Here is a 120406-nt window from a genome sequence, read left to right as displayed (position 1 = left end):
ACACAGATAACCATGATATTTTTATTTAACTGCCTGGCACACTTCTACAGGGCATCCAAGAACCCAGAAACATAATTTTCTTTTTTTTTTAAATATTGAAGATGCCCTTGATGACATCATGTATATTCACCTGAGTTTCTAGACTTTGGAGGTACCATTTACGATAAAGTTTTGTACATTTTTTGGCTGCATACTTTTGATTGCCTTTTCTTATAACAATTATTTTGCAATATTTTCTATAAAGAAAAGAGAAAAATCAATCAATCTTTCCTCTAGCGTGGTTGATTAAATTTTTTTTATTGTTATAAGTTTCTTTCAGTGTTACAACTCATTACTGATATTGTCATGTACTATTTTAGGGTTATTGTCAAATTTGGGAAAACCTCTATCAAGTTTCTCTCATATATGACTTATAAAATTTTAGGGCAGTTTGTTGCTTCAATGGCAATTTTGTGTGTGGTTTTTACCGGAGGCCAGAGAGTTTTTTCAGGACATATTTGTCTGCTATGTTGAGACAGACTCTTCACCATTGTGATGAATAAAACACGTAAGTTTACATACAGACAGACTCACTGTAGTACAACTACAAGTTTGTGTCCCATAAACAGGAATTCTGATATATTCCCTTTTGCATGATTTACACAAAAACAGAAAGCAGTATGATGCACTTGTAATTGTATACATGACATTACTTAGTAGATTCCTGATGAGAGAAAACGTCCATTTAGATTAAGCATTGAGAGAATTGATCCCTCTCCTTATAATTTTTCACTTCTGATGGTTGGACGAAATTTTTATGGACTTCACTTTTTCTTTCAAACCTTGTTTCTCCTCCACAACCTATGTACTTCCTGTGTGAGGCACCACAGAGCTCCTTGGTCCTCTGGCCCTGCACTTTTGTGACATGGTGCTGGCTGAATTGGCCTAATGGGCAGTAGGTGTCTTCCCAAAAGGTTTTCTACACTGATGGTGAGCAATAATTTAAAAGTACGTGGAAATGACTGCAAGCCACTTAAATGCATGCCACTAAACCCAAATTAAATGTATCTCTCATTCGACTATTGTCCCCTTAACCAGATCCAAAAAAACGCCCATGGCCAAACACTCCCTAACACAGAGGGGAAGGGAGGTGAAGGGAAGTCAGAAACAATGAGACAGTGGTTTTAAACATCTTACTCTCAAGCTGGCTGGTTAGTTCACGTGGTTAGAGCACCATGTTGTAACCCCAAAGTAAGGGTTTGAATCCCCATACCAGCCAGCTACCTAAAATAAAATAAACATCTGGCCAGTTAGCTCACTTGGGAGAGTGTGGTTCTATTAACACCAAGGTCAAGGGTTTGGTGACTCATATTGGCCAGCTGCCAAAAAAGTAAATTATTAAATAAACATCTTATTCTCAAAACTTTTACAGAAATATATGACCATGTACATATATAGTTAGGTCCTCACTGAGGGCCTTGAAAGGGGCATGTGTAAGTGAGAAGCTCTTACGCTTCACTTTCATGAACTTCATGGTAAACCCACTTTTTTTTTTTTTTTTTTTTTTTTCCCGGTGACCGGCGCTCAGCCAGGGAGTGCACCGATCATCCTTATATAGGATCTGAACCCGCGGCGGCGGGAGCGTCGCCGCGCTGCTAGCGCAGCACGCTACCGAGTGCGCCACGGGCTCAGCCCATGGTAAACCCACTTCTAGTTGTAGAGGACTCAAAACTAATTCTACTTCTCCAAGCCCTGTGTTTTTTCTACTTAGCTTGGATTTTTAGATTTAGCTTTAATTCGTTTAAAAATATGCACATGACAAGGCCTAACATTCAAGAAGTCATAAATACGAGGGGACTTCAAAGTTTGTGGAAAAAGGGAATTAAAAGATAAAAATAGGGGCCGAGCCCGTGGCGCACTCGGGAGAGTGCGGCGCTGGGAGCGCAGCAACACTCCTGCCGCGGGTTCAGATCCTATATAGGAATGGCCGGTGCACTCAGTGGCTGAGTGCCGGTCACAAAAATGACAAAAAAAATAAAAATAAAAAATAAAAATAGGGCTGGCTGGTTAGCTTAGATGGTTAGAGCACAGTTCACAACACCAAGGTTTGGGGTTCAGATGCCCATATAGGCCAGCCACCAAAATAAATAAATAAATTAATTAATTAAATGAATGAATGAATGAACAAACAAACAAACAAATAAATAAATTCTATTTTTCAACACAATCTCCATCAAGTTCAAGACACTTTTTTGAGTTATGATACCAGCCACTTGGTCCATTTCTAAAGACCTGAGGGCCCTAGGAATTTAGCCACATCAATGCAGCCTTTTTTACCTTATTAACTGAAGAAAAATGGGTACACTTTAAAGATGTTTTAAGATTGGGAAACAAAAAGACGTCAAAAGAAGCTAAATCAGGACTGTAAGGTGGATGGCTAATGATTTCCCACTGAAGCTCTCACAAAATTGCCTTTGTTTGATGAGAGGAATGAGTCGGAACATTATTACGGTGGAGGAGAACTCTCCGGTGAAGCTTTCCTGAGTGTTTTTCTGCTAAAGCTTTGGTTAACACTCTCAAAATCGTCTCATAATAAGCAGATATTATTGGTTTTTGGCCCTCCAGTAAATCAATAAGCAAAATGCCTTGAGCATCCCCCAAATCTGTTGCCATGACCTTTGCTCTCGACTGGTCTGCCTTTGCTTTGACTGGACCACTTCCACCTCTTGGTAGCCATGGCTTTGATTGTGCTTTGTCTTCAGGACTGTACCAGTAAAGCCATGTTTCATCTCCTGTTACAATTCAATTCTTCCAAGAAATGCTTCAGGATCTTGATCCCACTTGTTGAAAATTTCCATTGAAATTTCCCCTTGTCTGCAGCTGATCTGGGTGCAAAAGTTGTGGCATCCATTAAGCAGAAAGTTTGTTCAACTTTAAGTTTCTAGTCAGAATTGTGCAAAGTGAACTAATTGAGATGTCTACAATGCTGGCTATTGTTTCTGCTGTTAAGCATTGATCCTCCTCCATTAGGGCGTGAATAAGATTAATATTTTCTCTGCAAATTGATGCGGGTGTTCTGCCACTGTGGGCTTTATCTTCAACACCATCTTGTCCTTTCTTAAAATGAATTATCTATCTATAAACTACTAATTTCTTTGGGGCATTGTCCCCATAAACTTTTCATAAAGCATCAATGATGTCACCATTCTTCCACCCAAGCTTCGCCCTAAATCTGATGTTCATTCTTGCTTCAGTTTTAGCAGAATTAATGTTGCTCTGATAAGGGCTCTTTTCAAACTGATGCCTTATTAGTGCCTCAAAGTAGATCCTGTTCAGACATGTTATAAGTTCGTACAAGTTTATTTTGTCGCAAAATATTTTTAAAACCATGCAGTTTTTTCATAATACACATTTTTTCATGAACTTTTTGAAGACCCCTGATTCAGTAACTGTCAAGGGTGATAATGAGATGAATAAATATGACTCTACTTCATGGAATTGTAGATTCTGTTTTCCAAGTTTTCCACAGTAAGCATTTCTTTTGCAATCAGGAAAAAAAATGTTATTTAAAAAAACTAAATATTAAAACCTATAGAATACAACTAGGAAGACAGGTAAAATATGATAAGAAACTAATCATTAGGGGCTGACCCCAGGGCGCACTCGGGAGAGTGTGGCGCTGAGAGCGCAGTAGCGCTCCCGCCACAGGTTCGGATCCTATATAGGGATGGCCGGTGTGCTCACTGGCTGAGCGCAGTGCGGCCGGTCACAAAAAAGACAAAAAAAAAAAAAAAAAAAAAAAAGAAACTAATCATTATTGACTTTTTTTTTTTTATCGGTTTTGACTTTAACATATTGAATATTCTTGAAAAACCCGAACATCCTCTAGACTAAACATCTAAGCCTCTTCCTAAAAGAACCATCAAGGACCATCCTGTAGGTAGTTCTCTTAGTGACAAAAAAAAGACTAGGAATATAACTTCCCGTTAACAACTCATCACAGGAGATGAATTCCAGACAGTCACTATAGGAGGTCAGACTTTAATGTGCACGGAAATCACCTGAAGGTCTTGCAGAGTCTGACTCATAGGTGTGGAGGGAGGCCTGAGAGTCTGTATTTTTTTTTTTCTTTTCGTCTTTTTGTTGTTCTTGTTTGCATTTCTTCTTTTTTTTTTTTTAAAAGATGACCGGTAAGGGGATCTTAACCCTTGACTTGGTGTTGTCAGCACCATGCTCACCCAGTGAGCTAACCAGCCATCCCTATATGGGATCTGAACCCGTGGCCTTGGTGTTATCAGCACCACACTCTCCCAAGTGAGCCACGGGCTGGCCCTTGTTTGCATTTCTAATAAGCTTTCTGGTGTTCCTGATGCTGCTGTGTACAGACCCCACTTAGTTTTTGGTTTTGGTGGCTGGCCGGTATACAGATCACACTTCACATAGCAAGATCCTAGGACACATTTTTCCCCCACAACTTTATTGAGGTATAATTGATGTACAATAAACTGTAAATATTAAAGTTTGCAATTTGATGAGTTTTGACATATATATATATACACACCTTTGGAACCATTACCACGATCTGGATAAACATACCATCACCTCTTTTGTAATCCCTCCTCCCCCAAGACTTTTCAATAGACATTTATTATAACGTGCTTTTTACAAAAGAATCTGACTTCTATGATGGTGCTTCAAAAAGTTCATGGAAAAATAGAATTAAAAGATAATACAGGCTGGCTGATTAGCTCAGTTGGTTAGAGCACAGCCTTGTAACAGCAAGATCAAGGGGTCAGTTCCCCTTACCGGCCAGCCACCAGAAAAAAAAAAAAATAGATAATACAAATCTTCCTGTAAACTTTTTGAAGACCCCTCATATAAACAGTTTAGAGAAACTACCTGTTTTTCCATACCTTTTTCCCCGTACCTTTTACATGTGAGGAGGCACACAGAATTACCAAAAAGAATATTTTCTGAAACCTTTCAAATATCTTCTCCAAATCTGTTCTTATATAAAAGAGGGTACTTGTCAACCCCCCAAATTTACTGTGTGAATTTCAGTTAAGCATCATTCCATTAAATAATTTTCCAGATGAAGTATTACCATTTCTGAAATTTAACCTTTCTGTTTGTCACCACATATTTTCATCCTCTCTGCTAGATATTGTTAGATCGTCATACAGGAACTGAGTTCGATTTTTTGTTTTCTGCTTTATCTGGTGAATTAATAATCAGTACTCAGTAAATTTCTGCAGTTAGTCTTATTTAGAAATGCAGTACACTTTAGTAGTGAAAATTATATTCTTCTCTGCAGCAGCTTGAGGGCAAAGGCCATTTCCCTGGACTCCCACAGTCTCCAGCACAAGATGGGAAGTGTGGAATGTTTGAGCGAATGAATGAAGGTATAATTACATCTATTTCATGCCATATCAGTTCAGGTCAACATTTTTTTTTTTTTTTTTTTTGGCAGCTGGCCAGTATGGGGAAGTTCAGCATACATTAACAGGGTGTCCTGTACCCCATAGGAAATACAAAGGTGAGTAGTTATAGTGTCTGTGAGACCATGCCAGAAGCACTAAATTAGAGTGAGGCTGCCAGTGCTGGAATTTACCTACCAACTCGGTGACCTTGAGCAGGTTACTTAACTTCTGTGTCTTCCTTTGTAAAATGGAAATAAGGACAGTGTCCACTTTTCAGGCTGTTAAGAGGACTGGATTCATGAATAAATATAAAGCACTTGGATAAGAACCTGCCTACCACATAATGAGTTTTTAATAAATTTTGGCCACTATTATATTCAACATTTCATTAAAATGCAGGAGAAAGGCTGGCCGATTGTTCAGTGGTTAGAGGATGGTGCTGATAAAACCAAGGTCCAGGGTTCAATCCCCATACCAGACAGCTGCCAAAAAAAAAAAAAAAAAAAAGACAAAGAGAGAGAGAGAGAAGAGATGTTGCATGCTGGGGGCTCCCAGGAAAAAGCCTGCCCACTAACGTCTTTCAGCTGGCTTGTGTGAGTTGGCCCCTGCAGTGTTTTTAATTTGAATTGGTTGCTAGCGTCTTAAAATCTGGAATATTAATGTAAAACTCCAGATCTCTACCTTAAAAAATTAAGAAATCTGGCGACAGTGGGCCTGTCACTGGTGCTTGACAATGATGAGCTGGAGCTGTGTAGAGGGCATGTGCTCTTAAGTTCGCAACAGTCACGCATGGTGACAGACACATACCTGTCTATCATGGACCTGTACCTGATCAAATCTATTTACCATTTTACACCAATGCTATAAATTTATATTATTACCTACCTGGCCTCTGTCTTAGTCTATTCAGGCTGTTATAACAAACTACTATAGACTGGCTTATAAACAACAGAAATTTATTGCTCACAGTTCTGGAGGCTTGGAAGTCCAAGATCATGGCTCTGGCAGATTTGATGTCTGGTGCAGGCTGTTTCCTCGTTCATCTTCTGGCTGAGATCTCACGCAAGCCTGGCATGTTTAGTTAGCCCTGGCTGGAGCATGTACTGCATGTATTGCAAGAGAGAAGTGACAGGAGATGAGCCTGAAAAGGTTGGCAGGGGCCAGATGTGCAGGGCCAGAGATTGTCCTGTAGGTGGTGGGGAGCCCTGGAAGGATTTTATGCAAAACAGTGCTTTTGAGGAAGAGGCAGGAGGGGAGGCTGGCAGGAGGCAGCTCAGAATGGAAGCTACTGTTACATCCCAGGCAAAGACAGTGAGATTCTGAACAGGAACACGGGGCTGGCCAGTGGCTCACTTGGGAGAGTGTGGTGCTGATAGCACCAAGGTCAAGGGTTCAGATTCTGTACCAGCCAGCTGCCAAAAAACACATATCTATGTATGAAGAGGAACAGAGTAGGGAAATGGCAAGGAAGAAATAAATTCCAAAGAGATCTGCAACACAGTCAACAGAGCCAATACAGCCAGCCAGAGCAGGTGACGGGAAGGCAATGGATCTGTCACATTTCAGCTGTCACAACCTAAGGCACATTTTCTGGACCCTTGTCTCTTTATGTGTAAAAAGAAGAAATTGTCTCTGCCCTGGTGTCATCACATGTTGATAGGCCTAAATTAACTTATCTCTGTGAAAGTGCTTCAGAAACTCTAAAACAAGATAAATAGATATGATTCTTTTTTTTTTCTTCTTGGCCTTTTTTATTTGCTGAAAGGATACTACGGTTCTTAAAGCTGCTATAGGGCTGGCTGGTTGGCTCAGTTGGTTAGAGTACAGCTTTGTAATAATACCTAGGTCAAGGGTTTGGAACCCCTCACCAAAAAAAAAAAAAAAAAAATGGAGAGAATTATCTTAAAGCTGCTATTGTCATTTTTCTCTGGCCTTCAACTCCAAAACACTCTCAAGGGCCAATGTCCATTATAAAATGATGTATATTTTTTCAGATTTAAAAGTAAAAATGACTCTAACAACAGCAACAAAAATCATATACTTATGGAAATCCATGTTTTAAAACGCAGAAGTCTCCCATAAATCCCATTACTGAGATCTAACCCATATTAATAAATTGGGGAACATTCTTCCATTTGGCTTGCTAATATTCATATAATAATACCGATAATTATTATTAAGAAATATTCTTTAACTACAGTAAGAAGACCTGAAAGGGTGGGAAAGGAGGCCCCTGATTGCACGATTTGGTCAAAAGATGCTTAAGTTTCAGGGCTCATCAGCCCCACCTGCCGGCCAGAAGCGGCGGTGCTCCTGGGGCTGCCAGACTTGACTCCACACCTCCTGGGGTGGGACAAGAGAGACGGGGAGATGGGGGGAAGGGAGATGGGCTGCTGCAGAAGCCCGACCTGGGAGCTGCAGAGCCAGGGTAAAGACTGGGGCTCTGGGCGAGTCTGCTTCAGGCAATACGTGGTGGAGGATGAAACTTTCCTAAACGATCGATATGAAAACTAAAGTGCAGTCAGCCACGCTAGAGCAGAGACTGGATTATCTTTCTCTTTTCTCTATAGAAAATTACATTACAAAATTGTTCTCATATGGAGACCAAGAAATATGCAGCCAAAAAATGGAGGAAGAAAAATAAATACAGAGCTGTGTCAGGAAGTCAAATAATAATAGTAATAATGATATAATAGTTATTACTACTGTGTTATTTGAATTTTGTGATATTCACTTTTTAGCAGTTGCATTCGTTGTGGTGTCTTTTCTCATTCGAAATAAACATTCATTTATGGACCTAATTGTATATTCTTTTTCTTTTCTTTTTTAAATATACATATATTTTTTCTCCCCCTGGTATGAAGTTTTGGATTTTTTTCTCTTTTCTAGTCTTTTTCTTAAAGACCATCCACCCTCTCTCCAACTCATAAAGTTGTGTAAGCTTCAGACCCCACAAAGTCTAGATGTGCCCTTGCTTGGGTATATTCCAGGGCTGCCCCCTGGGACTAAAGCTGGGAGACCTGACTTCCAGGATGGCTCCATCACGCACTGATCCTGTAACTTGAAGCCAGCCTATGCTTTTTTCCAGCTCCAGCATGCTCAGTCATACAGTGCAACCTTCCTATACCTGTACACACACTTGAACTCTCTGGCCGGCCAAGCTGAAGACAGACCAAAGTCCCCTGAAGGATACAGTCTATGGCTCCAAATTGCTGTCTTATACTTCCTTAGACAGTGCCTGGGATTCTTGAGTTGTTTTCCAGAAAAGCAGGAACACACCAGAAATTGGCACATGCAAACACATAGGAAGAGTGGAAACTGGGTCCCCAAGTGCTGACAGGATGATCAGAAAGAGGTGATGTAATTGCTTAATGCAGTTTGGGAAGGCTTCCTGGAGGAGGGGTATTTTTGAGCCTTAACTGAAATCAACAAACAAGACACAAGAGGTGCAGCTAAATGGATCCGGGGGAAGAGGTAAACCTGGGAAGGAGGTAAGTCAAGGAATCTGTGATGGCTGTCATACACATCCCAATGACCCTCATGTGAAGGAGGTGGTACTTCTCCCGTATACAGGGACTGGTCCTAGTATTCACGCATTCTCACAGATCTGGCTCAGTCCCTAGCACGTAGGAGATGCCCAATCAATGTTTGTTGAATGACTGAAAGAGTATGCAGGTTTTATAGCAATGTGAGGAAGTTACAGGAGACAATTTCAGCTCAATAACTTTCTAATTAGAACTGACCATAAAAGGGCACATAATAGCTACTGAACACTTTGTATGTGTAAACTCTTTATATACCTTGTCTCATTTAAGCCTCACTATAGCTGTTTGAAATAAGAATCATTGTCCTGATTTAAAAATGAGGAAACTAAGCCACAGAGGTTAAGCAAGGTACACAGTATGACATGCTGATGGAGCAGCCTGGATGTGTGGCACCGTCCTGAAGGTCTGGCAGTGCCACCAGCCCTGGTTGGCCCATACTTCCTGAGTCTTGCTCACTCATGGGCCCTTGCATTTCATGTGCAGAATATGCACGGTCTTTCTGAGGGGGCGCTGCCGGGGCAAGGTCAACCTGAATTGCTGATGGGCGGTTTGGACACCACAAATGCAGCTTCTCTGTGCTCTGAACATTGCTGCTACAGAGCCTAAGCCACCATAAGCCATCACTTTCCCTCTGCAGAGCTGATCAAGAGCATTCCTCAAGGGGATACGTTCTTGCAAGAGCAGGGTCCACAGACAACGCACCTCTGCAACCCCCATCTTGATCAACGAGGTCTCCCCAGATATTAATAATGGGCAATTAATATATTTCACATTTACTACGCCCCAGGCACTCACTTATTTTACCTTGTTTATTTCACAAAATTTCTTGCAGCAGGTATTATGGCTTCATTTTATGCAAAAGGAAACAGAAGGTTAGGAGATCTGTAATCACAGAACATCACTCAACAGAGAGGTGAGAGGGTCTAGTGCTAAACACACTAAGACCCCAGATCCCACTCCACACCTGGGCTTCTGTAGGTAAAGCCACTTGTGGGAACCGTATGCAAGGAAGAAAAAGCTTTCCTACCTCCCTCTAGCATATACCATAAAATTATTTAAGAAACAATTTAAGGGGCCAGCCCATGGCTCACTTGGGAGTGTGTGGTGCTGATAACAGCAAGGCCACGGGTTCAGATCCCTATATAGGGATGGCTGGTTGGCTCACTTGGGAGTGTGTGGTGCTGACAACACCAAGTCAAGGGTTGAGATCCCCTTACCGGTCATCTTTAAAAAAATAAAATAAAAGAAACAATTCAGGTTGTTGTTTTTTACTGTAAAAATACATGTTTGTTGTAGAAAATTTCATCAGTATAGAATTATACAAAGAAAAAAAATCATTTAGAATTCTGCAACCAGAGAGCTTCTATTAACACCGATGGTACTAACACCATTAGCACTATTTCCCAGTGGGGCCTTTTCTTAACCCAGTCCAGCAGAGGTTGCTGTTTGAGAGACAAAGCCCCCCGTCCCCTCTTTGCCTGGGACTGGCCAGGAGAGGACAAGATTTAAATCCAGTCTCTTGACTAGGGATGCAGAGAGTTCCCAAATGGGCGCCGAGGTATAGATACAGGATATAAACACTGCTAATGCCCATCAATAAGGGACATGAGACATACATTACAGTATATCCATTCAGTAGAGTTCTAGTAGCTGTTAATAAGGATGCCCCAATATGGAAAAATCTCAAAAATATATCTGCAAGGTGCAGAACTGTATTTATACTATGGTTCTTTTGGGCTAAAATATTTTTGTAGATCAAAAAAAAAAAAAAAAAAACAGAAATATGTGGGATGTATGAGTGAGGTTTAACCTTTTATTTTCTACTTTTTTGTACTGTTTGAATTTTCTAATTTTATACGTGCATTATTTTTAGAATGTCCCTGAGGGTGATCTGGGAGGAAAGATTATGGCTAATTTTTAAAATCTCTCTATCGTGTACATACTTGTATTTTTTATTTTTTATTTTTTTAAAAGATGACCGGTAAGGGGATCTCAACCCTTGGCTTGGTGTTGTCAGCACCACGCTCAGCCAGTGAGCGAACCGGCCATCCCTATATGGGATCCGAACCCGTGGCCTTGGTGTTATCAGCACCGCACTCTCCCGAGTGAGCCACGGGCCGGCCCATACTTGTATTTTTTTAAAAACATCTTTTATCAAAGCCTATTGTAGGATTTTTTTGAGGTGGTCGCTGCCGTGCCTCTTGGTGTCTGACACGTAGCAGATACTGATTAAACATGTATTCAGAGGATGAATACATATGATGTATATTCTTTCTTACCTTTATTTCTCTTCATTGAATATTTCCTGGATTAAACTCATTGCATCAGCCCCTCAAGGTCTCTCACAACCCCCAAAGAGCATGTCAAGTGACAAGGTTATCTTAAACAAAGTTTTTGCAGCCTTTTCTCCTGCCAAAAGCTCAACCATTTCTATACATTCATTTAAGGAATATTTATTGGTTACTTACCACATGCACAGGACAGGGGAAGGGGCTGGTGTTAACTTTCCCCAAAAGTTTACCTACTGAAGTTATTCATTCAACAAATATTTATCGAGCACCTACCGCCTGTAATCCAGGTGCAGGGACAATGGGGGTGGTCCCTGCTGTAATGTACCTTGAGGTCCGGGTGCCATGGATCTCAACCTCATCAGACCCAAATTCTCTTCCTCAAACAGATCGTGTTTAGTGTCCCTTTTACCATCTGAAAGAAATTCATAAGTAAAACGACCTATCTACACAGTGAATTTGTAAATGTCCTAATTGTAATATAAAGGAGAAATACAGGGAAAGCACTTAATAACAAAACTGTGAATGTTTGACTATGACTCTTAGAATGAGAACGAAATGATCAGATGGAACCATCCAGAAAACATCTGCTACAAAGTCAGCCAAAAGCAGTGTCTCTGCAGGTGATGTGATCGCTTACATTCCTAACACACTTAGAAAAAAATTAGTTTATATAAGTAGATACTTTCCTGGAAAATTGAGTGTATGTCAAAACCACGATTACATTCATTGTGTTTATTTGTAAAATGCAGGTTCTGTGCTCAGGTAATTACAGACCATGTTTTTGTCTCCATGAGCGTCCAGTGGCACGTGGGATGGTGGGTGAACTGACCTGTGCACTGGAGACATCCTCTGGTGCGCCGCCCCCAGGGCTGAGAAGAGCAGAAATGCCTCCTAGGGGAGATCTGGCCCTTGAGGACGCTGGGTCCAGGGGCGGCCATGTCAAGCCTCAGAGGCAGGAGCCCTGAAAAGTCACAACCAGCCTGGTCTCACTGCATATCTTCAAACAGCAGGAAGTCCTGACACCCAGGAAAATGCAATGTGCAAGCCACAGAGCAGGGACTAGGGGGTTGGTTTTCCAGGTGTGAAACAACAGGATTCTGGCTGAGGCAGATATGAAGGTGATAATCAAATAAAATCCCTATTATAAAAGACCTTATAATGAGTACCGAGAATGCAGGCCAGCCACGTCCTCCCCCATAGCACAGGCCTGGGTGCCGGGCTACATCTATCTATTTTTTATTTTTTAAAGATGACCGGTAAGGGGATCTCAACCCTTGGCTTGGTGTTGTCAACACCACGCTCAGCCAGTGAGCCAACCGGCCATCCCTATATAGGATCCGAACCCATGGCCTTGGTGTTATCAGCACTGCACTCTCCCGAGTGAGCCACAGGCCGGCCCCTACATCTGTATATTTTTTAAAGAAACATTTCGCAAGTTGTCTGGGAAGCAGGGCTCTGGTAGCTGTTGTGTTAGGGTGTAGAACAGGCGAGGGCCTCAGAAAACATATCAACAACAGTCAAAAGCTAGATGGTGGGACCAGGCAATATTTTCATTCCTTATGAATGTTATTTATTAATAATTAGTATTAATATTAATTATATTGAATTATTTTAATTAATTAAAATTAATATATTTCAATTTATCATGTATTTTAATAAATATATTCTATAACCATAACAGGATAATTAACATAACCATATAAATATCAATAATTAATACTAATCATTAATAAAGGAATATCCTTTATTCCTTATTAATGTCTTTCTAATATATTTACTTTGTAATTAATCACAAAATAACACATATCTGTGATAAAAAAATTCACACAGCACTGAAGTGTATGAATGAAAAGTAAAATCCCTTCCCCCGCCAAGTCCTCAGTCCCACTTCCCAGAGGTACAGAGTTTCTTATGGATCCTTCCCTGAAATCTTTTCTGTGCATATGCAAACATAAACAAAGGTACTTAAAAATGTTCATGGAAGGATTCGTGTTCTCTTTTTATTCTATTCTTCCACAAGCTTTCTGAAGTACCCGTGTATGTGTATAAATAGTATAGATCTTTTCTGAAAATGTGCAAATGTGCTTTTGGTATACATCCTGTTTGACAACTTGCTTTTTTCATATCACAGCATCTTGGGGGGCCTCTTTCCATGATAGTACATTTACAGCCGCAAATTCTTTTGGGTGGGGTCTAGATTTCCTTTGAACCAATGTAGCCCATTGAGTCTTGTGCTTTGGGGTGTTTTTGGCAGCTGGCCGGTGTGGGGAACAGAACCCTTGACCTTGGTATTACAAGGCCATGCTCTAACCAACTGAGCTAACTAGCCAGCCCCCTAGCTCATTGATTTACCAGGCAGGAGGCTCCCTCTGGACCCTTGGGTGGTAGAGGGCACAGTGAACAGACTTCCCATGCAGGGGTCTCTCAGGCCCACTTGGGGAAGGGCAGAGAGACCTTGTCCCAGAAGGTGACTGTGCTGGGTAATGTTAAAGAAAAAAATCATCCAATGATACTTGTTAAAGCACAGGAAGGAAGACTTCATTCAGGACCATCACAGTTGGTATAGGGACCACTGCAACAGGGTCCTGCATGGGGGAGAGAGACTGGGCTCATCTCTGAATACAGCATGGCCAAGTGGGAATTTATAGCCAAGGAGCAGGTGGGGGGGGGTGGTTAGTGGATGGAAAATTACTAAGAGGAATCATCAGGGGTGAGGAGAATTCTGGCTAAACCAAGCTAAAAGAGCTAAACCTTGCTGAAAACAGTCCGGGGTGACCAGACATCACCTGGGGGATGGCAGAGGGTGAGGAACCTGATCAGACATTCAGGATAATCAGAAATAGAGGATGGAAGGTTCTTGCTAAACTGACTTAGCAGGGTTCTTTGTGAAACTGGATTTTACAGAAAGTGCACCGATGAGCCTGGCAGAAGGTTCAGGAGCCTGACTAAAGTTTGGCCAAGCAGAGAATCTTTGTCAGTAATTAGCCCTTCTCCCAGCACCAGCTTCTGTGTCCGGTGTGTGCTGGGGGGAGGGGGACAGACATGTGGGTCATGGCCCTTGTCCTCAAAACTCCAGCCACTGGCAAACACAGCAGCGAGAACGACAGGAGACTGTGTCCTTAGGCTGGGAGACTATACCTGTGTCACAGTTGAGAGAAGGGCGTGCTGGAACATCGGAGTATTGTCGTGGTGAGGAGGTGACACTATAGTGTCAGGCAGACCCGGGTTTGAGGCCAGGCTCAGCCCCTAAGCAGCTTGGATAACCAAGTTGTGGGTAAGTTATTTTGTCCCGACTCCAGAGGTTCAGCATCTTCACCTATAAAATAAGTGGTGATAACCATAAGATGGAGTGTCATTTAGCCACGACAAGGCATGAGGTTCTGATACATGCCGCAATGTCGGATGAACCTTGACACGCTATATGAAGTGAAAGAAGCCAGGCACAAAAGGTCACATCTCGTATAATTCATGTTGATGAAATATTCAGAATAGGCACATCCATAGGGACAGAAAGCAGATCGGTGGTTGCCAGAGGCTGGGAGGAGTGGGGCATGGGGAGGAACTGGTTAATGGATCTGCTGTAGGGGCGATGAGATTATTTTGGAACTAGACAGTGATGGCTGCACAATATTGTGAATGTACTAAATGTCTGTATCGCACATTTTATATGGTGATGTGAATGATTATGTGAATTTCAACTCAATAAAAGAAATAAAATAAGGCTGGTCGGTTGGCTCAAGTGGCTTAGAGCGCAATGCTGATCACACCAAGGTCAAGGGTTCGGATCCGCTGACCAGCCAGCTGCCAAATAAATAAATTAAATTAAATACAATAAATAGTGATTGGTTAGCTCAGCTGGTTAGAGCGCAGCCTTATAATACCAAGGTCATGAGTTCGGTTCCCCATACCGGCCAGCCACCAAAAAAAGTTAAAAAAAAAAAAATGGTGACAATAACTGTGCTTACCACTAGGGCTGCTGTGAGCTAAGTGAGATCAAGTATAGAAGGCACTGGCAGGGCCAAGCCCAGAGGAAGAGTCAACAAGTGTCAGCTATTGTTACAAAGTCACTCTTCTGTGCAAAGCCCTCCAGGGCTCCCACCTTCCCATCTTGAATAGAAGCCAAAGTCGTTCCAGGGCCCCAAGACCCAGACTGATCTGGACCTGTTACCTGCCTGGCCTTTGTCCCTACTGCTCTCCCCTTGCCCCCCACACTGGACTCCAGCTGTTCCCGCAACCCCCCTGGATTGAACCCTGGGTCAGCCCTCCATATCCGCGGACTCCGCATCAGTCCACAGGGTGGTGGCAGGAGCTGAGTGGAGTTTGAAGATGTGGGAAGACCCCTCCCTGCCACATACAAGCTACGGGACCTTGGGCTGGTCATCTGTATTCTCAGAGCCTCTGTTTCCCAAACTGTCAAATGGGAGAAACGGTACATGAAGCGTGGATCATTGGGGAATTAGTTTGAGGTAATGCGCGCAGAACATCTAGAAAAGTGCCTGGCCCAGCATAGACATGGCTTCCTCCTCCTTTCTATAGGCTGAGGAAAGCTTCAGTGGATTGTACGAGTCACTGTTGGCCTCTAAGTGGATGCATGTGAGACCGGAGGCACATAAGACGGTTTGTAAATGGGGTCTAATGAAGTTCACTATTGCTCAGAGTCCATGAAAAGATTTTGTAAAAAAAAGCCCAGTGAATTCAGTCCTAAGGGGACCACTGGGCAACTGAGGGCCACCTCTGTCTACCAGGGCTCATATGATGTGAGGCACAGCCAGGACCCTTTAAAGAGCTTCAGACACTGCGGGCGGGGGAGATTCTGAAACATCGACGGGGACAAGCACCCATTGAAGTGCCAGGTGCCAAAGAACTTGCCAAATGCCTGGTGGGTTTTTCATTGGTACCCACCTCTGTCTGTCCCCTCTGTCCCTGCAAATCTAAGCACAGCGCTAGCCCTTTTTCCATTTCCCTTAGCTGTCCTTGACCCTCAGGCCCTGCAGGCTCCTTCTCTGCACCCAAGGTCCTGGGGCAGGTTTAGAGCCCCATCATGGGATTTGGTGAGACCCTGCCACCGGTGACCCTCCAAGTCTATCCTGGGCCGGAATGAGGAATGTTGACTTGGAGTCTCTGGGGAGGCAGATTTCAGGCTTCAAGACCCTCCCACTTCTGATCATTTGAGAGTTTGTGGATAATTCCTGCTTTTCTTTCTCGCTGCTGGCTGCTGGCTTTCAGATTCTATTTCACTGTTCATTGAGGTTTCCACCAAAGTGGGCCAGGAGAAAAGAAAAGAGATTGAAAACTCAAACGAATTTGATAGGATTATCTACTTGCAACTCTAATTTTTAAAAAATTAATTGGTCAAAGGGGAGAATAAAACAACTAAAAAAGAGTGTGGAAAATGTACACGTGGATTTCAGTTCGGCCATATTTTGCCTTTTAATGCACAATTGAGAAATGGTTGGAAATAAAATAATGAGTACACATAGGGAGCTCCAAAAGACTCAGACATAGAAGTTAAATTCGCAAATCCCCACCAAATCCCCCCGTGCCTCCTCATGGGGTAGGAAAGTGAGTTATTATGGAATCACAGAATTCCAGAAATCCTCTATTCCCTTCCTCTAAGTAGTCTGCACATGGGAATCACCCGGGGAACTTTAAAAATTCCCAATATTGAGGTCCCACTTACCCCGGAGTCAGATTTATTGTATCAGAATTTTTTGGCATCATAATTTTTTTTAATTAAAGAAAAAAACCTTTTTTTTTTTTGTTAGTTTTTTAAAAGATGACTGGTAAAGGGATCTTAACCCTTGACTTGGTGTTGTCAGCGCCACGCTCTCCCAAGTGAGCCACAGGCCAGCCCTTAAAGAAAAAAATTTTTTTAATTTCCCCAGGAAATTCTGATATGCAGCCAAGTTTGGGAACACTGTTCCTAGTCTGCTCCCTTCCCACATCTGGAAACTGAGGCTTAGAGAGAGGTAAGGCCTCGCCCAAAGTTGCAAAGGCTGCTCTTCTGGCCTCCATCCCTGGGACCCTGTTTCCTCAGCATGCTGCTCCTAGCCCCCCTCCTCAGGGAAATGACAGATTTTCATCCCTGATAAGGGCTCCCCTCCCACTGCTCTCAGCTCTCACGCCCCGAGATGTGGCCGATTGGCATGTTAATTCCCCACCAACACCACCCTCTGGGTGGCTTCACAACTACCTGCCAGCTGACCACTTCCTACAGCCGCTCCTCCAAGGCTTCAAAAACCCAAGAGAAACTTAGTATGGCCCCAAGACCCTTTCATCCCATCATCGCCTTTCATCTGAGCCTTTTAAAGTGTAGTGAAAAGTTTCAGCTGTCAAAAGACCCCCAGGAAGAAGGTAGCGGGGCAGGGACCACTTTTCCCATTTCCCTGCTGGCAAAACTGAGGCTCTGGGAGAAGCTGTCAGTTGCCCCAGTCTGCAGAGCTGCAAATCTTCAGCTGAGCCTTCCAGTTCCTTTTGAGATAAATCAGTTGACAGAAACCTGCAGGGGCTGACAGAAACCCCACTGAGTCTTCCAGAAAGAGCTAATGAACCAGACAGTTGACCTTGGACAGATGCCTTCCATGTCCTCTTGTACCTTGACACCTTGAGTGGGTGCTTAGCTCCTTACCTCTGCACCCTCCAGAGTTCAAGGCCCCAGCTTCTCATACAACCACTGCCTGAGCACCCACCGTTTGAGCTGGTCCCAGAGTTTGGCATGAACCCAGGGCCCTGCCCCTCCAGGAGCTCACAGACCAGATGGAAGCCGAGATGAGCACACCTGGAAAAACACTGACTTTGCAAAGTGGTGCGTGAGATGTGACAGACAGGCGGCCAGTGTGGGTGCCTGCCAGGGGTCGGGCCAGGTGGAGGCCATGGCCAGAGGGAGGGGCTGTGGGCAGAGCTGCAGTGAGTACATGTGGCTCCCATCTCACTCAATCTGCACCATCGACAACCAGAGCACCAACACTCATGTAGCAAGGACCGACAAGATGCTCCAGGAGCAGGGTTTTGTGAGATGTTCATTACTATGCACGGGTCAGCTGTGGCTTGCATGGGCAGAGCTCTACAGTTTAAACAAGGTAAACAGGTAAGTTCATCTGCTCCATGCAGGCGCACATTTTGCAGATGAGAAGACCAGCTCTCAGAGAGGACTTGCCTGAGGTCTGACAACTGACTAAGCGAAGGCAAATTCAACAATCTGCACTGGGCTGGCCGGTTGGCTCAGTTGGTTAGAGTGCAGTGCTGTAAAACCAGTGTCAAGGACTGGGATGTCTGTATTAGCCAGCCACCAGAAAAAAGAATCTATTGGAGTCTTGCAGGAGCTGCCAGAGCTCATATTATGGGCCAGCAGCAGAGGCACCTGGAACCCCTACATGTTGGTCACTGTTGAAATGCTCACTGAGCCTTTACAGCAGACTCTGGGCCGGGGTTGTGGGTGAGGTAAGTCCCAGGGAACACAGACCATCACACAAGGAACCCAGTCCAGGCGAGTGCCCACAGAAGACCTTGACCTGGTCTTGGGGTCAGGGCTCCTTTCGGGTGTTCATACTAATATTTCTATGTGGGACAGACCCCAAGGTAACTCAGGTCAGAAACTTTGATGACTTCATGGGCTGAAGAGGGAGTCACTCGGATGTGGCTGCGTGTGTGTGGGGGGGTGGGGGACGCCCCTGTCTGGCTCCAGGCTGCAGAATGATACCCAGGCACAGTTCAGCATTACACCCGAACAGACTCCAGCTGCGAGGAGAAGCTGTGGGCCTACGACGACGGGAAACAGCCTCAGCCGGCCCCTTCTCACCCAGGCCCCGCTGACTCAACCCCTCAGCCCTCAGACCCAAAGTGCCTCATGGAGCCCCGAGTAAGAGATGAGACTTGACCTCAAACCCTGCTTCTCCATGAAACCTCATCCTCTTTCTAGGAAGCAGAGGTGTGCTAGTGTTTCTGATCCTCCTGAAACATCTTTGGGTAAAGGTAAAGGCTCTTCCAAAGGCCCCAGCTCAGACAGATCTCACTCAGGGCCCTCTTGGAGTAAACTTAACTATACTGTTCTCCTGCCCCCAGAGTCAGCGTCAAATGCTGCCAAAGCAGGGCTGGATCTGGTAACTTGCCCAGAACTGAAGCATCCAGGAGATTGCCCCAAGGCATCCTGAAGCCTTTCAAACCTGGAATATACAGAAGATTCTAAGAGTTTAAAACATGACTGCTGTAAAAAATATAGAGACTTTTATTTTATTTATTTATTTTTTTAAAAGATGACTGGTAAGGGGATCTCAACCCTTGACTTGGTGTTGTCAGCACCATGCTCAGCCAGTGAGCTAACCGGCCATCCCTAGATGGGATCCGAACCCGTGGCCTTGGTGTTATCAGCACCACACTCTCCCGAGCGAGCCACGGGCCGGCCCCAAAATACAGAGACTTTTAAAGTGTGTAAGGTAAAGCATGAAAGTTACCCCCGTTCCATTCCCCACTCCCCTATGGATGTGCATACGCACAGATCTTGGATGGTGGGCTCAGAGATTTCTTTAATAAATTGCTGAAGTACGTATTACGAGCCATTACAGATTCTATAGTGTCCTAGGCACAAGGGGGACACGGTAACACTAAACATGCTTGACCGCAAAGAAACTATATTCTGGTTAGGGAAACAAGATTAGTCTATATAAAAGCTACACATGATGTATATATGTGTGTATATATATATAGAGAGAGTATATATACACACACACACACAAACTTAGAAAAGGGTTGATAGGGGCTGCCCCCAGATAGATTTATTTATGGGTCTTCCCTTTTTTCTGTGGTTTGTATTTGATTCCTCTGTAGAAAGTGTAGACTACTTCTATAAGGAGAGAAAACTTTACAGAAAATGGGACTAACATGAGATGACTAGAGAACAGCCTGTAATTAACTGAGGAAGCATGAGTGGGCAGCTTCAGGCAGGGAAACCTGCCTGTGCAGGGGAGGGAGGGCTTGGACCAGGCCTTGCAAGGTGGGTGGAATTTTGCAACAAGCATTAAGAGGAGGAGCCAATCTAGCCTAGAAAAGGTGGTGGTGGTGGTGGTGGTGGGGGGATTGGTGGGATTTGGGAGGTAAAGAGGGATGGCTTAAAGGGGGAGCAGGTGGCCGGGCCCTGGATTTGGTCGACCTGGCTCTGATTCCAAGCACCTGGTGCCTCCTGAGCCCATTTGCTTCTCCTGGGTCTCCCCTTACCCCATGGAGCACAGGCGGGGAGGCGACATTGCACCCAGGCAATTACATGTGTGAAGGCCTGTCTGCTCTGAGAGCCACCCAGGGACCTCCGGGCTGGGCAGTGCCTAGCAAATCCTCCGTTAGGTCTACAGGAGACCACTTGGAGAATTTGCAGCAAGTTCTCCTGCTGCTTTGGACTGAAAGCAGTCTACCCAGTTCTGGAAAGTTCCTGGGATGGGCTCCTAGGCTCAGCACCACCCAGAGAGGTACCCTCCTGCCCCCACTTGGGCCTCCTGTCTTGGAACCCAGGACCAAGTGCAGGAGGCAGGAGTGGCCTTCCAGGGTGGGCCTCCAGCAGGGCCCCCAAGGCGGGGCTCAGGCCTGTGCACCTTATCCAGAGCCAGTGAGGGGATGCACCCCTGTGTGGGAGGCAGGAGTGGGTGGGTTTCTTAAACCTCACTTGGGGTCACTGTTAGGGCTGTGGGTGGGGGAGGCTCTTCTCCCAGACTTACAGATGGACAGTTTTTTGTTTTTTGGCGGCCGGCCTATAAGGGGATCCGAACCTGTGATGTCGGTGTTATAAGGCTGCACTCTAACCAACTGAGCTAACCTGCCAATGGACCATTCTAAGCTGACCCTCTGTTTGGCACTCTTGCCACTTGTGCTGACACGGCTTCTAGAACCTTCTCATTTGGGGGACATTTAACAACAGAGAAGATAAAATTCCTGGAGATGCCCCAGAATTCAACCCAAAGCCCCCAGACACTTGCATCGGACAACAGGGTTAGGGTTAGGGTTAGTAGAGGACCTCCCTGTGAAGGATTGTTTGCGGAAGAACAAAAGTTCCTCAAAAGCAGTGGCCTAAGAACCTTGGTCTTCCTTCTCTAGGGGTGCTAGCTCTTCTTCTGGGGTTCGTGGTTCTCGGGGTCCTCCTGGGGTTCTCGTAGTTCCCGTGGCCTCGCACTTTGCTCACTGGGTGTCCTCACAACCCACCTGAATCTGCCTCCCTTCAAGGCTCAGTCCCAGCCCCCTTCATCTAGAAAGCACCCCCCCCCCACATGCCAACCTGTCCCTGCTTCTCCGGCAACCCCGTGTCCCCCCAGGCACTGAGTAGCACAGCCCGGCAAATCACAGCCACCAAGTCTATATGCTCTGTATTTTGGCAGCCTGGCTTGTGACAGGTTCCCTAGAGGAAAAATCATGCCCATTCCCTGCACCGTCCTCCGCTCCAAAGGGAGGGACTGAGGCCGGCTTGTCCCCTCTTCTCTGGGTCAATTCACAATGCGAGTGCTCCTCACACCAGCAGACCTCGCCTGCCCCAGATGTTCTCAGGCTCAATGTCTTCCACTTCTTTCCAAAATACTTCCTATTTAAAAAAAAAGTTTCATTCTGAAAAATCTCAAATATACACAATAGTAGAGAGAAAAATATAGTGAATTGTCATGACCTAGCTTCAACTGATATCAATTTACAACCAATCCTGTGTCTTCTCTATTTCCCCACTTCTCCCCTTACTCCTGAACTACATTATTTTGAAGCAAATCCCAGACATCTTATTATTTCATCTGCTGATATTTCTGCATATATCTCAAAAAGATAAGGAGCTTCTAAAAGATATGTATGACCACAAAATCACTATATAAACTGAAGGAGATATATATATAGATATATATATAATTTTTTTTTTTTTTGCAGCTGGCAGGTATGGGAACCCTTGACCTTGGTGTCACAAGGCTGTGTTCTAACCAGCTGAGCTAACCCACCAGCCCAACTGAAAAAAATATTAACCACAATTCCATAATATCATCTCATATGTAATGTTTAAATGTCCCAACTTGTCCTAGACATGAATTTTCACAGATGTTTTGTTCAAATCAGGATCCAAACATTGCATTTGGTTGATAGGTTTTTTAGGAATCTTTTAATCTGTAGGTGAATTCTGTCTCCTCCTCTCTCTGCCTATCTCTCTCTCTTTGCAATTTATTTGATTATTTGATGAAGCAGCTGGCTGCTTGTCCTGTAGAATTTCCCACAGTCTGGGTTTTGTTGATTGCACTCCTGTGGTGGTGTATGACACGGTCCTGTCCCCTGCACTGCTTTTGAACAGGTGGTAGCTCTAACAACTGGATTAGAGTCTGGTTCTGTATTTTGGCAAGAATGATTCATAGGTCGTGGTGTGTATTTCTGCAAGGAAGTAGATGTTAGTAGCAATAAAGATCATTGCTTAGGTCCGTTATTTCATTAGAGCTTGCAAACTCTAGCACCACTCTCACATATCAGCAGCATACTTCTATAAGGAGAAACTTCATCAACGGTGTGTTTACCTTGAGTTACAGTCATACAGAAAAGTCAGGATAAACATTTGCTTACCAGTCTTCTGAAAAAGGGGGTTTGTTCCTTAGGTCTCTCTGCAGATGATCAATTTTTGATTTTTTAATTAGTGATCATTACAAAATAATGGATTTTAACGTTTGATGTGTTTCAGTCCATTGCTATTATTATTCTTGTAGATGTTCATGTAATCCTATGTTTGGCCAATAGGAGCCACTTCGGGCTGTTTCTTGAAAGCGTTTGCTACCTCAGAAGCTTGTTAGGATTTTCTCGATTTCAGATGTTTCTAAATATTTCAGGCTTGTATATTTGCTCTCTGAAGCCTAGAACGAGACATTTCTCAAAGGACCACATTTTTCTTTTTTACTTTTTTTTTCTTTTAACTTATCAATATACAATGCAGTTGATTTTCATGTCCCTTTACGAGTTCCTTTCCTCCCTGCCCCCCCATCAGCATCACATCTGTTCACTTGTCTTAACAAGTTCAAGGAATTGTTGTGTCTTCTTACCCCCCTACCGTTTGTTTGTTTGTATATTTATTTACTTATTTATTTTTAGCTCCCACAGATAAGTGAGAACATGTGGTATTTCTCTTTCTGTGCCTAACTTGTTTCACTTAATATAATTTTCTCTAAGTCCATCCATGTTGCTGTGAAAGGTAGTATTTCATTCTTTTTTATAGCAGAGTAGATCTATCATCAGATGAGTGGATAAGGAAAATGTGGTATATCTACATCATGGAGCACGTTTTTCCTTTTAGTGGAAAATAATATGTAGAGACCAAAGTGTGGGTGGTAATGGGTTTAAATAATCCCAGAATAAGCAACCAAGGTAAAAGCAGGGCTCTCTTTGGTGCTGTTTGCACAAGTGATAAATCCAAAGTGAAAGCATCTTTGGGGCAATATAAGGTAGAGGGCTGAGTCTGGGCCTAAGGGAGATTCCCAGGAGGGGTGAGTCAGCTGAGCTGCGTGGGCTTTGTCAATGCAGGACGGTCCCTCAGTCAAGCAGCCAGGCTGCTGAACAGAGGACGTTCTACAGCACAGCCCTGCACGGAATTGGCGCTTGGAGCACATGAGTTTAATCTGAAAGAATAGGAGGCCCAAGTTATTTCCTCTTCCATCTAAATGAGTACAGAAAGTTCTGGTTACAATGAAAGCTAAATGTCCATTGCCTAAGGGAGTGGAACCATTTATTTAAAACTACGCCCTCCTAGTGCATACTAAAATGGATTCGAATCCTAGATCCACCAAGAATCTGTGTTTGATTGCACCAACCTAGGGTGGCATTTTATCTGCACAGATGTCTCCCAGCTATTATAGGCAATGCTGTAAAAGACAGCTTTTAAAAAAAAATACATACCCAATACACATAGGCCAGAACGCAGAGTGCAGAATTGATCTTAAGTTACTCTGGGGGTCTGCTACCACCAATAAATTATTTGGAGACAGACAAGACAGGTGTTGGCAGATTCTGTGTTGTTCTGATGCCTCTCTGTTTCCTTTGTCTGTGTCCAATATGACTTCATGAAAGATAACATGATATGCACTAATTCAGTGCCATGTCACAGCCCACAGAGCATCAGAGAACTTCCGCAGCAAAGTTTTATTATGTAGTTAGGAGATAACAAAGTGGGGCCGGCCCGTGGCTCACTCGGGAGAGTGTGGTGCTGATAACACCAAGGCCATGGGTTTGGATCCCATACAGGGATGGTTGGTTAGCTCACTGGGTGAGCGTGGTGCTGACAACACCAAGTCAAGGGTTAAGATCCCCTTACTGGTCATCTTTTATTTTTTTAATTTTTAAATTTTTAAATTTTTTATGTGTAGTAGTCTGTTTATTTATTTATTTATTTTCATCTTTAAAAGAAAAAAGATAACAAAATGATCGAAATTAATGAGGTTTAAGTCAAAGGACAATGTTAAAGAAACTTGTAGTGTCATAAACCTTTAACTAACAAGTCATCCCAAATTGTCACTTTTGAAGAAAGGTCATTTATGAACACTCCAGTAATATTTAACACACTGCTCAGCCAAATCTAAATGAGACTGGTATAAAACGAAGTGACCATTTTGATGACCCACAGCTCTCTTTAAACAACAAAAATAAGAGTCTAGATTTCAAAGTTAGTGTATGATTTTACCCCAGCTAGATACCTCTGTTTATCTACTCATAAAAAGCTATCAAAGAAGGATGATTTTCTGGGTGATGGTACAGAGATGGTAAATATGGGAGCCACTAGCCACATATATGGTTATTTAAATTTAAATTGATTACAATGAAATAAATTTGAAAAATTCATTTCCTCAGTCACAGTAGATCCATTCCAAGGGCTCAGTAGGTACATTGCAGAAAGAAATGTCAAATAAACGCCAAGTTTGAGACCAAATATTCTGCTCGTTGTTTCAGTTCATTTCAAGTGTGTAGACATAAGCTTGGAGAATTTATGTTTTCCTTTCTGTGAGGTCAAAGTGTTCTTTCATCTTCATTGCTGTATGAATGGGGGTCGTTAAAGACACACAGAGGAGTCTTCCTACACAGAGGAGTCTTCCCTTCACAGAGGCTTTGGGTAGAAATAGATGGAAGAAGAAAAGGAACCATTATTTTGAAAAACTCAACGCATCGGCTTCAAACTCCATTTTGTGTTTGTTATTTGGATTTATATGGCACCGACTAACCAACAAAAAAAGGCTTCCTTGTATTTTATCACTTTCCTGGCACATTAATACATTTTGGGGGGTGTTGTCTCTCGGGCTCCTGTAACCACTGGTTTTGAAATAAACTTCAGAAACTGACGAGGCCTGGGCAGGAGAGGAGAGGAAATCAAAGCGAGACCAGGATCAAAGGGCAGACGGCACTGCGGGTCTCAAGGTGGAAGTCAAGCCATCGACCCCCCTGGCTGCCTTTTCCTGGTTCTCCCTTAATAAACACCCAGGGCTCCTGCGCCAACGTAGGCAGCCGAGAGGGCCTAACCTGAACAACAAAGAGCCTGGGGAAGAGAGCACTTAGCACTTGGGAGGAAAGGCAGGTCTCTGTGATATTTGGGTGAGTCGGTGACAGAATCCGTGGTGGGAAATGTCGAGGATGCAGAACAGGACAGTGACCCTGAGTGAATGGCCCCATCCTTTCCAGCCTGGCCCTGGTTCCAGATAATCGTGCTTTTCTTTCCCCTGACTGCCTCTCTAGTTGTGTTTACTGGCTTTCCCCCATTATGCAGGAAGCTTCTCTGAGGATTTTCTTCCAATTGCTCTTACCCTCCCTTGTGTTTATATCAACAGATGCTACTGCAGACCAAATAGAAATAATGGCCAAAAGCTTTCAGCAAATCAAGCGGTGAGCTAGCCCGGGCGGTGGAGAGGGTGTATCCAGACCCTAATGTCAGTGACCGCTGTCTTCTGCTAACTCTGAACTTCAGTTTGCTGTTCTGAAGCTGGTAAACTGATGTGCTTCTGTAGAAAAAAACTACTTTATGGAGCCTTCAGTTTCACAGATTATCTATTTTGGGCAAATCACTTGCAATAATTATTTTATTAAGATATCGCCAAGGATAGGACTCTTCCCATTTTCCATTTGGGGAAATGGGTGTAGAGGAATGAACAAATATTCATTGTATGTTTGCACAGGGTAACTGAGTAAGGAATCTAGAGCTTGGATCCAGTGAAAGCCACTTAGGATTTTATAAGTATCTGTCAAATGAAACAGAAATACAAAATCATTTTAATTTCAAGTGAATGCACACACACAGCTTTTGTAGAGACCCTATAGTGGCTTCCACCTCCCCAACCCTAGACTATGAAAATCCCAAGTGAACCAGAAAATCCATGCCCATAGTCCAATAGTATCTCTTTCCAGATACGTTACATTCATCCTCTGCAGTTTTGTAAAATTAGTTTTTGTTTTTTTTTTAATTCAGATTTCACCAGTTTTTCCACTAATGTCCTTTTTCTTTCCCAGGATCCAATCCAGAACACCACATTGCATTTAGCCATCAACAAACTAGGTTTTAAAAATGTACTTACGTTTTAGTGGTCTATAGCACTACAGAGTGACTGTCATTAACAATCATTTTTCCTAAATTTTCAAATAGCGACAAGGATTTTAAATGTCCCCAGCACAAACAAATGATAAATGTTTGAGGTGATGGATATGCTAATTACCTTGATTTGATCATTATACATTATATGTAGGTATCACAATATCATGCTGTACCCATAAATAGGTGCAATTATTATGTGTCAGTTTTTTTAAAAAGTACTTATAACAATAATACATGCATGTGATTAAAAATAATAATAAAGCAGCAGTGAAGGGTATAAAAGTCTCCCTTTCCAACACTTTACTCTCAGTTCCAACCCTGGTTTTCCACTGTTTCCTCATAGAGGTTATTTTTTAGGCATATGTGTAAGCACACTCGATAAAAACTTCATTTAGAGCAAAAGGAGGAGGGAATGAGGGAGGCTGAACTCATTTCAATACAGATTATAAGGGCTGGCTGGTTAGCTCAGTTAGCTAGAATGTAACCTCATAACCCCAGTGTCATGGGGTTAGGACCCCGGTACTGGCCAGAGGCCAAAAAAACAAAAACAAAAATAACACAAACTTTCAGGAAGACAGTTGTAAGAATGTAATTCCTGTTCAATCAGTTTGGAGGATTATCAAACCTCAAATTGAATGATGGAATTTCTTTTTCTTTTGTCTTTTTGGCAGCTGGCCAGGACAGGGATCCAACCCTGGACCTCGGTGTTATCAGCACCATGCTCTAACCAAGAATGCTGCAATTTCTTTGCACCAGTTTAAAAGACAGCCTTGCATGTTCTGATTGCTCCACCGACCCACCACCAGCTTCCAGGGATGCACAGGCACTTCATCAGCCTGTGCAGGTCCATTTCCCTGGCCTATGGAAGACAGGCAGGTTCGGGGCCCCTCTCCAGTGAGCAGATAGTGGCAGAGGAATGAGGCTTGGACAGAGGACCCAGGGGGATTTTCACACAATAGGCTGGAGAATTCCTATGACCCCTGATCCCTGGGCACAGTTTCTGGGTTGCCCAAGCCATCTCTGGCTGCTAAGTTTCAGCTGGCAGCTGGCAGCCAGCAGCCAGTAAACCTCTGCCTTCCTTCCAGTGTTGGCCTCCAGGACCCTGTAGCTGCAGCAACACATCCATCACGTACCCCACAACCAGGAACCTAATGAACCCAATGTGCCTGAATGACAACAACCCCCTAGAATGGAGAGGGGCTGGGGCTTTACTTTCCTCCTGAAGGTGGCCGGGGACCTCAGAGTGACTATAGGAGTCATGAAGTCTGTCTGGATTGTGGTGTATCCGTATTTCTTGATCTGTAAAATTGGCGTAGACATACCCAGTTCGTAGGGATACACATAAAGCACAGCCTAGCACAGTGACACTTCATAGATTTTTTTAAGTAATGAATTAAAGAATGAATGAGCATATAAGCATGAAGGGTCTGACCTCCCATCCCATCCATCTTCGGCCTGAAAACCCCAATGACCTGACAAAGGACTAGAAGAGGAAGGGAAGAGGGAGAAAGAAAGGAGAAGAGGTGGGGCTGGGGGGTCGGTGGAAGAGCAGGCGGTGAGTAGTCAGGTTGTCTAGAAGAGCCTCAGGGGCTGTGCAGGGGTCCTGGGACACAGTCCCTGACATCCCCACCCCAACCAGGAGAGAATCCAGCCCAGAACCTGTCTTGGCAGCAGCTCCAAGAGTACTTTCTTTTTTTTAAAAGATGACCAGTAAGGGGATCTTACCCCTTGACTTGGTGTTGTCAGCACCACGCTCTCCCAAGTGAGCTAACCGGCCATCCCTATATGGGATCCGAACCCGTGGCCTTGGTGTTGTCAGCACCGCACTTTCCCAAGTGAGTCACAGGCCGACCCTCCAAGAGCATTTTCTGTTTTGACACCTGGAATGTCCACCCAGGATGAACATATCCAAGCTCCTCTGAGATTGTCTACTAGCCTTCTAGAATAGAGACAGGAGGGAGACTGTGCCCTGAAAGACCCTCCCAATGAAGTGCCCCTTTGAGTTAGCTACAGTGTATATAGTCCTGGGGAAATTGGCGAGGGGACCCAGGCCTCTGTGTTCCTCTGCTGAGGACCTGCACGATGGAGGGGCAGGTCCCACCGTGGACTTCTCTTTCTGTGGAGCGAGCTCAGTGCATCCAATTCAACAGACCCCCACGGAGGGCCTAGCACGGGGGTGCCTCAGGCACAGCAGGTGTACAAGGGGGACACTCAATAGACTTGAAGGAATGTATGAGAGAACTGGGCTCCTGCTCTCTAAGCCTTTGTAATCTGGCAGGGGGAGCAGAAACGTAAACCACAATAGGGGTGAAGTGGAACCCTAAACGAACCCTAAGGGCAGAGGACAGAGAGATGACTTCAAGTTCAGGCCTCGCCCTGCATCTCCTCACTTACAGCTGGGCCGGTCTTGGTCTTGAGCTTCCTCGGGTATCTCAAGAAAGGCCCAGAGTCATGCGTCTGCTGACAGGGGGCACATCCCGCTGGCCTGGGGTGTCCTTACTGCAAGGCCCAGGCGGACATTGCGGGCAGAAGGCTCCTCTGCACTTACCAGGGTGAGTTTCCCGTCCCCTCTGAGGTCCCTTTATCGTCACCCCCCTGGGACTCAGGATGTGTCAGGGAGGCGTGCAGAGGACAGGGGTGGGCTGTTTGCCTAACCTGGTACAGGGTCTAGCACATAGCAGGGGTGGTAAACAAAGACTTTGGCTGACGACAGGCGGGACATGGGCCATGCGAGACGCAGGGCCCAAGGCTCTCGGTGGCCCCGAGGGGGCGCCCTGACCCAGAGGCGGGGCCCCTCCCCGAGCAAACTTCTTGGGGATGTGGATTGCGGTGGCGGGGCTGGCGGGGGCGGGGACCGAGGGGGCCTGGGCCCAAGTTCACGCCTCCCCCTCCAGCCCACGGTCAGCGGAAGCGAAGGCTCCCACCGGCGTCTGGCGGGGCTGGGGGCGGGCTCGCACCCCGAAGGGACACGGGCCTCCCCGCGTGCACCCCTTTGATGGCGCCGCCCCGCCGGCCCCCGCCTCGGCCCGGGGCCGCTATAACTGAGCCCGCGGCCCTGCGGGCGGTGCAGTGCGCTCCGGGAGCGATGGCCGCAGCAGGGTCGCACCAGCGCCGGGTGGCCGAGGGCGCCGCGTTCCCCGCGTACCGGGCCGCCCCCGCCGGCGGTGCCTTCCTGCCGCCCCCGAGCCCCGCGGCCGCCCTGCTCCCCGCGCCCCCGGCGGGCCCCGGCCCGGAGCGCGGCGCCCCCGCGCCCCTGGCGGCCTTCCTCGGCGGGGTCCCCGGGCCGGCCGCGCCGCCCCCTGCCGGCCTGGGCTCGCCTGCGCCCCCCAAAGGCGCGGCCGCCCCGTCGGCGTCGCAGCGCCGCAAGCGCACGTCGTTCAGCCCCGAGCAGCTGCAGCTGCTGGAGCTCGTCTTCCGCAGGACCATGTACCCCGACATCCACCTGCGCGAGCGCCTGGCCGCGCTCACGCTGCTCCCCGAGTCCAGGATCCAGGTGAGCGGCCCGCCGCGTTCTCAGGTGCCTTGGAGGGGAGGCCTCGGGGAGTCGAAGCCGGGATTTCCGGGCTTCTTGGGCCACACTCCGGCGCACACTTACTTGGGGGACGTGGGCAAATTGCTCCCCATGAGCTCAGTGTTCTTAGATTGTGAAGTAGGGATAATACCACCTATTGCACTGAGTGATTGTGAGACTTAAATGAAGTAATTCAGGCATGCCTCAGTGACTTCTGTCTCGCATTGTTAGAATAAGGGCCCCTAGGAGGCCAGCTGGTCCCTTGAAACAGTCAGTCAATCCCCAGCAGGAAGGTGGTAGGAAGCAGTTTTACACTTTTTCCTTATCCAGGAAGCAGGCCCAGATGGGGCGCAGTTAGGGTTTCCCTCTGGCTTTGAGCTTGGGGATGGAAGCTGAGTTACCCCCTGGGCCACTTGACCGGCATGTAGTGGCTCTGGGATTTTGGTTGGAGATGAGGTAGCGTGTTAGGGTAAAGCCTGAAGCATCTGGAGCTTCTTGGCACAGTCTGAAAATTCTAGTACAGGGTGTTCATTGCCTAATTTAGATCAGAATCCTGGAGTTGGTGGTGGGAAGCCTGCCTTTTTGCCTATTAGCCTTTAGCTCCTTGGTCTGTGTCCAAGTGCAGTTTTGAGTAGGAATCCTCTTAAACACTGGGAAAGAGTGGACTGTTTTTTCTGCATCCCTGACGGTCATACAGCTGTCAGTTTCAACAGTTGGCACAGAGGCTTCCTAAGCAGGACACCCTTATTTGTGGGGAAATACTGAGCAGAAAAATTTACTCATGGAAGTGAGGTCCCCTGTACCCACCAGCCATCAAAACAAAAAACGAAAGAAGGAAAACCCACAGAAGTGAAGTCTACTGAGCAAAATATCTCCTTGATTAATTTGACAAGGGAGTACAGACTTCCCAAAACTGATTTTCTAAATAATTTGAACACATCATCTTGAAGCATAGTAGCATTTTCTTCCTAAGAATTTGAAGTGCTTCTAATTCTGTGGCCCCAGTTTTCATTGATAATGTCTCTATATAAAGTATAGATGGAACTAGGCATAATTCCAATTTTGCATCTGGAAATGGTGAGGCAGAGAAAGCCAGGTGCTCTGCCCTTTAAGCCCAAGTGCTTTCTGAAAAGCATAAGGCTCTGGAGCAGGGAGCCAGGGGATGTTACGCTGGAACTTGTCAGTATGAACTGTGAATGCAATAGTAGGATAAGAATTCCATAACATTTTACCCCCTCTTCCAGGTGTGGTTCCAGAACAGGCGCGCCAAGTCACGGCGTCAGAGTGGGAAATCCTTCCAACCTTCGGCTAGGCCAGAGCTGTTCCTCAACCACCCTGCTCCTGGAACTGAAGTGAAAAGTTTGAAGCCCCAGCTGCCTCTTGAGGTAGATGTGAACTTTCTGCCCGATCGCAACAGGGTTGGAGGGGGCATCTCTGACTCTAGCTCCCAAGGTCAGAATTTTGAAACCTATTCCCCTTTCTCTGAAGACACTGGTTCAAAGCCGGACTCGTGGGAGGAACACATCTTTTCTGCCTTTGGTAACTTTTGAGGATTTTGGGAGAATTCAGGATAAGCTTGGAGGAGCTATGACTGACAGCCCAGGAATACTGTCCTTTCTGACTTCCATGCTAAGGACGTGTCCTTGTTAACCTTGATGATGGTTTTGACAGTCATCTCTCACTGCTGAAGGTTCCCCCCCTCTCTCCAATAAGCCTTTGCTCATGGCCTGTTCTTTCTTTACAGCACACTCCCCAGGAGTTCTGGCATTCATTTTACATGTGTGTCTCCAAGTCTGCACATTCCATTTGGTCCACATCCCTGGCCTTCTTGCTAGGCCTATTCCTATTTTTTGAACTGGTTGTTTAGAACTCATTTTCTTCACAAGAAGCCCTCAGCCTGACTCAATTTCCCCTTGTGCTTGACAGTTGCCATATTCTCCTGGTCGCTCCAAGGCTTATAACCTTAAATTCATTCTAGCCTATCTCCTCAACCCTCATCCTATCACCAAGATTTATTACTTTTTTTTTTTTTAGTTCCAATGACTCTGCATTCAGATTTTTTTTTTTCTTTCGGTGGCTGGCTGGTACAGGGATCCCAACCCCTGACCTTGGTGTTATAAGGCTGCACTCTAACCAGCTGAGCTAACCAGCCAGCCCCTCCCCCACTTTTTTGGTGACTGGCCGGTACAGGAATTAATCCCTGAACCTTGGTGATATCAGCACCACACTCGAACCAACTGAGCTAACGGGCTCATCTAGGTAATTTCAAGAGCTCCCCTGCCTCTCACTTCTCAACTACTTTTTAAAAATTACTCTTTAGAAATCTGTAGTAGCCTGCAGTTGCTGCCAAATTATAAAAACTTTTCAGTTACCCCCCTAGATAAGTGACATCATCTTTAGCCCACAGGACAGCTATGCAAATCTTAAGATCACCTATCCACAATATATGTCTCTGGCTCAAAGTCACTCCTTTCAGTTTTGGACAAATCTAACACCTTTCTCTTCCCAAACACTCAAGACTCCCCCTTTCTGGAGTCTGAGACTTCCTCTAACTAATCCTGACTTTGTGCCTTTTACTTTGATCACACCAACATTGCCCTTAGCACTTGTTACTGTACTTCCCGTACGACTTCAGTGGATTATTATTTTTCACAAAGGTTTCAATGTAATTTCTATTTAAATGAATTCTGTTCTTTAGACAGCTTAGTACAGTGCTTTACTCCACAGTTGCTCAGTATATATTATATGGCCATGAAAAACATTTCTAAAAGGAAAATTTCTGCAAATGTAGTTTATAGCCAGTAATTAATATATCAGCAGGCCACTGCACTGAGAAATTTAATTTGGTTAAAAGCATATCTTTGGTTGTTTAAAGTTTAGTAATATTTAGGAGTATTTTGGCTCCATATTTCTCTTTTCCAATTTATAATTCTTAATATATATAATGACTGTTTCTAAATTAGTCTAAGATCGATTAAAATGTTATATTGATATTCGAGGGTTTTCAAACTGCTTAGGGCCAATGGAAACTGTATATGAAGTAACATAGGTGAGGTTTGTCTGTAAACTGTGCTTTAAAGTAGGATCATGGGGCCAGCTGTGGCTCACTTGGGAGAGTGTGGTGCTGATAACACCAAGGCCATGGGTTCAGATCCCTATATAGGGTTGGCCGGTTCGCTCACTAGGGAGAGTGTGGTGCTGACAACACCAAGCCAAGGGTTAAGATCCCCTTACCAGTCATCTTTAAGAAAAAAAAAAAAAAAAAAAAAAAAGTAGGATCACGGGGAACCATGGCTAGGGCCAGGACAGCATGTCTTGATGGTTACAGAAGAGCCCGAACTATGCTGAAGGTCTTTAAGATTATAACACATCAGTTGTCGTAATTTTTATAGAGATATTCGAGTGGTTTGTACTTTTCAGAGTAGTAAATGTCCTATTAAAAGCAACGAAGAGAACATAGTTCAGGCTTTAGTAGCAAGCTGAACTTTGAAGAGTGTCTGAAACCAAAAATGAGCTCATAAACATTAGCTATTCTTAAGTGCTCACTATGTGCCAGACTTTGTGCTCAGGGCCTATCCAGGGGGTGGCCAAGAGGTTTCACAATCATAGAGCTTCACATTTAAACTTGTGGCATGGCCAAATGAGGTGACACATTTGCAAGACTGAGAGACATATGTCATAACACTTGAAACTTATGGTCCCCTAAGAATCACATTTAAAAATAAATCTTGTAATTAGCTTTTTGATTACATTATTGCATTTATATTGTCTTATGTCTTATTTTTCCCAGTGAACAATTAAAATCTACAAATAATTAAATCCTGTTGTCATACTTTTAACTTTTAAAAATTGTAGGATCCTCTAAGAACAGAAGTAACCTGCATCTCTCTTAAACTCTAAGAGGCCCTAACTGCTGAATGTGTTGCGGGCATCATATATCTAATTCTCACATCTCATGTAAGATAGGGACTATTCTTCCTGTTATTGATTTACAATCATAGAGCTTATAAATGGCATGGCCAGGACTCGAACCTTGGACTAACTCAGCACACCCATTTATCCACCACCGCGTAATGCCTTCTATATTGGACTGGCCTTTTTAGTCAGGACTAATGATAAAGTCTAAAAGCAACCCCCAAATCAGCATTTCTAAATGCAAGTGAATACTGTCTCATCTTTCAAAGCAGTCACCGTAGAAGATCATACTCTTATTCCAGTGACACTCATGTGGCTCAGAGCTCTTTTGAAACTCTCATTTGCTCATTCATTACACAGATATTTGTTTGGTGCCTATGAACAGGCACTTTATCAGGACCTGGAAATAAATGATGAACAAAAACAGAAACAGTCCCTCCCCTCACGGAGCAAAGAGGCCAGTATGGAGACACAAATCACTCCAAGAAGTATAAAGTTGCAAACGCGACAAGTGCTGGAAGGAGAGAGGTACATGATCTGGAGACACTGCAATGAGAGATGTGCTGTGGTCAAGGAAAGCTTCCTTGAGCAGGTAATCCTGAGGGTGAGATGTGCAGGACGATCAGGAGTGTCTGAGGAGGAGAGGAGAGGTTTGGAACGGAGGCCTGCAGTGCAGACGCCCTGGGAGTGAGAAGCAGGGTGCAGAAACAGGTAGGGAAGGCCAGGGCACATGGGGTTTCACGGGTCGTTAAAGAGTTCTGACATTGTCCTGACAGCCAAAAGAAGACTTCAGATGTCTTTACAGACAGGGGAATAACCTGACCAATTCTGCATTTTAAGAATATCCCTCTGGCTGCATTTGAAAAGGGCTGAGTGGATGCTGGGAGATAGGTTAGGAGACGACCGCATTATTCCAGGCTAGTGACAATGGCAGCAGGGCTGTGAGAAGTGGTAATGAAGATGGAGAGGTGCTTGGATTCAAGAAAAAAAGTTTAATAGGCAAAGCTTTTTGTAGATTATCAATGGTAACAAGTGAACATGACTTTTGGAACTACCTTAAAGTAATTTGGAACCAAATCTATATAAATAAAAACCACGTATGTGCTTGCTTATTTGCTCAATTTGGCTTTCATAGCTTTCTTTAGAGCTCCAAAAAATGTGTTAGACGGTGGCAGCATCATTTAAACAAATGTACAGCCGACCCAAAATGACGACTTTGACTTATATGGATTTCTTCTTCCCTAAATAGAAGTAAAGTTCACCTATGATCTTAGGCATAGACTCTGCTGTCAACACATGATGGCATTTTAAGACAAACAGTGCTTAATTAGATAGGTGTAAAATAAAGTAGTACTTTAGTGTGACATGTGAGCCCTAAGAAATGAAAAAGAATCTGTCCGAGTTAGGAGGTAAAAGAAAAAAAAAAAAAAGAAGTGTAAAAGAAAAAATGTAAGAAGTGCTTACCCAGTACTAGGTAAAATATATTAAAAGCAGCCTTTCACTAGGTGGGTACCAGGCCAGTAACTTACTTGCTTAGTGTTGCCGCAGTGATTTACTCACAGATGGAAAAAAGCCGCTCTCATATAGTATTGGATGGCATCGTACTTCATCATAATTTGGTATTTAACCTGTATTGTTTCTCCTAAAAATATAATTTAGTGGAAATTACAATTCTTCAAAACTTTTTACATAAAAGGAATACTTATCAATTTGTATTAATTAAATAAGAATGTAGACAATATTAATTTTCATAGATCAATTTATTTAGAATTACAAATATTAAGAATAAAAGATTTATGCCTTTCATAATTAACATAACAGTTTAGCTAAATATAAACTCTGCACTAAAGTTTTGCAGTGGCACAATATCAACAAAGAATACAGAAGCATTTTTAAACTATACAAAAATTTCGAATGGAAAATAATCTTGTTTCAGTTTTAATATACATTAACATATAAAAAGTCTCATTTTATGAGACATCTAAAAGAAACAAAATCACCTCTAAAGCTATAGCTTAAATTCCAAATCTGAAAACAATTTGTTATATTTTGACTTTGTAATATTCTATATTAAAACAAAGAATATTCCAAATACACACTTTTTACAAGAGTAACATTTTAGGCAGGGTTTTCCTTAAAAAAACAAAAACAAAAACAAAAAACAAACCTTTCTTCTGCATTTCATGGCACTAGTTATTGTATTTGTTTTCCTTATAAAATCTTTTTACTTTATAAATTGTGTACTGTTGGATTTTAACCAGTAATCTGGTTTAAAAGTTGTGCAAATAAACAAAAAATATGAAAATAGTGTGTTATCATTTTTTTTTTTAAATATAAATCTCATAACAATAGCACATTTTGCCCTGAATCAACGGGAAAAGACATGCCAAATCCATTTGCTGAAATTTAGCATTTTGCAGTAATCTTTTTTCCTGCTCCTTCATTTTCTTTCAACAAACAACAAAGGTTTCTTTTATAAATTATGATAAATTAAAATATTATTATAAAATGATCTACAGAACCATGTCACATTGCAAGTATATACCATATATACTTGTAAAGTCCATATTTCCCATCTATATTCCAGTGGCTTCCTTAAAACCAGGACTTCCCACACCTCATGATATTATCTTTTGAAGACTGAGATGGTGATCAACTAAATCAACTGGAGTTGTAATTTTCCAGATGAATTTCCACATTGCCACCGATATGCACAAGAAGACCATGTTTCTTCATGTTCTCCATTGCAGTAGTTGTCTGCATGTGTTGGGTTGAATTCATGTACATTAAAAAAAATGGTCAATGTATTCTTCCATGAAACTATATTATGTTCAGACATTTTCAGTTTAAAAATACTTGCTAATAGATATATGTAACATAAGCAATGCTACTACATCTGAATAATAAAAGAAAAATAAATATAATGCTGGTCAGTAATGCTGGTTTAAGAAGCAGTACAGTATATTGAAATGCATTACTTGGAGATTTAAATTTCCCTTGTTTTCTAGCAGTTAGGTTATTTGGTGTTGTAAGCCTATAAAGGAAAAGAATGTCTCAAAAACGATGTCCTATACAGTTGGAATAATTAAATCTTCTACTCAGTCTCTGTTGGTGTTATTTGCTGCAAAGGCATGTAAGTTTCCCATCTGGCTCAGGCCACTCTGAATATGTGCAACATGGATTTCTACATTATTCTGAAAGCAACTAAAGAAAGAAGAAACATGGTTAACTACTTTATTTCGCAAGATTAAGAAAAACAATTTTTAAAAAAGGAAGAGCTGAATTTTAGTTAGAAAACAGCTAAGGTAATGACCTCAGGGAAGGAATAAATCTCCTCTTATACATTAGCCATAATTTTACTTCGGTAGTAGTTGGAAAAATATTCTCTAAAGAAGCAAAGGAGCCACAGGGGTGCTGGAAAGAGAGGATGAAACTCTCTTTGGTTGGGGAAGCTCTACTTCTAAGGTGAACCTCCCCGATAACAAAACCTAAATATTATATGTCTCCTAACTCTTTTATATAACAAAAATCCATGTGAAATTTTGGTCAATAGACTGGATATAACCGAAAAGTTCTTTTAAAATATATTTAAAGGATAAAAAATATAAATACTGCACAAATATGCATAATTCTTAAAACTTGTACTGAAAAGAACTATGAGTTTAACTTAAAAATGATTAGGGAGTACCTAATGAATTACCTGATATTAGAAGCATCTATTGTACTCTTGATATCATTTAATGAATCTGTAAGTGATTTGAATTCAAAGGAATTCAGGTCTCCTCCTTCTGCTAGACACTAAAGGAAAAAAATATTTCAAAATTTAATTGAATTATAGCTCAAATATAGATGTGAAATACCTGATATAATCTCTGGATTATAATTTCTCAGCAACAAATCAGCATAGTTCACTTAGCATCAAATTAAGAAAATATTTTCTCTGAAATTTACCTTAATTTGTAATAAAATAGCTGTAAGCCTGGAGATTAAGTCTGTCAGGTTTTCATTTTCCACGCAGGGCTGTCCTGTCGAGCAGTTTGCCTGCCGAACAATCTCCTGTGCTTCCTCCTCACAGCGCCGTCTCATGTCTGTTGGCTGGTCTGCAGGCTGGAGCCCCTGGTCTGGAGCAAGCTGAGTACAAATGATTGAAACAGGAGATATACATTCACAAGGCCATGATTATTGCTATATGTGCTTGTCCCCTGTTTTCAGATTTGGATTTTTTAAAAACTAGCATTTCTAACTAAAATGATGCGGTAAGCCTTATCTTAGAAGTTTTTTCTCCTCTGACAGTTTTCTTTTCCTGATTTATTTTTTTTGTAACTTTTAATTTTGATATAATTTCAAACTTCTAAGAAAGTTAAAGAAACTCTTGATAACCCTTTACTTATACTCACTAATTATTTAAGTTTTACTCCATTTGATTTGCCATTTGATCTCTCTCTGTGTATATATAATTTCTCCCCCTTAACCATGCGAGAATAAGTTACAAACACTGCCTCTTTACCCCTAAATGCTCCAGTTATATTCCCTAAGAACAAGGATATTCTCTTACATAACCACAGTACAATGATCACAATCAGGAAATTTAACATTTATCTATTACCATTTTCCAATCCACAGTCCATATTCAAATTTCATTAACTGTCCCAACAATATCCTTCCTACGCACAGTTATTTTTTCCCCCTGAATACATTTGGTTGTCATGTCTCTTTAGACTCCTTTATTCTGAACAGTTCCTCAGTGGTTCATGGCCTTGATATTTTTGAAGATTGCCAGCTAATTATTTTGTATGATATCCCTCAGTGTGGGTTTGTGTTTCCTCATGATTTTGGGCAGGAATACTACAGCGTGATACTGCGTTCTTCTCCTTGCTTCATTGTTAGAAGGCACAGACGTCGACCCCTCCCACTACTGGTGATGTTATCTTTGGTCACTTGGTTGAGTTGCTAAGTGTCTGCCAGATTTACCCACAGTAAAGCATTTCCCCTTTGTAATTAGTACATGTTTGTGAAGAGATACTTTGTGGTTATGTAAAGATCCTATTTGTCATCAAACTTTTACCTACCAGTTTTAGCATCCATTGATGATTCTTGTCTATATCAATTATTACTAGGATGTTTGCCAAATGGTGTTTGTCTCACTCTTATCATTCCTTCTACATTTATTAGTTGGCATTTTACTATAAGGAAAAACTTTCCCTTAAAAATGAATTAATTAATTAATGTCAGTACAGACTCATGGATTCTTACTTTATTTTATGGGTTATACATCGCTTACTATATTTATTTATTCTGAAGCTCAAATTGTCAAATTATCTCAGATTTGGCCAGTAGGAAGCTGGCTCCTTTGACTTGTCCCCATCATTTTGGGGGCACATTTTACTTCCCTGGCATCATAAGGTGGTCCAGGCTCATCTACTTTCTCTGCCCAAGTCTGTAATCAGTCTCTTTTTCAAGGAGCCCTTCCTTCCTTTTATTGGAGACGGTGTTTACAGACCAAAATCTGGGTACTAGGTGGTTTTTGCTGTCAGGGTGTCATTACTTCTAGGCTCTCTCAGCAGACATATACATTTACTTATACCTAAATTACAAGAAAAAAACAAGCCATGAATTTAGACTGATTCTCCCTACGCCAGTCTGACAGCACAGAGTTCATCCTAGTCCTCCCTTCTCCATCACTCCCAGCTTAGACAGTGAGAAGTCTGGTTCCCACTATCCTCGATATACCCCCTTACTTGTTTGCCCGGTCCTAGAACACACCCATAGCGCTTCCGAATTGCTAATCCATGCTACTATGAGAAAATCCTACCAATTTGAGTTTGATATTTTTCTAAAGTTTGGTTTAGACTAAGGGTACAAACGATACTGTGTTCAAGCTATTGGGTTAGCTCTTGTCCCCTCTAGCGTGTTTGTTCCTCCTCTGAAATACAGTTCAGTTCATTTTTTTGTTTGTACTCCATTTTGGAGTTTACTTGTATTTGTTGGAGAAACAAACACTCAGAGAAATGTCACTCTTCCTCACTCCCCAGTCCCCACCCATTCCCAAATTAGTTTCTGGTTTATCCTTTCTGTTTCCTTTTGAAAAATTAAGGAGACACATAAGTATTTTATTTCCCATTATTTCCTAACCCAAAGGTAGCTAAAGATATATGAGGGTACTTCAAAAAGTTTGTGGAGAAATAGAATTAAAAGATAATATGAATCTCTGTGAACTTTTTGAAGTACTCTTGTGTATTTTTTTGTATTTTGCTTTTTTCACTTAGTGTGTCCTGGAAATCACACCATAGCAGTTAAGCAGAGCTTCCTTATTCTTTCTTATGGCAGCATGGTACTTTGTTGTGTGGATGTACCGTAAGTTATTTAGCCAATTCCCTGTGTGTGGGCATTTAAGTTTTTTCTAGTATTTGGCAATTACCAACAATGCTGCAATGAATAGCCTGGTCCTCTAACACTTTTTAAATATTTTAACTGAAGCACATATAAATAGATAAAAGTACACAAATCATAATGTGTCCAGGTTAGTGAGTTTTCACAAATCAAACATCCGTGAGAAGTCAACAACTAGACTAAGCGACAGAACGTTACCCCCAAGGCCCTCCCACTGCCGCCTTCCAGTACTACGTCCTGAAGGGCAACCCCCACCCTGACTTCCAGCATCACCGAGTAGCTTCAGTGGTCTTGCGCTTTATGGAAATGGCATCATACATTATATAGTCTTTTGTATCTGACTTTTTATTCAACACTGTATTCGTGAGATTTATCTGTGGCATTATGTTGTAGTTGAATTCATTTATTCTCATTGCTGGGTAGTATCCCATTTTGTAATTATACCACATTTATCGATCCATTACAATACTGATGGGTATTTGGGTATTTTGTAAGTTTTGGCTATAATGAACTGTGATGCTATGAACATTCTAAAATACGTCTTTTGGTAAATATGTGTTCACATATCTGTTTGGTATATATTTAGGAGTATAACTGCTTAGTCATACTGTTCTCACTGATATGTTCTCATTTTAAATCAATATTGTGCTTCCACCAGAGCTTTGTGAAAATTAAATCACTTTACTTCATTGAGAAAGGAGACTATCACAAATGGCCTTGGGTGCTACAAAAAGATGAATGAGCTTCTGCATGTATTACTGGCCCTGTTATGTATCATCTTGGACTGCCTGGTCCACACGTCTCCTGGACAGTTGCTAGTCCAGAGGGGAAAATCTATTTACTAGAATAATACATATTGTTATGTAGGTGACTGACAATTATCAGGAAAATAAAAATAAATGATAATGGACAGCTAAAGGAATGAGCAAACTACACTCACAGTTTACTTATAGGTAATCACAGCCCTCAGTTCAATTCAAATGGGTTGATAACATCACCTATGGCAGTTCTTTGAGACCTACCTCTGAGGCTATTATCACATTGCAAATAGAGGTGGGTTTACAGGAAACACACAACCTCAAAGAATGCAAATGCAGGAGCATTCTAAACTCATCTAGATCATTTAATTCTTACCCTGTAGTAAGAAACTGAAATTTTAGGTGAAAGTGTTGAACTACCCTCATATGTGAATGATAATTCACAAATAATCCTGTGATCTATGTATCTGAAATTCAAGAATTCTTAGTTCTTTTTTTTTTTTTTTTTTTCCTTCGTGACCGGCACTCAGCCATTGAGTGCACCGGTGAGTCCTATATAGGATCTGAACCCGCGGCGGGAGCGTCGCCGTGCTGCCAGCGCAGCACTCTACCAAGTGCGCCACGGGCTCGGCCCAAGAATTCTTAGTTCTAATGTAAAGCTTAAAGGAGGAGGAAATAAAATTGTACACTTAGCATGATCACAGCTTTGTAAGAAAAAGCATGTATTATTTTTTTTAAAAAGGGAAATAAATCAAAATATGGTCTTTGGGGTAATGAAATCAAGAATAACTATTTTTCTGGATTTTTCTAAATTTCTTTGGAGAGCTATATCATTTGTAATTTGAACCAAAACTCAGAATTGATAGCTTAACTGTGTATAAAGCACTCTTCAACCATGCTGTGAGGAATAAAAATATATATAAAATATTGTTCTGCTGAGGGACTGAATAAAGATATTGGCTAATTTTGTATTTTCTAAAATGTGAAGGTAATTGTATTAAGCTCCAAATAAAAGTGTAGAGAAATTCATACCAATTACCTACCTCGTAACAGTACTGTTGAACTTTATGCAAAACTTTGTTTAGGTCCTTGTTCAGCTGTTCAAGTTCTAGAACAATTGTTGCATATCTCCGCTGAAATTCAATGCCAATAGGCATGGAATATGATTTCTGAGAAGAAAAAAAAATTAGATCTTGCTAAGTTTTTTTTTATTAGCAATGCAATTTCAATGCTCTAAAAGGAGATTTGACTTTATCTAAAGCAAACTAAAGGTTATTAATCTTGCCTGTATTCGTTGCTACAGTTCTTGTGTGTTATAATGGTATTATTGCTATTTAGGAGATTGTCTTTGTTCTTAGGAGCTCATGATGTCTGCCATTCACTCTTTGTTTTTGGTACTGGGGTCTGAACCCTTGACCTTGGTGTTGTCAGCAAGCACCATGCTCTAACCACATGAGCTAACTGGCCAGCTCCATTTGATTTTTTTATAAAAGGAGATCTTATATAGAGATAAATTAAGTGAAGCAAAATGTTAATTGATGAATCTGTATGCATGTTCCTTATAGTAGTCTTTCAACTTTTTTTTTATAGTTTTGTCATTTTTCAAAGTATAAAGTTGTTAAAAAATTGTATGTACAATTTGAAGCATTCTAGTTATTTAAACTCAATTGATTCTCTACCTGGAATCAATTCAATATAGCATAATGGTTAAGAGTATGGGTGCTAGAATCGGATTACACTTGTACATGTGCAAATTCCATCACTTCCTAGCTATGTGATGCTGGAAAGTTCCTTAATCTCTCTGCTGCAGTTTCCACATCAGCAGAATGGGGACAATAAGAATATCTATCTAATGGGATTATTGTAAAGGTGAAATGAGATAAGACATGCCAGCACAGCACCTCCCACACAGAAATGTGCAGTAAACATGGACCGTTGCTATTCTTGCCATCACTTCTAACAGCAAGTCTTAATGGACTTTGATGCCAGTTCCTTTCCTCTCTTCACAATACCTCCGATAAATGACACTCTCCATTCCATCTACAAATGCAGTGAGACCTCTCTCGTCAAGGCAAATTTAATCACATTCCCCCCTCAGAGGATTTCTGAGAAAGCAGATCATCATGTACTGGGGAAGCAAAACTGCTCCTTCTAGGAAGTAGTTAAGGAAGGAAAGCATTCCTAGACTGTAGAGGGAAGAACAACTTACATGAGCCGCAAACCACAGAACTGTAGAATGTCTGAGCTACCAGAAACCTTGGAGACCATCTAGTTTGGCCATTTCATTTTACTATTATTTATTTATTTTTTTTAAAGATGACTGGTAAGGGGATCTTAACCCTTGGCTTGGTGTTGTCAGCACCACGCTCTCCCAAGTGAGCCAACTGGCCAGCCCTATATAGGGATCTGAACCCGTGGCCTTGGTGTTATCAGCACCACGGACTCTCCCAAGTGAGCCATGGGCTGGCCCTCACATTTCATTTTATAGATGAGAAAATGGAGGTCTAGATAAGCTAAATGTCTCGCTTAATAGTACATACTATTACCAATGTGTCCATGACTTAATGATGATGATGACAGCTAACATGTATTGAACAGAGCTAACATGCCAGGCACTGTTCTAAGTGCTTTTACGGGATCGCACTGAATCCTCCAGAAAGACTTCCATAATTTGTAATCCCACCTAGAGTATGAGTGTGCCCACTTCCTCACACACTCACTAGTGCTTTATTTGAAATACTTAGTCTGAAAAGGAATAAAAGACAGGGGCTGTTAAGTTGTCTTCAGATATTTTAATAGTTACCACACAGAAGATGTAGCTGACTTGCTAACACAGTTTTGGAGAACAAAACTAGGACTGATGGGGGAAAGTTACTGAGTGAACATTCAGAGTAAACACTGAGCTGGGCCACTCTCTTCTTCAGCTCTGGGATATTTTCTTTTTTTTCTTTTTTTTTTTTTGTCTTTTTCGTGACCAGTACTCAGCCAGTGAGTGCACCGGCCATTCCTATATAGGATCCGAACCCGCGGCGGGAGTGTCGCAGCGCTCCCAGCGCCGCACTCTCCCGAGTGCGCCACGGGCTCAGCCCTGGGCTCGGTCCTGGGATATTTTCTTCTACTTTGTTTTGATAACTCCCTCCCATCTGTTTTCTCTATGCTCCATGTCTGGGTATCTTATTGGTTGAATGTTGGACCTTTTGAATTGGTCCTCTGTGTCACTTAATTTTTCCCTCATATTTTCCATCTCTGGTTTTTAGTCATACAGTCTGGGAGAGTTCAGCTTTTTCTCCTTAACCTCCTATTGAGAATATTTTTCATTTTTCTGGAATAGAAAGTACATTTGCATGATTTAAAATCCAAAAGTTAAGTCTCCTCCTGGCCACTCTCTTCTCTTCAGAAGCAACTAATATTATCAGCTTCTTTATCATCTTTTCAGAGATAGTCTCTTTACACACAAGGAAAAAGACATATTTTTTCCTCCCCTGATTCCACCATTTTTGCCTCCAAACTGGAACACATCATTCACATGTTCAGCACTTTGCTCTTCTCATTTGACAATACATTTTGAAGATTATTCTATATTAAGTATTTTACATAGACCTTCCCTGTTTAGAATTATATGGTGTTACACTGTATAAACATATTACAAATTTAACCAATTCCTTATTAATGGACATTTGGGTTGTTTGTGATCTTTAAGTATTGCAAACAATGCTGCAATAATTAATTGTGTAGTCATTTTTTTGTTTGTTTGTTTGTTTTTGTGACCAGTAAGGGGATCGCAGCCCTTGGCTTGGTGTCATCCGCACCGCGCTCAGCCAGTGAGCGCACCGGCCATCCCTATATAGGATCCAAACTGGCAGCCTCCGGGCTGAGCGCCGCTGTGCTCCCAGTGCTGCACTCACCGGAGTGAGCCACAGGGTCGGTCCAATTGTGTAGTCATTTTGGACAAAGGCAGACAAAACTGTAGGAGAAGTTTCCAGAAGTGCAATTGCTAAAACAAAGGACTTGTGTGTTTTTAATATTGATAGATATTGCCAAAATACCTTTCACAGAAAATGTACTAATTTGTGTATAAGAATGCCTGTTTCCCCGCATCCTCACTAATATGTTTTGTTAAAGTTTTTTATTTTTGCCAGTCACATATTCAACAGCCATTCCCCCCATGAACTATCTATTCATACCCTTTGCTTATTGTCTTCCGGGTAGTGGATCTGTATCTTATTGCTGAGGGAGCATTTTGTATTTTAGAGAAATTAGCCCTTTGTCATATAAGGTGCAAATACCTTCCATCAATTTGTCATCTTTTGACTTTACTTACATGGTGATTCCTGCCATGCTGAAATTTTTCATTTTTATGTAGGCAAATTTATCAACCTTTTATGATTTCTGGATTTTGTATCATGTTTAGAAAGTTTTGGCAATCTTTAAATCTGTGAGCTCTTTTTGGTTCTTTGATTGCAGTTTTTAATAGCATCCTACTAACGAACATAATATTTTCTTGACTCTGTGAGTATATTATTTTTCCCCCTTTATTAAGGTATAATTGACAAAATCTGTGCATTTACAGTGTAAAATGTGATGTTGTGATACATGTACACATTGTAAATGATTAAAAGAAGCTAGTTAACATATCCATCACTTCACATACAGTCAGCCCTCCATGCCTGTGGGTTCCATATCCATGGATGCAACTAATTGTGAACCAAAAATATTTGGAAAAAAAAAATTGTGTCTGTATTGAACACATACAGACTTTTTCTTGTCATTATTTGGTAAACAATACAGTATAACAACTATTTGCATGGTACCTATCAGGTATTATAAGTAATCTAGAGATGAGTCTACAGAAGGATGTACACATGGGTTATATGCAAATACTATGCCGTTTTATATCAGGAACTTGAACATCCACAAATTTTAGTATCTGCAAAGGTCCTGGAACCAATCCCCCAAGGATACTAAGGGACGACTGTACGTATTTTTTTGTGGAAAGAACATTTAAGATCTCCTCTTTTAGGATTTTTCATGTGTATAATACGTTATTATTAACTAAAGTCACCATGCTGCACAAGAGATCTTGAGAATTTATTCATCTTGTCTAATCAAAACTTGGTACCTTTTAACTAACATCTCCCCATTCTGACTATATTAGTTTAAAAAATATATCTTCTGTTCCCTGAATTTGGTATCCTTGGCTATCAGTATTTTGGTTTATCTTGGTTTTCTCTTTCATGTTACTTATTTTCTTGTATGGCCAGTATTCTTTGGTTATTTATTCATATTTAATAAAGAAACGGGTAGCCTCTATGGGTTTCTGTGGTGTTTTTCTTCCTCCAGGTCTCTTGTGAGAGGCAAGGACAACTATTTATATAACGGGATATGTCAACTGTTAGACTGTGCTTTAGAGTGAGGAAGGGCAAGCTGTCAGGTTATGTGCTCCCTAAATGCTAGAATGAAGCCTCTCAGGTATTAACTTCATTCTACAAAGTTTTAGTGTTATGCTGTTGCTTTTAAATGAGAAGTATAACGTACATAGAGAAAAGCAAATAAAATATAAATGTACAATTCCATAAATTATCACAAAGCAAACACCTGTGTAAAAACCAACAGTACTGGGGCTGGCAGGTTAGCTCACTTGAGAGAGCAGTGTCATGGGTTTGGATCCCCATACCAGCCAGCAGCCCAAACAAAAAACAACAGTTCTTAAAAAGTTAAACACACACCTATGATATGAGCAAAGAGAAAATGCATGCCCCATAAAAAACCTGTACCTGAATGTCCATAGCAACTTTAGATGTGACAGCCAAAAACTGTAAACAATCCAAATGTCCATTAACAGGTGAATGGATAAATAAATGAGGTATATCCTTATGATGGGATACTATTTAGCAATAAAAAGAAACAAAGAAACTACATTGTATGAATTCTGAAACACACAACCAAGTAGATGAACCTCAAAATCACTGTACTGAATGAAAGAAGCCAGACCAAAAAAGAGCACATACTGTAGGATTCCACTTATATAAAACTCTAGAAAATACAAACTATAATGACAGAAAGCATGGTTGCTTGGAGCCTGGAGCAGAGGGACAGAGGGATTACAAAGGGCATGGGGAAATTCAGGGCAGGGGAGGTGGAGATAGGAATATTTGTAATAGAGTTTGTGGTGATGGTTTCACAGGTGTCTGTACACACACATGATCAAACTGTACATTCCAAACAGGTACAGTTTACATCAATTATACCTCAACAAAGTTGGGAAAAACAATAATGGGGAAAATCCACCCAAATCAAGCAATAGAACATTGCCAACAGCCCAGATGCTCTACACGTGTCACCTTACAATCATTTCTTGCTTCTGTCAGGGTAATGGTTCTCCACAGTAATCACTACCCCGACATCAAATGTTACAGTTTAGTTTTTGAACTTTATGTAAAATGAAATCATACAGTATATATTCTTTTGCTCCTGGCTTCTTTCAGTTATTATTAAATTTTTGAGATTCATCCCCACTGTTGTGTATATTCATAGTTAGTTCGTTCATTGCTGTGTAGTATTCCTTTGTAGAAATATGTTATATTCAGCCACTCTATTGTCCTACGTGTTGCTGGACATTTGAACTGCTTCTACTTTCTGCCCATTATGAATAGTGCTTTTTGTGAACATTCTGCCCTTAGGTTTAGCTTTAGTAGATAGGTCCAAAGAGTTTTCCAAATAAAAAGAATAAGAAAGGTCTGGTTGCTTCATATCTTTGCCAATCTTTGGTAATTAGAAGTCTTTGACTACTACCCATTTGAGAGGGTGTGGGAGGTATCTCATTGTGGTATTAATTTGCATTTCTCTGATTACTAGTAAGGTTAAGTATTTTTTAAAAAAATCTTTTTGTATTTTTTACAGGCAACAGCTTTGAAGTGTGGAGCAGGAAAAGAACTGTTTCTTAGCTGCAAAAGCGAGTCTCGAAACAGGGAACGCGGCGCCAGGGCTGCTGTGGATGCAGACAGGATCCCGGAGGCCGGGGCCGTGCTGAAGGCGGCCAGTGGCCCTATTCAGGATTCGAGGTTTCAGGCCGGCATTAAAGAAGATTCCTGGGAGCGCCCGAGCCGCGCCGCGACTGAACAGCCCGAGGCGGCAGCGGCCGAAAACTGGGAAAGGCGGCAAACCAGCGACAGAGCGAGCACCCGACCTGGCACAGCACTGTGAGTGATCCCTGGCACAGCACTGTTCGAGGGGTGGATGCCCATGCGGCTCCCGCCTGCACCACCAGGCCACTCACCGCCCCGGTGCTGCCTCCATTTTCCCAGGTGCGGGCAGCTCCGCCCTGCTCCGCCATCACTGAGCCCTCCCACTTGCTTGGCCTGGCGCGGGGCTTTCCGGAGCCTGCAGACCGGCCTCGCTCCCACTCCCTCCGCGGTTCTCTGGCGGGGCTGGTAGCGTGGGGCGTCCCCGGCCAGTCTCGGGAGGGCAAGGAAGTACGGGCGGGCTGACTGTCACTCCACCACACCCTGGACTCCGGCCCCAGGTAAACTCCCTGTTACTGGGAGGCAGATACCATCTCTGCGGCCACCAGTTTGGAAAAAAGCCTAACGAATTTCTGGTTGGGAATAGTGTGGTAGGAGAGTTCCCAGGTCCGCTTGAACCTGCCGGAGAGCTGGCTGCAGGTGGGCGCTAGACTCGGTTTATACTGGGGGGATACAAAGGTGAACAAGACCCGAGAAAGATCTACATAGTGCTACAAAGGCACCCAGAGCGACCGGTCGTCTGTGCCTAGCAGAAACCTGGTAGACTTCCTGGGCGAGGCGGTGCCGAGCAGGGTCTTGAAGGCCCAGCTGATAGACGAGGGGTGCAGAAGACACGCCCCAGCCCAGCACAGTGTGCACAGAGTGGGGAGACGTGTGGCCAGGGAGGCGGAGACTCAACAGAAACCACACACCCGGTGGGGTCGCCACTGCACGATCTAACAGCCGGGGCCAGAGCACATGGAACAGGGAGAAGTCCTGCACAGGAAGTGAAAGCTCAACAGAGATCACACACCCTGTGGTACGTGATCCACCAGCCCAGCAGAGTCCAAGCTGACCAGAAAGGTGGCTCCCCAGAGAAGCCCAAGACCCGAGGCAACCACACACACAAGGCACTAGAGGCCAACTGAGCAGTCACGGAGGGAGCCATACCAAATTGGCAACCACAGCAACATCCTAGTTAGTCATTAGTCTCAAACCGGTGAACTGTGAAACCCCCTGCCACAATGAATAAACACCAAAAAAAAGATACCAGAAATACAAAAAATCAAGAAAGCACACCACCAAAAGTTAATAAATCTCAAACTCTAGATCCTATAGAACAAGAAGCCCTTGAAATAACTGATAAGGAATTTCGAGTGATAATTCTAAGGAAACTGAATGAGATACAAGAAAACTCAGCTAGACATCATGATGAAATGAGGAAAAGTATACAGGATCTGAAAGAGGAAATGTACAAGGAAATCAATGTCCTGAAAAAAAATGTAGCAGAACTTGCTGAACTGAAGAAGTTATTCAACGAAATAAAAAACACAACGGAGAGTTTAACCAGCAGGCTTGTCGAAGTTGAAGAGAGAACCTCTGAACTTGAAGATGGGCTGTTTGAAATAACACAAGCAGACAAAAAGAAAGAAAAAAGAATCAAGGATATTGAAGAAAATCTGAGAGAGATATCAGACAACCATAAGCGATCAAATATCCGAGTCATGGGTATTCCAGAAGGGGAGGAAAATGGAGATTCCATTGAAAACATATTCAACAAAATAGTGGCAGAAAACTTCCCAGGTATAGGAAAAATCACAGATCTTCAGATCCAGGAAGCTCAACGATCTCCAAATGTATTCAACCCAAAAAGACCTTCTCCAAGACATGTCATAGTCAAATTGGCAAAACTCAGAGACAAAGAGAAAATCTTAAAAGCTGCAAGAGAGAAGAGTCAAATCACCTATAAGGGAGCCCCAATCAGGTTAACATCAGACTTTTCATCACAAACCCTAAAAGCTAGAAAGGAATGGGATGATATTTTCAAAATACTAAAAGACAAAGATTGCCAGCCAAGAATACTCTACCCTGCAAGGCTATCCTTCCGAAATGAGGGGCAAATAGTATATTTCTCAGACAAACAAAAACTGCGGGAGTTCACTACCACACGACCACCCTTACAAGAAATCCTCAAGGGAGTACTGGGTTTGGTTCCTGAAAAATAACTACCACTGCCATAAAAACCCAAGAAAAATCTAAACCCGCTAGTATAATAAAAATGGCATTCATGAAGAGAAAACAAGCTAACAAAAGCACTATCTACAACCTAAGGAACCAACAAACACAGAAAACAAACAGTAAATCAGAAAGCAAGGAACAAAAGACACCTAAGACAACCAAACAACCAATAAAATGCTAGGAATAAATCAACACCTTTCAATAACAACTCTTAATGTAAAAGGCTTAAATTCCCCAATTAAAAGACACAGACTGGCTGACTGGATCAAAAAGCAGGACCCAACTATATGCTGCCTACAAGAGACCCACCTCACCCATAAAGATTCACACAGACTAAGAGTGAAAGGATGGAAAAAGATTTACCATGCAAACAGAAAAGAAAAACGAGCTGGAGTAGCTATTCTTATATCTGACAAAACAGACTTTAAACTAAAAACCATAAAAAGAGACAATGAGGGACACTACTTAATGATAAAAGGACTGATCCATCAAGAAGACATAACAATCATAAATATGTATGCACCCAATGTTGGAGCAGCCAGATTTATAAAACAAAGTCTATTAGACCTAAAGAAGGAAATAGACACTAATACCATAATAGCAGGGGACCTGAACACCCCACTGTCAATATTAGACATATCATCTAGGCAAAGAATCAGTAGAGAAACACAAGATCTAAACAAGACTCTAGACCAATTGGAATTGGCAGATATCTACAGAACATTCCACCCAACAACCTCAGAATATTCATTTTTCTCATCAGCACATGGATCATTCTCCAGGATAGATCACATATTAGGTCACAAATCAAGTCTCAATAAATTCAAAAAAATTGGAATTATCCCATGTATCTTCTCAGGCCACAATGGATTAAAACTAGAAATTAATAACAAACGAAACTCTGGAAACTATAAAAACACATGGAAATTAAACAGCATTCTACTTAATGACATATGGGTCCAAGAAGAAATCAAGCAGGAAATCAAAAAATTTCTTGAAACTAATGAAAACAATGATACATCATACCAAAACCTGTGGGATACTGCAAAAGCAGTATTGAGGGGAAAATTTATTGCATTAAACGCTCACTTCAGAAGAATAGAAAGATGGCAAGTGAACAACCTAACACTTCACCTTAAAGAACTAGAAAAACAAGAACAATCCAAACCTAAAGTTAGCAGACGGAAAGAAATCATTAAGATCAGAGCAGAACTGAATGAAATTGAAAACCAAAAAACAATTCAAAAGATCAACGAATCAAAAAGTTGGTTTTTTCAAAAGATAAATAAAATTGACAAACCATTAGCATGGCTAACAAAAAAAAGAAGAGAGAAGACTCAAATAACAAAAATTAGAAATGAAAAAGGCGATATTACAACTGATTCATCTGAAATACAAGGAATCATTCGAGACTACTATAAACAACTATACGCCAACAAATTTGAAAATCTGGAGGAAATGGATAAATTTCTGGACACACACAAGCTCCCAAAACTGAACCGTGAAGACGTAGAAAATTTGAACAGACCAATAACAATAAAGGAGATTGAAGCTGTTATCAGAAGGCTCCCAACAAAGAAAAGCCCAGGACCAGATGGATTCACAGCAGAATTTTACCAAACATTCAAAGAGGAATTGACACCGATTCTTTACAAACTATTCCAAAAGATTGAAACGGACGCAAATCTCCCAAACTCATTCTATGAAGCAAACATCACCCTGATACCAAAACCAGGTAAAGATATAACCAAAAAAGAAAACTACAGGCCAATATCCTTGATGAATATAGATGCAAAAATCCTCACTAAAATACTAGCAAACAGAATACAGCAACACATACGTAAAATTATTCATCACGATCAAGTGGGATTCATCCCAGGGATGCAAGGTTGGTTCAACATACGCAAATCAATAAATGTGATACACCATATTAATAAACTCAAACACAAGGACCATATGATCATATCTATAGATGCTGAAAAAGCATTTGATAAAGTTCAGCACTCATTCATGACAAAGACCCTCTATAAGTTAGGTATAGAGGGAAAGTATCTCAACATAATTAAAGCCATATATGCCAAACCCACAGCCAATATCATCCTGAATGGGGAAAAGCTGAAAGCTTTTCCTTTAAGAACAGGAACTAGACAAGGATGCCCACTCTCACCACTCCTATTCAACATAGTGTTGGAAGTACTAGCCAGAGCAATCAGAGAAGAGAAGGAAATAAAGGGCATCCAGATTGGAAAAGATGAAGTTAAACTGTCCCTGTTTGCAGATGACATGATCCTATATATCGAACAGCCTAAAACCTCTACAAAAAAACTGTTGGAATTGATAAATGATTTCAGCACAGTAGCAGGATACAAAATCAACACACAAAAATCAGTAGCATTTCTTTTCTCCAATAGTGAACATGCAGAACGAGAAATCAAGAAAGCCTGCCCATTTACAATAGCCACCAAAAAAATAAAATACTTAGGAATTGAGTTAACCAAGGAGGTGAAAAATCTCTATAATGAGAACTACAAACCACTGCTGAGAGAAATTAGAGAGGATACAAGAAGATGGAAAGATATCCCATGCTCTTGGATTGGAAGAATCAACATAGTGAAAATGTCCATACTACCCAAAGTGATATACAAATTCAATGCAATCCCCATCAAAATTCCAAAGACATTTTTCTCAGAAATGGAAAAAACTATCCAGACATTTATATGGAACAATAAAAGACCACGCATAGCCAAAGCAATGCTGAGCAAAAAAAATAAAGCTGGAGGCATAACACTACCTGACTTTAAGCTATACTACAAAGCTATAATAACCAAAACAGTATGGTACTGGCATAAAAACAGACACACTGACCAATGGAATAGAATAGAGAATCCAGAAATCAACCCACACACTTACTGTCAGCTGATCTTTGACAAAGGCACCAAGCCTATTCACTGGGGAAGGGACTGCCTCTTCAGCAAATGGTGCTGGGATAACTGGATATCCATATGCAGGAGAATGAAACTAGATCCATACCTCTTGCCGTATACTAAAATCAACTCAAAATGGATTAAGGATTTAAATATACATCCTGAAACAATAAAACTTCTTAAAGAAAACATAGGAGAAACACTTCAGGAAATAGGACTGGGCACAGACTTCATGAATACGACCCCAAAAGCACGGGCAACCAAAGGAAAAATAAACAAATGGGATTATATCAAACTAAAAAGCTTCTGCACAGCAAAAGAAACAATTAACAGAGTTAAAAGACAACCAACAGAATGGGAGAAAATATTTGCAAAATATACATCTGACAAAGGATTAATATCCAGAATATATAAGGAACACAAACAACTGTACAAGAAGAAAACAAGCAACCCAATTAAAAAATGGGCAAAAGAGCTAAATAGGCATTTCTCTAAGGAAGATATCCAAATGGCTAACAGACATATGAAAAAATGCTCAACATCACTCTGCATCCGGGAAATGCAAATCAAAACCACATTGAGATACCATCTAACTCCAGTTAGGATGGCTAAAATCCAAAAGACTGTGAATGATAAATGCTGGCGAGGCTGCGGAGAAAAAGGAACTCTCATACATTGTTGGTGGGACTGCAAAATGGTGCAGCCTCTATGGAAAATGGTATGGAGGTTCCTCAAACAATTGCAGATAGATCTACCATACGACCCAGCTATCCCACTGCTGGGAATATACCCAGAGGAATGGAAATCATCAAGTCGAAGGTATACCTGTTTCCCAATGTTTATCGCAGCACTCTTTACAATAGCCAAGAGTTGGAACCAGCCCAAATGCCCATCATCAGATGAGTGGATACGGAAAATGTGGTACATCTACACAATGGAATACTACTCAGCTATAAAAACGAATGAAATACTGCCATTTGCAACAACATGGATGGATCTTGAGAGAATTATATTAAGTGAAACAAGTCAGGCACAGAAAGAGAAATACCACATGTTCTCACTTATTGGTGGGAGCTAAAAATTAATATATAAATTCACACACACACACACACACACACACACACACACACACACACACAAACCGGGGGGGGGGGGAGAAGATATAACAACCACAATTATTTGAAGTTGATACAACAACCAAACAGAAAGGACATTGTTGGTGGGGAGGGGGGGAGGGAGAAGGGAGGGAGGTTTTGGTGATGGGGAGCAATAATCAGCCACAATGTATATCGACAAAATAAAATTTAAAAAAAAAAAAAAAAAAAAAAAGTATTAAGTAGAAAATTTCAGAAATAAACAATTCATAAGTTTAAAAAAAAAAAAAAAGAAATGCAAAAAGACTGGGTCAGCAAAAATTTGCAAAACTTATACTGCAAACCACAGACTTGCTCTTGAGTTACCTAGGAGACAGGGAGGTATGGGAGGGGTTTACAGCTGGCAAAAACATATATAAGACATGCCTTTACCCAATAAAGTTGCTTAGTGCGTGCGCTAAGCCCCAGAAAAAAAAAAAAAAATCTTTTTGTACATTTGAATATTCTCTTTTGTAAAAATACCCATTCAATTCACTTTCCTGTTGGGCTGGATATCTTTTTCTTATTGATGTATAGTTCTTTATATAGTCTGGATACAACCTTTTTGTCAATTATGTGTTGTAAATACATCCTTTCATTCTGTGGCTTGCCTTTCATTCTCTCATAGTTGTGTCTTTTGATGTACAAAGGTTCTTAATTTTAATGTAGTTCAGCTTATTTTTTCCTTTATGGTTATTACTTTCTATATTCTATTTATGTCACTTAAAAAGTTCTTACCCCAACAGGGCTGGCTCGTTAGCTCACTTGGTTAGAATGGCATGATAACACTGAACACCAAGGTCAAGGGTTCAGATGCCCGTACCAGCCAGCCACCACCACCACACACACACAAAAAGTTCTTACCTCAGCATCACAAATATAATCTCTTTTATTCTCTTCTAGAAACTTTATAGTTTTTGCCTTTCATATTTAAATCTAAAATACTAGCCACTTTGTCTGTGGTGTGAGGCAGGGGTCGAGTCGCCCCCTACCTCCATACTGATATCTGATGGACTCTCAGCACTACTATTTCAAAGACCTTTCCTTTCCTCACTGCTTTGTAGAATCACCTCTGTCATAGATGAAGTGTCCATATCTGTGCAGGTCTGTTTCTGGGCTCTTTATTCTATTTCACAGTCTGTTTTGTGCCAGTACTCCACAGCATTTAACCACTCCAGCTTTGTAATAAGTCTTGGTCTTCAAATCAGTACATCATCCCACCTTGTTCTTCTTAAGAATATCTTGTAGATTCTTGACTCTTTGTAGTTTTATGTAAATTTTATAATCAGACTGTCAATTTGTATGTACTTCAAGCATGCCTACATACACACAACCTAGTGGGATTTTGATTGAGATTATATTGTCTATGAGTGAATTTAGGGAAAACTGATACCTTTACCATATTGTTTTGAATTCATGAATATGGTATATGTCGTCTCTTTATTTAGGTCTTCTATAATTTCTCTCAATAACATTCTAGTTTTCTACACTGAAGTTTTATATATCTTATATTTTTACCTAGGTATGTCATTTTAAATGGTATTTTTTGAAATTTAATTTTCTACCTGCTTATTACTGATAATATAGAAACACAATGGCTTTCATTTAAAGCTGACCTTGAATCCAGTAACCTTGCTAAACTCACTTATTGACTCTAATGATCAATTAGAGATTCTTTTAGATTTTCTAGGTATGCATCCACATTATCTCTGAATAAAGATGGTCTATTTCTTCCTTTCCAGTCTTCCTAGCTCGCTCTTCCTTCTTCTTCTTGCTTTATCACACTGGCTAGGACCTCCAGTATACTCTGAATAGAAATCGTGATAGTGGGCATCCTTATTTCATTCCCAATATTAAAGAGAAAGTTTTTAACATCACACTAATAAGTATGATGTTTGCTGTAGGCTTTTTGGTAAATACTCTCTATAAGATTAAAGAATTTCCTTTCTATTCCTAGTTTGATAAGGGTATTTATTTTTCTGTCATGAAGGATGTTTAATTTTGTGAGTTTTTCTACATCTATTGAGATTAACTTGTGAATTTTATTTACTCTCTTATTGTGATGAATTATACTTAAAAAAAATTTATTAATACATGATTATCTTCAAGAGTCATTTTCTAGTCTTTTAAACACATATTAAGGCAATTCTGTAGATTTAAAAAAGGTTAATAACACACTTTTACGAACTTAGCAACTTTACAGAGCAGATAAGAGGAAAATTGCTTTAAAACTGTCTTCTTTTTGTAAAATAGCCTAGCAGTTCTCAAAAGGTTTAAGATAGTTACCATAAGACCCAGCAGTTCCACCCCTAGGTATATACTCAAGAGAAATAAAAGCATATGTCTGCACAAAAACTTGTACACAAATATTCATGGCAACTTTACTCATAATAACCCCAAATGGAAGCACCCCAAATGTCCACCAACTGATGAAAGAATAAATAAAATGTAGTATATACATAAAATTGAATATCATTTGGCAATAAAAAGAAAAGAAGTACTGATACATACTACAACATGGATGTACCTTCAAAACAATATGCTCCAGGAAAGAGTCCAGTCACAAAAGACTACATATTATAGGACTCTATTTACATTAAATGTCCAGAATAGGCAAATCCATAGAGACAGAAAGTAGACTGTGGTTGCCTAAAGTGGGTTCAAAAGAAATGAGGAAATGACTGCTAAAAGGTACGGGGTTTCTTTTTGGGATGATAAAGTTCCCTTAAATTGATTGTGGTGATAGTTGTACAACTCTGTGAACTGAATTGTAAATTAAAAACCACTGAATTGTTCACTTACTTTAAATGGGTAAATTGTATGGCATGTGAATAATATCTCAATAAAGCCTTTACCAAATAAAACTGCCCTCTTAAATATGTTACTATAATCAAGAATCAGTTTTCTATCAATACCTCCTATAAGCAACCCGTGTGCTTTAAGATGCCACGTGAGAGTTGAGTGTGACATGCAACATTGATTCTGCTTTGAAGATTGGTTATGGCAAGCAGATTTCTGCAGAGATCCATAACCCCAAAAGTAACAGAGGACTAACAAACATTATAGGGACAATTCTGGCAACATATACAGGGAAAGAAAGCCAACTTTCACAGTGGTGGACATGGGGGGGGAGAGCAGAGAGCATAGTATCCAGAGTTTTCTAGCCCCACTAATATGTGGTTTACAAAATGGTTAAAACAGAGCTATCAGAGAGAAATCCCCTTTCCTACTCTTGCATTATTGTTAATATCCGTGTACAACAAGACAAATTTTCAAAGTGGAAAAGCATTTACTAGAGAGACCAGTTGATATTTTCAGTTCAATATCCATTTTTAATATAATGCCAAGGCAATTAGAATCTATTTTAATAAATTCCATGTGTACTACTTGTATGTGAATGTTCTATGTCATTTTAAGGTATTTAAAACATAATTAATAATCTAAACTAGAAAAAGCATGTTGAAATGAATAAGCTTAGACAAACTTTCACTGACATTAATATATTGTATAATTTGACCAAGAAAGGGTAGTTCAAAGCTTTTTTTCTTTTTTGGCGGCTGGCAGGTACAGAGATCGAACCCTGGACCTTGGTGTTATCAGCACCATGCTCTAACCAACTGAGCTAACCGGCCAACCCCTCAAAATTTTAACTTTGAATGAACTTGATAAAAACTTGTCAGGTGTGTGATTGAGAAATTTGTATTTATTGTATCATAAAAATGACTAAAGGTATTTTAAGATACAGTAAAGTAATTTCTCCCTCCTCCATTTTACAAATAGAAAGTTTGAACATCTAATTTCATATTCTCACTACTTTAGCTTTAGTTTGCCTTGGCTGGGTGAAGTATGAGACAAACAAGCTTTCCAAAATTAAAGGAGACTCTATGAGACCAACTTTCTATTTTCTTTGTAAAATCTATAAGAAAATACGCTTTGAACAAAGTAGTATGTCCAGTCCTTTAAGGTGAAAAACAGTAAACTGCTCAGGTCATTTTGAGAAGGAGAATATAAATTAGATTTCAACTTCAAAATTAAATTTAATAAAATTAATAAAGTATTTTTTAGGGTGGAGGGTGGGTGGGGATAGGGTAGTTAAAATTACTCCTAGATAGTCCGAAAAACACTCAGGGTTAGAAACATTAAGACTGGTTTTTTTTGTTTGTTTTTGGCGGCCAGCTGGTATGAGGACCGAACCCTGGACTTGGGTGTTATCAGCACGATGCTCTAACCAGCTGAGCTAACCGGCTAGCCCATTGGGGTTAAAAATGTTAGTGCTCAATTAGTTCAGTGCTATTAACCTGAAGCTTCACAGAAAAATAAAAAAGATGTTATGAAGAATAACTGGAATGTATACCAAGATAATTTACAATCTATAATTCTGGAAGAATTGCTATATTTCTGAAGGTCTTTTAAAAATAGCTCTGGAGATAGTAAACATAAAATCTCATATTATAATACCTGAGGTTCTTCCTTCTGCAAAGAAGGAATTAAACTAATTGAGTAATTTGTATTTTTCTCTATAATACACTGCAAAATTCCAATTCACAATATACAAAATAGGATAAGTAATTGGTGTATTTACATTAAAAGATATAATTATTTTGATTTTTAGTACATCTGCAAGGTACTGTACATATATCACATTAATATAATAGAAACATAAAATTTTTTTTTTAAATAGAAAAGGCACAGTCTTGGAGGATAGTTTTTATATTTTATTTACATTTTAAGACTAAACTTAAAATCACCTGTCATACACCTATTTCCTTTTGATGGTTCCAGTTAAACTTAAAGATATACTTTGTTAAACAAAGGCTACAAATATTTACTGTGCTCATTACATGTAATACAAAGGAGCTACTTTGTGTTTTTGTTTTTTGTTTTTTTGTTTTTTATTGAAACATAACTGATTATACATATTTGTGGGGTACAGAGTTGACTATCAATACCTGTATATAATATGCAATGGTCAAATCAGGATAATTAACATATTCATCATTACAAAACGTAATCATTCTTTGTGTCCATTAACCAATTTCTCACTAACCCCCGCCCCTTTCCCCAAAGGAGCTACTTTGAATAGAAATCTACCCCCCTCTTCCATTTGTTTTTATTTATTTATTTATTTATTTATTTAAAGATGACTGGTAAGGGGATCTTAACCCTTGACTTGGTGTTGTCAGCACCACGCTCTCCCAAGTGAGCTAACTGGCCATCCCTATATGGGATCTGAACCTGTGGCCTTGGTGTTATCAGCACCGCACTCTCCCAAGTGAGCCACGGGCCGGCCCTTGTTTTTAATAAATATAGGTATTAAAACAAACCTGAACATACCTTTGATCCCAAAGTAGTTAGCATCTCCTCAAAAATCAACACAATGAACAGTAGTATTCACTGTAACTGCTCTTTTAAACAATTTAAATTTTAGCTGTTTTACTAAGCATATGATTTATCCTTTTCCTTCTTTTGGAAACATATATTATTCCACTGTAATCTAATACATTTTGCCTTGATCTTATCCTATAAACCTGAATTTAAGACTTAGTTGTTGATTTAAGATAAGATAAGGATGCTCTAAAATCATTTGTTGTCTGTTCTTTGGCTTTGGAAGTTTCATATTTTCTTTGGACATCATTAGACATCCTAGTACTTGAAGTATGACTCTAATGCTATATGAATTTTGCCACTTTGCTGACACTGGTGTGTTTTGTGCATCCACCATCCCATTGGAAATACGTATTCTATTCATATTAAATATTGTTACAAATGCAGCAAATGGGAGAGCTTCTGGGTATTTAGGTCATTCTAGCTTCCAGGCTTTATATTTTTTCATAATTTGTCTGTGGAGACTGTCGTCATCATCATCTGTGGCCCTGGACTCCATTTATTTACAAGAACGTAAAAACACTCTTGCCTTCCTGGAATAAACCCTAGTTGGCTGTGGTGCTGTGCCTTTTCAGTATAAAGACAAACTCCATTTGCTAATATTTTGTTTAGGATTCTTGCATCTATATGTTCATGCATAAGAGTGGCTGTAATACTTTTCTTTTGTAATGTCTTTGTTAGGTTTTGGTATCAGATTATTCAAGCATTATAAAATGAGTTGGAAAGTGTTCCGGTATTTTTCTATTCTCTAGAAGAAGTTTTTGAAAGTTGATATTAATATTAAATATTTGATAGAATTCACTGGCTTGGAAGAATTAATCAGGGCTGTAGAATCTCTGTGGGCAAAGTTTTAAGTTATGGATTCAAGGTAGTTATAGGACTATTCAGTTTTTTTCCATTTCTTTTTGTATCAGTGTTGACATGTTGCATCTTTCTAGAAATTTGTCCATTTCATCTCAGTTTTCTCAATTTTAAGCAACTTTGCAGAAAGTTGCTTAAAATATGTATTAGTTTGCTTAGGCTGCCATAAAAGAATACCACAGACTGGGTGGCTTAAACAGAAATTTATTTTCTCACAGTTTTGGGGGCGGGAAGTCCAGTCGAGGTGGCACCAAGTTTGGTTTCTTTTTTCTTTTTTTTTAAAAACATGATTTATGGGGTGCTCAGCAATACAAATAATTCAGTAAAAAGAGTGGCCTAGAGCAACTGGGAAGTCTTGATTGCTGAGAGGGTTGGTTCTCTCAGCACATGTGTTACTGGTTGCATTCTCCATCATCCCATCTGTATCAGAGCCAAGTGCCATGTAATATTCTTTCATGATTAAAAGTTTTCAGATAAATCAGTGTGTTGTTGTGTATCATTGTATATTTACATCACGAACATGTATAAACTCATTCTAATTATTTTTCCCCTAAAGATAGCAATAAATTACGGTTCTTTTTACAACAATTTCTTATAATCCAACAGAAATACATTTCTAGAATACATTGATTCCATCCAAGTTTGGTTTCTAATGAGGCCTTTCTTCCTTCCTGGCTTGCGGATCTCTACCTTCTCACTGTATCCTCTGATGGTCTTTGCTTTGTGTGCCCGCACTCCTAGTGTCTCTTCCTCTTCTTATAAGGACAGTAGTCCTATTGTGTTAGGGCCTCATTCTCCTGGCTTCATTTAATTTTAATTACCTCTTCATAGGCCCTGTCTTCAAATACAGTCACACTGGGAGTTAGGACTTCAATCTATGAATTTTGGGAGGGATGCAATTCAGTTAATAACATAGTATCCTCCTGTGATCTTTCTTTTTTCTTTTTTAAAAGATGACCGGTAAGGGGATCTTGACCCTTGGCTTGGTGTTGTCAGCACCACGCTCAGCCAGTGAGCCAACCGGCCATCCCTATATAGGATCCGAACCCGTGGTCTTGCTGTTATCAGCACCACACTCTCCCGAGTAAGCCATGGGCCGGCCCCTCCTGTAATCTTTTTAATGTCTGTAGGCACTATCGTGATGTCCCCCCTCTTTCTTGACTTGTATCTTGAAAAATTTTTTTCCTAATTGGTGATTCCAGGTTTATCAATTTTATTAGTTCTTTCAAAGAACCAACTTTAGACTTGGGTCATCTCTATTTTAGATTTGTTTTCTATTTCATTAGTTTCCTCTTTAACTTGCTGTTCTTATTCTAATTTCTTGAGATGGATACTTAACTTACTGATTTTTCAGTCTTTCATCAATTCAAACATTTTTTATTCTAATATAGTCATGGTTGCATCCCAAAGTTTTGATGTATATAATTTTCAATATCATTCAATTTAAAACATTTTCTAAATTCCTCTTGTAATTTATTCTTTAACCTATGGCTTATTTAGCACTGCATTAATTTTCCGGCATGTGAGCTTTTTTTTTCCCCCTTGATATCCTTTTGTTATTAACTTTTAGCTTATTTGCAATGTGATCAAAGAATTCCAATCATTTGAAATTTGTTAAAATTTACTTTAGTTCTGGCATACAGGCGATTTTTGTAAACATTCCATGTGGGCTTGAAAATAATGGGTATTCTGCAATTGTCAGGTATAATGTTCTGCACCAATGAGATCAAGTTTGTTAACTGCTTTTCAATCTTCATTACTGATTTTTTTACTATTGCTATTTTTTAGGCAGCTGGCCAGTTCAGGGAACTGAACCCTTGACCTCGGTGTTACAAGGCCATGCTCTAACCTACTGAGATAGCTGGCCAGCCCCCTGTTGTTATTTTTAAAACTTTACACTGCATATATCTTTATTACACTAAAAAGTTTATACTTTCAGCATCTTTTTATATTAAATGTGTCTCTTGTGAACATCATAGAGTTGAGTTTTATTTTTAATCCAGTCTGGCAGTCTTTGTCTTTAATCAGGAAATTCAGTCTACTTATATTTAATATTACTGGTATATTCAGAGTTATCTATCCTCTTACTACAGGTATTTCCCTTCTGTTTGTCCTATCTGTTCAGTATTATTTTTTCTTTCCTTTCTTGCCTTCTTTTGGATCGACTGAACATTTTTATTGTTCCTCACCCTACCCACCTCCCCTGATTAGCTCGGTAGTTGTTCACCTTTTACCATTCTTTTAATAGATGCCTTAGAGATTAAAACGTACATCCTTGATTTATCAAAGTCTATATGTATACAGTACATACTGCTACCCTGACCAATAGGCAATTGTTGGGCAGTATTTAATTATCTCTCCATAGAGAGTGCTGCAGGTATTATTTTATATAGTGTCACTCAGATTAATCTACATATTTATCCTTTTTGTTGCTCTTCATTCCCTGAAACTTCAAGTTCCTTGAAAAGAACTTCAAGTTTTTCTTCTGCTTAGGCAAAAACTGTAATATTTCCTTTAGTGTAGGTATTCAAAGTCTATAAATTTGTCTGCAAATATCCTTATATTAACTTCACCCTTGAAGGCATTCTCACTTGTTATAGAGATCTAAGTGGGCAGTTATTTTGTTTCAGCCCCATGAAGATGTCATTCCATTCCCTTCTGTCCTCTAGTGTTTCTGTGGAGACGTCAGCTCTCAAATTGTTGCTCCTTTGAAAGTACTCCTCCACCTGCACCCTGCCCTGGGTACTCTAAGCATTTTTCACTGTGTTTAGTTTTCAGTAATTTTACTACGATGTACCTAAGAGTCATTATCTTTTTATTATCCCATTGTGATCGATAGAGCCTCTTGAATCTGTGGCCTGCTGTCTTTTGACAGTTTTGGAATATTCTCAGCCATTACCTCTTAAAATATTGCTTCTGTCCCATTCTCTCTTTCTCTTTTCCTTCTGTTACTCCAATATGTATGTTAGGCTTCTCACTATATTCATTATTTATTTTCTCTTCTGTATTTTCCATTCATTTTTCTGTCCATGTTTCATTCTGGATATTTTCTTCTGATTTATTTTCAATTACTACTTCTCTCTTCAGCTGTTCCTAATCTGCTGTGGTTATATATACCAATTGAGTTCTTAATTTTGACTGCTATCGTTTATTTCTGGAGTTTTCATTTGGTCCTTTTTGTTGTATTGTTTCCAGTTCTCTCCTAAAATTCTCAATTTTGTCTCATCTCTTTAAACAAGCTAAGCATTTAAAATCTATGTTTAAAAATTCCATAATCCTGAGTCTGCTTATTGTCTATAGTTTTTTTCTTAGGATTATCTTGTCTCCTACTGTATCTGGGATTAAAATTGAGTGGTAGACACTGTATACAAAATTTTGTAGAAATAATTTGAAGCCTAGTGTAATGTTATCCCCTTTGAAGGACTTGTGTTTATTTTTGGTGGGCTTAAGGCCCTAGAATTGCACAATCATCTTAATTCAATTTCAGAGACTGAGATGATTTGAAGCTGGGCCAATGTAGCTTTTTGGGTCCCTACTCAGACTATGGAAGGTTTGCTGATTTCCTTCAATCCTTGGTGGGTCTCTGGACTCATTTGTCTTTCCCACCCGTGTAAACCTCTCAAGAATGCCACTCAGCTTCTCAGCCACCTTTTCTGGAACTTGTAGAAGCCCCCAAGGAAAAAGCAACCCTAAATGCCAGGTTCCCCCATCTCAGTTTTCTTCTTTTCCCAGATCCTATAATTCTTTTTTTAAAAAAAAACTGAAACATAATTGATTGTACATATCTGTGGGGTACAGCATTGAATATCAATACCTGTGTAAATAGAGCTGCGATAAACATGGGAGTGCAGGTTTCGACATGATGATTTCTATTTCTCTGGGTACATAGCCAGCAGCAGCACTGCTGGATCATATGGCAGTTCTATCTGTAGTTATCTGAGGAGCCTCCATACTGTTTTCCATAAAGGCTGTGCTAATTCGCAGTCCCACCAGCAGTGTAGGAGGTTCCCCTTTCTCTGTATCCTCACCAGCATTTGTTATTCTCTGTCTTTTTGGTAATAGCCAGTTTAACAGGGGTGAGGTGATATCTGAAAGTGGTTTTGATTTGCATTTCCCTGATGCTGAGTGATGTTGAGCATTTTTTCATGTGTCTGTTGGTCATTGGTATATCTTACTTTGAGAAATGCCTATTCAGCTCCTTTGACTATTTTTTAATTGGGTTACTTGTATTTGTACTAAGATGTCTGAATTCTTCGTATATTCCTGATATTAATCCCTTGCCGGATGCATAGTTTGCAAATATTTTCTCCCATTCTGTAGGATGTCTTTTTGCTGTTAATTGTTTCTTTTGCTGTGCAGAAGATTTTTAGTTTGATATAATCTGATTTGTTTAATTTTTCTTTTGTTGCCTGTGCTTTTGGGGTCTTACTCATAAAGTTTTTGCCCAGTCCTACATCCTGAAGTGTTTCCCCGCTGTGTTCTTTTAGGAGTTTTATAGTTTCAGGTCTTATTTAAATCTTTCCTCCATTTTGAGTTGATTTTGGTATATGGCGAGAGATACAGGTCTAGTTTAATTCTTCTACATATGGATGTCCAGTTCTCCCGGCACCATTTATTGAAAAGGAATTCTTTTCCCCAGTGTATATTCTTGGTGCCTTTGTTGAAGATCAGTTGGCTGTAAGTATGTGGGTCGATTTCTGGGTTCTCTATTCTGTTCCACTGGTCTGAGTGTTGGTTTTTATTCCAGTACGATGCTGATTTGGTTACCATAGCTTTATAGTACAATTTGAAGTCAGGAAGGGTAATGCCTCTGGCTTTTTTTTTTTTTTTTTTTGCTCAGGATTGCTTTGGCTATTTGGGGTCTTTTAGTGTTCCATATGAACGTTAGCATTGTTTTTTCTATTTCTATGAAGAATACCATTGGTATTTTGATGGGGATTGCACTGACTCATTCAGGATGATATTGGTGGTGCGTTTGCCATATAAGGCTTTTATTGTTTTGAGATATTTTCCTTCTATACCTAACTTGTTGAGAGTCTTTATCATGAAGCAATGTTGATTCTGTCAAATGCTTTTTCTGCATTTATTGAGAAAATCATATGGTTTTTGTCCTTGATTTTGTTGATGTGGTGTATCACATTTATTAACTTCTGTATGTTAAACTGTTCTTGCATCCCTGGAATTGTTTCACTTGATCATGGTGTATAATTTTTTTGATGTGTTGCTATATTTTGTTTGCTAATATTTTGTTGAGGATTTTTGTGTCTGTGTTCATCAAAGATATTGGCCTGTGGTTTTTTTGTGGTATATTTGTCTGATTTTGGGATCAGGGTGATGCTGGCCTCATAGAATAAGATGGGGAGAACAGCCTCTGTTTCAATTTTTTGGAATAGTTTGAAGAAAATTCATGTTAATTCCTCTTTAAAGGCTTCGTAGAATTCAGCAGTAAAGCCATCAGGTCCTGGGCTTTTCTTTGTTAGGAGAATGCTGATTACTGCTTCAATCTTGTTGCTCGTTATTGGTTTGTTCAGGTTTTCTATGATTTCTTGGTTCAGTCCTGGTTGTGTGTCCAGAAATTTATCCATTTCTTCCAAGTTTTCAAATTTGTTGGTGTATAGTTGTTTATAATAATCTCTAATGAAACTTTGTATTTCTGTGGTATCAGTTATAATGCCTTCTCTTCATTTCTGACTTTTGTTATTTGGGTCTTCTCTCTCCTTTTTTTTTTTTTGTTGGCCTAGCTAATTGTTTCTCTATTTTGTTTCTCTTCACAAATAAACAACTTGTTTCACTGATCTTGTGTTTTGTTTTTTGGGTCTCTATTTCATTTAGTTTTGCTCTGATATTAATTACTTCTTTCCATCTACTACTTTTGGGATTGAGTTGTTCTTGTTTTTCTAGTTCTTTGAGGTGTAGCTTTAGGTTGTTTATTTGAAATCTTTCTATTCTTTTGATGTATTTATTGCAATAAACTTCCCTCTCAGTACTGCTTTTGCTGTATCCCATAGGTTTTGGTATGATGTGTCTTTATTTTCATTAGTTTCAAGAAATTTTTTGATTTCCTGTTTAATTTCTTCTTGGACCCATAGATTGTTCAGGAGCATGTTATTTAATTTCCATGTGTTTGTATAGTTTCCAGAGTTTCACTTGTAATTGATTTCCAGTTTTAATCTACTGTGATCTGAAAAGATACTTCAAATGATTTAAATTTTTAAAAATTTGAGACGTGATTTGTGACCTAACATATGGTCTATCCCAGAGAATGTTCCATGTGCTGATGAGAAGAATGTATATTCTGTAGTTGTTGGAAGAAATGTTCTGTAGATATCTGCCAAGTCCAATTGGTCTAAAGTTACACCTATAATTCTTTAACGCTTTGTTAATCCTCCAGTGTCTTCAAGCAGGTTATTTTAATACTTTATTTTGGAGGAAATAGTTCTCAGGAGGAAGGTAAACCAAATTACCTAGTCTACTATTACCAAAAGTAGAAAGAAACCTTAACTTTTTACAAATAGTATATTTGAATTCTTTAGAGGAGTGTGTTTCTTTCTTTCCTTCTACCTTGAGTAAATGCCACATATGAGTTCTGTTGCTGAGAAAAAAAGGAATGAAGAAATAGACTTTGAATTAACCCCCCACCTTTTTTTTACTTTTAATTGACAAATAATAATTGTATATATTGTGTACTTGTGGGGTACAATGTGATGTTTTGATATACAGTATGTTTACATTGTGGAATTATTAAATCAAGCCAATTAACAAATTTATCATTTCACATACTTATTTCCATTGATGATTCTTGCCTTAAGCAACTGCTACTGGGTTATGCATTAAACATTGATTTTTCCATTAACATCATTCCTTCATTTATTAGTTGGAATGCTACTGTAATTAAGAGCTTTCCCTTTTTCCCATTTATTTTTTATTAAATTATTTGCATCATCATGACTCAGGGATTCTGATTTTTATTCTATAGGTATCCCTTAGTAGCATTAATCACTTTATTGCCTAAACTGTCCAAGATTTGACTACTGGGAGTCTCTCCATGTTGACTCCTGTATCCTTTTGCTACTTCTCCATCATTCTTTGAGCACTTGTTTAATTTCTGGCCGAATTAATTCCCTTTTAAAATACTCCATCTCACTACTGCATTTCATCTTATTTGCCAACTCTGGGCCTAGAGCCTCTTCAGGGTTCCAGTAAGGAACTTCCTTGTAGCCATGGTTTCTGTTTCATTTAACAACATGCCAGAAAATTTTTTGAAATCACACAGACATTGCTAAGCAGACTGCTGTTATTTTTTCTATTTCTTTTGGTACTTCATATTTTTTGTGAAATTGTAAAGGATAGAAAGAAAACACATGTTCAGATTACCATCTTAAGCTAGAAGTTTCATTAAATCTTTAAAATGTTCATATACTTTAACCTAGCCATTCTACTTTCTAGAAATTTACCCTACAGACAGACACAAACAAATACACAAAGCTATATGGCTAAGGATATTTATTGTAGCACTACTTCAGTAAAATAATGGAAACAACCCAAATATCCTATAGATTGCTTAAATTATGGTATAATACAATCATCTTAAAAGACAAGATAAGTCATATATAATGACATAATTCCATTTTTGTTAGAAAATAATTTTCAAAACTACATGATAGTATATGCACAGTAAAAGAAATCCATATGATACACATATAAACATATTTATACATATACTAAACTGAATAATATTTATCAATTGGGGGAGGCATTATAAAGAATTGTCTTCCTCATTAAATAGTGTTATAATATTTAAGTTTTTATAGTTGGAATTATTTTTAATCCTAAATAAAACAAAACAAATAATAAAACATACCAAGCCAACTAGACTTCTATAGAGTTTGCACATGCCAAGAGGCCAAGCCAATGTCAAAATTGGTTTCTATTTGAAAGGAGGTAAGACTACCTGGGCAAAGGGAAGCCCAATACTTTGAGGCATGGAACTTAGATACAGGAAAAAGTCATAGCTAGTAATATTAAGGGAAATAATTCAATTATGCATACAGATGGAAAATTATAATGTGATCAGAGGAAACACAGAAGTGGTAGTGAGCACTGAAAAGGCATAGAATAAGGGGCAGAAGTAGAACTGATGGAAATTAAGATGAGAATTAGAGCTCAACAGGAAAGAAGCAACCATTTATATTTTTAAGTTTAGGATATGTAATGGCAATATCTTATGGTTAAAAAATACATTATGTTTTTCAATCTTTAATAGCCTGTGTATCAGAATATTAATTTCATATTATGCTTAAGTGAGTTAAACTGGGACCAAGAAGCCTAAGTTTTAGTATCGGTACTATTAAGTAGCAGTATGATCTTAGACTAAAATCACCTGATGTCTCTGGTCTTCAGTTTCCAATTCCATAAAATGAAGAGGATGAGTTAGACAATTCGAAGTCATTTTCAAATTTAAAATTCCATAATCCTAAAAGAGGATTATTCTTCATTCAGTTGAGTATCTACCTGTGCACTTGTTACCTACCCCAATCCCCTTATGACATTCCAGAGATGACTAGTACTACTATTCCCAATTCCTGTACTCATGAGAAACAGTGGAAATCGGTCACAGCACTTTGCCCCCGAGCCCAGTCACTGAGCCCTCCCTTACTTTTACATTTCATGCAGCCATTTTCAATCAATGGGAGATAGTACTTGAGATGAAACCTGTTTTCCATCCCACAAATCCTTAAGCAAGATGTGAATTTCATTACAACTCAGATATTTTCTTAATGAATATTTTCTACATAGTTTTTTTAAAAAATTCTGATAATTCTCCCTTATGAATAAAATTGAATATCATTTTTTTGGACTCATTAGATTAATAAAATAAGATACAAATTTTGTCAAGATAACCTAAAGATGACAACTTACATATTTCTAATTTACTTATTCTGAAACACTTTTTATAATCTCTGTCATTATACTTCCTTAGTCAGAGGCACTATGCCTAGAGATTCTGCACTCATGCAAACTGTCAAAGAACCTAATATACCCATTAATCCTATTCATCTGAATAGTCAATGCCATCATGAGGTCTGGGGTAATGCACTGCACTGCTAATTTACTTATAGCATGTGTTCAGTATAACAAGAGATAGTGATAGCAAATGAGCATTTTAAAAATAACATTTATCACAAAGTTTTTTTTTTTTTTTTTTTTTTCTTTTCCCATATAAAGATGACCAGTAAGGGGATCTTAACCGTTGACTTGGTGTTGTCAGCACCACGCTCACCCAGTGAGCGAACCGGCCATCCCTATATGGGATCTGAACCCGGGGCCTTGGTGTTATCAGCACCACACCCTCCCAAGTGAGCCACGGGCCGGCCCTATCACAAAGTTTTCTTTTTTGGCAGCTGGCTAGTTCCATATTTTTAAATCATGAGATATAGAAGGCCTCACCATTTTAAAATTAGACAAGCAAAGAAAACAAAACAAATCCTTACCAGTTTTTCTGCTTCTGTGTTCATTTCCCTTAATTTCTTGATATGTTCCTTTTTAATCATGAGAATTTTGGATAATTTGGTCTACAGACAAAGAAGTAATATTTTGGAATAAATATAGGCATTTAGGTATATCAGACATCAAATTTCTAATTTTTCACCAAGATATTTTAGCAGTAGATTTTACAGCAAAGTATTTTATTTTACATATCTGATTAGCTGACAAGAAAATATTTTAAAAATTGCAACTAGGACATGTTGAAAGGACTAAGGAGTCAACCTGAACAAGTTTTCACTGGCCCAAAATAGGACAATCTGTGGGCCAAAAGAATAAAACTGCAAAAAACTATAGTGCAATGTTAAGATCCATGAGTTCACAGTAATGCTTAAAAATATTAACCACTGTTGGAGAATGCTAGTTACCAAACTCATTATTTTGTAAACTTAAAACAAAAATAAAGACTCAAGCATTTATCCTGCCTTTCCTATACAAACTATACCATCAGAAAACAAAATAATAGATGTGGGGCAGTTTTTCTTCATAGAACTACTTCCGCTAATAACTGAAGAAGAAATTATAGAATGGGAAGAATACCATTTTGCAATCCTAGGCATTGACAGTCAATGGCAGCTAACATAAAAACAAGAGATAAAATATTATGGACCTCCTACCAGAAAACCACAAAACCACCTATAAAAGTAGTCACATAAAAACAAACTAACCAAACAAAAAACCCAAATTTAATCAAACTTCTAGATCCAATTACCAATTTACATGAGATAAAAAGACTGAAGAACATACTGAATAATACCACAAGGATATAGTCAGCAAAATCCAGACTGTAGGAGACTCTATGGATAAACAATCCAGTTCCTTCAGAAATAAGTTGTATGGGGGGAAGAGGGCATTCAACATTGGAGACAACTAGGAATCTGAATATTGACTGGATATTCCCCCCCCCCCCTAAAAGATGACCAGTAAGGGGATCTTACCCATTGACTTGGTGGTGTCAGCACCACGCTCTCCCAAGTGAGCTAACCGTCCATCCCTATACAGGGATCTGAACCCGTGGCCTTGGTGTTATCAGCACCACACTCTCCCAAGTGAGCTAACCGGCCATCCCTATATAGGGATCCGAACCCGTGGCCTTGGTATTATCAGCATCACACGAGTGAGCCACGGGCCGGACCATTGACCGGATATTTGATATTAACACATTTTATTTTATTTTTTAGATGTAATAATGGTATTTGTAGGTATGTTTCTTTAAAAAAAATTTCTTATCTCTTAGGGATACATAATGAAACATTTACAGATAATGATATGATATCTGGTATTTGCTTCCAAATACTTAAAAGGGGGAAAAAAAAAAACTATAGGAGGGAGAGGGAGAAAGTGGTAAGGGGTATAGCTGAAATAGGACTGGCCAGAAATTGATAACTGTTATAGCTGGGTGATTGGGTACACAGAGAGGAACATTATACAATTCTACCTGCTTTTTATATGCTTTAAAAATTTTCCATAATGAGGAATTGAAAAAATTGGCCTAAGTTAATACAGGCAGAAGGCCTGGTGAGATATGTTAAATATTTGTTCACTCAGACCTTTATTTAGTGCTCAGTTGGTCCAGAGCTTGAATTAGTCTCTCTTCTTCTCTATGTTGTTGGGTTTTAATAAATATTTGTGTGTTTCTTTAAAGTTGGAAGTGATAAAGGCTGTGATGAAGGCAACAGTCTCTTCCTTTTTTGTTTATTCTAATTCAGTTTTTCTTGTGTTGCTTACTTGTTTTTGATAGAAAACAATTGCTGTTTCCTTTTCATTCTTTTCAAAACTGGGTTCTCTCTAAGAAAGTGAATCAGTCTTTTTAGATTCCTCAAAATCTCTGACTCTAGGAAATAAAAAGTTCCCACCAAAAGAAAATTCACTGTAAATTATAAATTATAAAACTTGCAAAAATTGTTAAATATTTTGTCATAAGAAACAACATATTAGAAACAGAAAAAATAAAAACATATATACTGACTCATTTTAAGAGCAAAACTGAGTTTTATAAAACCTCACATATTATAAAAGGAAAGAGCATAAAATAACTTTCATTTTTATCTACTAGATATCTTAAAATAATAGTCAAAGCAGTGTTTTAAGTAGGCTTTCCACATAGATTATAAAGTTAAAATTAAGTATTAAAATCAAACATACAGACTTCTGGTTTCTAGTCAGAAACGTAAAAAGCTAGGAAGTCGCCACTCCATCCTAATAACAAAGTAAAAAGCTGAACTAACTGAAAAATCAACAACCCTTCACACATCTGTAAGAGAAGTGAGGTCACAGGGCAAACGGCTGCTTCCCAAATTGCAGTGACAGGTGAATACAGAGAATCATAACTTACTAGAGCAGAAACCCATGAGCAAAACATCCACGGGAACTAGTGCTGAGGTAGGAAAACGTGAGCTATAACTGATGAATTGCTGGAGGTTCGGCGCGGACAACTCTGAGAGCTAAACTCTCCAAGGAAACCCAGCTATGCGGGGTGAGGGGGTGGTTATGGAATTAAAATTCCGGCACACTTCCTGGAGTTTCACTTCTGGAAGCTCAACCTGCTTCTCACAGTGAATACTGCAGAAAAATTTCCTACTGCTTCCAGCAGGGGGAGGAAAAAACTAAACATTTTGAATTAAGCCAGAGCATTCTGTACTTAACAAGGTCTGTCTTTACAGAAACTGTTTAACCAAAGGCTAACCTGCTGAGGTTTTATCAGAGCCTAACTGACCTGGGGTTTGAGAAAAACCCAACACCAGCCCACTCTAGCCATTCTGTACCATCTAACGCGGATACTGAGAAGCACTTCTGAAGTTCACAGTCCAGAGGCACGGGCTCACTAAAAGACAGACTAATCATAGGACTATAGAATACTTCTCCTCCCCCTACACTTCACCACCATACAGGAAAGCCCATTTAACTCAGTCCATCATGTCTTACTAACAAGAAAAAATAACAAGGCATACTAAAAGGCAAAAAATAGTTAGAAGAGACAAAGCAAGTATAAAAACCAGACTCAGATAAGGCAGGAATGTTGGAATTATCAGGCCAAAAATTTAAAACAACTATAATTAATATGCTAAGAGCTCTAAGGGATAAATAGCAGATAAAAACAGATGTGTAATATACTATAAGCAGAAAGATGGAAATTCTAAGAAAGAACCAAAAAGAAAAGCTAGAGATCAAAAACACAAACAGAAATGAAAAATGCCTTTTATGGGCTTATTAGTAGACTGGACATGGCTGAGGATACAATCTCTGAGCTTGAGAATAAATTAATAGAAACCTCCAAACTGAAAAGCAAATAAAACAAAGACTGAAGAAAAAAAAAAAAAAAACCCACAGACTATCCAAGAATTGTGGGAAAACTACAAAAGGTGTAACTTATGTATTAATAGGAATTTAAGAAGAAAAAAGGGAGAAAAGACATAAATATTTGAAAAATAACTGTGAATTTCCCCCAAATTAATGTCAGATACCAATCTAAAGATCTAGGTAGCTAAGAGAACACCAAGCAGATAAATGCCAAAAAACTTATATGTATACATATCATATTCAAACTACAGAAATTCAAAATAAAGAAAAAAATCCTGAAAGCCACCAGAGGAAAAAAATCACCTTACCTAGAGAGGAGCAAAGATAAGAATTTCATCTGACTTCTAAAAAACCATGCAAGCAAGAAGAGAGTGGAGCAAAATATTTAAAGTGTTTTTTTTTTCTTTTTCTTTTTTTTCCCATTTGGCATTGGCCAGTATGGGGAACTGAATCCTTGACCCTGATGTTATAACATATTTAAAGTGTTGAAAAAAAATAAAGTGTTAAGAGAAAAAAACTACCAACCTAAAATTCTGTACCCTCTGAAATCCTCCAAAAGTGAAGGAGAAATAAGACTTTCTCAGAGAAACAAAAATTGAGGAAACTTGTTGCCAGTAAACCTGCCTTCTAAGAAATGTTAAGTGATGTTCTTTAGAGAAAAAGAAAATGATACAGGTCAGAAACTCAGATCTAAATAAAGAAAGGAAAAACATCAAAGAAGAAATAAGTGAAGGTAAAATAAAAACTTGTATTTTTCTTATTCTGGATTGATCTAACAGATGATGGTTTGTTCAAAATAATAACAGCAACAATGTATTTAATTATGTATGATTGTGTATATATGCTCCTTTATACTTATGCATAAGTAAAATGAATGACAGCAATGATACAAGGCACGGGAGGGAGGAATTAGAATTATTTTGTTATTATAGGGTACCAGTACTAACCATGAATCTACACAGGGTTATTTGAAAGTGGGTGTGGATTAGTTGTACATGTATATTGTAAACTCTAGTGCAACCATTAAGAAAGTGGGAAAAAAAAGTATAACTAATATGTTAAGAAAGGACAGAAAATGGAATTATAAAATACTCAGTTAAAACCACAAAAGGCAGAAAAAGAGTAGAAGAGAGAAATAGGAACAAAGAATAGGAGCAACAAATAAAAACAGTAAAAAATATGATAGATATTAAGCCAACTAAATCAATAATCACTTTGAAATCCACAAGAAATCCACTCTGAATACAAAGATGCATAGATCAAAAGTAAATGGATGGAGAATATACTAACACTGATCAAAAGAAAGTTAGCTATATTAATTTCAGACAGAGCAAACTTTGGAGCAAGGAAAGTTATCAGGGTCAAAAACAGGCATTATATGATGATAATGGGGTCAATTCTCAAAAAAAAAATAAAAAATAAAAACAACAAACAATGCTTACCATTTATGTGTCTAACAACACAGCATTAAAACATGATGCAAAGTTAACAGAACTGCAAGGACAAATAGATCAAATCAACTTTATAGTTGGAGACTTCAACATTTCTCTGTCAGAAATAGATCCAGCAGGCAGAAAAATCAGTAAGAATATAGTTGAACTCAACAATACTATTAATCAACTGGATATAACTGACATCTACAGATTACTTCATCCAACAACATCAGAATACACATTCTACTCACAGTCACATGAAACATTTACCAAGAAAGATCACATTCTGGGCCATAAAACACACCTTCACAAATTTAAAAGAATAGAAATCATAAAATGTATACTCTCAGACTAAAATGAAATTAAACTAGAAATCAGTAACATACATAAAGATACCTGGAAAATCCCAAAATACTTGGAAATTAAACAACACATTTTTACATAATACACAGGCCAAAGAAGAAATCTCAAGGAAGAAATGAAAAAATATTCTGAACTAAACAAAAATGCAAATGCAACTTGTCAAAATTTGTGGGATGCAGAGAAAGCAGTGCTTACAGGGAAATTTATGGAACTGAATGTATAAGTAAAGAAGAAAGATCTGAAACCAATAATCAAAGTTTCCACCTAAGGAACTAGAAAAATAAAAGCAAATTAAATAAAAAATAAGCAGAAGAAAAGAAATAATAAAAATTAGAACAGAAATTAAAAACAGAAAATTGAGAAAATCAACATAACCAAAAGTTGATCTTGAAAAGATCAATAAAATTGATAAGCTTCTATCCAAGCTAAGAAAAAAAGAGAGAGGACACAAATTACTAATTCAGAAGTAAAAAAGGGGACACCATTACAGGTCCTATGGACATTAAAAGGATAATTAGAAAAGGAATACTATGAACTTGATGCCCACAGATTTGATAACCTAAATGAAACAGACCAATTCCTTAAAAGATATAATCTGCCAAAAATCACACAAGAAAAAAATAGACAATCTGAATAGGCTTATATCTACTAAAGAAATTGAGTCAATAATTAATAACCTTCCAAAACAGAAAACACCAGGCCCAGATGGGTTCACTGGTGAATCCCAACAAATATTTAAGGAAAAAATTATACCCATTCTCTACAATGTTTCAGAAGACAGAAGTAGAGGGAATGCTTCCTAACTTATTCAATGAGGCCAGCATTACCTTAATACCAAAATCAAAGACACTGCACATAAAGAAAGCTACAGACAAATATCCCTCATACACACAGATGCAAAAATCCTCAACAAAATACTAGCAAATAGACTAAAACAAGTGTTTAAAAAAAATTATACACCACAATGAAGTGGGATTTATCCCAGGTATGCAAGTCTGTTTCAACATTTGAAAATCAATTAATGTAATCTATCATATCAGTAGTCTGAAGAAGAAAAATCACATGATCATATCAATAGATACAGAAAAAGTATTTGACAAAATCCAACACCCATTCATGATAAAAATTCTTGGTGAACTAGGAATAGAGGAGAACTTCAACTTGATAAAAAATATCTACAAAAACCCTACATCTAACATCATACTTAATGGTGAGAAACTAAAATCTTTCCCACTAAGATCAGAAGCAAGGCAGGGATGGCCCTTCTTACTGCTCCTTTTCAATACTGTTCTAGAAGTCCTAGATAATGCAGTAAGACAATAAAAGGAAATAAGGTAGAGTAATTGGGAATGAAGAACTAAAACTGTCTTTTCTATGCAGATGACATGATCATCTATGTAGAAAATCCAAAAGTCAACAAAAAAATCCCTAGAACTTGATTATACTAAGGTTGCAGGATATACAAAAGTTAGTATACAAAAAGTCAATCACTTTCCTATATACCAACAATCAACAAGTAGAATTTGAAGTTAAAAACACAATACTACTTACTTAACACCCCCAAATCAAAATATTTAGGTATAAGGGTCGGCCCGTGGATCACTTGGGAGTGTGGTGCTGATAACACCAAGGCCATGGGTTAGGATCCCATATAGGGATGGCTGGTTAGCTCACTGGGTGAACATGGTGCTGACAACACCAAGTCAAGGGTTAAGACCCCCTTACCGTTCATCTTTATTAAAAAAATAAAATAAAAGGTATAAATCTAGCAAAATGTGTAAAGACCTATATGAGAAAAACTACAAAATTCTGATGAAAGCAATCAAAGAAGAACTAAATAAATGGAGCAATATTCCATGTTCTTGGACAAGAAGACTCAATATTGTCAAAAGGCCAGTTTTTCCCAACTTGATCTATAAATTTAACACAATACCAAAGTCTCAGCAAGTTATTTTGTGGGTATTGACAAACTCATCCTAAGGTTTACATTGAGATGCAAAAGACCTAGAATAGCCAGCAAAATATCTAAGCAGAAGAACAAAGTTAGAAGACTGACACTACTCAACCTCAAGACATACTATAAAGCTACAGTAATCAAGACAGTATGGTATTGGTGAATCAGTAGATAAACAGATCACTGGAACAGAACAGAGAGCCCAGTAATACATCCATATAAAAACAGTCAACCGATCTTCAACAAATGCACAAGGGAAATACAACGGAGAAAAGACAGTCTTTCCAGCAAACAGCGCTGAAACAATAGGACATCCACGTTCAAAAAAAAGAAAAACTAGACAAAGTTTACACTCTTCACAAAATGGTAACTCAAAAGGAATCACATGGGAGGGTGTGGTGTGCGCAAAACTATAAAACTAGAAGGTAACACAGGAGAAATATCTCAATAACCTTGGGTCTGGTGATGATGTTTTAGATATGACACCAAAGGCATAATCCATGAAAGAAAGAATTGATGAGTTGGACTTCATTAAAATTAAAAACTTCTGCAAAAGACACTGTAAAGAAAATGAAAAGACAAGCCACAGACTGGGAAAAAATATCTGCAAAAGGTATATCTGATAAAGAACTACTCTCCAAAATATACAAAGAACTCTTAAAACTCCACAATAAGATAAAAATCTAGAGCACTGACAACACCAAATGCTGACAAGGAAGTGGAGCAACAAGAACTCTCATTCACTGCTGGTGGGAATGCAAAAATGGTACAGCCACTCTAGAAGACAGTTTGCACCTTCTTACAAAATAAGCATGCTCTTAACATACAATCTGGCAATCACATTCCTTTGTATTTGCCCAAAGGAGATGAAAACTTATATCTACACAAAAATCTACATGCAGATGTTTATGGCAGCTTTATTCTTAATTGCCAAAACGTGGAAGCTATCAAGATGTCTTTCAGTAGTTGAGCAGGTAAGCAAACTGTGATACATCCAGACAATGGAATATTATTCAGTGCTAAAAGGAACGCGGAGGAAGCTTAAGTGCACATTACTAAGTGAAAGAAGCCAATCTGAAAAGGCTACATATTGTATGATTGCAACTATATGACATTTTGGAAAAGGCAAAACTATGGAGACAGTAAATAGATCAGTCATTGCCAGGGGTTAGCAAGGAGGGATGAAAGGGTAGAACAAAGATTTTTAGAGCAGTGAAACTACTCTGTATGATACTATAATGTGGATACATGTTATTATAAGTTTGTCAAAAAATGTTCAATATCAAGAGTAAACTCTACTGTAAACTATGGTCTTTGGGTGTTAAATGTGTCAATGTAGGTTTGTCAACTGTTAAAAAATGTACCACTGGTGGGGGATATTGATAATAGGGGACACTATGCAGTGTGGTAGCAGGGAGCACATGGGAAATATGTATACCTTCCACTCAATTTTGCTGTGAACCTAAAACTGCTCTTAAAAAAAAGTCTATTAAATTTTAAAAAATCAAACATATAAGTATTAATAAAAATATCAGTATTTCAGACATAGTGCATTGGTAGTTAGCTCTGGCTCCCTCTGCTTTTGGAAATTTCTCTCTCTCTCTCTCTCTCTCTCTTTCTCACACACACACACACAACTGGCCAAATATAATATATTAACTTTGTTTTCACTTCCACTATTTAAAAGAATAAATTTAAAAAACAAACAAGTACCCTATTTGTGAAGAGGATAAGTCTTGGTTCTTTTCATATTTTCAACCTTTCATATAAAAAAATCTTTACCTACCTTTGGAAGCCAAAAGGCATAAAAAATTTCATGTTGCAAAGATAATTAACAACATATGATTGAGGAATACAGAATGCTATACACACATACATATAAACACAAATTACGAGACTTTTCCTCAAAATAATATCAACTGCAAAAGGCAAACACTGTGTATATTATAATTAATTGTTATAAACATTTTTATTTATAAAGATCATATCTATTCCAAGCCAAGTAGTTTTCATGTTCAAAAAGGAAAAGAAAGGAAACAAAACATAGACTATAATTCAAATTAAACAATTTAATCTAATTTTCAAAACAAACAACATTACATTTTTAAGAGTCAGACTATTCAGGACTTAGTGATTAGACACTAAGAAATCTAAGTACTCACCAAGCGAATAGCTGTTTCTAGACTCAGAAAAGAAATAAAGTTTCATATAGCTAGCCAAGACATCGTAACTATTGAGTTGACTGATAACGTATGATGTGCCGACGTTACTAAATAAAAGCCTTCATATTTACTCAAGTTATTAACAGATAACTATTCAGAATTTCTCAGAACACATGCTAGAATGTTTAAGTCCTTAAAATAGCAGAATATTAAGAACTAAAACCCAAGAAAAGCCCAACAAAAAAGACCTTTAAGACTTTTTTGGCTGTTATTACTTTTATTTTCAAGTTTTATTGGAAATGGAGTTCTTAAAACCTATATAATGATTTTAAAAAGCCAACACGTAAAACTATTTGGTCCTAGAAAAATTTCCAACGTTAATAACACAAAAGACATTAATTGAGTTTTTAAAGAAACAGAAAGACATTCAGAGTAATTCTTACCACTTGAATAAGGAATTCTACTGGAAAACCACCTAATGTTTCAGTGTCAGAGCCAGAAATTTTACTTTTCCAAGGTGACTGTCCTAATAAAGGATCATTATCCTACAGGAATAAAAAAGAATCATTTAATCACTGAATGTTCAAAAGGAATTATCTTAATTTTAGACAAAGAGAAAATTCTATTATAATTAATACTGTATTAAAATCTAATAAAAGGGAAAATATTTCTAGAGTTAAAGCAACTATTTAGTTATTTTATTTAAGATTTGGCAGTTCAAAATAATGTGGGTACCTCCTGAAGTTGCTGTAATAGATGTGTACTTCATAAGGACATAGTTCACATTCATAATAATCAATTACATGACTGATGATATTTCTAAAATACTACTCACCGTAATTGGTGACTGGAGAGGAGGAGTATAATGTAACCGTGGCGGGGTCATAAAAAATCGAGAAGGCCGCTGTTTTTGTCCAAAGGCAGCAATTGGCATCGTCTCATGAGGCTCATTACTCTTTGGGAAAATAAAATAACCCACAAAACTTAAAGAAATTTACCAATCATTCAAGCTTTATAAACATTATATTTCAGCTTCAGAAATATACCCACTCATATTCTATGGTATAGCGTGTATATTATTACACAAAGATCAAAGGCTAGGACTGAAGTCCAAGTATGGAAACACTACTTTGATGCTAAAAGGTTGAACCTACAAAGAAGAATTAAGGAAAAAAAAAAAAAGACTGAAGAATCAAAACAGGTTCGGAGAATCAAAGATTAATGTTAAAGTATTGTTTGGCCACCTTTGGTTATCTGCATTTACACTACCTGAATATATCTTACTATAATTAAAGTCAACTCCTACATAGCCAGGGAGAAATATTTGTACAATCTCATAAAGAAAATCACATTAATAAAATAGAAAAGCAATTTTCCTTTTTGTTTTTTTTTGTTTTTGTTTTTTTTTGTTTTTGTTTTTTTGTTTTTTTTTTTTAATTTTAACAATTTTCCTTTTTGAAAGGGGAGGTTTGAAGATTCCATCCTTTAATATAAACACTTAAGAGTGGTATACTTTGCTCTATATTTAATCCAAATTTTCTTTCTCCCCTATTGTTGCTGTCTAAAAGGGATGTTTAATAAGAAAACCCTGACAATAAACAGAGTCATACATTTTAAAAAGTATGAATACGTATCAGAAAAGGAAGATTCTTCTATTTTTGCACTAAGAAAGTAAAAACATTTTGATTTTTAATTATAAGGTCATAATCTTTTAAAATCAAGTTCATAACAAAGAAATGAAAAAACGGAGCCTAAAAGTGAACAATTTTATTTCTATAATGCTTAGAGAAAAACTATGTTGTTACAAAAAGTTCATTATTCATTTTTTAAAAACTTTATCAGATTGCAGAGTTATATTAGTTCTTAAAATTATTTTAACTTATTCGTAGCGTATGTAATTTCCATGACACTGCTAAATCAAGCAAGATCATAAAATAATGGTCTGGTAATTTAATGGCGTATACCAGAAATTCAAAAGATCTGGATTCTAGTCTAGGCTGACAGGAAACCAGCTCTACAGCCTTGAATAAATTATTTAATGGATTTATGTCTCTATTTCATTCACACAAAAAGTGAAGGTAATTAACACCCACCTTGAGGGACTCTGAGGATAAAAGAGAACAAATCAAGATATAAGAAGTTACTTCATATGTTTAAAAGCATTCTGCAAGAGGACTAACTTTAATCTAACATCTGGAATGAAAATGTTTTGTAGCTTCTTCCTCAAGATTATTTAGTCAGGAATGATCGGTTCTGTTACACGAAAGCGGTGTATGGGTAAGTACATTAGAGGGATCCTAGCTTCTGGAAAACGGAAGACTTAAGTATAGTTCTGCTCCAGTAGACAGGGCTGGGAACCCCTCAGGGTCTTTTCCTTGGTGAAGTGAAGTCTTTCTTTCTTTTTTTTTTGGTGGCTGGCCGGTACAAGGGATCTGAACCCTTGACCTTGGTGTTATAACACCATGCTTTAACCAACCAAGCTAACTGGCCAGCCCTTGTAGTCTTGATTCTATCATAAAATACAGTTTCTAAGAAAACTTTACATAACATATTTAATAGGCATAAAATACAAATGTATTATAAAATACTACTTACAAGAACTTCATAGTCAGGGATGGTATGAGTTCCAAGCCCCGCCCTATCAAAAGTTACTCTATAAGTAGCATTAAAAGTATCCACGGCATCTATCTGTCCAGTGAACAGACCGTCATGGACACCGCGTAATCGTGCTGAGAAAACAAACAAAGGCATCATGATGTTTGGGAGATACGAAGAATCATCAAATATAAAACCATTCCAAGTATATAATTTAATCCATAGAAAATACAGTATTGTTGTCTATTAGAATTTCAAAACAAGCATGCACTTTAAGTTTAGAGAAACAAAAAAACTTTTTTGAAACAAAAACCAAAGTTATAAATGATGATCCCTAACATGATATATGAATGAAATCATACAACTACCAAACTATATGAAAAATATTTTAAAATCATTTGGGGTTTAAACCCTTAATGGCCAAAAGCCAATGAAAGAACGTTTGTCATTACACTCATGAGTGAAACACTAGTATAATGACCACCACCCCATCCACAGTTTCACTTTCCACAGTTTCAGTTATACGTGGTCAACCAAGGTTCAAAAACAGTGGAAGATTCCAGAAATGAACAATTCATAAGTTTTAAATTGCTGTCATTCTGAGTAGCACGATGAAATCTCACACTGGCCTGCCCAGGACGTGAATCATAGCCCTGTCCAGCACATCCACGCTGTATGTACTACCCAATGGTTAATCAACAACATCGGCTGCTCCTGACATCCAGCCATCAACATCAGCATGGCTTCATGATCCAGAATCACCCAAAGCAGACGGTTCTCTTTCTGAATTGTGTGACAGTTAACGCTAAATCACAATGCCTGTGTCATTCACCTCACTTCATCTCATCACACAGGCATTTTATCATCTCATCTCATCTCATCACAAGGGTGAGTTCACTTCCATAAGATATTTTGAGAGACCACATTCACATAACTTCTATTACAATATATTGTTATAACTGTTCTATTTTATTATTGTTGTTGTTAATCTCTTAGTGTGCCAAATTCATAAATAAAAATTTATCATAGGTATGTACGTACGAGTATAGGAAAAACCAGAGTACAGGTATAAGGTTTGGTGCTACCTGCAGGTTTAGGCAGGGGTTCTTGGCACATATCCCCGCAGGTAAGGGAGGACTACCGTAGCTCAGTTTTTTAAAAAAGAAGACAAGGATGCTGTGCAGAAAACAATATAGCAAGCCTAAGATTACTATTCTGAGAAAGGCCAGCTGGCAAGGTTGGTCCTTGGCTGGCATCTGGGAACTTGGATTTTAGGAGTGTTCTCACTGTTCCCTAATTAATAAAGGTGGTTTACTGTGTTTACATTGTTTGTGCAAACAATGTGGTTTATGCTGGACACCTGCTTTCCTTCTGGCAGTCTGGAATTTCAGTACATACTAGCTACCTATGTGACAGGCCCCCAATGAAAACCCTGGGCACCGAGTCTCTAATGAGCTTCCCTGGTAGACAATACTTTACAACCTGTTTCTGAAGGAATTAAGCAAGTCCGCTGTGCCTCTACTGGGAGAGGACTGTTGGAGCTTATATCTGGTTTGCTCTGGACTTTGCCCCATGCACCTTTTACCTTTGCTAATTCTATTTTGCATCCTTTACTGTAATAAATCTCAGCTGTGAGTACGTGTGCTGAGTACTCTTGAGTCTTCCTAGTGAATCACAAACCTGGGGGTGGTCTTGGGGAACACTGACACACATGAGGTCTTGTGTCACTATTATTTAAGTCCAGTCTGAAATAACATCAGGAAAAATATAAACAAACATTCAGCATGAGTGAAAATACAAGAATAATAGCATTTAAGGCTTTAAACTGAGCAAGTGATATATTTTATAATGACCAAAAATGTCATACAAAACACGGCCGGCCCATGGCTCACTCGGGAGAGTGTGGTGCTGATAACACCAAGGCCACAGGTTCGGATCCCATATACGGATGGTCGATTAGATGACAACACCAAGTCAAGGGTTAAGATCCCCTTACCGGTCATCTTAAAAAAAAAAAAAAAAAAAAGTACAAAACACAATATTTTAATAGAAATACTCAATGCAAAACTGCTTAAAATAAAAGAATCAATAAAACCAATTGTAGAAGACTAAAACATTACTCTCTGTCTCTGAAAGATCAATTAAGAGAAAAGTTAGCAGGTATATAGAAGATATAAATAATAAAGATGAATAAACAAATATAAACGTAGAAAAGGACTTCTGGTTACGGCAGCATGAAGAGGTTGGTGATTCTTCTCTGTAAAAGATGAATATAACCTGGACAATACTGTCAAAAACCACCATTCCAGGGTACTGGAAATGGACCAAATGCAGGCAACAATTAAGAAATGTTTATTGCTAAAAAACTGCTGAGCTTTAGTTAGGACAGGGGAGTCACTGCTTTTTTTTACAGAAGTTTATTCACACCCCCACCATTACCATCAACTTGGTTGGCAAGAATGGTTTTATTAGTGCAAAGCTGGTCATGAAAACCAGCAGTGTTGTTGCCAGAAAGGACAGACTTGATGTGTACCAGTGCGTAAAAACCTGTAACTCTGCCACAAATTAAAAGTGGTGAACTCGATCAGGAAAGAACAGGAAAAACCCACAGCTTTGTAAACCCAAGGTGTGGTCCTGGCTGAGATGAGTGGCAGACTAGGCAGAAATTTAACATGAAGATCCTAGAAACTAGAGAGCTATAAAAGGGCTGCCATAAGCTCCCCACACAACCCTGGCTAAACAGGAAACTATATAAATGGGCGGGGAAGACCCGAGAGAGTCTGGCAAAAAGTAGAAACTAAAGATGACTTGAAAACTGGCAACAATTTTGTACATATTCCCCAACCTACACAAAGATTAATCTGAGGCATTTCAAGCTCAAGATGTTTGAGCCTAACCTCAGCCCAAATCACTGGCTGACCACTAAGTTACACAGACATGGGGCAACCCCTAGGAAGTCAGGCTTAAAAGTAAATACAAGAATAAAAAAATTGAGCAGAAACATCAGTGACTACATAGGCAAATTACTAAAACAAATCTAACAACTCTCCAAAAAAATGAGAATAGAGTTGCTACGATAAATTAAAATATTGAATATTCAACCAAAAATTACTTAACATGTAAAGAAATAGGAAAGCAAGACTTTTATGTAAGAAAAAAAAATAGTATGTAGAAACTGAAAGAGATGATAGATTTAGCAAAATCTTAAAAAGCATCTATTATAAATATGTTCAAAGAATTAATGGAAAGATGATGACTGACTCAATAGGGAATCTCAGTAGAGAAATAGAAACTACAAGAAAGAACCAAATGGAACTCGAGTTGAAGAATATTATAATAGAAACGAAAAATTCACTAGATGTGCTCAACAGCAGGTTTGAGATGGCAGAAGAATGAATCAGTAAAGCTTTTAGATAATATATTATAGCAAGTATGCATTCTTTTTTAAAAATTATTTTTAAATTGACAGATAAAATTGTATGTATTTACCACGTACAACTTGATGCTCTGAAGTATATATACACTGTGGAATGACTAAACTAGCTAATTAAAATATGCCTCACAGTTATTTTTGTGCTGAGAACACTTAACATCCACTCTCTTAGCATTCTTCAAGAATACAATATATTATTAATTATGGTCACTGTGTAGTACAACAGATCTCTTGAACTTATTCCTCCTATCTAACTAAAATTTTGTATCCTTTGACCAACATCTCCCCAGTGCCTGCTCCCGCCCCAACCATCCCAGCCCCTGGTAACCACCATTCTATTCTCTACTTCTATGACATTAATTTTTCATTTCAATGATTTTGATTTTCAAATCAAAAGCATTGATTTTCAATGCTTTTAAATCCATTCAGAATTTTTTCTCAGATATTGCACTTTTTAGTTCTAAATTCGTTTTATCTGAATAATTTCCATTTATCTGCTCAGATTCCCTATCTGTTCATTATGATCATATTTACATTTAAGTTCTTGAGCATGTTTTATAACAGCTATTTTGAAGTCACTGTCTGCCAATTCCAATATGTGAGTCATTTCAGAGCCTATTTCTATTGATGGGTTTTTCTATTGACTATGGACCATGTTTTCATGTTTCTTCACAACTCTAGCAATTTTTGACTGATTGGGGGGCTTGATAAAATACAGATTGCTGTGCCCCACCCCAGAGTTTTTTTGACAGGGTGTTGAACATTTTTCTGGTAGGCAAAAAATTACTGGCAGATCTTTTTTGGTCCTGCCATACTTGGTTTTATTTATTATAGGGGTTGGTCTGTTTTAGTTATGAACTTAATTTAGTTCTTAATTTACTCCTTAAGGAAGCTATCATGTAATTTCCATGTGTCACAAAATATTATTATTTTGATTTTTTTTCAACCATTTAAAAATGTAAAAACCATTCTGAGCTCAAGACCATACATAAATAGGTGACAGACTAGGTTTGGCCCACTGGCCATAGTTTGTTGACCCCAGCACTAACCCAAATAGAAACTCTAAGACATTGCTTTAAAAGAGCTCTAGTAATTGACTGATACAAACTTTTGTCATATTTTGATACACCGAGTCCAACCTATTCTCCATTGTAACAAGAGTACCTATTAAGAACTCCCTCTAAAATTTTCAATCTTGTCAAATAATATCACCCGTTCTTAAAATTCTGGAACAATTAACTTTTAAGGATTTCCTAATTGAGTCTGGATGTCACTGTATTCATGCCAGCATTTCTCTGATGAGTAGTTATACTGTGGACTTTATAGCTATACTTATTTATATGGGGTTTTTTTTAGAACTAATATATTTTTTCAAGTATGCTGTCTCCTCACCTCACCCCATCTCCATCCCAACCCCTACACCAATTTTATTAACACAAAGTTATCACTGTTAACTTCTGTATATGGTAAACTGTCAATATACACTAATTTATGACCAAACCTAGTCTTCTAAGCTAGATGCTAATGGTTGCATCTCATATGCATGATACAGTCTCCTCCCTATTACCTCCTTTCCTCTTAATTACCCACTTTTACAATATAATGGAAACATATACTACTTCTATAGCCAGGAAAAAATGATATAAATATGTAACTCCAGGTTCCCTTTCCTCCAGAAAAGATTCCCTGATTAATCCAACCATTTTCAAACCCTTTCAGTAACCTACCTACCCACTTAACTCTTTTTTTGGCAGATGGCTGGTATGGAGATCCGAACCCTTGGCCTTTGTGTTATATATGGCATCATGCTCTAACCAAGTGAGCTAACCAGCCAGCTCCTTAATTCCTTGTTATTGCTCATATTATATAAATTGTAATTTTACTTCACCAAATTAATAAGGATAAACTTAAACTTGAGGTTTTGGTTGCCCTTTTCCCCCATGTTACAGGTGAAGTGAGTACACAGAATCACATCTATAAACTGACAGAATTTACACCCTTACAAAACTTTGAGCAAACTACCTACTGAATGACTTAGTTTTATTCAGTCGTTAGAAAGAGACTATTCCTAGACCCAGAGACCACAAGAACAATGGTGTTTGTGAACTAACCAGACAAGGCTGGTTAGGAAAGGAAAACAAATGGTGTGGAAGCAAAAGACAGGATAATTTAAAAATTTTAAAATTAAAACATTATATAGCTGTACTTATGCCAATAAATTTTACATTTCGTCTGCGTAGCAGTTTGCTTTAGTTTATATTGTAATAGATGTTACTTTGAACCAGTATACTTTTTTACAATTACTTTAAAAAACAGATTTCATGCATGAAGAGTAACTTCTACAGTAAATTGCAGCATAACTAAAGTTTTTTCTGAATTTAAAAGCCATTTCTCTAATAGAGATTACCTTGGTTAAAAATTACAAGTCAAAATAGCAATTAGCTTGTCTTCACTTACCTGTAACTTTGGTTCCAATAACCAGAGGCAAAGGAATTTCATCTGGGAGATCTTTGAATTGTGAAACATCTGCAACTTTCCTTTGTTGTAAGAGCCTTATTTTCTGCCGTTTCTGTTTTAATGCTGATCTCTCTTCCTCAAAAAATGCAGAAGAACATCTAGAAAAAATTATTTAAAATCACATAAACATAACTATCCTATACAAAAACTTAAAATCAGACCATCCATCTCACTGCCCCCTTTTATCTTCTCATTATTTTGAGTACTGTATTTAAAAATGGGTTCTCAGAAATTGTTTTTCTTCAAAGTAAATTACCTTTAATGTTTTTTCAAAAAAGGACCTTGCAGGACTCAAAGATGTATAAGCAGGTTAGGTACTCCTTTCTACAAAACAGGAGGATTTTGCTCACCATCCCTTGACAAAATTGCACCTGGAGCTCACGTCTCTTCTTAAGGACAAAGTTCAATTTCAATACTCTATTCAGAAGAACATGACATTTTCCCTGTGACTCAGTGAGCACACCTATATAGGAATTAAATATGAGATTTGCCACTGTGTAAACTTTTAATCATACTTACTGCCTTGAAGTATGAATACTGAATCCACTTTTATCTCTAGGGCCTATCTTGTTTCCATTTTCAAATTCTAGGATGAATCAAAGTATTTAAAGATGACTATCACACCAGGTTATGGCTACCACCTTCAAAGATACATTATGAGCTCCACTGTCATTTAAATTGTCTCAAAAACTAAATAAAAACAATGAGCAAAAAGGATATGTAAATCAGCATAACTTACAAAGTGGATCATTGTGAACAATGATGAATAAGGACTGGAAATATACAGAAAGATCTTAGCTATAACAGGATTTTTTATATACTATGACTTGTGAATTTGTGGAATATTCATTTGTGAGAACAAGCAAAGAATGACGGGTTACTAGTGAGTAAGTTGAGCGGTATCATAAAGACGGACTCGCTTCTGCTCTACACAACATCACTTAGAAGTGTTCTTGAGGGCCGGCCGGTGCCTCGCTTGGGAGAGCGTGGTGCTGACACCACCAAGCCAAGGGTTAAGATCCCCTTACCGGTCATCTTAAAAAAGAAAAAGAATAAGTGTTCTTGGCATTTGAGAACCAAGGACACATGCTATCCCCCTATAGCTGACAATTAAAATTATTTGTTTCTCTGCATTCAACAATTCCCTCTTCCTCTCTTGTACTCACTTTCCCCAATTAAATTTTAAAATTTTACTTATTTACTTATTTTTTATTTATTTCCTGACACTTTATGGAGGAATAATTGTTTAAAGTGTATAGTTTGATAAGCTTTTTCTTTTTTTTTTCTTTTTTGGCAGCTGGCCAGTACAGGGATCTGAACCCTTTACCTTTGAGTTATAACACTGCATTCCAAGCAACTGAGCTAACTGGCCAGTCCTGATGAGTTTCATTCTGTGTATATATTTATATATAAAATCCATAAATCCCTCACCACAACCACGATAATGAACATATGAACATATCTCCAAAAGTTTCCTTGTGCCACTTCCTTTGTATTGCTCCCATTCCCATATACCCACTTCTCAATCACTAAATTGCATTCTGTCATTATAGATTTTCTATTCTAAAATTTTATATCAATGGAATCATCTAGTATGTACTCTTTTATGAACATTAGTATACTGCTTTTTGTATAAATACACCCTCTGTTTCTCCTGGGTAAGTACCTAGAAGTGGAACGGCTGAGTCTTATGGTTAAGTGTGTGTTTAACTTTTTCAGAAACTGCCAAACTGGTTGTATCACTTTTCCAAACTGGCTGTACCCTGCTATATTCCCACCAATGGTGTATGAGGGTTCAAGATGCCCACCTCCTCACCAGCATTTGATATGCTCAGTCTTGTGATTGGCGTTTTGTTAATGACTGATGACGTCAGACAGCTTTTTGTGCGCTTATCCGACATCCTTATATCTACGGGGAAGCATCTATTTAAGTCTTCTGCCCATTTTTTATTTTTTTTATTTTTTTATTTTTTATTTTTTATTTTTTTGTCATTTTTTCGTGACCGGCACTCAGCCAGTGAGTGCACGGGTCAGTCCTATATAGGATCCGAACCCGCGGCGGGAGCGTCGCCGCGCTCCCAGCGCAGCACTCTACCAAGTGCGCCACGGGCTCGGCCCTTCTGCCCATTTTTTAATTGGGCTGTTTGATTCTTCTTTTTGAATTTTGAAGAGTTCTTCATACATTCTGATATAAAACACACACTTTCAGCAGCCAAATTTTATTTAAATAGTATTTTTTGAAAAGTTGACACATTCACGTCTTCTAATTTAAAAGGTTCAAAAGGCACACTGAAAATTCTAACAACTTGTGTTCTTCAGTTACCCAGTTTGCTTCCCAGAAGATCATTATTAGACGTTTCTTAAATGTCCTCCAATGACACCTTAGTATATTCAAGCAAAAAATGCATATGTTCCCCTATTTTTCTTAAATAGCTGTAATATGCAGTTATGTATTTTGCTTTCTTAATGCATCTTAGCAATCACTTCCATCTGAGTACATAAGGAGCTTCCTCTGTTTCTGTTTTATGTTAAATGGTTTCAGAGTTTTCTATTATATGGAGGTACCATACATTAACCATTCCCCTATTTAAAGACATTTAGTTCGGTGATGGGCCACAATAATCAACCACATTGTATATCGACAAAATAAAAATTAAAAAAATAAATAAATAAAATAAATAAATAAATAAATAAAAATGAATGCCTTGGGACCAGGGCTTCTGAGAAACTGGATTCCTGTTACTTAGAGGCCAAAGGAAGGGATCCATTTTCTGAGGGAAAGAAGATAATGCAAATGACAAGCTCTTCAACAGTCTTCCTGCATAATAGATATATCCATGTACAGAGCAAATCCTCAGAATGATAAGGACAAACTGACAAACACAGTGAGAGATTTCAGCAACATCTTTCTTAGAGACTGGTGGATTAATAAGGATAGAGAAGATTCGAACAACACATTAAGAGGTTTAATGTAATGAGCGTATTTAGAACTCTGTCCCCTCAGCTCCATCAGAGAATACGTATTTTCAGGAAAAAAAAAGCATTCATGGAATATTTTTTAAAAATTGACCCTATACTAGTCTCATACATAACCAGGTCTCAAATTTTGTAAAACTGGTATCAAACAAATAATATTCTTGGACCACAACAGATTTTTTAAAAAACTGAAACATATTGATTATATATATTTGGGGGGTACAGAGTGATATTTCAATACATGTATACAATGTGTAATGATCAAATCAGGGTAATTAGCATATTCATCATTGCAAAACTTAATCATTTTTGTGATGTGAAGATTTGATCTCCTTTCTGCAATAAAATGATTACAAAAAAAAAAAAAAAGACATTTAGGTTGTTGACAATCCTTTGCTACTACAAACAATACTGCAGTAAATACCTTTGTACATGTCATTTCACCTGTGCGCAAGCATTTCTGTGATATAAATTCTTAGAAGTGAAAGGGTATGGAAATATGTAAATTTGATAGATATTACCAAATTGCCCTCCACAGAGATTATACGAAATTAATTTCTCACCAGCAATATAAGTGAATATTTCACCACTGCCAAACCAACATGTTAAAGCTTTATGACAATCTGATAATTAAAAAACAGTATCTCAGCATACTTTAATTCTGCATTTCCCACTATGAATAAAATTGAACTTTTTTCATGTTTAGAAAAGGCATTCCTTTTTCCTTTCCTATGAATTTTGTTTATAATCACTTTTATTTGGGTTATTTGACTTTTTCTTAATTGATTTATAGGAGTTCTTTACCTATTAGGGAATTAGCCCTCTGTCTGGAACAGAAGTTATAGATATTTCTTTTTTTTTTTTTTTTTTTTTTAAAAGATGACCGGTAAGGGGATCTCAACCCTTGGCTTGGTGTTGTCAGCACCACGCTCAGCCAGTGAGCAGACCGGCCATCCCTATATAGGATCCGAACCCATGGCCTTGGTGTTATCAGCACCGCACTCTACCGAGTGAGCCACGGGCCGGCCCAGAAGTTATAGATATTTCTGTCATTGTCTTTCAACTTTGTTTATGGATTTGTTTTTGTTTTTTGACAAAGCAAAATGTTATTTTATGAAGTCAAATTTACTGACATTTTCTTTTATGATTCCTAGCTTTGGGGCCTATTAGAAAGACCTCTGCCAATTCAAAATTAAGTAAAATTTGCTTATGCTTCCCTCTAGTAGTTTTATTGTTTAGCTTTTAAAGTATTTAAATCTGCTGATCTTTTTCCAATTTTTCCTGGTGCGAGGCATGAGACCAACTTGTTTTTTCTCCAGATTGCTACACAGTAGTCTCAATCTCCATTAAACAAATAATTCATCCTCCTTCTCTAATATATATATTTTTTGGTTTCTTCCTTTTTATCTTCTGATTGGATGTGATTTTACCAACTGATTTTTTAGAATTAGGATTTTTAAAAGTTCATTGTATCAATCATTTATATCATACTTTACCACTCAGGGAAAGAAAAACTACAAACTTGTGTTGAAAAGACTTCAACTATTAATTAACCTTGATGAATTAAAGGACTGTAAGATTAATCAGAGGATAAATTAACAAGAGAAATATTATAATGACCCTCTTAAACAAATGGCAGAATTATAACAAAGCGGTAAAATAGTGACTAGCATCCCATTATGATGGATAATAATTAGAAATAGTGGAATTCAATTTGCTCAAACACACAAAATCACATCAAGAAGCCCCAAAATGGCCTACCAAATGGCCTACCAAAGACCATAAATTATCAGTACAAAACACACTAAATAACATACCAAATTTTAACTTTGTTCTTATAAATGGGGGAAATATTCAAAACACCATCAGCAAAGTCATCTTTCAATACAAGGATAAAATAAAATACTGGCAGTTCTCCTTACATTTCATCATCATCTATAGAAATCATTAAAACTACATTCCATTTCTACTTGTCCAAATCACTTCGTATTTCTAGGCCTTTCCTTGAACTTCCATTTAAAATGAAAAAGTCTTGCACATGCTTTTATTAGCCAGATAAGCATAATGTGAGAACTAATGACCTAATTCTTCTTCTGATATGTTTCAAATTTTCACTCAAAAGAAGTAAGGTCTTCCAGGATAACACTGGAAAAGAAAAAGTGATTTCACATGAAGAGTAATTCTCAGAAAGTAACATATTAGATTAACCTGATTTCTATTTTCATATAAAGTAAAATAGGCACTTGTAGGAAGGCTCTTGAAGTGATAAAGGGTTTCACAAAAGATAACAACACACATATGACCTTATAGCTTCCTTAAATAATTTTTAGGACATTCTTAAATATTCTTTGGGACACAAAGGGACACAGTAATTTAAAACAATAAAATTATGTTCAAAACCTGTGATCTGAAAGAGTGAAATTGTACATTATAAGATGAATAAGTATAAAAAGCACCTACATTAAAGTTGGTTAACAAGACATATCTAACATACAATCAATTATTCTGAAAAGTTATATTTTGGTACTAGTTATTTGGAAAATTTTTAAAAATCAATGTGGTAAAGATACTATCAATTATTTATTGATTTTATTTTCGACAAAAACAAAAACGTTTTTATTTACCTCCGTGGTTTTCCCATAAGCCGCCTGATTTTTCCCCATTCTACTCTTGTTAATTTTCTTGTTTTCAAATTAGGAAAAGATTCCTTTAGACATACACAGAAGTCATTATCGCCTTCAAAAAGTGGTCTGTAAAAGAGAATTGGTATTTTAATGGTTAATATACAATGTGTTACTTTCTTAAAAGACATAAAATTCAAAATATGAATTCAAATTTTCCACATCACACTAATCACAAAATGCCAAATTTTCACTTCTACTCCATATATATACAAAATAGGCACAGATTCAAAGTGCTAAAACTAAATTAAACCCTTGGCATTTGTGAAACAACTAATGTGAAAAAGTTACTCAGGAAATATTGTTGGTGCCTGAGATTCCAGAAGACGCTTATTTTTGTTCAATCTCCTATATTTTGGGGGAGGCTATCCTGCCCCTGGCATTAACATCTGGGGAAGGTAAACAATGTTAGCTACAAAGTATCTTTGTCCCAAAGGTAATACCATCACCAAAGAGTCCTCTTTGGGATTAGACCAGTCTTAAAACACTGGAGTACTCTAGAGGGTTAGATTCATTTTGGGGAATTCATAAGAACTCAGCATACTAGGATACCCTGAAAGTGCTCTTAAGCCTGTGGACAAAAAAAAAATAATAAACAATTCTATTCAAGAGTCTGGGAAACCAGGAACCAGTCTTAGTAATGATACATAAATGCCTTGGGCTCAAATATGAACATCCATGAGATTCGCGGGCTTCAGAGTAGGCAATTGGTTTGGTAAACAGAGAAAGGAAGTAAAGATAAATAGACAGCAAAGTAAGCACCAATCACTGTCATATAGGCATGGATTAGAAATCAGAATTTTTCTTCATTAAATTCTATTGTCGAATAATTGGATTTCAGCCAAATCTCTATGTTCTACTTAAACATTTCTGTATAACTAAAATGCTTAAATACTAGCCCCATAATAGAAAGCCTACTCTTCTAAAAATCGCAGTGAGCCCTTTTGACCACTAGTAACAGTTTCTCTATTATACTAGCAGTTACAATATCAAGATTTATAAAACAAATCTCATTCATTGCAAAAAATGTGCTGTTTTAGATTATCTCTACTCCATAGACTTTGCAAATTATAATACAAAAATTATATTTTCATTTAATTTTTCATAAAAATGTATAACTTCTTCCCCAAAATGGGGAAGGGGAGAACGATGAGAAATAGAAAGAGACTGACCAGGAATGAGGAATAGAAAAAGGTATTTAGGGAAAAATAAGATCAAGATAAACCTAGGAAAAGGTTGTAGCTTATAACATTTGAAAAACTTAAGTTTCTGGTTCAAGTAATATTTATGAAATAAGCCCAGATACATACTTATCTATATTTGAATAGAACCACTCATATATGCACCACTTATGTGCTTTGGGAAGCTTGAGTAGGTTACGTAACCGAAAACCAATCTTCTGTGAGGCTTTCTTATCTGGTGTTGACATTGTTGCTGTAAATTTCTATACAATGAGAGAAGAAAAAAAGATTAATTACAGCTCTATTAAGTAAAAATGAACATTTATAGCATTGAATACATTTATAAAAAGTTTAAGTACTCGAAAAATTCAACAGTATTCAACGTGGAATTTTTTGTTACTGTTTAACAAATATTCTGATTATTTCTTACAAAGTTAACACCTCCAGTTTCACAACATATTCTGACAAGAAAGGTGAAATATTTGCCCCAGCACGTTCCCACTGCAATACAATTTCAATGTAGGTATGCAAAAAGAGGAGACTCCTGTGAAGTATTCCTCGACTTCATGCGCCAGAAAAGCCCAGTAAGAAAGAACTCTGCTAGGAGACGGAGAGGGGGACCAGTAGGGGCAAGGGGGAGGAAAGAGAGGGAGGGAGAAGGGATGGGAGGGAGAGGGGGAAAAGAAGAGAAGAGAAACAGGGTGAGAGGGGAGGGCAGCAAGGGAGGGGGGGAAAGGAAGGAAGGGACAGGAAGGGGAGAGGAAGGGGACAACAAGGGGAGAGGGAGGGGGAGAGGGAATGGGAGAGGCAGGTGGACAGGGAGGGATGGAGGGGGAGGGGAGAGGAAGGGGACAACAAGGGGAGAGGGAGGAGGAGGGGGAAGGAAGGGCGAGGGAGGGGGTGAGGGGGAGGGGGAGGGGAGGGGAGGAAGGGAGAGGGAGGGGGGAGGGGAGGAAGGGAGAGGGAGGGGAGAGGGGGAGGGGAGAGGGGGAGGGGGAGGAAGGGAGGGGGAGGAAGGGAGAGGGAGGGGGAGAGGGGAGGGGGGAGGGGGAGGAGGGGAAGGGAGGAGGGGAGAGGGAGGGGAGGGGGAGGGGAGAGGGAGGGGGGAGGAAGGGAGAGGGAGGGGAGGGGGAGGGGGAGGAAGGAAGAGGGAGGGGGAGAGGGGGAGGGAGGGGGGAGGAAGGGAGGGGGAGGGGAGGGGGGAGGGAGGAGGGGGAGGGGGGAGGAAGGGAGAGGGAGGGGGAGGGGGAAGCAGCACTAGTCCCAAAAGGTTTCATCAGTGAATTCGATCCCAAACCAGAAAGCTCTAATACTATTCAAATGTTTCACATCTCTGAAGAAGAAAAAAAGCTTCCCAACACTTCTTACAAAGCCAGCATACATAGATAAAATCTACTAAAATAAAAAATAAAACTTCAGAAAATATTGCTCAAGGGCTGGCCGGTTGGCTCAGAGTGTGATGCTGATAATACCAAGGTCAAGGGTTCACATCCCATTACCGGCCAACTGCCAAAAAAAAAAAAAAGAAAGAAAGAAAAAGAGAATATCATTCACCTGTATGAATTTTTAAAAATCCTTAAAAAAAAAAAACCCCAAACTTCACCAGATAAAGACTATCAGAACATCAGAAGAATACAACACAATCCAGTGGAATTAACATCAAGAAGGCAAGGATGATGGGCTGGCCAGTTGGCTCAGTTGGTTAGAGCGAGGTGCTGATAGCGCCAAGACCCAGGGTTTGATCCCTATATTGGTAAGCAGCCAAAAAATAAAAATAAAAAAAGAATGCAAGGATGGGCCAGTATTAGGAGGCTATTAATATAATCTGCCATTATTAATCAATCAAAACAAGAGAAGTCATATGATCACCTCCACTGATGCTAAAGATGTATGAACGATATCCATTAAAAAAACTCTTAATAGAACAGAAATAGAAGAAATGGCTGAAAAAACACAACATACCAAAAGTTAAATGATACAGCTAATGTAATGCTTGGAGGAAAATTTAATTTATAGACTTTAAGTTTACCCTATATTAGAAAAGAAAAAATATCTCAAATCAATAACCTACCCTTCCACCTGAAAAAACTAGAAAAAGAGCAAAGTAAACCCAAAGCAAGTGAAAGGAAGAAAACAAGATTAGAGCAGAAATAAATAAAATAGAATACAAATAGAAAAAACACCAGTAAAATCAAAAGTTCTTTGAAAAGACCAACAAAAGTGACAAACCGTCAGCTATATGCAACCAAGAAAATAAAAATAGATGGATACTTTCTTTTTTTAAAAAAATTTTATTTATTTTATTTTTTATTTATTTTTTTATTTTAGATGGATACTTTCTTAACTTGAGGTAGTGGACTGAATTATGTCCTCCCAAAACTCACCGAAGCTTGAATTGTGTCCCCCAAGTTTATGTATTAGAATCTGAGCCTTCACTGTGACTGGTAAGAGGGTGGGAAAGCCTATTACGGTAATTGAAAGGTGGAGCCTTGTGACTGAACTGTAGGAGCATGCCATAGTGAATGGACTAAAAACGGCGGTCAAGGGCATAGTTCTGAGGGCTTTAAAAGAAGAGACGAGTCTGTCTGTCTCTCTCTCTCTGTTCTCTCTGCTTCCACCATCTTGCAATATGAGACCACTGGGTCACTGTTGCCACCACTAGATGGACTTTGGACTTCCCAGCCTCACAAACTGTAAGCAATTATTTTCATTTTCTTTATAAATCACCCAGGGTCAGGTATTCTGTTATAGCAACACAAAATGGACTAATACACCTGATAAAACACATTTCTCTCTACTCAAACCCCAAAATCAGAATCATACTCAGTGTTATAATACTAAGAACATTCTCATTAAAGTGAGGAATATGATGTAGATGTCAATTATCACCACTATTTTTTAACACTGTTTTGAAGGAATTGGCCAATTAGATAAGAGGAATAAAAACTGGAAAAGAGGAAATAAAACTACCCGTTACTGGCAGATGATATGCCCATCCAGACAACTCAAAAAATCAAATGTAACCATTAAAAACAATAAGAGAATTTAATAAAGTAGGTAAATACAACATTATATACAAAAATCAATATCTTTAAAGAATCACTACCTTTTTCATATATAAATAAGAACAGGTTAGACAATAAAACAGAAGAAATAATCTGCTTATGACAGGAAAAATGACAAGAACAAAAATATTAAATACCTAGTAATACCCTTAAGAAATAAATATGCAAGACTGACATGGAAAAAAATCTTTAAGTCTAACGAGGGATATTAAGGGCTCGAATAAATAGAGCTATAACCAGTTCTTGGATAGGTAGTCTCAATGCTACATATATGTCATTTCCCATAAACTGACTTTCAATATTAGTGAAATCCCAATAAAAATGCCAACAGGATTTTTTTTTCCTAGTCAAGTTGATTCTAAAGTTCTTATGGAAAAATAAATGTGCAAGAATACTTAGGAAAAATCTAAAAAAAATACATAATGTCTTACCAGACATTAAAACATAATATAAAGCCATGTTAAAACAATTTGATGATATCAAATGCAGACGCACACTAAACACAGAGACAGAAAGCCTAGACAAATAAATACATACGGTAATTTAGCTTGTGATGAAGGCAGCACTGTAAATCAATGTATAAAAGATGAATTACTCAATAAATGTTACCAGGACAATGAAGTAGCCCTCTGGGAAAAAAGTTAGGTTACAGTCTTACATCATTCCTTACTCCAAAATAAATTCCAGATGTATCGAAAATTTAAACAAACAAAAAAACTGAAATAAAAAATATGAGAGAATTCTAAAACCATAAATTTTAGACTAGGGAAAGGTCTTCCTGAGCATGAGAAACTCAAGAAGTCATAAAAAAGGAAAGAAAGTTATATTTGACACTTAAAATTTTTCAAAATAATACGTGTTGAAAAATACAGAAACAAAGTCAAAATAATAAAAAAGAAAGAAAAAACAAAGTCAAAAGATAAACTATAAACTCTGAAAAATTACAACCTATATAAACAGCCAAAGGGCTACTATTCTTTACACAAAATTCTTATAAACTAATAGGAAAATGATCAACAATCCAATAGAATAGAAAAATGGAGAAAAGTTTACAGAAAAGGAAAGAAATGGTTTTTAAACATATGAAAAGTATCTCAATCTCACTCATAGATGAAATGCCAACTAAAACAAGTAAGAGGATACATCTTCATACTGGATTAGGAAAAAAAATGAATGTTTGGTTATATACTGAGTTAGCAAGCATTTGGGAAAACAGGGACTCTGACATATTGTTGGCAGAAAGCAAAAACCAGTACAATTTCTTTGGAGAGTAATTTGACACTACTTTAAAAACTTTAAATGTGCATATCATATGATGCAGCAATTCCATATTTTAGGCATCTGTCCTAGAAAAACACTTGTAAATGTATACAAATATGCTTGGGATGTTCACTGCAGCACTGTAAGAATAAAAACTTAGAAACTATTTAAATGTCCCCAAATGGAAGAATTTGTAAATAAATTTTGGTGTCATATAAGATTGAATACTTTACAACAGCAAAACGAAAGGAAATATTCAACCCTGTTTGCCTATCTCAATCAACATGGCCAGATCTCAGAAAAAGACTTGAGTGAAAAGAATAAATTACAGAAAGATGCATGGCAGAATATGAAACTGACACTATAAATGTAATTTTAAAAATATAGGGTCAGCCAGTTAGCTCAGTTGGTTAGAGTAGGGTGCTATAACACCAAGGTCAAGGGTTTAAATCTCCATACCAGCCAGCTGCCAAAAAAAAAAAAAAAAAAAAAAAAAACCCACGAAATTATAAATAAAAATATATACATTTAAAAAAAGAAAAAACTATATACATTAAATACTATACATTTTCTATGAATACATACATACATATAATTTATTTAAATGTTTATTTTAGAGGCCTTAAAAGGATAATCAAACTAACTACAGTGGTTACCACTAGATGAGGAAAGCTGAAGATCAGAATGGTGAGTTGAGGTCAAAATTAACTTTTTACTTTTTTTTTTTTTTTTTAAAGATGACTGGTAAGGGGATCTTACCCCTTGACTTGGTGTTGTCAGCACCACGCTCTCCCAAGCGAGCCAACCGGCCATCCCTATATAGGGATCCGAACCCGTGGCCTTGGTGTTATCAGCACCACACTCTCCCAAGTGAGCCACGGGCCGGCCCTCCTAACATTTTACTTTTTATTATAAACTTTTTATTTTGGAAAAATTGTATATTTACAGAAAATGTGCAAAAAAAAGTACAGAGTTCCTATATACTCTTCACCCATCTTTCCCTAATGTTAATATCTTACATAACCATGATTTTTTTTTGTCAAAATTAGTGTAATACTACTATTAACTAAACTACAAGTTTATTCAGATTTTACCAGTTTTTTCACTAATGTCCTTTGTTTATTCCAGAATCCAATATAGGATACCACATTATATTTAAAAAATTAACTTTTTAATGTAAAAAAGAAAAGTTTTATAAGCTAGGACATGTTAGCATAAATAACAAGCAAATTACTATAAAATATTCTTATCACATCAAGGGCTACATTTCTTTCCATTGAGTTAGTAACCTGGGTTTCTAAATAGGGTATTAGCAGCTCAACGGATATATAACTGTATTAGAGACCCCCTCTCTTGGGTGTGGGGAAATTTATTCAAACTGTTAGTGGGAATATAAATTATTACAATTTTTATCGTTAGATTATTTGATAGTGAATGCTAAATTTTAAATTAAATACCCTTGTTGTAGCAATTACAGTTGTAAGGGTTTATTCAACAAATAGAAAATGGGAGTAACTGCTACTGGGTACAAGGTTTCTTTTTGGGGCAATGAAAATATTCTACAATTGATTTGGTGATGGTTGCACAATTCTGTGCATATATTAAAAACCAATAAATCGTATACTTTAAATAGATGAATTGTATGATATGTGAATTATATCTTAATAAAGCTGTTCATTAAAAAAAAAAAAAAAAAAGGACTCTGGAGACAGGCTGCCTGCCGTTTTAGTATCAGTTTTCACTTCCTAGCTTTGTGATCTTGAGCAAAATATTTAACTTCTCTGTCTCTTTTTTCTCATCTGCAAAATGGGGAATGCAGGTAATATAACAGTAACCTATCTCATGGGGGTTGTTGAAGATTAAATCAAAGTAACACATATGAAGTGATCAGAACAGGACCTACCACATACTAAGTACTCAATAAAAGTTGGTTTTCATAATATTTTTGCTCTGGATGGTGTTTAAATAAACATACAGACAAGATACAACAGATTTAGAGGATGTGACTAGAAGGGTAAGGGAATAAGCCATGTCATGTAAATGAAGACTGAAAAGAACTACGGATATTAAGACCAGTAAAGAGAAAACTCAGAGAATATAAAAACTTTTCACATATTGGAAGTAACATATCATGTCTGTCCTATGTTATATCTGTTCTGTATTACTTGAGGTAGAAAGGACTTTGTAATGAAGGCAGTGGATAGAGTGGGGACAGACAGTGTCTTAGTCACAAAGGCCAGAGTTTTCTGTATGTTTGTGAGTCATCCAGATCATCCTAGTAACATGGATCTTCCAAAGTCAAGGTAACAAAATTTTTATTTAACTCTTTCTTGTGTTCATTTGACCTTGTGTCCAACACCTACAGAGCCAAGAAATGCACACTGTGTTTTGGTTTCAATGGGATCAAATTTTTAAATTGCATTTTAGATGTTTATGTACACTTGTCTTTGATGTTTAAAAAAAGTTCAATAGGGCTGGCCAGGTAGCTCAGCTGGTTAGAGTGTGGTGCTGAAAACACCAAGGTCAAGAGTTCACATCCCATACCAGCCAGCCGCCAAAAAATAAATAAGTAAATAAAAAAGAAAAAAAGGTCCAGATACATTTCTGTTAGTGGGAATATAAATTATTACTTTTATGGATAATTTGATAGTAATAATAGCAATAGAACATAAACAAATTTTACTAGTTTTAAAAAAATTTTTTATTTTTTAAAAGATGACCAGTAAGGGGATCTTAACCCTTGACTTGGTGTTGTCAGCACCAGGCTCTCCCAAGTGAGCTAACCAGCCATCCCTATACAGGGATCCGAACCCGTGGCCTTCGTGTTATCAGCACCACACTCTCCCAAGTGAGCTACGGGCTGGCCCTAAATTTTACTATTTATAATTATCGTGTAGGTATGTAAGAGGCTTTTTGATAGGGCATATTGCTGATCATGCTTTTAATTTATTTGATGCCAAATCCTTGGTTGAGAAAATCACCTCTACTATGATCCATTATATTGGAAAATCTTATTTTATAAGAAAATAATGAAAGGTAGTAGGGAATGACTATTTCAGACATTTTAAATTTGAAAGGAGAAAAACTACATTATTCTTCAAGTTACTATTTCCTTATCTAACTTTCATTCCTTTTATTCTTACATGTCCACTATGATTAAAAAAAGAAAAAGATGCCAGAAATAAAAAAAAGGAGATATAATTTCATGACATATGTTTTCCTCTTTTGAATAAAGAAAGTCTTTAACATACAAGGGTACTCTGAAAAATCATGAAAAAATGGAATTAAAAGATGTTTGAGTAAGGGGGAAAGCACACACAGAAGTGTGTTTCCTATGCTCTTACTCAGCAACAATCAACACAGACCACTGACTTCTGTGACCAAATGTATGGGGATTTGTCCTCACCAGCAAACAAGCAGTCAATTACACAGCAGATGCCAGCTGGGTGTCCTCTAATTTTACTCTAATGCTATCTACCTGGAAATAGCATCAGATCCCACAGGTTGAGGACTCAGTCACCAAGACTGCCCCCCACTTCAGATGCAAGTCACAAGCCCAGGCCTCTGGACCTTCTGACCGACCGGCTATAAATCAGGGTCCCCATGACCCCCTCCTTCAGATCGATTACTCTGTTTGAGCAGCTCACAGAACTCACGGAAACATGTACTTACATTTACTGGTTTATTATAAGTGATTTTACAAAGGATATGGATGAAGAGCTGCATAGGGTGAGGTATGGGAGAAGGAGTGTGGAGCTTCCGTGCCCTCCCTGGGCGTGCCATCCTCCAGGAACCTCGACACGTACAGCTATCTGGAAATTCCCAAACCCTTAGTTCTTGGGTTTTTAACAGAAGCTGCATTACGTAGGCATGACTGAAGCATGGACAATCATGTAGAAATGTGATTGAACAAAAAGGGTCTGATCTAACACTAACTGACTGGGTGGGGAAACCCACAAGGCCTGTTTGTTCAGATTCTTCTTGACCTCTCTGCGCAGCATTCCTTCCTCCCGGGCATGGGGCAGGGCCCCTCTTGAAATGGTGGTCTTATGACCTACAATCAGCTAAGGTAGATCAGAGAATTTTGTGCCTCAAGGAAAAAAAAGGAGCAGGTAAAAGGAGGGCAGAGAGTAACATGAGCCAGGAACCATGGACAAAAACCAGTATATAAATATCACAAAAGACAATGCAAATCTTTCCACAAACTTTTTAGAGACCCCTTGTACTTCCCTCAGCGAAAAAGTAAAACATTTTTCCCTTCTTACTTCCATGCAAAACTCCAATCTGATTCTACATTGCCAAATCCATAAGCTTAATGTCCACTATCTCCATTCTTAAATGTGTGCATTTGTAGGGCTGATGTCTGGCTTTCTACTCTGGTTTAAAGCCAATCAACAAAGTAGTGGCATTTTCTAGGTAACTACAAGAGGAGCTGAGTGGCACTACTGATTTTTTTTTTTTTTTTTTTGGTGGCTGGCCGGTGCAGGGATCGAACACTGGACCTTGGTGTTTTCAGCACCATGCTCTAACCACTGGCTAGCCAGCCAGCCTGGTAGTACTGATTTAAAGAACTTGTTACTCAAAATATAACAGAATAAATAAATATAAACTTTATTATGTTGAGTGATTGCTTACTTCCTTTCACATAAGACAATATCTTAGCATACACATACCTGTGGAACCATTGCAACCCTCTGGTTCCTTTTAGGTGACCTTGTATTTATTTGTCTGTCATCCTCATCAGAAAAGAGTCGACTTCGTTTTGAATTTCTGAAAGGCTATGAAAGAAATTTTTTTATTTAATGAAAAAGCTGAACACTTCCCATGTTTGTTCCAAAAGACAATTCTGTACTTGGAAAATACAGCTAACTCTGGATTATCAGCAGTATGAAAGGAGGTTGCATGGGTAATACAAAGCACATAAAACCAAATATAAATAATCTTACATTTACAAAGCAGTAAGATATATATTTGTTCAATTTATTTACAAATGAAACACCTGATGATTAAACTAAAACTAGAACCTAAGTCTACCCAGTACACTAGCAACCTTGCATGGTGAAGATAGGAAAATAAGTTCTAGAAATTCCAGTTCAAATTATGTTGGGGTTTGGATTCATACCAGTTGGGTGTATTAAATGATATGTCTGTTGCATAGGGCTGGGCTGGAACAAAGATACTAAATCAGTCTAAAAGAATAAGCCTAGATCTGCTGTCAAAAATTGTTAACCAATTTCTATTTATAAATAAAAATACAAGATACATATAATAGATACTTGATTATCTGTAGAATTAAAAAAATTTTAAGTACCAAAAGTATATCATATCATACTTAACAGTCTATAACATGAAAACTTTTGTAGTCCACCCTAGGTTCAGAGATTTCATTAATAGACAGAAACAACAAAAATAATAACCCAATAAGACCCACACCCTTTTTCAAAGCCTTCTCCCGTCACTCTGGACAGACCTTCATTTCTATTTGGGAGGGAGACAGGTACAGAGGGATAACATATGTGCAGCATCCAGTTGGGTCAAGACTGGAAGTATGGACCCTTGAAATTAAACTCTCTCAGAATCTTAACATTCCACAGCCCTAACAGGAAGTCCCTTCTACCCTGTCCCCTTCTTTGACCAAGGGCAAGGAGTAGGAAGGGAATGATGATGATGGAACTGACATAGTGGGGAAAGTGCCCACATTCACTGTGGCCAGCTGCCCAGGCCACTATGACCACTGCTGTCTATCCCAGCTCCAGGCTTGTTTCACGATTGACCCCTAAAACCTCCTGGCTACCTGGCTGGGCAGGGGAGAAGCAGAGGTCCTAAAATTGTTAGTCATGCCAATTACATGTGCATCTCAAAACAGATATCCTATCTTTTTTTTTTTTTTAAGATGACTAGTAAGGGGATCTTAATGCTTGACTTGGTGTTGTCAGTACCATGCTCAGCCAGTGAGCAAACCGGCCATCCCTATATAGGATCCAAACCTGTGGCCCTGGTGTTATCAGCACCGCACTCTCCCGAGTGAGCCACGGGCCAGTCCTCTATTCCCATCTCTAAATGCACTTCCCTTGACCTACACGAGATTTTAATACCTTACCACTTATTTATGTATCTTCTTGCAGGGACCAGAGAGCCATGTAAAATTTTTTGCATATCTAGTACAAGTATGATTTTGGGTTGTTGCAGGTTTTTTGGTTTTGTTTTTCCTATTTAAAGAAACTATGATTACAGTCATGCGTTGCTTCTCTTAATGACGGGGATATGTTTTGAGAAATGTGTCATTAAGTGATTCGATCGTTGTGCAAGCATAGCGTACAAACCTGGATGGTGTAGCCTCCTTCACCTAGGCTATGTGGTATAGCCACCATTGCATATAAGGTCTGTTGTTGACCAAAACGTTATTATGTGGCATATCACTGTACTTAAAAAATGCTTAATGATGACCAGATTATCACTGGCTACAGATAATTTATCTAAATAAGATCAAATACTGCTCAGGCCGGCCCCTGGCTCACTCGGGAGAGTGTGGTGCTGATAACACCAAGGCCATGGGTTCGGATCCCATATAGGGATGGCTGGTTGCTCACTGGGTGAGCGTGGTGCTGACAACACCAAGTCAAGGTTAAGATCCCCTTACCGGTCATCTTTTAAGCAAAAAAAAAAAAAAAAAAAAAGATCAAATACTGCTCAATGACACTTAAAGACCCAAATGCTTGAGGCTGAAGAAAAACCTTATAAATTTTTTATTGTGCTGTAAGAACTGACACATGACCATAATACTGACAATTTAGCTATAATTATTCTAAAGTGTAAGAAAACTCATTCCTTACCATTTCTACAGCAGGGCCTGTGTTCCTGCCTTTCCAAACAGGCGTTTTCTGTAAAGAACTGTACTTTTCATTCCATGTATTAGATAAGCTTCCCTCTGTAATGAATAATCAATAACAATAAAATTTTAGTTCAAAGGATTTCATAATATGAAATATTGCTATTATTAAAAAGGTGTGAAATATTTACCAATATGAAAAAATATACATTGACCACAGTAATTTTAGTTTATTACAAATGAAAAATTTCTAGGGCCGGCCTGTGGCTCACTTGGGAGAGTGTGGTGCTGATAACACCAAAGATGCGGGTTCAGATCCCTATATAGGGATGACTGGTTGGCTCGCTTGGGAGAGCGTAGTGCTGGCAACAAGTCAAGGGTTAACATCCCCTTACCGGTCATGTAAAAAGAAAAGCAAATGAAAAATTTCTGTCAAACTCCCTACATAATATTTTTTTTTGCTGGCTGGCCGGTATAGGGATTGAAACCGGGACCTTGCTGTTACCAGCACCATACTCTAACCAACTGAGCTAACCAGCCAGCCCCGCGCTAAATAATTTGATAAAACAATGCATCTTGAAAGTATTAAATTTCCATACCAAAATATGTGGTTTCTATTTTTTTTCCCCCTTTCTTTTTGGCCATAATAATTCCTCCACTCCAATTTGCCAAGAACTGTCTCATAATTTTTGGTACAATTCCGATTGAAAGCAGGGCAATGGAAAATGGAAAAAGCCCCTTCTAACTTTGAATTTAGAACATATTTCTAAATGTTTTTTGCTTCATTAAGTGAAATGCTCGACATATGAAAATGAAATTAGTGTGGTGTTTCTGTTTTTCTTAATTCAAAGAAATGTCCTCAGAGTTGTACACAACCAGGAAAAATACAATCATGTAATTAAAGTAAACAGTATGAAAATAAAGAGTGGTGAAAAGAGTATGTTTATATATAGAGAGAGAGACATCGAAAACTGGGATAAATACACAAGATGGATATTTTTATTTTCTTATAGCTTCTCATCAGCATTTTCTAGTTTTTCCTATAAGAAATTTATATTATTTGTATAATTTTTTAAAAAAGAGAAATGGGTTTAATATTGGGAGAAAAAGAATAGTGGAATACTTTTTTAGATGTATATTTTAGGAAGCACAAAACAAAAGAAGTGGGATTGAGGTGATCTTGCTAGGCAAGGAAATTGGGGCATTCTGGAAGATAAGTGGTCTCCTCAAGCCAGAAGGATTTAATTAGGTAAATCACCAATCCAAAGCACAACACAGTAGCTTTAAAGACTGAAGGTACTAATGAACCTTTTAGACTCTTTAGCTTGGTTCCAAATTTATTTCCCCTGTAGAATCTTAATCAAGAGGTAAAATTTAAAATAAACTCTATTAAGATGGCTAGTCTAACGTACCTATCAAAAGAAAACCAAGAAATATGTTTAATTTTTCTCAGAAAAGCTACTATCGTTCTTTTATTTCAGGGAAGTTGCATTACTTAGAAGGCAAGATTCTTAAAAATAAACTATTATGCAAACATAAAGATCAGCAAAGTTGTTTAACAAATGCTTTAAATCTAAATAAGATCTTTCTGGAATCTTTAGTTAGGAAGTTCTTTAATCAATAATTTTGGGGAAAAATTATTAATAATTTCTAACAACTGAGGACCAGTTTTCCAATAAAAGCATATCAATTTAAAGTTATCAGTGAAAACCAAAACCTAAAAGCTATAATGAGTCATAATTTAGAAGAGAAAGAGAAACCTTATATTCAAATTATTGTAATGAATTAAGTTTCTAGCTAAGAATGCTGTAATTCTTACCTTTTAAACTGACAAGGGCCTTTGCTGAAGAGCCTGCAATTGAAAACAAAACAAATCAATAATTATTTCACAATCAAAGTGACAGAAAAAGAACTTGGTTTAGGGGTAAAAGTGATCCATTTAGTTTTAACAATGCTGAGTTTAAAGTATTGGTAGGATGTACAATTAGAAATAATTAGTAGACAATTCAAGCTATAGACCAGAACTCAGAGTAAGGAAGAGCTGGAGAGAGCACTGGGAGTTTTGCTGAAGTTGTTAGAACTAGAGACCATTCTGAGAGAGGAAAATGTAGAAAGAGAAAAAAGGAAGAGTAGGGACAGAAGTAATCTGGGATCCTCATCCAGAACTACTCTAGAGCTGGAGGAAAAGAGAAAGGGAACTGACATTTATAGAGACAAAGATCAGAAGTGGTAATGGAGAGGAGAAAACAGAAAATGCAAAGATCCAGGGACTGTCTCCAATGCAGGTATGTGCAACACTTAAAGATCCAAGCTGGAAAAGGGAATTCAGAACAGCCAAGAGGCACTAGCATAAAGTTGGAGGGGTTCACCGGATAAAACAAACTTTAGTGTGTATTAGAATTACCAGGAAGGTCCTCATACATGCAGCATCTGTATTATTAATAAAGCTCTTCAAGGGATTCTGTTTCAGGTAACCCACTTTAAGAAGCACGGGGCTACAGGCTCTGGCGTGAAGAAGGAACAGGATCTATGGGTGGGGGAAGCAGGACAATCAACAGGGAAAGAAGTTTTTTGAGGGAGGGAGAGCACCAAATTTAAAATCTCAGAATTGGATGTGCATTGCAAAGAAGTCCAAGGCATTTGAAAAATAATAAAAGATGATCTCAGGGGATGGAGTAAAAAAGAACATGAACTAGGTACAAAAATTAGAGAAGATAGACTCATCTTGGTGTCTTCCAAAAGCAGCAATGATTTACAACTCATATAAATGGATAACAGACTTGAAATGAGAAGCAACAGATAAAGTATGGCAGTTACGGCTATGAAACATTTCATCTCATCCTTAAACAATACACATCTCAGATCTTTAAACCTCAGCTGACTTTCTTCCTCCGCTAGTCAGTATGGGAGGCCTGCACAACAGACACCCATCAGCATCAAAGCCATTCCTGCTCTCACTCCACTCTCTTGCCTAGATGTGGAGTACAGTTAATAGGACACCATAACAGTTTCTGTTTGGCAAACAGAAGTTTAATGACCAAAGGCAGTAAAGTCATTTGGGAGAGGTGGGGGAGGAAGACTGTCATAAAATCTTGCTAAAAAAGTCTCAAACACTACAACACAACTGGGAAGCAGCAGTAGTGGACAGTATACCTATCCGTGCAGATACCAAGGGAAATATAGTTCATTTGAGAAAGAGTAGTAACCATCCACTTATTCAGTGAATGTGTGGAGTGCTGACTGCATGCCAGTCCCTGCTCTAGACAATGGATACAAGAGCAAGCAAGATAGCTAAAGTCCCTGCTGTCATGGAATTTACATTCTGTTGAGGGGAGACAAACCAACACACATGTCAGGTGATCGTAAGCACTATGGAAAAAAGTCAAGCAGGATAACAGGGATACAAGTTGGGGTGGAGGGAGGAAAGACTATTTTTTTTTATAAAGTGCTCACAATCAGCTTCTCTGAAAGGTAATATTTGAGCAGAAGGAAGAGGATATGAGCCACAAGGATCTATTCCTGCTCCATGAAGGCAGGAACCATATCTTGGGGATTCTGTCTGCCACCTTTAACTTTTCTTCCTTTCTTGAGAGGCAGTATAGCACAGTGGTTAAGAGAACAGGTTCTAGATTGGGACTAGCTGTGTTTGAATCTTGCCTCTGCCACTTTCTCACTGTTACCTTAAGCAAGTTACTTAACTTCTCTGTGCTGCTGTTTCTTCATTTGGAAAAAGGAGATTAAATGAGTTGATAGATGTAAAAATGCTTAGAATAGCGCACATAGTACATGGCTAATTTTAATATAGTGCTTACTGTTAGTATTACTTTAATTAATTAAAATAAATTTTTTAGGGGGCTGAGCCCGTGGCGCACTCGGTAGCGCGCTGCGCTAGCAGCGCGGCGACGCTCCGCCGCCGCGGGTTCGGATCCTATATACGGATGACCGGTGCACTCCCTGGCTGAGCGCCGGTCACGGAAAAAAAAAATAAATAAATAAAATAAATTTTTTAGGTTAAAAACATGGATTTTACAGGCAGGTGAATCTGATTAAGTTAGAAACCTGCTCTAACGATGTATGTTCACTCATTCGTTCAACAAATATTTACTGAATGCCTGCCATAAGCACTATTTTAGGGGCTAGGGTTACCCCAAAGAACAAGATAGACAAAGCCTCTGCTCTCAGGGAGCTTACATTCTACTGGAAAGAGACATACAATAAACAAGCAGATAAAATAATAATTATTGGTACAAATAATAACAATTGCTATAAAGTGTCATATTGGTGTGGGAAGAATTACTTTACATAGGGTAGTTAGGGAAGACTTCTCTGAGGAGGTAACATCTGAAAAGTAACTAGCCATAAGAGAGCAGAAGATCAAAGCAAAGAGTCCGAGCAGAAGAAACAGTAGGTTAAAAAGCCCAGACAGGGCCGGGCCCGTGGCGCACTTGGTAGGGTGCTGCGCTGGGAGCGCAGCGACGCTCCCGCCGCCGGTTCGGATCCTGTATAGGAATGACCGGTGCACTCACTGGCTGAGTGCCGGTCACGAAAAAACGACAAAAAAAAAAAAAATAATAATAATAAAATAAAAAAATAAAAAGCCCAGACAAATTAGTTTGGAATATTCAACGAACAGGAGAAAAAAAAAGAAAAGCCACTGTGCTTGAGGAATAGCAACAAGGGAAGATTGATATGAAAAAGGGTCAGAGAGGTAAGCCAGGTGTTATGCACGGAACTGGGAATGCAAACAAAAACATAATCAGTACCTGCTCTGGTGGGGCTACTAACCAATCAATCACATAAACAAATGTAAAGCTGCAACTGTGACAGCTGCTACTAAGAAGTTACATAGTGGCATGAAAAGATTTAAAGAAGATATAATGTAGTTAGGGAGGACAGAAAATAGCTCTCTGAAGAAGCTTAAAATGGGATCTAAAGGATAAGCAGAAGTTAGCTGGCAGTAAAGGGAGGGAAGAGCATACCAGAGAGAACAGCATGTGCAAAGGCCCTGCAGAAAAGGGAGACTGGTGAGTGTAGGGAATAAAAAAAGTCCAATTTAACTCAAAGGGATAGAATAAGAGGAAGAGGGGTACGAAATGAAGCTGGAGAGGTGGCCAGCAGCCAGACCACAACGGGTCTTCTAGCTACTAAAGGGTTTTAAACAGGAGGATGACACATATACTCTACATGTGGTGTAGAGGAGGGGGGCGGATTAATGGGAGGCTGAAGTGATTAGTGTAACAGCTTGGACTATGGTGATGGTAAGAATTAGGTAGAACTGAGAGACATTTAGAAGGTAAAAGTTATAGGGCTTAATAAAGGCTCAAACATGGGAAGTGGAAGGGAGGAAATTGCCAAAGACAACCTCCAGGTTTCTGCCCTGCCAGCTGAATGAAGACTGGAATCATTCATGAAGACAGGAACCACTGCAGGTGTCTAATGTCCCCGGGTGGGATTATGATGTAGATTTTGAACTTGTGAAGTTGAGTGGCCTCTCAAGCATCTAAAAGGAGATGTGAAATATGCAAGAGATATCAAGAACGAGAGCTCAGAAGAAAGATCTGGGCTGAAGATAGCTTCGGTTTCCTCATATATAAAATTGAGTATTTACATCAATTGAAATGAGCAAATAAATGTAATAGGCTTTGCACAGCATTTGGTTCATAGTAAGTATTCAATAAATGGTAGCTTTTATTACTGATAATCTTACACTGGCTATTGGCTAATATATTAACTAGCCCCCCTTCAGTAAACTTTGCAAAAAAAAATGGCTATTTCTAGCATCAAACTGAAATCACTTTTCCTTTTCAAAACCGCTCCAGTTTCATTAATAACGCCTCTTAGTCTACATTCAATTCCATATAAATCAAGTATTTATGTATATTTGATTTGTGTCACCTTGTGACAAACCAGATAAGGCAATCCCTGCTTTCAAAAAAAGCTGTAGTCTAGCTGAACAGGACATACACCACACAAACATATATGCAGCACTCCCCCGACACACACACCAGTGTACCAGAGATGTCACAAAGAAATATATATGATTAGGTTATATAGTTTGAGTGTGTGGCTGGAATTTGAATCCTAGTACAAATCCCAGGGCCCTACAAAGAACCACAGTAAGTCCTCAATAAATGTTTGATGATAATGAAGCAAATATTACTAATGACAGTTGGAAGAAAGTCACTTAAAACACCTCTTATTTCAACAGAATGACTACAGTAACCAAAATGAGAGCTCTATCGACTGTGACTTCTAAGAGGTGATAAGACATCTTTACGACAAAGACAGAAAGGATGAGAAAAACTTTCAGATGACAAGCATATTGTGTTTAGTAGGCCAACTTCTACTTGGGAGCATCCTAAATCACAATCAACTATATTCTCCATTCAAGAAGCAATAAATCTCATGCATGGTCTACAGCTGTGCCCTGTCCAATACAAGAGCCACTAGCTACAGGAGACTATTTAAATTTAAATGAGATAAAATTTAAAATTCAGTTCCTCAGCTACTCTAACCACATTTGAAGTATTCCCCAGCCACACTTGACTAGTCACTATCCTATGAGATATCGCAAAAAAGAACACTTCCGTCACTGAGAAAGTTCTTTTGGGAGTTAGCGCTGGTCTAGATCAAATTTAACACAGAGATACTTATTTAATACAACTTTTCACCATCTTGGCAACTTGAACTTTAATTTTTTTTTTTTTTTTTTTTAAAGATGACCGGTAAGGGGATCTTAACCCTTGACTTGGTGTTGTCAGCACCACACTCACCCAGTGAGCAACCGGCCATCCCTATATGGGATCCGAACCCGTGGCCTTGGTGTTATCAGCACCGCACTCTCCCGAGTGAGCCACGGGCCAGCCCCTTGAACTTTAATTTTAACTTTACAACATTTTGAGAATATACAACCTCACAAAGAAAGGAGAATTGGCGGTATCCGGAGCTCTCCTTTTTCAAGTCTATTTGCCTTGTGCACAGATTTAACAGGGACTGAGCCTTTTGTTTTCGTTAATACTAAAACTCCCCCAAATGATACCCACACAGAAACTGAATATACTGAGTGTGGATTCAGGACCTTTTGGTAACTGAGATAAAATTTGCCTTTTTACATGATCCAGGCAATACCGTAAGTTACAAAATTAAGTTCCATTGTCCTCAAACTGCACAACCGGTGCTTTGACTTACTCAACACAAGTGAGCACACATGTCTTAGGTGTCAGGGTGAGTAATCAAGGAGGTCAAGCGACGCAATGGCCAGGGTGGGTGGCAGGCAGGGAAGGGCCCGGGTATGCTGCGCCGGTCACATCCCTGGGCCAAGGCAGCCCATGCCTCTTAGGACATACACACCCTCAGAACAAAGTCTGTGCGATGGGGGTACCTGGATACTGTGTATCCAGTTCGGAGCACCAGGTCCACAGCCACCTGTGGTCCCGGGGGGAAGGGGTCAACCCCCTGACACGGAAACGCTTCCAGGGGTGGACACTTGGGGGGATGGGGGGGGGGACAGGGAAGCGCCCAAGTGCCTGTCGAGGCAGGAGCTGTGACAGGTCAAGATCAGAGGCCGAGACAAGAAGAAAGGGCTGTGACACCCACTGCCCTGCCCGAGCCCTCCCGGCCCCCGGACGGGCGAGTTACATAACCCCGGGCGGGCGTCCCTCGGCGCCGGGCGAGCGCTGCAGGCGTTGGGGACAGTCCCCGCGTCCGGTGACCGCGCTCCCCCCCCCCACCTCGGCCGGGACAGCAGCTCCCGCCTCCGCTCGGCAACGGCCGGACTCCCGGGCTTTCGGTTTCCGGCCCTGGCGCTCACACCAACCCAGAGACCAACACACAGACACCATAACAAAGGCGGCGACGCGGCGGCAACACCGGAGTGGGAGGACCCGGGGGGTCAACGGCGGGGCTGGCAGTCACCCCAACCTGGCCGGCGGAGGGTACGGCCGCCCATCCGGGCCGGGGCAGCCGCAGGACGGGCGGCCGGAAGGGGTGAAAGGGGTGCTCCGAGGTGCTACTCACTCTCGTCAGGCAACTGGTCGAGCTCCGCCATCTTGAACGAGCCGCGCCGCTTTTTCAAAGGCTGCCCGCCGCGGTGCATTGTGGGCCGGGGAGCGTCTTTGCGAGGGAGGTTCGAATGCCGAGCTCGCTGCCCGCCGCGCCCGCGCCCGCCGCCCGCCGCCGCCGCCCGCCCGGGCCGGGCCGGGCTGGGCCGCCGGGAGGGGCAAGCGGAGGCCGCACCGAGAGCCCGGCCCCGGCTCCGAGTCTCCCGCCCGGGCCCCGCGCCCAGCGCCGCCCGCCCCCTCCGGGGCTCGCTCCCGCCGCGCGTCCGGCGGCTCGCGCTGCCGCTGCGGGGACTGCAGCCGGTTTGTTCCGCGCGGGGCCCGGGCGGGAAGGCGGGAGGGAGGCCCCCCGCGCGAAGTGAGATGTTCCCGGGTGTCCCAGAGCCGCGTCTCCGCGTCCAGCCGTCTCCTCCCGGGAGCTCAGGCCGCGGCAGCCCCGCCGCGTGGTCGGTCCCGGACTCGGGGTCCCCGCGGTCCCTCGCGAGCCGGGGACACCGCTCCTCCCGGACGGTGGCACCTGAGCTGCGTGCGTGGAGGAGGAGGGACCTCGAGAGGCCGTGAAGTTAGCCGTGGGGGCGGCAGCTAGAGAACCGTCCTGCTCGGCGCGCTCGTGCGATCCACACTAGACCGTGGAGTTGAGCTGGGACAGAATGACAGCACGAGTAACAGGAGGGGCAGTGAGGATGCAAACCCAAGCCGAGAGTGACACCACAGGTTGACAGAGTGCCCTGAGCCAAAGGCTAGAGACCACTAGAGGAGAATTCAGCCTGTCCCTGCCTGTATGCTTCCCAGTAATAAAGCCCTGCTGGTTTTCAGCAGTTCATGTAACAGATGCTGTTGACCTTCAGCCCTTTTCTCCAGGAATTTATAGGGGTTGGGGGAATGGGACAGTAAAGCAGTGAAAAGATAGCACAGGCAAATTCTAGAAACTGAAAAGTTAAAAGGTGGTAGACATGAGGCCAGCCTGAGCTGTGGAGCTGGACTTGTGAAGAAGGCTGGAGTAGTGGAGAAGTCAGGTTTTTTTTTTTTTTTTTTTTTTAAAAAAAAAGATGACCGGTAAGGGGATCTCAACCCTTGGCTTGGTGTTGTCAGCACCACGCTCAGCCAGTGAGCAAACCGGTCATCCCTATATAGGATCCGAACCCGTGGCCTTGGTGTTATCAGCACCGCACTCTACCGAGTGAGCCACGGGCTGGCCCGAAGTCAGGTTTTAAACAATGGGGTGGCGTGTTTCCGTTTGTGTTTTAGAACAAGGAAATGGATTGGAGGAAGACAACAGGAGAGCCTGGAAACGAGTCAGGAGGAAGCTTGTTGGGGCAGGCAAAGGACAGGAGAGAGAGGCCTGCTCTAGTGCATGCAGAGGATGGGCTCTGGAGCCCCAAGGCCTGCATGGGGATTCTGGCTGCTGGTTTTTAATCTCAGGCAAGTTTGTTTTTTAATTCTCTGTGCCTCAGTTTCTCATCTGTGAAATGCAGGTAATAACAGGGCTGTTTTGAGGATTCAGTGAGTTGATTGATGTAAAGACCTTATAATAGCTCTTAGCACACGGTAGTTAGCTCCTGCTCCTACTACCATCGCTGCGGCGTAGGTAGTATCAGAACGGACAGAGGAACAGGATGCATTCTACTTCTCTAGAGGTGTGGAAAAAGAGAGGACTCACTGGGACACTGGGTGTGAGCAAGAGGAGCGTGATCGGTGATGCTAACCTTGTGTCTGGGTTGGGTGCTGCCATGCTGAGGTGGGAGGGAGAACAGGGAGGTGGTGAAAGTTCAAATTTACAAAACCATCCTTCCTTCAGAGCTAAGTTAACCCACCTTGTGCCTTTGAAACACACTCTGACCTGCCCTGTAAGATGAGAACACTCGACCCTGTTGTCAGCACCTGGGGGGCTCCAGCAACTTGCGCTTCACCATCGATTTGGAGATGAGAGCAAGAAAAGGTCAGCCCCTTGAGGAACAGAAGAAAGAACAGAAATAAACACGGAGTGGGAGAAGCAAACGTTTTGTGAAGGTCATGATGGTCAAGGTATCCTTAGACCAAGACAAACCAGGATTTATTCTGAAGCAGTTTTCACACAGAACAGCAGGGTTGCCGTTTACATCAATATTCTTAGGTCCTTCCCCTGATGATCTGTGTTTTAAACAAAAGCCCTAAATCATTTTTCTCGTAGTCTGAAGCCTGAGGCTGTATCCCAATCCCAGATCTACCACGTATTAGCTGTGGGAAAACAGCCAAGGCACTTTATGATTTTCAGTGAGGTTTCTTTATTGGATGTTTATGAGATGTTTTATGTTCGTTGGCTTACTTGATTCGCCCAACAACCTGGAAATTTGTCCAAGGACAACAGTTATCGGGTGGAAGAATCAGGAATCTGGCCCACTCTCATAGATTTAATTTCTCCCTCTGTGATGTGAGGGGAACACGTATGTCTTAGTCTGTTTGTGCAGCTATAACAAAATACCTGATACTAGGTACTTTATAAGCAATGAAAATTAATTTCTCATGGTTCTGGAGGCTGGGAAGTCCAAGATCAAGGTGCCAGCACTGATGTCGGGTGGGGGCTTCTCTCTGTTTCCAAGGTGGCACCTTGTTGCTGCATCCTCTGGAGGGGATTCATGCTGTACCCTCACCTGGCAGATAGGATGGAAGGACAGGAGAGCCCTCCCTTCAACCTTGAGCCCTTTATAAGACTGCTAATCCCATTCATGACTTAATCAGCTCCCAAAGGCCATACCTCTTAATACTGTTGCATTGGGGATTAAGTTTCAACTGAATTTTGGAGGGGACACCATCCAAACCATAGCAACACGTGTCACAGGGGTGTTAAATTTCCTACAAATGTGTATTCCATTTAAAATGACATGATTGTGTAAGTGTTGTTGTTTGTTTTTTTAAAAAAAAAAAACTAAAATTTGGATACGGTCATTAAGTCATGAAAAATCTAGATAAAAATACACCATGAGAAAAATAAACATGGCCACATTTTAGGCATGTTGGGTTTGATCATTTCCAGTCCTGTGGCCCATTTATCAATTATTATTTCTGTGTAAACAGTTGCAATGACTCAACATAAAATGTGTATGTGTCTGGTAGGACCCCATACTCAGGACTTCCTGTCCCAGCATCCCAATATGCCAGGACTAATGATGGCCCCAGGATCTGGGTTCAAATTTCAGTTCCCCTACCTCCTTTATGTGTGGCCTTGGACAAATTACTTACTCTCAGTAGATTTTAGTTTGTTTGTTTGTTTGTTTTTAAAAGATGACTGGTAAGGAGATCTTAACCTTTACTTGGTGTTGTCAGCACCACGCTCTCCCAAGTGAGCAACCGGCCATCCCTATATAGGATCCAAACCTGTGGCCTTGAGGTTATCAGCACCACACTCTCCCAAGTGAGCCACAGGCTGGCCCTAGTAGATTTTAGTTTCCTGCTAACTTCCTTGAAGGGTTATTATGAGGATTAAAAGCTTCAATGTAAATTAAGTGCCTGTCAAGGTCTCCAGTGAGTGTTGGGTTCCTTCCTTTTTCCTAGAATCCTTTACAACATAAGTTTTTTTTTATATGTGCCCAATAGCTATCCTGCTAATACTCTTCAGAATCCTCTCCCTGGACATGTTCTGAGCACTGGCAACAGGCACCAGGAGTGAGAGCAGAAGATGTGGGTTCCAGACCTTGTTCCACCACTTATGAGTACCTGATCACAAGCCATTGAACCTCTCTGCCTCGGTTTTCTCATGTGGAGAGTGAACATAACTACACTGTCCTACCTACGAGGGGTCCTCAAAAAGTTCACAGAAAGATTTGCATTATCTTTTAACTCTTTTTCCATGAATTTTTTGAAGTGCCCTTGTAGGTCACGATGTGAGCATACATGTGGAGAAAGTTGAGATAATAAAAGATAAAATTCTCTACATATGCTAGATATGATGGATAAAACACCCAAGTTTACTGGAGTTTAGTATGTTATACTACTGTGTAATAAAAACTGTAACACTTAAAGTTTTTATGAAAATCTTATTTTCACACACTGTGTACAAACATTAAACTAAAAATGTATCAAAGACCTAAATGTAAGAGTTAAATTATAAAATTCTTAGAAGAAAACATAGGTGTAAATCTTTGTGACCCTAGATTAGGCAACAATTCTTAGATATGACACAAAAGCACACAATCAACCAAAGGATATAAATTGAACATCACCAAAATTAAAAACTTGCGTGCTTTATGGGACACTATCAAGAAAGCGAAATGACAACCCTCAGATGAGAGAAAATATTTGTAAATCATATATCTGATAAGGCCCTTGTGTCCAAAATATGAGGGTAATTTAAAAAGTTAGTAGAAAAATAGAATTAAAAGATAATACAAATCTTTCCATGAACTTTTTGAAAACCTGTCATATTAAAACTTTACAGGGTCAGCTGGTTAGTTCGGTTGGTTAGAGCATGGTGTTGTAACACCAAGGTGAAGGGTTCGGATCCCCGTAACAGCCACCAAAAAAAAAAAAAAAGAATTTATGACTTGATAATAAAAAGACAAATAATGCAATTCAAAAATGGGCAAAGGATCTGGAAAGATATTTCTCCAGAGAAGATATAATAAGCCAATAAGCACATGAAAGGATGCTCGAGATCATTATTATTAGAAAAATATGAGAACAAATTAAAACCACAATGAGTTACCAGTTCACACCCACTGGGATAGTTATAACCAAAAAGATAGATAATAACCAGTGTTAGAGGATGTGAAGATATCAGAACCCTTGCACACTGCTGGTGAGAGTGTACTCGCAAAATGATGGAGCTGCTATGGGAAACAGTACAGTGTTTCCTCCAAAAATTGAACATGGGAATATCATGTGATCCAGCAGTTTCACTTCCGGGTATATACCCAAAATTATTGAAAGTGGGGACTCGAGCAGGTATTCGTACACCCATGTTCTTAGCAGCAGCAGTATGATTTCACAATAGCCAAAAGGTAGAGAAGCAACTCAAATGTCCATCAGTGGCTGAATAGAAAAAGAAAACGTGGTATGTGCATGCAATGATATTATTCCATCTAAAAAAGGAAGGAAATTCTGACAGTACAACGTGGATGAAACTTGAAGACATTATACTAAGTGAAGTAAGCTGGTCATAAAAGGGCAGATATTGTATGATTCCAGTTATATGAGGTACCTAGAGTAGCCAAACATATAGAGACAGAAAATAGAATGGCGATTGCCAGGGGCTCAAGGAGGGGGAAATGGGGAGTTAGTGTTTAATGGGTACAGAGTTTCAGTTTGGGAAGATTAAAAAAGTTCTGAAGCTGGATGGTGGTGGTTGTACAATAATGTGAATGCATTTAATGCCACTGACCTGTATACTTTAAAATAAAGTGGTAAATATTGTTATGTATATTTACCACATAAAAACTTCATATTACACAGACATGACACAGAGTATGACTCCACTTACTAAATATATATGCATAGACTAAATCAGAATAAAAGATATCCATTGTTAATAGTAGCTATCTCTGGGTGGTGGGATTATGGGTGATTTTTATTTTCTTTATATCTGTATGTATAACTTTTCTACAGTAAAAATTTTTATTACTTTTATATTAAATCCAGCCATTAGGAAAAAAAGTGATATATCCATACAATGAAATATGGATGCTCCTTGACTTATGATGAGGTTATGTCCTGATAAGCCCATTGTAAATTGAAAATACCATAAGTCAAAAATGGATTTAATAAATCTGTATTAGTCAGTGACCTCCAGAGAGACAGAAGCAATAGGATATGTATATAGATATATGAGAGGGGATTTATTTGTAGAATTGGCTCATGGGATTATGGAGGCTGAGGAATCCTGTGATAGGCTGTCTGTAAGCTGGAAGCCCTGAGATGCAGTTAGCATGGCTCAGTCCAAGTCTGAAGGCCTCAGAACCAGGGAAGTCAATAGTGTGACTCTCAGTCTGAGGCCTAAGGCCTGAGAACCAACAGGCCACTGATACAAGTCCCAGAGTCCAAAAGCCTGGAAGCCCAGAGTTCTGATGTCCAAGAGGAAGAATGTATTCCTGCTCCAGGAGCTGGATTGACACATTAACCTTTCCTGTTTTTGTTCTCTCCACTACTGGCTGTTGAATGGTGCCCACCCACATTGAGGGC

The 120406-nt window shown here is 39.1% G+C and overlaps 2 protein-coding genes across 4 annotated transcripts; one reads left to right on the top strand and one right to left on the bottom strand.

The window, feature by feature from the left end:
- Positions 1–29873: 29873 nt before the first annotated feature.
- MIXL1 (Mix paired-like homeobox) lies at positions 29874–31849 on the top strand. The gene is made up of 2 exons (XM_063082682.1): positions 29874–30281; positions 31544–31849. The coding sequence occupies exons 1-2, from the start codon at positions 29874–29876 to the stop codon at positions 31847–31849; spliced, it is 714 nt and encodes a 237-aa protein (XP_062938752.1).
- A 4523-nt stretch (positions 31850–36372) lies between these two features.
- LIN9 (lin-9 DREAM MuvB core complex component) lies at positions 36373–114291 on the bottom strand. 3 transcript variants are annotated; one of them, XM_063082788.1, is made up of 16 exons: positions 114213–114291; positions 108016–108048; positions 106201–106295; positions 104041–104145; positions 95172–95305; positions 93805–93930; positions 88145–88302; positions 82255–82388; positions 80495–80614; positions 80103–80204; positions 70396–70476; positions 69285–69377; positions 42406–42531; positions 38166–38345; positions 37915–38012; positions 36373–37418 (listed from the first exon to the last, which is right to left on the bottom strand). In XM_063082788.1, the coding sequence occupies exons 1-16, from the start codon at positions 114289–114291 to the stop codon at positions 37313–37315; spliced, it is 1770 nt and encodes a 589-aa protein (XP_062938858.1). In that variant the 3' UTR covers positions 36373–37312. The 3 variants fall into 3 exon arrangements, with proteins under 3 accessions (XP_062938858.1, XP_062938859.1, XP_062938860.1); XM_063082789.1 differs by lacking the exon at positions 69285–69377; XM_063082790.1 differs by lacking the exons at positions 69285–69377; positions 70396–70476.
- Between the last annotated feature and the right edge of the window lie 6115 nt (positions 114292–120406).

Source organism: Cynocephalus volans, chromosome 18 (assembly GCF_027409185.1).
Source record: "Cynocephalus volans isolate mCynVol1 chromosome 18, mCynVol1.pri, whole genome shotgun sequence".
NCBI lineage: Eukaryota > Metazoa > Chordata > Mammalia > Dermoptera > Cynocephalidae > Cynocephalus > Cynocephalus volans.
This window is presented reverse-complemented; position numbering and strand designations above follow the sequence as displayed.

What these genes read in the sequence shown, in the direction of transcription:
- MIXL1 (XM_063082682.1), top strand. Translation starts at nt 29,874, where the DNA reads ATGGCCGCAGCAGGGTCGCACCAGCGCCGGGTGGCCGAGGGCGCCGCG. An exon ending in TCCCCGAGTCCAGGATCCAG is followed by an intron (nt 30,282 to 31,543) that starts GTGAGCGGCCCG and finishes CCCCTCTTCCAG; the next exon opens with GTGTGGTTCCAGAACAGGCG.
- LIN9 (XM_063082788.1), bottom strand. Translation starts at nt 114,291, where the DNA reads ATGCACCGCGGCGGGCAGCCTTTGAAAAAGCGGCGCGGCTCGTTCAAG. An exon ending in TCCCTGACTATGAAGTTCTT is followed by an intron (nt 80,615 to 82,254) that starts GTAAGTAGTATT and finishes ATTTTCCCAAAG; the next exon opens with AGTAATGAGCCTCATGAGAC. An exon ending in ACACAGAAGCAGAAAAACTG is followed by an intron (nt 69,378 to 70,395) that starts GTAAGGATTTGT and finishes ATCCTCTTTTAG; the next exon opens with GATTATGGAATTTTAAATTT.